Raw genomic sequence first — 121,650 nt, forward strand, 5'->3', positions numbered from 1 at the left:
AGCCTGATTGTGTGTTTGTTAGATGGTGGAAAACAGCGGTGGTCAAGAGCGAGGTGATGCTGTAGGACTCTTGATGCGATGTAGCAATGCACGCACAGGTAATTGCATGAATTTATATGCATCTTTCATATGTCAATAGGGTAATTTCTTCTATATAAGCAACACAGAGCAGTACGGGTGTCTAACGTGTCAAACATGGACAAATGGTTATAGGTTTAATGTTGGGTTACTTTATTTTAACAAGAAAGAAAGACAGGGGAAGACTACAAAGAATACAGTTGTGACATATTAAGTCCATAATTACTGCAGAAGAATTTGTGATGTTTTGTTTACCAGCACTTTTAATATTACTGGTACATACATACAGAAATGTTTATATATATTTGAGTCTAGTATATATTTATATCTTTATTAGTCATTGTTTTGTTATTTGCTTTTTTGCTTTCTCAGCTTTAAGTAACAATCCGGTGAGCCAATTGCAACATAATTTTGTTCAAATGTCCACTATATGTATCGGTTGAATGATAACAAAGTTCGTCTAAGTCTAATTGTAGTTTAGAAGGGAATTTAAAAGGTGCAGGTGTCCCACACGCAACAAATACAGTTTTTTGAAGGGTGAATTACTCACATGACAAGTGGAGTTCAAGGATGCAAGTGTTTTTTGCACACGCGTCCAGCACGATGAATGCCAATTATCAAGAACAATTTACAAGCATTTTTCTAGCAGGCTGTGTCATTTTCCCTTATGAAACCTGGAGTTTTTCTTTTTCCGGTTTGTACTATTAATTTACCATCCACCATCCGCACTTCATCACAAGGCAATTTACTGAATGGACAAATATAATATGAATAACGTACAGAGTACACAGCGTACAGAGTAAATCGTCTGAGGCACAAAGTGGGTGCAGCCGGGACTCTGTTCTGCTGCTTATTATGCTGCAGCTGCCCAGGTTTCTTCTTCAATCCAAACTAGATTCAAGTTTCCTTAACCTATGGATCTTGGAAACAGATCAAACACACAAGCCAGGAAAGTAGAGACAGACATTCTAATGATTAAGAAGGGGCAAAGAGGAGAGAGGAAAGATAAAGGTGAAGAAGAAAAGGGTGTGTGTGTGTGTGTGTGTGTGTGTGTGTGTGTGTGTGTGTGTGTGTGTGTGTGTGTGTGTGTGTGTGTGTGTGCGCGCGTGTGTGTGTGTGTGTGTGCAAGAGAGAGAGAGAGAGAGAGAGAGAGAGAGAGAGAGAGAGAGAGAGAGAGAGCGAGAGAGAGAGAGAGAGAGAGAGAGAGAGAGAGAGAGAGAGAGAGAGAGAGAGAGAAATCCCAAAGTAAACAAACTATGGTCTGCTTTGGGCTTGTGTTAAGAGACTGGAGAATCAATAGTGGCAGCCACCAAGGCAGCCAAATAATTGTGGCTTTACAGTACCAAGCAGCCATGATGACTACACATTAATAAGCAAAATGCTGTTGGGAGGAAGATTAAATACCATCCCCACTCTGTAGTCTGGTTTTGATATTGCTGCTAAGACTCCACATAGAAGAGATCTCGCAAGACCATGAGAATATCAATAATTCTCTGCCGATTTATAATGCCGAATTATAATTAATAATGCGGTTTTAGATGTTGGAGAGGCAAGTTTGCAAAAGCATTCGATTCAGTGTTTGCTTATTAATTTCACATGGTATTTAGTTTGGCTCCATTTCCCAGGTGCTGTGTGAAGAAAGCCTTGGTTTCTCCCGCTGCTGGGGCTCAGCTGTTGTTAATGAAACACTGTCACACACTCACTGGAGGAAGCTTGAATTTGTCAATAGCTCTTATCGGTGTGAGAGGTCTGCACCATTACAGATGAGTTGAATGCGCTAAAAGAATAGACAGAAAAGTCCTCAACCATGCATTAGCAACCCGAGGACGAAGAATGTTTTGTTAAGTCTATGTGAGAAGAACCTATTAGTGTGAAGGGTTCGGTTCTCTGTGAACCCCCAGAGCACACTGTACACTTCTGAGTTCAGCCATTAATATTGGCAAAGTTATGAACAAAATGGGCTTAGCTTACAATTCCGTTGAAATATATTAGATAACACTAGAGGGGCAGTCTTTAGAGTGCATACATTTGATAGATAGATTTGAGTATCTCCTCTTCTCATCTTTAGATAATTATGCCAGATTTGTTTTTGGTTGTATGTGACCAAAAACAACCCAAAGAAAATTCTACCTTGAAATAAATGAAGAAAATATTCCCACAATTCTTGGATGGGCCCCTGGGTCCAGATAGTCATCAAACTTTCATGGATATTTCCCTGGGGCTTGGTCTGTCCACCAAGTTTCAGAGAAAATCGGTGATTTTTTTCCCCTTTTTTGGGGAGAAATCCTGCTTGGAAACAAAGCCTGCAGTGTCTCTGCCTCACAGACTGCCTCTATTATTGAGGAGCATAATTGCATCTATGATGAGACACAAAATAATAACAAGATGATGGCAGACGACTTCTTTGATAGCTAAACAGTTAGAAATACTGAATCATGGGAACTCCAGTAGTGATGTTTTTCACAGATTAATATGATATTGTGCAACTGAGCTCATCATTGTGGAATTTCAAACTCACATCCTTCTCTTGCCCAACACTCATCACAGACCCTCACATTGAAATACAGACCACCCTATTCCTCCATAATTCTTCATTAAGGATTCATTCTTTTCACTGGTTTATCTCATCTCTGTTGAAGTCAGCCAGAAGGAGAGTGCAGTCAGCGCCTTCCTTAAAGGTCAGATGGGAAGAAAAAAAAAAAATGGTCGACTGATAATAATGGCCACCCTGGGATCCGATACTCCACCATCGCGGCTAATTTCCTCTTAAACCTGAGCAAATGTCAGCGGCGGCGGAGTGCAAAACTCCTGCAGCGGACTGTCAATGTGAGGTGGTCTAAGGATCTTTGGAAGGTAATGAGTGGTGCTGCGGTCATTAGTGATGGTGTGTGAGGGGATTACATCAAATGTTTGTCTGAGCAAAAGATTATACTGAAAGAGCATTTAAGAATATAACTCAACCCCCTGTGCATGTTAAAAACAAATACCATCTGCAGGCATGAGAGGAAAAGCTTTTCAAAGTGATTATTTGATGCTAGAGTCTGGTGATATAAAGGCTTAGTTTGAGTTAAACAGCAGCATATGGTTTCAATGACAAGCAGCCATTGTTTCAGACAGAATGCACTTATACAAGACAACTTTGTGCCTTTTTTTAAAGGCCAGAGAAGTGAATTATCACCAATAGAATAGCTTTAAAATGTCCTTTTTTCGTTTGCTTATAGCTCCTTTTCAAATGTTGTCCTTTGCATCGTTGCTCACTGCACAAAGGGTCGGGAGGTCGACCTGAGCGAGTGAGGATGGTGTCTGAACACCAAGCGCAGAGATTTCCAAAAGGAAAATTCAGAAATGAGTAATGATCTGAATCCCCTCTGACCGGCTACCTGCTGTGGAGGCGCCGCACATGGATGAACACCTGATGGCTCTAACACTGTGTGTGTTTTTGGGAGGTTATGAGAAGAGAGAACCCTCGCCAATGTGTTTGTATGCTAGTGCCTGGGAGGGAAGCAGCGATGATGGCCAAAATAGGGTAATAAATCAAAACCGTGAACCAAACACACACAGTCCTGAGATGCTTAGGAGAAGCTGAGCCTTTGTCAGGTCACTATTGTTTGCAGACTCGTGGTTTTGCAGCACATACAGTACATGTGGTCCTCAGATGTGAATGTGACAGGGTCGGGCGCTCTGATTGGCCAGTCTGCAGCCATTACATGTATATCATTTGTTCGGACCAGCTGTGACCTCGGCCAGACGATATTGGGTCAAGAACACTGGCATGAGATGTGATAATACCATAAACAGGGTATGTAAGATGAAGTGATGTTTCCATACACCAGATGAATGTAAGTCCAACATTCACAAGTCTTTTACGCCTGTTTTGGTCTTTACTAACTGTACACTAACCAGTCTGGTGCCCGCTGTGCCATGGGGATCAGGTAGGCTAAAGTGTCTTTTATTGGAAACATCTACCAACCAATGAGCTCAAAGCATCTCCAACCTGTAGAGCTGCAGAGTTTGGTGATAAATCTAAACAGTCAGTTGATTTAATATTAAAATGGAAAAAAAAACATTGACAATGAACTGTTAAATAAAATAAATGTTAAATAAGGGGAATGACAATTAAGACCATCTATTCTTTAGGAAAACTTGATTGTACTTGTGGAATAAAGCTCACAGCCTGACTTCAGACGTGTAGGTGTGTCACATTCTACCACATCAGAATGTAAAATAACTTTAGATAGCTTTGGATGTAATTACAGACGTGCTTTCATACCGACATGTACTCGTCAAATCTAATAACAGATGTTACCATTAGCTACATTGTTGCTGCTTTAAAAACGTTTCACGACACGAATGATGGAAACTGATCCTGCACTTATATAAACACAATAAAAAATAATTATGTTACCTCACCTCAAATCATTCATTTGATCATTTTCCTCACTTTAATATGTGCAGTGGCCGTTACACGAGTCTGCCTCTATAGGAGAAAGAGAGAAAGTGATGACAGCAGAGGAGGACAGATTGTAGTTAAAGTAATTAGTACATTTAACAAGGCAGCACCCAGCAGAGGAGGCTGTAATTATTTGACATGAATGACAGCTTTTGTTGTTTGTGGAGCTGTAAGTGGATTACCTACCAGCGACCACATCTTATCCCCAAAATCCCTCTCCAACAGAGATCAGCCTCCAGCAAATACAGATCTCACACTCCTCGTTGCCACCCAATGCTGGCAGTGTGTCTCTTCCTCTGTCAGAATGAGACCAAGCCAACATAAACACAATATAGACAGTGACAACAGAGACAAATGGAGGGCTTTGAAACGCATGAAAAGACAACAAGCCTCCGATCATTTTCAGCAAAGGTCCTTAAAATGAAAAAAACCCAAAATGAATACTATTTGAAAAAGTTATCTAATATGCTACCCTGCATCTGATGCAGCCATATGCTTTATATGTACTGCAGGTCTGTGCATGGAAGCGGTAATGAGGAGGAAAATATACTAATTTCCTAGAGGAATAAGATAAAAGCCTTCTTGTGCAAATCAAATGAACATCCTGTCAACTGGATGCTGCTTTAGTTTCCCTCCCTTCTCATCCCTTAACCCTGTTTCTGTCGCAGATTCGTATTATCCCAGCAATTAGGGTTTGAATATGTCGTGTTTTTCAAGATCACAAAGCTTTAAATTGATAGAGAAATTACACATTCCAAAGCTTTGCTAAATTCAAAAAAAAAATGTTTCTGACTAAATATCAATCAGTCATGGATTGAGCTCTAATAGCCAATCAGGGTCCCGGCAATAAAGTGGAGAACATTATGGGGGGAAAACTTTTCTCTCCTTTCCCCCCTCTTTCTGTAAAGAGGGGGGAAAGGAGAGTCAATAAAAATATACAACACATGGAAGGAAACTTTGAACATTTGTTTGTTACCCAGCAGAGCCGCTCAAAGTCTCAACCACCTTGAGAAAGGAGACACTTCTATGAGCCACTGTATTTCAGAGCAGTAGTTTCTCTTGCTTTTATTCCCGTTTGAGATTATGCTCAGGCTGGCAGTCCACCAACCATGTTGTTTGAAGACGCCTGTTTGATCGTGGCTTCACTTGCTTAATTGGTGTAGCCAGCCCACAAGACTCATTACGCCATCAGAGGCCTCTTTAGTTAAATCTCTCCATTAGAAACAACTACACACACACACACACACACACACACACACACACACACACACACACACACACACACACACACACACACACACACACACACACACACACACACACACACACACACACACACACACACACACACACACACACACACACACACACACACACACACACACACACCATTTTAGACACGGTTGTATGTTATCTTCTCCTTCCTTCTTCCACCTATCAACGCTTCATCTTTCCGGCCGTCACCTCAATAAGTGCACCGACTCTTTGTCTAGTCCAGTTTATTCTTTCTCAGCAAAAGGAAAAACTTGGAAAGGGGAAGCATTAGAGAGGAAATGAACACACACACTGAAATATTCATCTTCCCTACATTACAACTGAAAGCAGCTGCAGCTCATCACTAAGGTGTAAGAAACACAAAAATAAGGTGAAATAAGGATTTCTTTACAGATTATTCATTCATTATACAATTTCTACTCATTTGTTTTACTTTGAATTTTGATTTCCAACACGGTGCTCAGCCCAGGCCACACCTAACCCATCCCATGTTTACATAACCTCACATAGCTTTGGATGTTACAACAGACGTGCTCATTAAATCTAACAAGAGCTGCTTGTGTTGGTATCAGTTTGTGACACGTATGACGGAAAGTTATCCTGCACTTTAAGATACACACTCCTTATAATAAGGTTACATCTGAAGTCAGGTCCAGTCATTCATGCGAGTAAAATAAAGAAAAACAGAACAATCGCTGTGTAAAGATTAAGAGGAGAGAAGGAAGAGAAGGAAATGAGAAAAATGGAGTGAACGGGCAGAAGGAGCAGAAGGGGGGACATCTGGGGAAATAGAATAAAAGCATAGAAGTCTTGTTTCAAAGCATAGAAACAACAATCACTATCTTGCCTAAGACATAGTGAGACCTGAACATCACCATCATCATCATCATCATCATCATTCTCCCAAACAGGAACCTTTCCCCATCTCTGCTTCACTCCAAACTCAAGTGTGCTGCTTTATTTGAATTTGCCCGCTTGTGCTCCATGTGACCAGATGAGCTTCAAAAAGAAACAAATCAGAGTGCGAGTGCCAAACAACGCAGACACGCAGGTCCAATTCAGCATCATTATCATCATCCCCATAAACCACATGTTGAAGAAGGAGCACAAGGGGTGTGTGAGGAGGAAATGTGTGAGGTTCTGAGGAATAAGGAGATAAAGACAGAAACAGAAAGAAGACAGTCTCCTCCGTCACAGCTTCATGTCCAATCCAAGGACAACTAAGCACAGTGTTCCCAACGACATATCATCACGTTTGCTAAGTTCTGTACTCTGTATCTCCAAAGTCATCCTCCGGTGAGCTCCTCCATAAAAGCAGGAGCACCTTTGAAAGAATCGCACACAAAAAGGAGTGCAAGACGCTCTGCAGCAGAAACCAGGACAGAGATTGGACGGCGAGGTTGGACATTGACATTCTGATAACCTGAGGTGGATGTGCAGAGGAGTGTGTTTGTGTTTGTGTAAAGGTTAGGATCGGAGGAGTGGATGGCCAGGAGGTAAGACACTGACTAAGGCTGTCTGGTTGGGTTTGTTTCACACCTTGCGTGTGTGTGTGTGTGTGGTGCAGAGCACGTAGCAGCTCTGGCTGATTCTGAGGTAAAGAGCACAGTCCATAAAACAGCGCCCAAGCTTAAGTGTACAGAAAAGGGAACCATCCTGTCTCCGTCCTCTTTCTTAGTTGTTTTTCTTCTTCTTCTTTTTTTCTGAGGTAAGTAGTCTTAAACGAACAACATTTGTATAAAGCAATGGATTTCATCTCCTTTTCCTCCTTATATTCACTTGCTTTCTTTCTTTCTGTCTTCATGCTTGTCTGTTCAGGAGCTTACAAAGAACATTGAAGTGCGTCTGTCCGCCGTTATTGTTCTTTTACTCCTCCAGAAGGCATCTTAGCAGCACGGATATGATCGAGCCAACAGAAGCAGAAAATTGGGGAACGGGCAAAGTTGAGGGTTAAATCTAAAAATTAAAAAGTGGAAGTTTGTATCCGCCCCCCTCCCCCCCAAAACAAAATCCTTATTAGTGCCAAGATGCCTTCTGAGGATGTAGGAGGGTCTCTAAGGAAGCACACAGCGGCGCTCAGGAGCACTCCTCCCCGATGCGCTGGCAGGATCGGCCCACTTTGCGGTCGAGCTTGACCATCTTGAGGATGGCCTCCTGACGCCCGCGGCCCAGGTGGTCAAACATACAGTCGTGTTGCTCTGGGAGGCGGTGGAGCATGCAGAAGACATTACCTAGAGGGCGAGAGAGAGGGGGAGAGAGGGAGAGAAAGAGAGAGGGGGAAAGTGAGGTTAGTTTGGAAGAAAAAAAAGCACTCTAAACAGAGGCAATTTGTCCTTTGTGTTTAACAAACTATATTTGATAATGGGGCAAAAAGGAGTATCCAGCGCACAACCCACCCACCCACACCCACACACACACACACACACACACACACACACCAGGACACACAGCGTTAACTCCACACAGAAAGGATTAACCAATGAGCCACCGCAGAGCCCCAGATGAGGAAGATGATATGACATCAAATGAAACATGACACCAACCAGAGTCGTTCACTTGTGAGCACTATATACAGTAAATTAGATAAACACTGAAATACAAGATGGAAATTCCTCAAATTTCATTGGAATAAACTAACTCCAGACAATAATCTAATGTACTGTATAATGTATATATAATTACATTGATTATAAATGACATCATATGTAATTTCTACGTATGAATCATAGCTCTCTTTGCCTCCGTGCTCATGTTGAAAGTCTCATCAGAGGACAGCCTAGTTAACAGCTCCTTGTTTTGACTTTGTTTCTACAAAGGCAGACAACCCCTCATCTCGCTGGTTGACTCTGTGTCTCGAGCGCTCTCCACAAAAGCCTCTGCCTCAGTCGGCGGCTTGTTAAGCTCACAGAGGCTCATTAGCTCTCATCTTCTTAAATTCATTCATTAATACACATAATAACACTGCTGGCAATCAGTGAGCAGTGATTAAAAGCTGGGGTTGACAGTGTGTTGCTATGCAATTACAGCCAAGCGCAATTACGCAGCACATGACAGGGGAAGTATGCGAGACTGTGGAACCCAGAGATTTGCAAAAAGGAGGAGATGACAGACAAGCACCCACAGAGCCAACAGTGGGGGATCCAAACTCCTCTTAGGAAATAGAAGCAAAGATAAGGGAGCAAGTGTACAGTACAGGGGACAGCGTCATAACATCAAATCCTTATAAACAGCTTACATGACAACGGGGTCTTGTCAGGTAAGACCATTCATATCGAACATACAATCATCTTAAATGACCTTACAAAACTTCTTAAGAGGAACCTGGAATACACAGCTTATTATATGTACACAAATAATACATACACTTCACACATATATAGACTTTATAAACTTATATGATTGCAAAAACCACAGAATCCTTCACGGACGAAGACAAAAGGAGGGAATGTACGTATATGGTGGCGTTTGTGTTTGGCCAGAGTAAAGCAGTATGACTGTTGAGCTTGTTTGAGCTTATTGAGCACTGTGCCACATTTAAGCCCAGAGAGGGACATTAAGAGTTTCTTTCTATCACATAATTTAGTCTGTAAACCAACAACGGACGTTTAGTGATTAGGAAAGCATTAGATTAGTTTTTCCGACGGAACTTTACCCCCCTCTATTTTTATAACCTAAAAGCTTTTCCTGCTTTCAGCTCATTATCGGAGCTTCTTGACCTATACCGCCCAACATTCCGCCGTTCCATTATCAAAGTAATCTGCAATTACTGCGACAGTCAGAAATCACAGTAATTGCCACCATTTCCCTTTCATTCTGAGCGGAGTATGTTTTTCAGAGTGGGCATTGGACGATTAAGGATGGATCGCCTCAGCGTTTAACTCGAGGGGGGAGGGAAAAAAAAGGTGAGTCAATTTCCAATTTGGAAATGATTGCAGGGGTTTAAGCTGCTGGTCTTTAAGCAGAGAAGAGCTGTGACTTTTTAAGCACTTTAATTTGTATGCAAACAAGTTGATTAGCGGGCAAGTATTGGTTTAAACTACATTAGTGTGGTAATTGGCTTATGTTTTATGTGGGTTGTGAAACGTTGAGGCTTTTGGGGGCGACGCTGCCAGAGGCCGCAGCAACAACACTACTCTGGTCATCGACAGTTCTGCCAAGCACAAACACATGCATCTATATGCTCTGGATGTCAAAGTCGGAAGAGAGAGAGATATAGAGACTATCTCTTCATCTTTTACTCTCTCTCTCCTCCGTCTCGGCCCGTTTCCTTGTACTTAGCAAATTACCCTGCATGGAAAGGAGAGACACCTACAAAATAGCCCTGAGCAATGAAATGAAAGCAGTAGCGTGAGTTCGGAGTCACATATAAAGCCTCTCGTTTGTGTGTTGTGTTTACGCGTGTGTTAGGCTGCCTGCTGAGCTGCGGTGTGACACCTTTAAGCGCTCTGTTGTCCGCTGAGGCTTCTGACAGCTCATCAGATTCAGCTTGTCGCAGCTGGTCAAAGTGATCTACAGCCTCGTCTGCACAAAGGCCTTTTTCCCTCCCTTCTTGATATTGGTGGCAGAAGCTCACAATTGGCCGGTGTAAAGATTAGACTGGACATCTTGGGTTGGTTCATAAAACTCACCCCCCCGCCCCAGCATACACATCAACTTCAATCTGCTGCTACTCATTTTAGCACTGGACTGATGAGAGCTTTGTGCTTCCCTGACCATACCTAACACCTAATGTGCTCCATGCTGTATTCAACTGCTACTAAGGCCGGAGCTCTACAAAGAGAGAAGCGAGCGAACACTCTTGTGCTGTACGCTTGAGTAAAGAGCCGCATCATCGTACCGCATCGGCAGGAGCCCAGCTCTTGCTGTACCAGCTCCAGTTTGGTTTGGCAGCGATGGCAGCGTCTGCGGCTCCGCTGTTTAGAGCCGGCGCGAGACGAGGACGCCGATGCGGACGAAGATGACGATGATGAAGTCTCCTCAGCCTCTGGCACCTCGCCCGCTCTCGCTCGCTTCCCGGGCGAAGCGTCACTCTCCGACTCTAAAGTTGGAGACAAATGCAAACACACGTGTATTCAAAAACAAGAAGGAGAGAAGGCAAAAGGAAATCAATGCAAAACAAAGCCGTCCCCGTCTCTTTGGGGTTTTTTTTTGACAAGTACACAGAATGAATGAATATTTTACACGCAGGCCCTTAGCAAAGAGAGTGCTACTTTTCTGTGTAAAGTAAAAAAGATTGAACATTTTATATTAGACAACCCCAGCGTTATAAATGCACTTGTTACATGAATATATAGAATACATTTATATATATATACACACGTGTTACATACATATTTGTGTGATGAAATCTCTCATCTCTCCTCCCAATCATCACCCTCCAAAATGTTTTGATTGCACTGTACAACATAAGACAATGATCCAGTGAAAGTCACGTGACACTGACAAGAAGTCTATTTATATCACGTCTGCGCCAGCCGACGTGAGGAAGATCCAGATGATGCATTTGTTTTTCTCAATTTACCAACACTGTGATCAAAATGAAGTATCCCTGTAATTTAGTCAAATCTAGCAACCATAATTTGAAACATCTATGAGCCCGACTTACAAAATAAGGCAGATATACAGCGTTTGGTTTATTAAACAGATAAGAGAGGCGTATAAAGGTTAATGGACCAACCAGAAATGGGTTTTAAATAATGTACCAATGCACTACAGCCAAACCTTCGCTTCTTATTACTCACTTATGCAGATCTTCCAAAAAGCATTCATCTACCATTTGCATTTGTGCAGCTCTGCTATTTCAAATCATAATTCAAAAGGAGAAAACCTAAGAATTCCAATATTCTGCTCCGTAACAACTTTCTTTTATGACATTAAGACCTAATGTCGGATTTAATGCAGCCTGTAACTGAGTGAGACCAGATAATGTCTCCAATGGAACAAAAATACCTGTGTGTTTAATTAGAAAAGGTGCTTTGGAGATTCATGCGTCGGTTTCGAATCTTTCCCCCTGCGTTAGATCACATTAAGCTCCGCAACCACAGACAGGAAGAGCGTGTCGCCAGTTCCGCCGGTCGGCTGGAATTTCAACTCAGCTTTTCTCATCAATCCTGAAGACTTTTTTTTTCCCTGGCCTGGCCGAATGCAGATCAGCACTCAATAAATCTCTGAGAACTAGGCCACGCCGAGCAGCAGATCCCCCTAGCTTGCCCCATCGATCCCTCTGTGTGTGTGTGTGTGTGTGTGTGTGTGTGTGTGTGTGTGTGTGTGTGTGTGTGTGTGTGTGTGTGTGTGTGTGTGTGTGTGTGTGTGCGCGTGCGTGTGTGTGTGTCTGTGCACTTCTGTAGGCGCGTGGAGAATAAGAGCTGCAAATTGCTCGCTCCCTTGCCTTCCCGCTGTTATCCTAGTAAATCTCGGTGGCCAATTTACACGACCTGAAACATCCGATAGGATTGCGAGTCAACAACTTACCAGAAAAGTAAAAACCCTGAGACATTTGTAGCCACGTGTTTTTTGTTGAATGGGCGTCATGAGAGCATCCAGTCATTAAAGCATTAAACTGATAAAACATTTAGTGAGAGGAAGAAGTGGTAAGGGTGCATCGCGTACCTATGGGAAGAAGATTGCGTAATCCCACACACCCGCACGCACAGTACATGCCATACTCTAACGACTCCATGCCTTCTCTAAATTGTTGGCCGTCAATAGTAGCAGTGTCTTCAGGATTGTAAAAATAAACAACCTGTATTATGAAGGCATTATTGCGCAACACTGCACTCTAATTTCCATGGACGAAACAAACACAGGCAGCTGCTGATCACAGATCTTTTTGAACACCTACAGAATTGACGTAACTTTGAAAATATACAGTATATTGCTTAGATTCTGATCTAGCTTTACCCCTTAAGTTCACTTCTAACCCCCCAAACAAAATGACTACAAAAGTACACAATACGTCAAACTATTATGGGTAAAAACAAATGTGAACTATTCGAAGCAGACAAGCATGACCCCATACATCCTACATACATACAAACACAGGCATGTTGCCCGACAGTGGGACTCAAGGGAGAACTTTGTTTGTCCCCGGACTCGTGCTTCAAAAATGTATAGAAAACACTGTAAAGAAAATGTAAAGAAAACACTGTTTTCTTTAGACTAAACTTTTTACTTTTTTCAGACAAACTACGCAAAGCAGCCTCCCAGTTAGGAGGATGCACACGCGATGGGAGGCTGACACATGTAAATGTGCTGTCCTAAAAGCAGTGGACAGAGCTCATTAAATATGCATATTGTCTGTGCGCAAAGCTCGACACCCAACAAGCAGTGAAAAGCTGCACAGATGTGTGAACAGATTCTTGCAAATTGTGAAAGCCTAAGCGTGAAACAAACAGTGCTTTCACTACACACACACACACACAATTATTCAAATCTTAATATTTCTTAAAGCAGGTTTAAGCTTATAATTAGGCGACAACAGACAAACATGAAATAACAGAGAAAGCAGAACAATACACTGGTGTCTATGCTGGACTGCTTTGACTGCTGGGATTCCACCGCTTTCAACAATCCATTACAGCATCTTGAGAACACACTGCTGTGTTGATTAACATCATACATTATTTAACCCATTTTAACATTTCTAGCAGCTAATTGCCACATTTAATGACTTGCTCATTATGTACTTGGAAAGGAATTGAGATGCAAAAATGATACTTCAGTTTAAGTGGGAGGCAACAGTAACACCTTCAGGAGTAACACATTCAATAACACACACTCTGGGTTAGGTGTGGTGACTAGCAGAGAGAGAGAGGGGGGGGGGGGGCAGAGAGGAGGGGGAGAGAGAGAGAGAGAGAGCGAGAGAGAGAGAGAGAGAGAGAGAGAGAGAGAGAGACAGACAGACAGACAGACAGACAGACAGACAGATGCAGAGAGGAGGGGGGAAAGTGAGTGAAAGAGAAAGAGAGAGAGAGAGAGAGAGAGAGAGAGAGAGAGAGAGAGAGAGAGAGAGAGAGAGAGAGAGAGAGAGAGAGAGAGAGAGAGAGAGAGAGAGAGGCAGAGAGGAGGGGGGAAAGTGAGAGAAAGAGAGAGAGAGGCAGAGAGGAGGGGGGATATTGAGAGAGAGAGAGAGAGAGAGAGAGAGAGAGAGAGAGAGAGAGAGAGAGAGGCAGAGAGGAGGGGGAAAAGTGAGATAGTGAAGAAAAAGAGACAGAAAAAGAGAGAGAGAGTGGGTGGGATCTTGCGTAAGGCAAGTGTTTCCCTGTCTCTGACTTTCTCTGTTTATCTCTGTCTATCTGTTTGATTCTAGTTAAATTAATTGAATTTGCATCAAACAAGCGTGTGTGTGTGTGTGGTCAAGTGAGTGTGTGCACCCTCACTAGCTCACACTCTAGGCAAAACAGGGCAGAAACACAGATAAATATGCAACAATCCAGTTTTCCCTATACGTGAGCACTTGAGGAAATGTGGAGAGCAAGCTGATCATTTGCCAGTTTGGTTAGGTAAGACATTAGGTAACACATGCACACACACACATTTACCACCAACAAATAATTCTCTTGTCACTGATTTTGGCATTAAACTGACAAGCAGCCCTCTGGTCATTCAATAAAAAAAACACGTCAGTCAATCAGTGTGTGTCTGAACAGGACTGGTTCAAACTGGAGATGCAGCCTGGCTTTGTGTGAGATGAAAAGAGTGAACAACCTTTGACCCCTCTAGCTCTTTTCTTCAAAGCGTTCCACCCTGAGAGCTGTTCAGACTGGGAAAGATTAAGTAGATGGTGATGGGAACACTTCCTGCCAATTCTATTAATGTCAACTGAAATTTTGTGCTTTTGACTGCAGAACCAGCGAGGGCACAAACAAGAGGCGTGGCCTAATGGACCCAGTGTGGATTCTATGCAACCCTTAGAAACGTGAGCCTTTTTGGTGTGTGTCAGCAGTCACTGTTGTAATCACGCCAACGGCTTCAAATCTGCAGTCTCGCAGCCAGGCATTATTGGCCTGGTCCACCCCCCCCCCCCCCACACACACACACACACACACACATAAACACACACCCACCCACCCACCCCCCAACCTCTTTCCCTCTGCCATTTCTCCAGGAAGGCCAATTAACAGGGCCATTTTGGATCAATCCAAAACAGCTGACTGTACCGCTTCGACCATTCTCGATCCCTAATTGGACGCGGCAGGTGCACAATGCCAAACACAGTAATGACACGGAAAAACAGGAGGTTTTTTTTGCTGAGGCGTACCTGATTCGAAGGTCCGTTTAGTGGGAGTGGAGAGGGAGCTGAAGACCGTGATTGTGTTGCCGACGGGAACCTCTGAGAGACAGGGAGGGAGACGTATGTAAGGGAGAGCGTTTTTCGCCAATAATATTAACAATTGTAGTGATTGTGAAGCTTGTGCAGCCAGGGTACATGCACTCTGTGTCACTAATGAATGCGCCAGTGGTTTCAGGCAGGATATTACCATCAATGAATAACTTACTCAACCTATTATCCAGCTCATGCAAATACTTGCGCATTAATATTAATACCAGTGAATAACTCATACATAGCTCTAAGATTATGTAGCTTCTTAATGTCTTGAAAGTAAAACATTGTCTTGTAACGTTTCAACTACTGCAAGCATTTTAAAGTCAAACTCATTCACTTGTTGAAGTCTCTCCCGCCTTAACAGGGAAATATGTTTGTGTGGGCAAATTTGTTTCTTTCCACATTTTCTATTTGGTAGTCCTGTCCTTATAGTAATGAAAGACGCCCTGGCTACTGCAGATGTCCTTCAATACAGGATGTGTAGCCTTTTTGTTCTTTCCATTGCTGTGTCCCTCAAAGTCACTTCCATAAGACCCACTTCAATAAGGGAGACTGTAGCACAGAATTTGAATAATGGCTGAAAATAGGCAGCTTCCCCAACTAAGAGAGTTACCTTCTCCAATTCGACAAATTCAAATAAGACACCCAAATCCAAAGGAGAGGCGAGTGATGGCAATGATTCCCATGATATTCCCAGTATTATGAATATTTGATTCATAATACTGGGATATAAAGCGTTTCATGCCCTTCTGGGTCTGTGATGTAGAACACGCCATGGTCCTACACCACTGAAGCTGAAATCTGATACCAATTTCTCTCCGATTCACTGCCGTTCTTACCCTCCTGTGCAGATAACGATGTCACTCCTGTCTCCACTGTCAGGGGTTCTTCTGGTGTGTTGGACATGGACATTAGGGACTGAGTAATGCTGCTATTTGCTTCGCTGCAGAAGACATCTGCTTGGCTGCTGCTGGAGCTCGAGGAGGCATTAGGTGCACAGTCTTCATCTGGCTGCTTCTTCTGAATGTCTGAAGAGACAACATCAAAACATAGAGAGGTTTGCGTGAAAGTTTGCACGTGTTTAACCAACTAGTTGGAAAATCTCCGTCCTCATCCTCAACTTCTTCAAAGCAGTTCCAAACAACTTCAGCATTCAGGAACTTACCTGTAAAACATTTTGAGCAGAGATTCATCGTTTTGCTTGACCTGAGGTAAGAAAAAAGGAAGAGGGAGGAAATGTGTTAAATAGTCAAATAGTTGTACGCTTACACAAGGGTTCCAAAATTGCGATGAGGGAAGAAGAAGGCAACAGTGTCTTCGGCTACTTCTGGGTGGTTCACCAAATGATAAAAGCAGGTTAATATAAGCCCAGGCCCAAGACATTTCATTTAAGACTCTGATCCAGTCTACATTATTAAATTATTCAGCAGATCCAAAGCTGCTTTGCTTTGAGACTGTTATGGTGTAGAAAAGCATTTTGGAAGCTACATCAAATGAAGTCTGACTTTTGTTTATCAGCTGCAATACTGAACATTTCGAGCAATATCCAGATCAAGTCAGATGACATTTGGGCAATACAAGATGCTCTGCAGAAATGAGCTGCTGAAAAAGAGGAGAAACATGTTTTGTCTGTGTGGGTTCAGTTTCTGCTCCATACTCTGCATTGTTTAGAGTTCTACAGCAAGCAGAATAAGTGAAAGGATAAGCACTTCTGGATACTGCGGGACTGCAGGACCCTCACCTTTGTGAAAGTGTCAGTTCCGACATTCCACTTTGGAATGGAGCGAAATATTGCCTTCATTTGTTGCTGTCCATATGAGACGGAGTGAGAAATATACGCTTACTCTAATGTGGCATCCATGCAACCTTGCATACAACCATTCAGGCTTTTGAACCAATCTGGAATCATCCTTCAGCCTGCTTAGCTCAATGAGCAATGACTCAAAGCACACAATTATAGTCAATTACTTCAATGAGTGCTTGGACACATTTCCAAAAGCAAAATGTTCAGCAGTGCCATGCAGACAGCAGCAACAACTAGGGCCGCAGCTCATTCACGTATTCAAAACAGCTCATTTATTGTCAATATTGTCCACTTCACAAACTATTTATAGTTCCAACGGGAATGAAACTAATTTGCTAATATCGAGCAAAATATGGGTGCTTGAACAACCCCATTTAGTAAATAATCTAATTCAAGTTTACTGCTACTTAATTCTACCGTTTCATGTCTACAGACAATGATGGCTCATAAAGTGCACCCATGGGAAAAACAGCACTTATCTATTTCTAGCCAGTCGCTGCTGTCGTTATGGTTGTGGCTACTTAAAGTCCCTTATGTCTGAGTACAGGGGAACAATCTGGAGCTGATGTGATCACAAAGTTGATTTCCCTGGAAAATGACAACAGCCTTTAGTTTGAATGTTGGAAATAGTCCTAGGCGAGTCGGATGAAGGTTAGGCCAGAGGCATTAACGGGGAGACGGTGAGCTGCTGAACCTCCCTGGCCTCATGCATAGCGTCTCCTCGCCTCACCAGCTAAACAATTACGAGCAATTGATTCATCCATGTACTTCAATTGAAAAAGCCTTTATATACAAACGTGAATTTCCAAACATGGATAAAAACCTTTTGCCAAATAATCTTGATTAAGTGGCCTTTTCCGAGAGACCTTGTTTGTTGCCAAAACAAGGCTCTGGCTCATCGTTGGGAGGACTCCTCTCATCTCCTTTTCAGCCTACGTCCTTACTAACTGAGCACCATGCGTGACGGTCGCAGTGAAACGCTCACGTCCTATTTATTTTAGGCAGCCTGTCGCACACCGTTGTCCCCGTTTCTAAATGTGAGGTCGGCTGCAGTCTACCTGAGGACTGTCTGCCAGTCTGCCGGTGTGTTGTCTGGGATGTAAAAGAGAAAGGAGGAAACAGGGAAGAAGGACAGAGGAGAAACCTCGTTCTGACACACTGAAAGACGGGGAGCCAATCACAGGTAAACCACAGCAGTCCTTTCCTGTTGTCAACCCTACTAATCAGAGTAATCAGATTAATTAAGAAAACTACAACGGGAGGACAAAAACATGCAGCAAAGAGATAAAACAAAGAAAAACTGCATACTTATTAGCCAAGTGAAGATTAAATAGACTCCTGACAGTTGGCCCACTGCTGCTACTAATGAGACCATCTGATTGGAACAGACCGGAAGCTGGGCTCTGTTGCCTTGGTGATGCAGTTAAGTGACAGAGTGAGTTCACTTGTAATAAAAGCTTGTGACATGGCATGAAAACAAACGTAACGGAAGTGATTTGCAAGAATGCATGACAAAGTCTCTTGGATATTTGAAAAGTAGTATCTTTAGAGACTTCTACCCTTCTATCTTTACCCTGCTACTTCTTTGTTTGCTATTTCTCATCAGCTATTTTGGATTTAAACTCTTTGGGAAATTTAGAATGCTTGGTTTGTCAAGTTCGCAACTGAAGTGGACCCAGCGAGTCATATTTCTATGAGCAAGCGTAACCAGAGGAGGAAATAAGATGACCTGAGAGAAATACCAACATTACAGAATGTCATGCAACATCATTGTAGGTCTTTTATGCACCCTTAACTATTTAGAAGAAGACAAAAAGAGTTCTAAGACATGGTTATAGACTAAATGTGTAAGAAGGATAAACTATCTGTTGGCTTTGTTCATTTTGTGGAATCTGTTAATAAGTAAGTAGTAGCAGCAATGATAGCACATTTTAACACCTTTAACCTTTGGATTTAGACATCTCCTAAATGACTGTCCATTATGATGCAGAATGATTGAATCCCCTACTGCTCTACATTGTCCTGAAGGATCCTATGACGTTGGAAATAATGTCTATACACAATAACAATCAGCTAAAATCTATATTTAGCAAATGATCCCATATCGTGAGTTCATGGTGAGATAGATACAACCTAAGGAGTCCTGCTTTTGCTATCAAGTCCCACACGGCACAATATAAGTCCCTTAGAAACCCATTTTCCCAACTAGACACAGTCGCCGCCATGCTTAAGTGTTCTGTAACGGCTAATATTTGCGTGCAAAATTTAATGAGCAACCATGATTGACGACTTTAAAAGCCCAACACATTATTATGCCTGATACATCGCCAATACTTGTCAGACATTGTTGTTTAACATTTTAATTAAGAAATCAATCTGGTAAAAGTACTCTATTTTCATTAGCTGAGAAGTAAATGCTACATAAAAGCGTCGCTCTAAGCTGAATTTCAATGAAGAATTTCAATGCAGAGTTCATGTTCTAACCTGAGTGTCTGTCACGGCGCTGACTTTGTATAATAAGGGCCATGACGACTGTAGAATACTTCAAAAGAGCTGTGAATTAGAGTCTGTTGTAAATGAAGCAAAGCATCTTACTGAGCAAATATGGAATTCTTTGCATTTTCCTTTGACAATGTAGCAAATATAGATAGGTGTATTTAGTTTTCAACAGTTCCATTGTTTGGTACCACTTGACGACCACCACTTGAGATATTTGCCGTGTTGTTGATCATCATTCCACATTCCATTTTGGCCACAATCTCTCTAAGTGAGTGCCGTGTGTCATTGTAAAGTGGTGACTGAGATTTTGATTGCTTTGATTTTTATCATTATCGTGCTCATCCAACGTTTCTATGTCTGAGCTGCTATCTCAGAACACAACCCTTCCATATAACACAAGGGTGTTTTGTCTTTTTTATTGGGTTAAAACCTTTGAATTTGGCCCACAAAATCTAACTACATCTCTCTATGAAAACACTTTGCTTTTACAATTTGACAAATTGGGCATTATAGTGAACTAGAACTCATCACCTTCAATAAAAATGTTCATGCTGTTGCCTCTTTCTCTGGAGAAGGGTGTGTAGAGCTAACGTGAGTGAATACAGGCTGAGGACGGTAGATGCCAACTTGCTCATTCTCTTGACCCCTGACCTTTGACCACCCAATATCATCCACACCCTGGTATTTCACCCCAGCCCTATCCTATCACCCATAACCCCAGCCTCCCCTTAACCTCCTTCCTCACCCCTGCCCCACCCCTTAACGTCCCCCCCCCATCCCTCACCACCTTCACGTGTCAACTGTGACATTATGATGTCATTATGGGGCACGCTAGAGTAATTCCATTCATGTCTCCTCATGTGTCAACAGGGTGCTTCCATTTGTCTCCCAGTGCTATAAACTGTTACATGAACAATGTACAATAAAAATCACCCTATCAAACGCTGGACCTCGGAACAATGTTTTTGGCAACTTTGGGGGCAATTGGATGAATGGTGCTTGTCGTAACTCAACACAAACGTCAATTCAACACAAGCGTACACCCACATGCACAAACTCTCCAATGATAGAAGTATAAAATAAGAATACAGTACATCCTCCTACTGTTTCTCCTCATTCCCAAACAAGGCTCTACCCTTACTTCATACAGTCTAAATGATTATCTAAATACTGACTGCAGATGGGATGTGCCTATACAAAACCTATTACACCTGTACACTCCCAAGCAATCCAATACAGTCTCTGCAATAAATCATATTTTAGGGAGCTGAGCTAATAATGTAGTTTTTGAGAGGTATTGATTCAGCCCTGATGGTTTTAAGGCTATATCTTATAGCAGTGCTGTCCTAGATTCCATTACAATGATCCATGACTGTGTTTCATCATTCTCTCAACTCCACATATGTAAATGGAGTTGGACAAAAGGTATACTTGAATAAGCTTTAAAGAGATATATTACTGGCAGATTGTTGGATTGTATCCTATAGGGAAGTGAGGTCGCTTACAACTTTGGTTCTCATTATAAACACCTGTTCAACACTTTGAATTCCATCACGTTCGCATCTAACATTTAGCCCAAACTCAATCCATTCAATTTCTTCTCGATTAAGGGATGATATTTGCAAAACCGAATGTTTTACAGCCTCGCATTTCAGTCCAAGGTGTATCCGCAGTATCTTGTCAAGTCAAAGTTGATCCGATTATACTAAGTTGAGTTGGTTGCTTGTTATCTCTAATCAGCAGCTTCTTCTTTTTTTTAACCAAACTACTTAAACTACACGGTTTACCGGCAATGTCACCGGCTCGGTTAACAACCCGAACCGCTTTCCTCGGCAATTTCTCGAGTTAGCCCGTTAGCTTGCGGCTAATGCTAATAAACAATAGGAAGGGGGTAACAACAAGGCAAGCGGCTCATCCCTGCTTCAGTTGCTAACGCTAGTGGCTAGCGACCTTCATAGTTTCTCTAACAGAGATAAAACACCGCCGAAAAAAACATTGACACGTTATTCGCCTTACCCCCAGAAGCCACAGTGGCAGCGCGGGGGTATAACGTTTACGTTAGTCGGAGGCTTGCTGCGCTCGCTCCCCGTGTCCCCCATGTCAGTCTCGGTCTCCTCGTAGCAGGTGAATCCGGGGATTAGGTGAGGGCCTCGTATTTGCCTTTAGATCCCCGGTTTTTAACAAGTAGTGCAGATGTAATATCCCGCTCAGACTTTCCTTCAGAGTCTCACTGGATACGGGTAATTTAGTCGACACAAGCGGCCACCGTGTCCGTACATTTAAAAGCGTGTAAATTATTGTTCCGTTCAAAAAAAAAACGATGGTCAGAGCCACCGGGGAATCAGGGGCCGATCAGCTGTGAGTGAGGGAGAAACCAATGCTTCAGAGGGGTGAGCGAGGGAAATATGAAGTCTCAGTGCTGAGTGGAGAGGGCTAGGAAATATATCTTTACTCAGCATACACACTTTACACGCTTGAAAATGGCATTTGAATCGGGGAATGTTTTGTCCATTTATAATTCTTAGAGGAGTTATTAGTCATATGGTATCGTCCATACATTACTATGTCACTACAACAAGAGGGCAAAGTTGTTTATTTGCAGCAGGTATTGGCTAATTAAATAGACGCAAAGATCAAAAGTATTTTCACCCCATGCACCACTATAAAATTTCTGTATTTAATGGCTGGAATATATTCAATATTTTAAGTCATGCTATCACAATCTTCACCTTTAAAATCTTAACAAACTACATTCTCAGATATTTGAATTGTGGGGACATTGAATCCAACAGAACTTTGTCAAGCACATGTATCTGCCACCTAAAGCATTACATCGCAATCTTCCCACCTTACTTGTCTCCCATCTGTCTATATAGGCTGTTAGAATCTACGTCTATGACTCAATCTCTATTAGATTTCATCAAGTGCCACACAATAGGGTGATTCTGCAAAATGCTGTGACCTGTCATGGTGATTCATATCATTTACATTTGCTGCTGTCACAATATGCCTCCATGAAAGCCTGCTCTTGACAGTATCGAGACGTTTTGTTATTAAAAAACCTGAACCTTTCCCAACTTCTTCAGCAATGTAGACCAACTCTGCCTGTCTCCTGTGGGAGACTCATATATATAGGTGCCTCCTCCTGCTAGTTTCTCAGTCCTGCAGCTGTCAGCAGTGATGACTCAGGAGCTCTGTCACATGTTGAGGTTCAAGAAAGCAGATGTTGTTTCATGTGTCTTTGCTGCTGATGTAGTTCAACTCAGTTTCAAGGTCAGTTTACCGCAGAGGAAATTACAGCGCTTCAATCATATTTTCTAATTCTTGATGATGAAATTGCATGAGCATGAGCACGTGAGCCAAAGCTACACAAGAGTCAACAGGTTTTAAGCTGCTCTGAGGTGAAAGGAACACCAGTTGTATTTTCCTCAAACATCTCAAACATTCCATTTGTGTCACAAACACAGTCTGTGGTTTTTTTTGACAACACAAACCCAATACTTTATATTTTTGTTTTACTGAGATCACATATCATTACAGCATTGGTACTCTGGTTTCTAGCTAGAGGGTTGAATTGTTTTCATGTGTACACATAGTGATGGAGCTGTCTGCAGCAACATTAATAGTGACAGAGAATTTTTGTTTTTCACCTAAAATGACTTCAAAAAGAATGCTCACACTTTTGTTAAGGTTTAGATTCCCTTCAACAAGACCCTGGCAGCTTTCTGCAGAGAAATGACACGAGGCCTACGGCAGAATCAAGACAGACAGCTGATAGTTTGTGTGCTAGTTAGGACCATAGAGGGGCCACCTCAGGGGATTACAGAAACTTGTTTTTAAAGAGGAGAGATTTCAGTGTGGGGCCAAACGCTCCTAGCAGGGGCTGAGTTATTATTTGTCTCTCACTCTCCTTCTCAGCATCCACTTTGCCTTATCATTTGTTGGCATATTGTTGCCTTAAGACATGATATTTCTGATGGAATATATTATTTGAAACAAACAAATCACAACGATAATTCAGAGGAGCAAACTTGGCCATGATGCTCCCCGGTTTTGGTGCTGCAGAGGAAAACTTGTTGTTGCCTCCCTCTTCACATTCGGAGTCCAGCCTCGGGCTTTGGTGTCCTCCAGAGATTTGCATAACACCACTTCAAAGACAGATCCCCTCTCTCTCTCCTCGCAGACCATATACCCCTCTCTCCCCTTCCTGCACTAACTACGAAAACTAAAGGAATTAATTAGACGATGGATCAAGTATGGGTTAGTGCCTTCATCACTGCAGAGTGCACACACGTTGAATACTGTCTCCCCTGCTGTCATGAGGGGAGTCTTCAGACAGCACAGACTTCTCTTGACCTTTCTTGTATTCACTGAGGCATATGGTAAGGAAACTTGTGATGCCTTTGATCCTCACACAGAGGGACAGTGCTACTGCCTGAAAAGAGGCAAAGCAACATTTCCTTGATACAGCAACTGCTCCTGAAAGGCCTCGTCTGTATGCTGCCACAAGGACAGCTCTAAAATCCAATTTTCCCATGGGTCACATCAAAGAGGGTGATTTCTCTGATAAGCTGTGAAATATCACATAAGCCTTTTCCACGTCTATGTGAACAGCTTCTTTTGCTCTGCATTTTATAGATACATCTGTGGTAACAAAGTGTGGTCTAATCAATACTCCAAGGTGTTGCTCCGCCACCCAGCAATTTCACAGCTCCTTCGTCGCTGAACTAATATGCTTATTTGGTGGTAACAAATCATGGCCTGCACGAAACATGTCGATTACCCAGCTCCACCAGCTCCACTCTGTGTGTCGATAAAGAGAACTGATTCATGGCCGCTAATATGAGAGGCAGGCTCTCTAATGCACAGTATAGATGGATTATATGGGAAATCTTTATGAACACATTTGTCCATAAATGAGAGTCTCTCTTATCTTTTAATGCCATCCCCAAATAGGTAAGACCAGTTGCTATTGACCAGACAAGCAATGTGTCACAACTTATAGATCTGCTCTGAGGGGGTGTATCTGAAAACAGGATTAGCTTAGTTTTATCAGATCAGCATTATTGATTTAAATAATTGGGCTATTTGGATTTGGATATTAGTTCTTCGTCAGACTGTCTCTATTTAAAGATGGTCTGGGTTATGTAATGATGTTTTTTTGATGATTCACTAATCTGGCAGGTGAAGACAAATATTGGTGGCAAGTGTTGCCGGTCCACTGACAGCTGATTCATTTTGCCATCAACTGTTATTACACGTTTGGTCTCTCTCATGTCAATCTTGTCGTCGGATTTTTGCAAAGCATCGTGCAATCCAGTGTAATATATTGCACTAACTGTGTGTTGACTGGACTTAGTCAAATGAGGTTAAGCGTGAAGGCTGTGTTACCAGTGCCGAGTTCTCTATCTCACAAATGTTCGCTGACAGCGGAGGGAAAACATCTTTGACAGGGAGCTAAGAGATTGTAACTTGACTGTGAAGCAGTAGTCGCTGTAGGCAGTGTTTAGAAGTACACACAGGCAGGATAAACATGAGAGAAGACCCTGCCAGGCAGCAAAGATGTTTTCATTTTTCACCCCTTTTTTCAAGGCAAAATGCACCATCTAATTATTCTCTGTCTCATTTCTCTCCTTTTCTGCTTGCACAATATCTCTCCTTATATGTCTCTGTTTACCTCTCCTACTCTCCCTCCCTCTCTCTCTTTCATGCACACACATGCGTGCGCACACCCACAGTCATGGCCTCCCACTGCGCGAAGGATGCGCAGTGAAGCCACCAGTGCACCAGGCGGGGAATCAGGCATAACCAGCCTCCCTCCCATCTCACTTTCTGCTGATCAAAGCGTCACTTAACAGTCAGAAACTATAGCGGCTGCAAGAGAAGAATTTTCTGAGCCACATAATTAGCAAGTAAGACTTTTTTATATGCGCAACTACTCTCCTGATCTTTGACATTCACACAAACACACATACGCCCACATGCACGCACACACACACACACACACACACACACACACACACACACACACACACACACACACACACACACACATTTATAGGAATTGTTTGTGACAAACATGTACAGTAAATACCTGCATTTGTGTATACACAAACACCCGGAGATACACACACACACATCTAAGAAGCAAAACTAATGGTGGATTCACGAGTAAGTGTCTGTGTGTGATGCTATCAATTACATATCTCTAAGTTCAATTAAAGTTGTTGAAGAGCCTTAACTGGGCAAAGAGAGAGGAGGAGGTGGAGGAGGAGGAGGGGGAGGAGGAAGATCAAAGAGAATACGGAGAAAATCCTTCTGGCAGGAGAGAGAGAAAGAGAGAGAGAGAGAGAGAGAGAGAGAGAGGCGGAAAGCTCGGCAGCAATATAACCATTCATCAAAAAATCTTGGCTTGGTTGAGTGAAACATCTCAGTGTGGCTAAAACTATTAAAACATTTTCTTTGCTGAAATGACCAATTGACGTTACAATGTAATATGATGTAATGACCACTAGGTGGCAATTCTGGTGGAAATCGAACTTCCCTGCCTTAGGATTTGCTTGATGGAAGGTCAAGTGGCTGCAGCTTGTGAAAAATATTTATAAACCTTTTAACAGACACTTAGCTGTATATCAGTTTATCATACATCAGTCATTTAAATGGAGTTTGGCGCAGAATGAACTGGAATCGACCTTGGTGAGTTCAGTAGCACAGCACTAAGGTAAAGTTATTGTTAATCAAGCGGCTTCCATGCTGTTGGATATTAATGAAACACTTTCTTGACTGTCATTGTGTCATTTTCTAGATGTCTCCAAATTAGAGAATGTAAGATGGTACAAACTAACATATCTCAATATGACAGGGTCGTACTTTATGTGTTACTGTCATGTTTATATTCCAATTAGATTGTGCTTCTCTGTTGTCTCAGTTGTAGTTTAAAGGGTTACAAACTGCCAGTATACTCAGAGCATCTTTGAAGAAACTGATCAAATGAAGCTCCACTGCTGCAACACTGTCCCCTCTTGAGTCTTTGAATTGGTGTAGACAGTAAGTATATAGGGTTTGCAGAAACAGGGGTTAACTCAGCCTATCAACAATTTATCAGGAGCAGAATCTCCTGCTGTGGCATCTGCTTATCTACAGCCAGAAGGGGGCAGAGCCTCGAAGGTTACACCCTAGACGAGTCACCATTCCATTAGAGGTGCTGACACATATAGAGAAAGACAAATGCATTCGCATTCACATTCACACCTACGGGTAATTTAGAATTCCAATTCACCTAACCCACATGTCAGCGGAGGTGGGAGCCGAGCAAACTGAAGCACCTGGAGGAAACCCACACAAACACACAGCCACCAGTGCCAGTGAGGGAAAGGAAGAAAGAAAGCTATGTTATAAGATGTGTGCGTTTATGCAGATATGCATGTGAGAGAGGGAGAGTTGGAACAAATCTCAGATGGCATGTATTCTTCAAATGTGACAATTCATTTAGTGTCAGAGTTAAAGCAATCAATGGAGGAATTACAAAGACAATACAATGTATTATCTGAATAAGGATGAATTCCCTATTACACACAATCATTTGCATACTAGTACTTTCACAACTGTCACGCTTGCTGTTTTGCACATTGTGTAATTAATATGTCCTATACTGGCATATATATACAAAAGGTCACCGTCAGACCGTGTACTTTTGTAAAGGTCGTCTAAGAGGGCTGAAATATGGGGACACGTGTAGGAGAAACTCTTCTGCAAACCTCAGGGGAAACTGAATTAGCTTTTATCGTGGGTCATTTGAAAGCTTCTGCCACAATGTGTGAAAGAATTGAATGCATCAGCTCCAAACATGAGGATGCAAGAGAAAGGGTGTCAAAGTAAGTTGTCAATGAGATCTCTACGTTTGTAAAGCCACTTTTAATATAAGAGTTCAAATGAATTTATTTTTTGCATCATATTCTTCCTTTCTGGGCTCAGAGCCAGATGTGGGCGAGCCACACATTTGGTAAATGCTTGTAGGAAAATTTGATCTCTTCTGTAGAAATATCACAATGTACATGAAAAGGCTCCTGGTGCCATCAATGCTACTGATTAGCCAATTGCGCCCCCCAGTGGAGATAAATAGCTGGTGTTACCAAAGTCATTGAGGTGAGTTTAGGTTTAGTTTGATTGCTATTTGGTCTCTATAAATTCTACAGATTCTCGTAAAAACTACATATTCATTCTGCAAAGCTTCACTGTGAGTGCTCTTTCCCGGATGAGTTTAAGTTTAGTTTCTCATAATTTTTAAATATTCATGGTGATGCAATGAAGCATGGAGCAGAACCCATGAATAAAATGAATGCAGACCGAGAGCTGGCCCAGGATATTGAAATTCAAATTAAAATCAACAACTAAATTCATTTTCGGTGGTCTTGCATAATTTCTGATAATCCAAATCAGATGTCTGTGCAGACACACACTGCATTTGTGGCATATGTTCATTATAGACACTTTGTTTTTTTGGGAAAGGTCACTGAATGATTGCGAGGTCCCAATCCAAATGCAAATTCAGCATCTGATTGGAAAAGCTCTATAATATGATGATAATGATATGCAGATGAGCGCTCATCAGAGCTGTCTGTCCATTAATGAAGATGATATTTGAGTGTATGAGGGTGTATGTGCATGTTGCTATGCTGCACGTTGCAATGCAGGCGGGTATGCGTGCATATGTACAGTTCATGTATATGTTAGAGTGTGCATTCACCTTTATATGGACTGTTACCATTAGCATATTAATGTCCAATCAATCCAGCAGTGCGCTAATGCAATGTTTGATTAAGACGGGAGCAACTACATTATTTATATGGCAACCTGCTTTTGTGAAGTTTCTCCTCTCAGTTTTTGGGAGTAACTTTAATGTGTGTGTGCAGGCTTCTGTGTGTGCAGGCACCATTTCTAAAAGATAAAGAGGACTTAGTTACTTACTCAGTGAATGTGACTGAAATATTTAGACTGAAGACATTGTGCTGTCTTTCAGTTTTAACCGGTGAGGAGAAATCTTACAGATACGGCAGTTGGAACAGTCAGGCCCACTGTGGGATGTAGAAGTAGCTAAACTACTTTTTGCACAATCGATACAGCTCTAATAACAGTATCCCCTCAGGGAGCCTATGTCCATGTGATTCTATGTCCTCAATCCCCAAACTAGTTAGAATTAAAGAAGCCTTTCAGACTGCTGCTGGAATATCTGCAGTTTAAATTTCTATCCTGTGTGTGTACTTATTAACCTACTCGACAAAACCCGGATTCACTTTTCCACTGTGTTTAATAGAGTTTGAATACTTCATCCCCTTTTTAGCATGAGCTTCCTGTTTATCCTGTGTGTCCTGCCAAGCTGGTCACTTTTGGTTTGCCCAAAATAGGGACCCGAGGAAACAAGTGGAAACAAGTGGTTGCTTTGGATGGCAGCCAATAAGAATCCTTCTAAATAAGATGCTGATCAAGCTGCACAATAGACAAAAATAGACCTGGACTGAGGTTTAGCTTCATTAATGTGTCTGATTTAACTGCAGTAACAGAAGGATTTATGTTTATTGCACTTCAACTTAGAACACTTCCTGTGTTTTATCAACATTTCTCTTCGTTTAAGACATGAAATCAAACTTGTTGGCATACACACATCAGACAGAGACGGAAAGGGAGTAGACTCATTGTGCCATTAAGTCCCTAAACTCCACCAACAGGGATGAGAGATTTGTTTTTGCTTCATCTCAGAGGCGCCATACAACACCAAACAGGAATAGAAGTGGTCTTTGTCATGTCAAATGCTTTCTTCATTAAAGATATTTAACAAGTAAGAAGCGCTCTTTGTAGAATCTGAATTGTTTTACTTTTCCTGGCAAAAGGTTGTATTTCATGCTGGTACTCAGGCCCATTAAAGTGTGATGAAACAGAATGAAACTGCTCATTTCCGCAGCCCACAGAAAATGTCAATAAGCTAAAGATATATGAGGAGATAAAGCAGGAGAAACGCGACCATTTACAGCATTGTATTAGGAGTCACATCACTAAATTTCAGCTTAACATTGCAATTAACATGGCAATGCTTCTGTTTTCAACCAGACAGCATTAGCCTGTGATTTGGGACCTCTAATTCGACACGATCTGAAAAGAGAATGTGCCACTAGAGGGCGACAAAGTGCTGCCGTGAACTACTCGGCCAGAGATAAGGCAGATGCTCCTACTCTGCTCCTCATTCAGTGCTGATAAATGGTCATAACCTAAATCTTGACTCCTCATCTTCATCATTGTCCTGCGACTGCTGATCCTAGTCGAGCTAATGTTATAATGACAGATCAGTCTCTTGATGCGTCACACTTTTTCCCTTAGATTGCAGTTCGGACGTCTCAACGTCTCGACGTGCACAAACCTGAGGACTGTTGATTTCAATATTTTACTTCGATAGTGCTGCATGATTTTTCTTCCTGTCTTTGCTCATTACAGCTTCTCTGACTCAGACGTTTCTGTAAACAAATCAATGTAATTATAACTATATAGTGATGTTCTGAAAGTCATGTATTAACTGTAACATTGACCTATAATGCAATAAACCTAAAGCTATCAACCTGAAGATGGTCCAAAAACAAAATCCTCTGGACCATTCAGTTGAGGACTTCAGTGCAGGTTGTACTCCAACCCTCCCTGTTGGACATGTTGGACACATTTCAGGCCTTTGCTTTCACTTGCCATCAGCCGACAAAGAACCAAATAACGTACATGATAACAATCATAACTAAGATTTAGTTGTTATGTATTGATAGTTGCTCTCAGGCAGTTTGGTAGATGGAAAAAGACAAAGAAAAGGGCACAATACCAGGGTTTGCTTGACTGACTGGTCTATCTGATCTCTTTTTACCTTGAGTTGTAGTGTGTTGATTTGAGAACACACTGATACCAAATATATTATGATCAGAGCCCCGACTTGTCTAACATTCTGTCTACTGCTAATTGGTTTTCAGACTATTTTTTCTCACTTGTGCGTGCTTGTATGAGGCAGGAGTCACACCTGCAAACACATCTCGATTGCTAATCACACATTTCTAGCCACACTTAATTACACTTTAGCCGTTTTTATTCGCTGTAACAGCCTCACACACAGCAAGCGACACAGCAGTGATATTTGTTGGCATTACATTTGGTTTATTTCCCATATCCACTTAACTTCCACAAACCTTTCATGATTGGATCCCTAACGCTGCTAAGTGTTGATGTATTCACATCTAATTTCTCAAGCTGCTCTAGAGATAGATGCTCTAGATCTTTGGCCCCAGTAAAACCAACACACATAGCTACTTTTAGAAATGTATAAAATACAAATAGCTCACTATAAATGCTGGTAATTATTATTCATGTTTCACAATTATATACAGTTCAGTCAAACCTTTTGTATTGAGACATCACTCCACCACCAATCTCATTCCTCTGTGCCTTCCGAGTCAGTCTTTGTCAATTGAAGTGAATTTGGATAACAGGAGAAGTATCCTTGTCGACTCAGGTCGTCTTTAACTTGGTACATCAGTTTATAAAATTAGTGCATGCAATTTTGTCACACACTCAACAAAAAAACACTCTAAGCTGTTTCAGGCCAACTCTGGGTCACCGATTGACAGGGCTGCATTTGCAAAGCCAGTTGTACGCGTTTCACTGTAGAAGTCAGATAGAACATTTCCTCTGTGAGTTGTTTCCTTTTTTCATTCAGTTATCTCAGGAGGAACCACTTCCATCAGCAGCTGAAGATGCATGGTGATGGGACCTATGGAGCAGTGCGGGTCAGAGGTCACAACAACAGAAACTGTGCTCACCACTCACCGTTATGTCAACAGAGCATATTTAGAACATTTCAAAAAGTCCTCAATTGCATCCACCTTTTTACCTTTGACTAAATCAGCAGAAGATAGCAGAAGATAACAGTAAGATCATCTCACCTTTGCATCAGAGGTCCATTACCAACTATAAACGCTATGTAAGACTTACTCATGACTTTGTGTATCCAGCTAAAGTTGCAGTAGACGAATGGGTAGTAGAGGATGAGTCCGCCGAAGATGAAGAGCGTACAGTAGAGGTACTCCATGTCTGGCTTATCAATGATTGGTGCCAGGACCAAGTAGCAGGACACTAGGACCATTAGACCTGCTACTACAATTGGTACCTTTAGGCAAACAATAACACAGGGTGTATATAAAATGCCTCAAGCACACACAAAAACAATTTCAAAACAAAGGACAGCTAAATGAAACGGCATGACAACAACAACACCTCATCAAGCTCAAAATCAAACACTACAAAACATCAGTTGCCTACAAAGTGAACACCCCTTGCAAAGCTATTCCTCTGGCGTTACCTTCACAGGTCTGTGGAGCTCCTTCCTGGTGAAACGCATGACGATGAGAGCCAGAGCTGTCAGACCATAAAACACCCACTGTGCAAAGCTGAAGTAGTTAATTAGAGTGTTGATATCTGCTGGGATGGTGTACACAACAGCCAGCATTCCCTGAAGCACAGAACAAGAGAAACAAAGCAGTGGCATGAAAGATCAATGGGGAGTTAATCAAATTGAAAAATAGATGAGCAAATTCATTAAATATGCAGGACTCACGTTGAATATAAGAGCAGGGGATGGAGTGCAGCGCTTCACACTGATAAAGGACAATATTTTCACCATGTGACCCTCTCTGCCACTCACATAAGCCAGTCTGTGAGAAAGGACAGATGGTGTGTTAAACATCAGAACAGTAAACATTATTCTTCGGGTGTAACTTCAAATCCTGGTCTTCTTTTTCTGCCTTTTTCTGAGACATGCCTGCATGTACCAACCATATAGTGACAGTAAGAGAAAAAAAACATTACACGTAGCGTTTTCAGGTCATGCTGAAAGAAGTCTTAGTTGTACCTGCCAGCAGTAAAGCAGGTCCCATTGGCAGAGCCAAATGTGGAGAAGACGACAAAGAGTGGAATGATCCAAGAGACGGGGTGAAGGACTCTGTCTCCAAAAGTCTAAGGAGGCACAAATACATCCATCAGAAAAGACAATACCAGACAGATGAGTGAATTAATATTAAAAATTATTTATATTAATTGAAATCATTAGCTTTGAAACACACCTACAGTATACATGTGACATGTTTACCACATTGATTTTACTGCTTCATTTGAATTACACTTGCACTTAAATCAAAAAACATTTTTGCCCTTCTCACCACAGCAACAGCTGGAGACAGCAGCAGTTCAGTGGTGGTCATAACTGTGAAGTAAGCTATGTTGACCATCACGTAGCACACAGACACCAGAGGAATCCCAATGATGATCGCCAGTGGCAAGTTCCTGAGACAAATCCCCCCCAAAAAATCTGATTAACAGGGAAACAGATGATGTTCAACAGAAAATATGCTCTGATTCGCATCTCAGTTTAACAGTCTTCTGATGCTGTGGTTGACTTTGGCATTCCTGACCGTGCTTTGGATACAACTGATCCAAAATCCTAAAACATATTTCCTTTCCAGGTTTATATAAAAAATCCCACATTTTGGCCTCAGATTTGTGGACCTCATTGTATACGGTATATCTTTATAGTGAGGTTTGAATTTGAGATTTGAGACTAAATTAATTTTTGACTTACCTGTAAGGATTCTTCAGCTCCTCTGTGATAAAATTCAGTTGATTCCTTGACAATATAAGTCAAAAAGAAGAACATGTTAACAATGTCTTCATAGTTAAGATAAGATAAGATAAGATAAGATAAGATAAGATCATCTTTATTCGTCCTACAATGGGGACATTCTTATTGTTACAGCAGCAAAGTGGATAGTCCAAAACAATAAAGGTCATCATACCCTGGAAGTACTGTAGCATGCTGCTATAAAAAAGCACCCATCCAATAATAAACAATGAAGATTACTCATTGTTACCACAGTTCTTTGATCGCACACATCCACATCTAAACTGCTTCTCTAGGTTCTTCTTTGAGAAGTAATTGAACATTCCATATATGTGCTCCATTTGTCTATTCAATTGTCAGTATGCTGGTATGCTGCTCTTCCAGAGGAGAAACATCAAGCCCACAAAGCCAGTCGAAGGTCAAATCAGATTGAACACATCTGTTTTTTCCTGTACATGTAACAATATGCTGTGACTTCAGTACCTACCATCCATCATAGGCCCAGAGCCCATTATAAAATGCTAGTCCAATGCCGCCAACAGACACTGAGGAGCCCTCAAAGGCATTAGACAGAGTCTCTGTTTTCCCTGGATATAAAAGTACAATAACATGTTTATCATTGTTCAAAGTCATCATATGCTGAAGCACAGGGCTGTGTCACCAATACGTGGTTACCTTGTGATAGCTGAACAATGCCAGCTGCTACGATGACAAGAATGATGATAAGTTTTGCTGCAGTGAAGACGTTCTGCACGTAGTTTGCCAGTTTGACACTCAAGCAGTTGATTATGACAATTACCACTGAGAAGACACAAGAATATGAACAGACATATATCAGTGACGTTCCAAATTCCAAGACAGAGAACATTCTGCTTCCCATTTGATATGTAGCTCATAAAAAAGCAACTGGTTCCAAGCAACTGGTTAATCTTACGAATGAGTTGTCAGCTACTGCAAAACAAGAGGTTCTTATAGAGGTATGGGGTGAAAAAGCCTCCTGGTGGGTTTGGGTGAATTATTGTTGGTTAACAGTCCCTGACTTACTGTCTGTTGTGTTATTTTTCACACTGCATCCCACAAAACACCACATATCTTGTACCAAATGTATTTTCTTTGCTTTCCAAACTCAGAGAGTAAACGTAATAATTATCTCTGCACAGATTTTGATGATTGAGTACATGAAGCTTATTCCAATCCCATTTGCAATATTTGAGAAAGAAAGCCTTTACTGAAAACAAACTTTATGATCTAGCTGCCAAGCATGGAAGTATTTAACTTACTTATAGCTGCTGCTGACAGACACTTGGTGACAACAGCAGGCGGAGTGCAGCCGGGGTAGAAAGGAGTGACAGCATATTCAGCGAAGCTCAGAGCAATGATGGCAAAGGAGGAGGGCTTCAACACCATAACAGTGGTCCATGAGTAAAGGTAGGCCAAAACAGAGCCAAACGCCTCCTTTAGATACGGATACTCTCCTCCTGATTTGGTGATCATGGTGCCAAGCTCAGCATAACACAGTGCTCCTGTGTAATCACACACACACACACACACACACACACACACACACACACACACACACACACACACACATAGAAATGATAAATGTTGAGATAACTTATCGGTTTTATTCTACTGATAAAATGAAAATGTTTTATTATTTATTTCACTTTAGAGGCTACGGCAAATTTTTTATTTGTAAAACATCAATACTTGATTTAACTAACTTTTTTTTTCATTTGTACTACTTTGCTTTTACGGCTTTATATCATTGATTGAGTGATAGAACCTTAGCACAGAGGAATACACAGCACTGAATAATGCAAAACCACTCTAGCACCAATGTCAAGCTACATTCATAAGGAACAAATTATGTACTAAACAATAATACATTTCATAATTTAATGAAAGCATATCAACATTTCTGAATAGATCACTTTATGAGCAGAATTCTGTAATGTAATGTAAGAGGATGGAAGAGGGACTTCCTGTGAATGTGATATTGTTGGTAATCATTAGTCTAAGGGATATAAAACAGACTAGATCACTAACATCTTGCGGTTGTAAATTCTGCAGTCATATACGCTTTACAGCCACTATCACAGCCAAACCAAGGGATTCATTTAGTCATTAACATGTTCTTGTATCTGTTCTCTGTGAACAGAGAAAAAAAATATAATTCTTTCTCTTCATCATCTCTGATCCTCGGTGTCGCAGCCGTCTTTAAAAACAAACTTGATAAAACTTTGTTGTGTATTTGTTCTGTCTGTGGTATTAGTTTTTCAGGTTCTGTCTCACCATCTCACCATCAGCTTAGCAAAATATTGAACGTCTGGTGTCAAAATGGCAATATTACAATAACAATGCTAAATTCATACCACGTACATGCACATCTTTAGCATATGTATCAGAAGTCTATTCTAGGTGTATTTCAAAAATTAACCCTTAACGCTCAATGACTCTTTCTGTGTGTTTTCACATGAATACTGTACATTTGTCAGTAGTACTTTTGTTTGAGAACCACTGCTTCAGGAGACAGACAGTAGTAATGTTAATATATTTTCCTGGTATATGTATTTAAACATCATAATCAATGCTGTTCATGTTCAATGTCTATGTGTTAATATGGGCGCAGTGTCTAACGAGCATTGTGTTGAAATTGCTGGTAAATCTCTTTAACAGTCACTACATAGAGATAGGAATACATATACAGAGATACAGATCCCTGATGCTGATCAGAGTGGTTCTGATAATCACACATTGTGTATTTAAGCCTTTGGACTAGCAGCCTCTCACCCAGAGTGGCTAACACACCACAGGCAGACCAGATGAGGAGGCACGGGCCCACAGCTCCAGAATACAGCAGGACAGGTTTAGGAGAAATGAAGATCCCTGAGCCAATCATAGTGCCCACGATCAGACAGATGCCACTCACCAGACCCACCTAGACGCACACAAACAATGCAAACACAGAGAAATATAATAGAGGCAGAGGAGTCAAATGAGGATGTACTGTATGTTGAATATTATCTTTAGGGAAACACAGCCAGCGATTGTAAAGGAAAACGCTATCACATACTGTCGCCTTATCAGTTAAATCTGTATTGCATCAAACGTAAAGCCATATCTACATCTACGTTATCTCTGGGTGTTCATCATGACATCTAAATGAAAAGCTTTGTTGTTGTGGTGAGATCAACTCATCCCTAATCCTGAGCTGGGATAAAGAGCGGTGAACAAACAAGTTCAGAGTTACTTCACATTCTTAAATCATTATTTCTGTAATTATTGAAATGATGCAGATTCATAAATGTATCAGCAGATTCATTAGAGCACACAGCCTGAGCCAAACGAAAGCTCAAGATTGTCATCATGTCTCATTGAGGAGGAACTCGGTGTATTGATTGATGAGGGAATCCTTTAATATACACTGTGAATGCTATATTTGTAAGTTAAGGCCACACTGTGCAGTCTCTCCAGCTTTTCGTGATCTTGCGATCTTGCTGTGATGCTTCATAATTTCCCAGTGTACCATATATTTACATCAAACCAATTTACCAAAGATCAATCTAAATCAAAATCACTTACAAAAGAAGGGCAATTGTTGCAGTATATATGTATATAAATAAAAAACGTAAAATTGCCAAATTTTGCAGCAAAAGCCAGGAAATTGAAACGCAAAAACAGGGAAAGGGGATTATTGTAATTGCAACCATTAAATCAATGTTTCTCACAGTATTACTTGTATATTGTAGTTCCAAACATGTTTATCCTTAATACAGGCTCCACTTTCAGGTCAAAACGTTACAAATGCAGTTTTAGTCAATTTTAAAAGACTTAACCACACTTCTGATCAATACTTTTATTTCTATTTACCTGCATGAACCAAAACACGATATGATTCTTGCTTGTTCATGTGCAGTCTGTCATGGAAATGTATTAATCTGACGGTGAATAAAGAATTGGAGTTGATCTTTGTCTTTCGTTTATTTCTGAGACGGAATCGAAGTTGGCAGGGTCTGAACAGCTCGAGCTGTGAGCGAGGTCAGGGAGTGACCCAATGGATTGTGGGCATGCAGTACCTAGTTTATAACATTGGAACTGAAGACACCAGTGTGAGAACATTTCAACATTCAAGGACAGTGCTTCATAAATGTTATCAGGGTGAGAAGTTTTGGTCGAGGCTGCTTATTACTATAAAAAAAATATTTAGGGAGCACAAACGTTTTGCTTCCCACAGCACTCTTATGCAGCATTACTGATGAGTTGATACATACAGACAGTTGCCGGGGCACTGCCTGGTACTGCAAGGATGTTGGGATCTCACAATGACCCCCCCCCCCACACACACACACACACACACACACACACACACACACAACTCACATCTTTTTGAAGCACGGTGGCTCTCACTTGCTGCTCCTCTTTGGTCTGGGTGATCACACTTTCACCAGTGGAGCCGTTCTGGGTTTCCTTCCTCTTCCTAATGTGAACCTCATCCATTTCAAACTTCTAGTGCGCACAAAAGAAGAATAAATAAGAGACATGCAGGGACACTTTACAACAGCTACATTACATTTTATAACTCTGTTACCATGGTAATCGTCACATGTGTCAAGCTCATATTTACAAGTGACACTTTGGCACACTGGCAGGACTGACTTCCTGCTCATTAGAGTAATGGGCAAGGCTACACAAGAAAAACAACTCAAAGGGAAAGTCTGTCCAACTCATATACACTGTTAATCCTGTAGTCCTGGGAAATCCAGTCAGTACTTGTTATTTGTGATTATTATTTTCCCACAAGGGAATGTGAATAAATATGCAGAAATTTAGATGGACCACGGTAGATATTGATAATTTTGACTTAAATGTCTAGGATTTTTCTGATTGACAAGACATTCTAAGCCACATACTGTACAAACTCTTCATCAAACAGCTCTGATAATGACTAACTGCAGATATGTCATTCTTGGATAAATGCGACCAATGGTCTTCCTTCTGACATCATCTACAGAACATTAATGAGGGTTAAGCTCTCACTTTACATTATTGATTTTAGGGGCCTTCACTGTGTGAGCTCGAGGTGCACAACAAACAACAAAGCGATCATGGCATTCAATAACATTCACAACATTAAATATTTGAAAAGGCCTAGGTTGTAACTTCACAGATATAACATCGGAAGAGCTCACAATTGATTCACCTATACGCTAATGTTTAACTTACAACTTACATAACAAACACAAAAACAAACCATAGCCTTCCTCAGTTGAGAGACAGCATGTGCACTGATAAACACTTTGGGGCTGGGTTGATTCAGAGAGGAGCTGTGTCCTTTTCAAAGAGACACACCTTGTACTTTTAATCAGGAATTACATTTTCTGATGTTTGATCATGATCATTTGTAAGCTTGGTAGATTTCAGTCAGCAGAGAAAGAAGTAATGGAACAAAAGCATGCCTTTCACTTACATTTTGACCCGGGCTGAAACCACCTTTGGGACCAGTGATGCTCCATGAACTTTCAATGTCGCTATTGTCAAATTCAGGTACAGTGATACTGACCCAGGTTGAAAGGAATGCCTGATGCCTGGTAGTCCCAGTGACCGTGCACACTCCTACTGTGGGAGGTTCCAAGCTCCAAATGAAAGAAGAGGGAGGGTCATTAAGAACGGAGAGAATGCCAAGAGATGTTTTAGGTGTTGAGGCGATGCAAGGCACTGATTGGCATTAAAGGTGTCCACTTTGCCTCCTCTTTCATTTGACTTGCACCAGTTTGAATTACAGTGCACCAATCATCTCTAAGTGTATAAATAATGTGGATATGATCTTTAAGAAATGTTGAATACTTATTACCTCTGATTCCACAAGAAGAGGAAAAGGTAATTGTAAGATCACAGACATAACATCCAATGATACAGGATCAGAGAAAGGCTACATCCCATGACAGTAATACAGGGACTATACAAGGATGTGGCTCGACTAACACAGGTGATATTTCCATTTTAATTCTTTTGTTCGTGCCAGTCAGTTAGTCAGTTTTACATAGAAAACTCCTCCCAAAGGAAACACTTCTTCACTCAGAGCTTACCAAGCATGACTTCATTCACAATGCCTCTTTCATAAAGACATATGACACCCTAATGTGCGCCTGCCTACCCACCTGTGTGTGTGTGTGTGTGTGTGTGTGTGTGTGTGTGTGTGTGTGTGTGTGTGTGGGTGTGTGGGTGTGTGTGTGTGTGTGTGTCCTCCCCTCCTTCCCCATGCCTCCAAGCTTCTGTCCCATTTCAGCTTGAACTCGAAATCATGTCAAATATTGTGAGCTGTTCTCATTATCAGGCATCACAGAAGCAACTCACTGGGAAAACCAATGCCGATATCAAATAATTGAAATAAACCATAATAATAATGTCTAATTAATAATACATGTCCACAAAGGTTAGGTTTTCCTTGGATAAAGATTCAAGTATTGACTGAAGCATTCCCTTGGTCATGCTTGAAGATAACATCCAGCTTAAGTTGCAGACTATTGGGCCTTACAAATGGTCTATTTGGCTTCATCCCTACGGTGTAGTGGGTGGGGGGGTATGAGGCAATTAACTGTCCAGGTTGGTAGTTTGATAAGTAGAACACTATGGTATTTAAGTCTTCAACCTTTAAGATATTGAAAATGTTGTTGTGGGCTTTGCAAGAACACTAACTAGGTGTATTACTAACAAAAGGCAGTTGTGTTTTCTCTGTTATTGAAACAAATGTTCCCCTTCTAGAACACTCAGACAGGGATCAAAAGTATACTGTGTGCCATAAGTGATCTGTAAAAGTGATTTCCTTCTGAAACCAGAGATTCAGCAGCTTCCAGAAATAACCTTATCTCATGGTAATCTCCTGACCCTTGAAAGAGAATTTATGCACGCAAGAGGTTTCCAGAGCTTAAGATCTTGACTAAGTGCATTTGTATACAGTAATAAATTCACTCTTGTTAAGCTTGTGCACTGAGCGTTGCAGTATGTATCAATACAGCAGTAAACAGGAGAAGCGCTCAGGAATTAACACAGAACAGATTTGTAAGACTGTTGTTTTTAACAGCTGTAGTTATGCGTCTGGGAAAACATGACACAGGTTGCATATTGAAATGTGTTTTTCATTCATTATGGTGAATTATGAATGAATCTTTGCCCATTGTGGTAAATTACTCTTGTGTAAATTGGTTGTTGTCTATTTAACTGCAATGAAAAAACAGATCTATCTATCTATCTATCTATCTATCTATCTATCTATCTATCTATCTATCTATCTATCTATCTATCTATCTGCCATTCAGTCCTCCAGCCTGTAGGTGGCGGTAGCAGCTTGGTTGTGCTCCTCTGATTCCTGACTTCCACCAAAGCAAACGATTCGGAACCACATACTTTGGACGCATGCGCGAGAACTTCACGTTTAGCATTTTTAGAGAACATAAACGAAGAAAAGCTCGGCGGTTCGGGATGAATACCACCCTGAAGCACTGGAGAGAGGCGGCCACTCTCATTTTAGCGGCGGGCCACAGACTCGGAGCGGAGGCTTTATCCAGGACACCGCAGACACCCGCACCAAGTTCACCTCCGGCCGGCAGCTTTGAGCGGTCAAGCCTCCCGCACAAGTCCGCGTTTGATTATGACGTCTTGATGCTTAAACGAAGTGGGAAAAGCGGATTCATGCCGAACAATTCGGTGTTCCCCGGCGGCACGGTGGCACCTGCAGACTTCTCCAGCGACTGGCTGGACATTTTTAAAGCCTTCAGGAAGTCTCCTAATTTCGGTTTGGGTTGTGTGAAACAACCGTTGGAGACCAGACCTCCCATCTTTGCCACCGACCGGCTGAAACTGGGCTCCCCTGTACCGGGAGAGGTCGCTTTCCGGATCTGTGCCTTGCGTGAGACGTTCGAGGAGAGCGGCGTGTTTCTGTGTGTATCCAAATCGGAGGAGACTAACTTGTTAAAAGTTATGGAAGACAGAACTGCCAATAATAACACATTACACCCACACGTGTCAAACGGACTGAGCAGCAGTGATCTGGTTAAGTGGAGAGCGCTGGTGAACGAACATCCGTCCAACTTCATCAGAATGTGCAGAGAGTTGGAGGTGTTGCCCAACATCTGGGCTTTACACGAGTGGGCCAACTGGCTGACTCCCACAGGCCTGAACGGCAAGAGGTTCGACACCGCCTTCTTCATTTGCTGCTTAAAGGACATTCCACACACAATCCAGGACCAGAAGGAGATAGTGCACTTTCAGGTGATAAATCATTCACAGCCCATTGCTTGGTTAACACTTGTGTCATCTGTCCAAACAGCTCACAAGATGGTTATGTTAATAGTTTACTTTCCCTGAGCAGACTTCATAACGAGTCAGGCAGCATTATCAGCATCGTAACCCCAAATAGCCTCTAATCTTAACCATCTTTACACTTAAACATTTGACTTGCAGGCCATGTTACGTGTGAATGAATAAATAAATAACTCCAGGCTGTGAAATGCCCCTGCAGAAACCTGTGTTTGAGGTCACAGGCCTGTGTTTGGCTTGTGACATATTTGTTTGTCTGTTGTTTCTCTGAAGTGATCTCAAGCAAGACATCACGGTCTCACCAGAAATCACAATAACCTCATGTTTCCTCAGTTTGCAGGTTCACACTAACTCTCTGTGTTTCAGTGGTCCACACCGTCGGAGATCCTGCACAGCTACCTGGCGAAGGAGTTGGTGATCGCCCCTCCACAGATCTATGAGCTCGGGCGCCTGTGTCGCCTCCCCTTGCTGGATGATCTTCACCGCTTCGTCAGCAATCGTGCCACAGAGGGCTGCGAGTTTTGGCTCCCTGTTGTTTACGCTAATGAAAGCCAAATCCTTACGTTGCTGCCAGGTGCGGCCTGCCTGTCTCACCCAGTGAAGCACGCCTTGTTCATGTTTGATCTGTTATAAGATAATGTGTGTTATTAGAAACAATGATGATGATTTTTTCCCTCGCCATCTCTTGTCTCTCTTTCTTTTGTACTCTTCAGGTGATGAACTCCACCCAGAAACCTGCTCAGATATGAGCACAAGCCCTCACTCTGAGGATCCTCATGCGGGGCCTGCATTGCACCGCCTGGTAGCAGTGAATCGACATCCTGCTGCTATACAGATGAACATCACGCCTAAGTATAACCACCTGGTGCCTGTTGTAGCGTCAGCCGTGCCACACAGTGGGCTTTGATTTGGATCTGACTTTGCTTGGGTGCAGTATGTTAAGGTTTGATCTAATAGACAGGACTGTCCCGATCATTGGTACAAAGGCCCACTTTAAAGATAGTCTAGGATTTGCACCAAAACGTGATGGGGTAACATCAGTTGTTCTCCTGTATGTCCCTCTAAATGGACATAAAACCTTTACACTGAAGATCACTGAATTACTTGTAACACGAGGAAGATGGCTGTCCAACAGTGAAATTCCACGGATTTTTTGGCTTTATCAGTGGGCCTGATATTGAAATCAAACATGCACTTTTTCATTTGCGTTTTTAACAATGGTGGATAGACTGGAGTGATCTCAACATACAAGCAACAAGGGAGTTTGTTGCCTGTAATAGATGAGGCTGCAGTTTTTCTGATGATTCTGCCACCTACTGAACCAGACTGAGAGACAATTTAAAGGCTCAGGAAATTGATTTGAGTTAATGAGCTGATTAGAGTGTGACAGCGTGAGGCTGCAATGTTCAACTTTTTCCACTATATTCTAATTTTCTGAGATACTGAATTTGGGGTTTGGAGCTGTAAGCCATAATTTATTGTGGATAAATATATCATTACGATATGGCCACGAGGGTATGAAGAGGAAAAACCAAACATGAGATAGTGTGATGGTGAAGGGATGACCACTGCTTGCTTTTTTGTGTTTCTGCGATGTGTTTATAGAGAGTTATAAACATAAACAAGCTTCCTTTAACACTGAGCCATCTGGAATATTATGGTGGCATACAGAAATCATTCAGATATATATTTTGTATGAGCCAATAAAATGAATGTCAGTAATACAAGTATTGTGTTTTTGTGATCTCAGGTATGCATATATTGTCATTTTTGACAGAAAATAAAGGTAAAGCAAGGGAAGTTCAAACCAGTCAACAAACAACAATGTGTCATTTAGTTGCAGAATGATCGAGTGCTCAGGAAAAATGCATTTTATAACAAATGTAATTTACTGTGCTGTTTGCCATGTACCTAGATTTTTTAACAATGTCCCTTGGTTCCCCTATCAAGTGAAATTGCGTCAATCAAGCTTTGGCAGATAGAGACCAAGTGGCCCAATCAACACTTTTAGCATTATTTTTTACTCCAGGCTATCAGGGAAATGATTGAACTGTTTAATTTTGACTAAATTGAGCTTGAAACCATAGCAACAAGCCGACTACCAAATTTATGAAAGGGATTTAAAGACGGCACCTGGAGCTAATACGTTACATGCGCGTGCAATAGCGATGATCCCACTGAGTGGGAGTGTGTATGTCAGCAGCAGAGGCACAATGGGACTCTCACCCATTCTCCTTTGGGTGTCTTCCATGGTCGCAGCAGTCTCCCTAATGGCAAATTAATGACTCATGAGAAATCATCTGTCAAATGAGGTGTAACCCGTGTCTGACATTTATTTGTCTGACAATTATTTAATATATAATGACCCTATTAATCTTTTATTAATTTGATCTTTTCACGGGTGCATCCTCATAATCCCTTGACTTTGTTTAAGATGCTTCATGATGTATCTCAACTTTCTGTGGCAAAAAGATTCACATGCATCCCAATGAAGAAGCTGAGGAAAACTATACTTACTTTGATTGTGCTTGAGTTTGAAATGCACGCTTAAATGCAGGAGGAATTTGAGTACTAAACCAAACTAATATAAAGAAAGTGAGCACAGTTAACCCTTAATCTGATCATCACAGTATCCACCACATCCTGTCTAGTGATTGGGACATCGTATTTTAGACGTCTGTCAAACCTTTTAAAGCAATAGGATACACTTAAATCCATAATGATGATATGATGATCTCAATCGGGTTTTTATTGATTGATTGTCATATTGAATGTCAGTATGATGGTTGATTGTCCCCCTGTTGAGCATCCAGCCTCCATCCCATCTTGTACAGTGCTTTTCTCCAAAGCACTTTACAACGACCTCACATTCACTGTTGGCAGAGCAATACCGTGCAAAAGGCCCCAGCCGGCACCTCAGGGGCAGCTTGGGGTTCAGTGCCTTGCTCAACAACACTTGGCTCTCTAGGAGGAGCCTGTCTTTCTCATTCATCCCACCTCACACCTGATGATGCCTGCTGGAGTGTGTTCTGAGTAGGATGATGGCAGCTGCTGCTTGCAGTAAAGGGTCCGTGGAAGGTTTCTATGGCAACACACAGCCTTGGATACCTAGCATCCTTGTCCAGATGAGGTGATGATGCAGTGGTCTGACTCTGCTAAGTATCATCGACCACTATAGCTCACCTCCTTGCGAACCAGTCTGGTTATTTTATGTGTTTACTATTGAAAGGGTGAGGCCATCATGTAGTCTCAGCATTCATGTGTAAAGACAGGGAACAGGAATGTCCCCAGCTTACTCACCTGTAAAGGGTCCAAGTCCATGTATATACACATTATAAAACCACAATGAAGGCGCTGCTTTAAATGACAAATACAAGGTAATATTTTCCTTATTTTCACAAGTCTGGGAATCTTCAGGAGCGTCTTTTATCTTCCCCGAACATGACAAACACGAGTGCACTGCTTTATTTCATCTGCTGCTTCAATCCCTCCTTTTTCTCCCCCATGTATAATTAATAGTTTTATATTTTTGTATCTCTATTCGACTGCCCGAGCACAGTCTGGGTCTGTCCATAAAATTATGAAGGAGGTTTATGTCTCATGTGAGTTGAAGCCGATGCCTTTTTGAAGTGACAACACAGGGAAACAAGAAGTCTGAATATATTGTGACTGACTGCTGTGAGCATATTCAGGAGCAATCACAATGATTTTCATCAAAGGCATCCTGACAAAATTGCTCCTGACCCTTTGGCCTCAATGCTTTTAGACTTTGTGTCATCCTGTGTCTTATCCGATGCAATGTTCTGATTGCCAACCTAAAGAGAGGAAGGAGTAGACAAAGGACAGAGAAAGGAATTCCTGTATTTTTAGTAAACATATCCCAAACTATAGCACAATATTACGCAACCTAAATGTTCTACACAACCTTTTCAATATAGGTTAATTATTATTTTATAGAAGGAAATCTTTTTTTGCATGCAGTCTGCCCTTTGTCGGTTGTAGTGTATATTTACTAAAATACGTTTCAGTCATTTCCAATTTTTAATTTAATTCTACAGCAATCTGTGTCCTAAGAAAACTAAATTGTTTTATACCAAAGATCTATTTAGATGATTCATAAAATCACATCAAAATTACAATAATGCATTGGAATAAATAATATTCTCTTCATGCATCTCAACATCATAATAGTTATGTAACATATGTTTTTAACAATATTACCACCAGTCCAAAACATAGGATTGCAAAGGTTTTACATCTTTTCCTGCTTTACTTCAAATTACAACATGTAACTGTCATAAGTGTATGAATCATTCAATCTATTCATTGAAAAATCATAATTTCTTTGACTCATTTTCTAGGATATTTGTATCTTTAATCCTTTAATCTCAACCGCCCTTATGCTTGTAACCTATTTATAAATAGTAATGGTGACTATGAATGCCATCTGCTCATTTACATTTTGTGTAAAAGCTGATTGACAGATGCTACATCATTACTATTGCTTCTCATTTCATAAAATCATGCAAGGTTTAATGAACGCTTCTGATACTTACACGCTAAGACACCCCCCTCCCTCCCTCCCTCCCTCTCTCTCTCTCTTTCTCCAAGTGACATTCCAAGAATACCACGAAAGACTCTTACAACTAAAACCCTTAAGGATTTAAGGGGCTACTCACTCTACTACTTTAGTCCTAGGTGCTTAGAAATGAGTTCTGACTTTTGGCTCACTCAAAACTAAGCATACTAAACTGTTAAATCCTTTTACATAATAGAAATGTGATATCAAACCTTTGCTTTGTGGGTGTTGGTACAGTAAACCTTCCATTTGACCAAAAAATGCACTTATTTGGACTACAGGTTTGCGTGTTTCAAAATTTTATTATAATAAATATACTTCATTGTATGTACATTATCTGACACAGAGGTAAACTGTATTTACACATCCTCTATTCACATGTTGCAATACATACTGTACATTCAAAACTGAATCAAATCCATTCAAAGGATCATAATCAGTCTTACAGTGAATGAGTGCATTATGAAAATACTGTGGGTGCTTCTTAGCTCTGCAGACTGACATGAAAGACAATGTGGTCGTATGCTGTTGAAGTGAGACACACTACATTCTGGCTGTGCAGCTTTTCCCTGTGCTAAAATGGTGCTAACAGGAGTGTGTGACCGTGCAGATCAGACTGAAAGCAGCCTGTAAAATGAGATGACAGGCCCCACTGTCACACTGACTCACACTAAGTTACCCCACTCCTCTGACTATGGCTCCTCTGGTAGCCTACTGCCTCTCTGGGTTGAATTCATGGATTTGAAAGCAGTCGTTTGTACAGAAACACCAAGTGGGATACTTAATGGTGCAGGGGGCTACACTGACGCATGAGCTTTTCCCACTAATCCACGTGGATTACGTGTAGTTTTATATCATCTCTGATGGCCAGACACTGTTACGTACATGTATGATATCTTCCTCTTCCAGAAATAGCCTACGTGACCCACTGGCTTCTCATAATACTGAACCCCACTGTGCCTTCCGAACATGAGACGCTCTGGCTACTACATTCTATCTAGTGCAACTCCTTAAATCCACCGAATGACATCCAACAAATGTAAGAACTTGGAGTGTTCACATTTTCTGCCCCTCAATGCACCACGAAGCTCTCTCTCCCTCTCTCTCTCTCTCACATACACACTCTCGCTCCCGCTCTCGCTCTCTCTCTCTGTTGTGGAGAAGCTCTATCTCTCACCCACGGTGACGTCTCAGTGGGCAGCCTCGCAGGGTGTCAGTCAGGGTGCTGGTGAAACAGTTCAGGACATGTTGATGACCAAATATCCTAGAACCCCAGCGACCAGAAGGATGACAAGGAACACTATTACTGCGCAAAATGACGCAAAGCCGCCCTCCCTGCTCTCCCCTCCGTCATCTTCCTTGGGATCCTCTTCGCAGATGGAGATGACACCCACGGAGGAATTCCCAACGCTCATGTTGGACTTCAGCTCCGCGCCCGCCTCCTGCTTCGCCTCGACCGCCCACGGCGCCACCTGTACCTTCATCTCCATCTCCTCCACCATGTTGCTCACCTGGGAGATCTCGGTCCGCAGCTCCCTCAAGTCCGCGATGTCAATGTTGCTGTCGGCCTCGTACTTCATGTTCTGCACGCTCATGGCCCGGGCCGCCACGGTGGTGGTGCTGCCGGTCATCCCGGTCTGGATCAGGTGTCTCGTCGGCACCTTGAGGGGGAAATCCTGTCCTATCTCCAGGGATCGCTTCATGTCCACCTCCAGGAGCTCCATGCTGCTGGAGAACAGCACCCACAGGCGCTCATACTCGACCCGGTCCTCTTTGCTGATGCTCTTGTCTTTGAGCAGAGAGGTCAGTTTAGTCCTGTTGGCCACGGCCAGTTCCTGGGCCTTCTTGCGGGTCCTCTTCAGCTCCTCTCGCAGGTTCTGGGAGTCCGAGGTGCTTCCCAGAGCGATGACCAAATGCCTGTAACAAGCGGTCACTTTGTTCAAAGCATCCAGCATGGTTTTGCACTCCTCTTTCCCCATGACTGATTCAAAATGTTGTCCGTTTACTCGCCCAAATTAATAATAAAAATAAAAAATAAAATAAACAAAAGAAGCTTTAAGAGATGAGTCGAGCTGTGGATGCCGGTGCTTTGGTCGCTGCTTGGTTTAGTTTCCACGGGAGCGCATCGCCAGATCTACAAATCCCCTCAAAGCACTCACAGCAAATTCCTCTCTATCCATGTTCCTTCCTGTCTGCAAGCAGACTGACAGAGCGGCTTAGAAATTAATGCGCCCGTAAATGGCTTTAGGTTCCCTGTGCGCTTCCCCACTCGAGATCAAACAGCATCGGATCGCCTTTGTTGCTGGACAGACGGGATGTGAAACCATCCAGCCTTCCTTTTCTGTGATTGTGCCACCCAAATGTCTGTACACACACACTCAGCCACAGGTGTCAATGCTGCCGCTTTGACAAGACACTACGGTGTGTATCCCGATTGTTCAAATGTTCTTAAACGATGCGCGATCGGGAAATGGAGTCCCTCGTTCTGTATAGAAAAAATGTTCAAAAGAAAAACTATATTAAAGCGTTTTAGAGCGTCCGTGGCGTGCAGCAAAAACACGCCGTCGTGTTTTGTTTGTGGTTTGTTTATCTGTAAAGGGGAGCTTTCCACTTCAGCACCCAATGGATGATGTTTAAATAGCAATAAGCGCCCTGCGTTGGTCACATGTGCGCACACACACAGCCATTCAGAGGCAGCGGGAGAGGCTGAGAGAGGGAAACACAGCAGCTTCACTCCCATTGGTCATGCAGGCTTCCATTCAAGCCTTTCTGCCATTGGCTGCTCTCCTCCTTACATGGGCATGACTGTGATGCCCATCAGCAGGAATGTCAAATTACAAAAGCTGACATTTCTCTTTTCATATTTCATTTCATTCTCTGCTATTTCACATCAGGAGTCCTACACCTGCATACAGTATATACAGTGTATCAGCTGTGTTTCTGGGCACGAGTGACGTAATGACCGATGTTAGAAAAGCTCTTATTTGGTTGAAGTGATAAAAGATGCAGGTGTGCAAACTGGGTACATGCACATATCCTGTGTGCTCAGTCTCCACATGCCATCGCTTGTTTTTATTTCATTTCTCTAATTGCTATTCAAAATTATTATTGCTTTCCACAATGACAAAACCAACACCTCGAGATCAAATATGTGCTTAAGTGTCATAACAACGTATTACACCATGAAATCTGTCTGATTCTTGCTTAGTTCTTACTGTACATTTGCTTGGTGCAAAGAATCACAGTAACCACAAAGACAAATAGCTCCAAAGAAATACATTTTTCTTATATTAGAAACATAATAATAATCATTTATATATACATTGGCCAAGTTGTGTTATGCAATCAACCACAGCCACACGTCTGGTTTCACACATTGGGACTATGTTGGAGGATGCCAGTGTTATTGGCTGGGTAATGTGTTGTTTACCTAGCTGCCCCCTGCTGTGTGAGAGGCAGATAAGACAGTGTGGTGTTTGCCTGGTTTGCTCTTTTTGCATTATTGAAGCGGATGGGGCCTAATGACTGCAGTGTAAAGCTAATGGACTGAAGCAGAGGATGCCTAAGGAAGCCAGTGAGAGACCCATTGTTTGCCTTACATAATATAACACCTGCGTGGGGATTTATTTCTTCTATTCTGTTTAATCTGTTATTCTGTCACAAGTAGAAGTGTTTGCTTTGGTATATATCAGCCTTTTCTATTTGTTACATCATCGCTGATACACCAATAACTATGAATCCTTCTTTATAAGCTTTCATTTGATCACATTATGCACTTCTTTTCCATTTGTATTATAAACCATGTACAAGTCCTTTGAATTGCACACAGATCGGACTGTGAAATCTGATTAATACCACATATCTGTACTGAGTCAGATGTTTTGTTCAAATCTTGGCAAATGGGTCTTCTTCCCTTTGAATTTGTTGCCATGACAACCTCTCACCTCAGTCAAGCACTCTTCAGTTATTTTCTCCACAAGGTATCACTGAGGATTGTCAAGAGTTCAGCTTTCCCTTTCAAAGACTCCGTTTTGGTTCTTTCTGCATCGAAGGTTAAGGATCTATATGACTTAACCTATGTTTTTTATATTACACTGTCAACTTTGTTTAGAATTGCATTTGATCTAAATATAAGATTTTTAAACTAGAGCCATGTCCTCAAAACAGCTTCAACCTTTCGAAATTTGGATGTCTGACTGTCTAAAATGTCATTATCGCCTCTGCTTGGACCTGCTGCTGCTGCTATAAGGGTGTAATCCCATCAAATAAATGTTCTTTGGGCTTTGCTCCCTGTCTGTGCGCCACTAAAAAGATTTCTGATAAGCTCGTCTCTTCGATTTAAGTGTTAGGATGAGTCAGACATGCGGTTTGATTGCTCTCAGAGTAAATGCCTCATGGAAAACTCAATTTCCTCAACAAACGCTCACTGTGGTTTGCTGTTACACAAAGATGAGTGTCAAGTTGGCAAGGAGTCCTACGCGTTATTATTTCATTTACAAACATTAAGAGCTAAAATATATCAGACAAAGACAAATACCCAAGACACTTAAAAGGTGTGAGAGATTGTGAAAGACTGTGTTGTGAACTTTATTTTCCTGTCATTATCAAAAGCAAATGGCCCATTTGTCAAATGATCATGGTCTGAAATTAGATTCAAAAAACTAATATATGATGTCAAAATTAACATTAAAATTGGAGACTGTTCACAGACTCCAAAGGGAAAATATCAATATTGGATGATTTTACAGGTTGTGAGCCAGGAGTGAATAAGTGTTTGATCTATATATACAGTATGTATTTGTGTGTCTGCCTATAGGGAAAGGTGCATTTTTATTTACATATGCCAACTCGGTCCAACAAGCAGATGTGGCTATTTATATAAAGAGAAACCCAAAGGAGAGGAAAAACTACTTAGAATAGGGGTTTGCCAATTGAAACTATAGAATGATCCACCAAGGCTGTAATCCAGATTAGCAGGCTGCTAAAACTCCTGTCATAAGCGTTGTAATGCTCTCTAATGTATCTTTTAATGGAGTCTGTCATCCTTTGCTGGTGCATTTTTATCATATAGGAATCAATGGTTAAGGTGAGGAAATGGAGCATGCCAGCTCTCGCTCGCTGCTTCTACTGTGAGAGAACTGTGAAAAGAGGACACACAGAGATGTTTTTCTGTCAAAGTGAAATAATACCCTGAGCAGACAGAAAGCTCTTTTATTATAGCACTTTTATATTGCTCTTTTAGCTTTTTTTCTGTTTTTTTTAGCTCTGTCATCCTCCTGATAAAAGCCAGAGCAACCGCTGGAGAATAAGTAGAGAGATGTAGAAGATAGAGGACAGGAATTCCAATATTTGATGTGGTGATGCAATAAAGGCTGATATAGGTATTTATCCTTGTTTTCATTCAGATCACACTGCAGAAATCACCAAACAAAATTGTCTGTTTGCATTTTCCTTCCTTCATTTACATCCATGTCTGTGCAGTGCAGGAAAATCCACTTTCAGAGACGCCCCCAGATGGATACCTGATTCTAATTTTTCATGATATTCAATTATCATTTTGCAGTAATGCGTTTTAAAGCTCTCATTGCTTCCAGGCAGTCGTGTCTGTGTACTGGTGGGAGGAAGACTAACAAGCAGCCAACCAAGCGTCTCATTCACAGGCTATGTTAACTGTGTCCAAAACATACTACAGTATGTGGAGCTTTACTTTGAGAAAGAACAATGTTACAGAATCAAGAATATTAAATAAAACATATGGTTTTACTTTGTTAATTGATAATCTTGGTCCAAGGTGGATGTACACAAAACACCTAACATGCACATCTCTACCTGTACACATCCACATCTCTATACAGATCTACAGGCTATGCCCGACCAATGACTGGAAACTTGAACACCAAACAGTTTCTGGATGGGTGTGTGGGAATGTGGGGTTATGTGACTGTTGGGGTGGAAGGTGGGTCGGGTCTTGGGTAGGATTTCCTCCCTTTTTGTTTTTCTCCTCTCTCCCTCCTCGTGTCTTGAACTAACAACACTGATGTCATCCACACTACTTTGTCATTTCTACACAACCTTCGGCGGCTGTGGCTTTCTGCTGTCGCCCTGTTTGTCACCTTACTGCCTTAATTAACTGTGTCAATTACAGTTAATTCACTGTAATTAATATTAACAACAACATGGTTCTCTTCAGGGTTTCAGTCCTCATCATTTCTCTCTCTCTCTCTCTCTCTCTCTCTCTCTCTCTCTCTCTCTCTCTCTCTCTCTCTCTCTCTCTCTCTCTCTCTGCCTCACTTCCCTCCTGTATGTTATTCTAAAAAGTAAAATAATAATAATCGTTCGAATGAATAAATAACCCATAAATGGCAATGTGCTACACACACGGACCAAACTAGCAGTAGTGGGATAAGGTGACCTCACTGCCTGACACTGAATACAACTATATCGCCAACAATGCTGTTATAACAACCCCACTGTACTGGTCATCCCAAGTCACCGTCCCCTCGTCCCCTTATACATTTTGTCCACCTGTGTATCACATTCCTCAGGTCCCAGTCAACATTTCTTTTCCCTCTCTCCCTCTCTCTCTTTTTTCCCCCTCTTTCTGTATCAAAAAAGCGATCTCCAAAATGTCCCATAACCGTTTGCTCATTGTCACGTCAAATGCTTTCTTCAATAAATATATATTTAAATGAATAAAATAAAATAAAATAACATGCAGATCTCTGGGTGAAACACCAGGTGAACATATAAATGCAACATACTAAATCAAACCTAGTGGGGTATGAACACAGAACCTCCTGCTCATGTTCCTTTGCTTGAGCTCAAAATTTGAAATTTGACTCAGAGTCTGAGCTATGTGTGAGCTAAAACCAGGATTAGTAGTCCTAATCTTCCATGATCATGAAAAGCTGGCCGGCTGTCTTAGCACTAATATAGACAAACATCCCCTAAATGCCAAGTATTAAATGGATTCATAAGTACGCAGTAGCTTAAGTTTGGGATGCTGAGGCAAGAGGAGAGGCTGGTGCATGATGATTCAAGCGAGGTTTCAGTGGAAGCCAGTAGAAGATTCAGTCAGTTGGAAATAGAGGCAGAACACTGAAGGGGGAATGAGAGAGAAAGGAAGTCTGTATTTGTTGAATTATTGATGGACTCAATCCACTATGTGGTCTCTTGCATGACGCTGCATGCAGCTGCAGGGTGAACCATGAGTCACGCCGCAACTCCACCAAGGTCCTGACTGAGAAAACGTCTCCACTCAACCTTGACACACAACCACACACATAAAGCATACATAATGGCCTCTACTCCTACTATGAAAAGGAGAGTTAAGCTTACCTTTAAAGGTCTCATATAAACTTTGTATTGATCGGAAGTGGAATGTGATGCAGCACTCAGATGGAGTGGTGTGTGTGTGTGTGTGTGTGTGTGTGTGTGTGTGTGTGTGTGTGTGTGTGTGTGTGTGTGTGTGTGTGTGTGTGTGTGTGTGTGTGTGTGTGTGTGTGTGTGTGTGTGTCTGGCAGACTGAGCCACTGATTATGTTGCCATCCAGAACATGCCCTCATTATTCCAGACCCACTGTGCTGCTTGTTGAACTGATGATATGATATTGTTCTGGATTACAACACTTCCCTTCCGAGGGGAGTAGCAATCAATGATGTCATGGTAGTGCAACAATGTCACGTACAGCCACTTTGTATATGCTGTACGTACATACAGCATATGCAAAGGTGGCAGAGGTGTACTATGCTAAACTGAGATGAGCCAAAAGGATTTGTGGCATCTGTGGCTTAGTTCTAATCCAATCACATCAAGGTAAACTCTGAAGAAGAATAGGAAAGTTTTACAAAAGTGAAAAGCAATAATGATGACAGCGTTGCAGGTAAAGATGCACTCTCGCTCTGTGTTGCACCGTTTCTGATAAAAATTATATATGCAAACATAATTCATAATGCAACATCATTCTTCATGCTGGCCAGTTTGCCATCATGTTGTGTGTGAGGAGGCACTTGTTTACCCATTGGCTCTTTGGACTGAAGCCTTCCTGGGAATCTATTGCAACCACCCCTTGCTGCAGAAAACAGAACAGTGGAGTGAATGGAGGGAACAATGAGAGACGTCCTTCAGCAAGCCCTCAATGGACCCACTGTGCCACTATATGCAGGAACAAAATAAACAGGAGCCTTTTCTTACATGTAATTTCTTTTACAAACTGAGTTTCCATGCATGCAAGCTGAACTGATACCCCAGAGGGCAAAGGGTGTATGTGTGTTTACAGCTGTGCGTTTGCAGTGTCAGAAAAGCCAACAGATTGCCCTCTTCAGAAAATCCCCTCTAAAAGGCTTCTAGCTTTGGATTTGTGTGGGTGAGGCTAAGGTGGATGCAGCAGAGATAAGCCTGTGCAGGGTTAGAGGCCATTCCATTGTGGCCGTGGTCTATGTCACCTTCCGGGCCACTACAGTCAGGGCTTTAACACTGGTGACCTGATCTTTCACTGCCATGCCATAGGTGCTTACAAAAGGGGTTTGAATGCATACATGATGCCACAGCAAGACTGATGCTGCTTTGTTGAATGTGTGTCAGACTGAGTCCTTAAGAGGCTCTCATGTGTTTTTATTTCATTTCCATGCCATCATCATTGATAGACCCTTTCATGGTTAGTGGACATTTTGACATTGTTTTATAAATGCTGGAGATATTTGACGTACACCTGCCAGGTCTGTGGGCCTTTGAGTAGACCCCTGTGCTGTTACTTCAACACTGCAAAGATAGAGGCTATGCATGCTACAGTGAACGCTAAACATATAGAATGATAAGAGAGCTTTGTTATGCTATACTGACCTTGAGAAAAGCGATTGTGGGTACTATTCTTCCTTTCATTGTCCTACAGGAATAAATATACAGCATAATGTATTTCCACTGCTCACATTAACAATACAAATGTTTCAGGGTCAAATGTAATTGAAAAAAATGCCTTCTGAGGTAACTGAGTGAACGTATTTGTATCTGACTAAACACACACCTTCATGTACGGTAGCATGGATTTTCAGTGTTGAGGACTGGGATCCATACAGATCTGTGACATAGTTTGGATGTTAATGACTCCAATATCATGAAACTTGAGGTGATGCTCACACATTGTTTGAACTACCATAACATCTCCATCTGTCATTGTGAATAATCTGGTAGACAGCCCCATGCCTGGTTTGTCCAGCCGTCTCTATTGACAGATTAAGTTTTAATGATACTCTCACTGTTCAGGGGTTGTTGTGGCATCTTATCATGAACTACCTTTCACACTACATTTGGCGCAATTACTTAATTCTTCATCTTTCCCGTCTTCTCTCATCTTACTTGTCCTTTCCTTCTCTGTCCCTGTATAAATACATTCTCTCTCACACCCTGTCTCAATGGCTCAAAGCCAACCATTATGTAATATCATCACACACATAGAGACACACAATGACAAGTATAAATCACTGTGCTCCTTTACATTTCAAAAGCCAACAACTGCAAGGGTGCGGCGGAGGGTTATTATACTGTCAAAATAAGGATGCACAAAATAATGCTACCCATTGGGGGAGTTTATTAGTTACATGAGCACTTAGCACTTACCGTTTCATTGAATACAAGACCTCTGATACTATTTCTATGATACAATATAATGAATAAATACCCCTGCTTGGTGCTACGCCCAGTCTCTAATGCCTAGGCATCCAAGCAGAACTTATTTGGGGGCATGCATTTTTGAAGAAGAAAACCCTTTAAGAACGATGCAGCAGAGAGAGAGAGAGAGAGAGAGAGAGAGAGAGAGAGAGAGAGAGTGAGAGAGAGAGACAGCGAGCGAGAGAGAGAGAGAGAGAGAGAGAGAGAGAGAGAGAGAGAGAGAGAGTTCTGGAAATGGAACGGGTTCAGCCCCCTGATTCAGCCTTTAAGCTGCTTTAGAGGATTGCTGGGTATTTTTTCTCTCCCTCTCTCCAAATCAGACAGCTGATATTGGCTCTGAACCAGAGCAGGACAGGGTAGAAGTCCTTTAACTGCGCAGCTGCAGCCACGGGCCAAGGAAGGGCCAAGCAGCTTTGACTTGGCTTTATAATCCCTCTCTGAGAGGCACGTGACAATAGAGACTGTTGCATGGGAGCTCCTGCTGCTCCCTGCTGGGGAACTCCGCGAATAAACATCTCCATCAAAAGAGCACTCTGAATCCAGGGTCAGGTCAAGATTAATGTGTCAGTCAGAGCAGAGGGGTTTTTCTTCAGCCACAAAATCCCTATGTTGACATCATTGTTTTGTATGTGTCCTGAAGAGCAGCATGCATGGTGGTTTATCCCACAGAGAGCAGAGCTCACACACTTTGCTGTCTGTGTGCTTCAGTGCTGAATCATTCTTTAACTGCTGAAATTTAGATTAAGTTCACTTGATTAAATTAGCTTTGTACACAGGGTGTGAAGTCAAGTGTTTTCTCACATAGCTCAGCCTTGTCCTGAGAGAAAGAGAGATAAGTCATGTGAAAACAAACAAACAGCATTGGCATCATAGCCACTACAGGGATGCAGTGAAATGAATTTTCACTTTTGTACACAGCTCCCTCATTAAAGCAAGGTAGTCCTCAATAAAAGAAAATACATAGAGATGTAAGAAAGCCAGTACATAAATAAAGACATAAATAGTAGTCTTGGGTAACCATCATATTAATAAAGTCATACACAACATATTTAATTAGATCATTTTATTGAAAATCTATAACTAACTAACTGTACTTTATTTTAAAGTGAGCTAAAAGAGAATAAGAGCCATGCCAACCATTTTCTCTTTCTACCAGAACAAACCATCGTCATTATCACAATTCTTTGTATTGAAGTTCACCGATTGTGTCTCATTTTTGGAAAAGACAATAACGCCTACGAGTGGAGACCTGAGATTATTGCAGGTTTCGTTGTTGTAGGTTCGGTATAATTCCGCGCGGTGGCACTGTTTGACCATACGTTCATATATCGGAGATTCACGAATGGGAACGAAGAAACCCGAGGCTAAAACCGGAAGTTCCTTAGTTATTAGCACACTGGTTGCAGCCCGTGAACGATATGCTGCTGTGGGTTCGGCTGGAATTTCGCCCACAGCGGTCATTTAAATGCAACAAAGGCGAACCTAATGAGACAAATATGGAATATTAAAACGCGTAAGTAAGATAGCATCGTCTTTGCTCTAATTTCCAAGTCATGTATTGTATGTATCGAAAGCGATCTGTCTACATTAGCTTACCTTGCTGTCGTTTGTTTGCTAGCTATTCCCAACCACTCCGGTAGCATGTGTGAAGTGTCAGGCTAGCAAGCTATGCCTGGTGTTACTGGTCAACGAGTTTCCATGTTATATGGTGACTTAAGCCTATTTATGCCGCAGGTCCGAGTAGTAAATGTTGGAACCAGGATAACAACAACAGTGCTTTGTTGCCCGCGAATACCATATTGTCCTTTGCAGTCAGCGAAAAAAATAATACTTTCATAACTGAAAAAAAGGTTTTAATGTCATTGATACAACACAATCGACGCTGGTTAACACGGTCACTCGTTGCTCGGATACACCTTTGTGTGAATGTTAGTGCTCTGCTTCAGTCACGACCTACTGTAAACGATAGATGCCGGTTGGTGTTGTGCGTGTGTGTAACCCCGCCACGACCACCGGATGGAGGAGAACTGGAAGTATGGTTTTATTAGTAATGATGACGCCGATCTGAGGCAATGCTGTCATCTCAGTCACACCTAATGCCAGTGTGAGGGGTCAGCTGTTCCATTGAGTATGTGAGTCATTGAACTGTGATTACATATTCGTGTTCCATTTGAAAGGAAAATAAAATGGCTCTCAGTAAATACCGGTTTTGCATAGTCAAACACGTGCATGAAGCTGTGATTGCCTCAGAGGAACAGCACTTAAGAGGACAGAGCAGAAACCTCCTGCTTCAGCTCAAAACACTTGAAAGTGGCTGGGCTTTGTTTGTGTGTTGGTGTAGCTCTGTAATTGTTGAAGGTCAGCTAAGTCTAACTTATACTGTTTGAGGGTTTGAACTTGAGATTTTCTTTTTAAGTGGTCAGACACTCTGAGGTTCAATCTCAGTCGAGGGAGCCTTTCCTTTGCCGGTTATTGGCAGGAAATACTTTCACCATCATGCAGTTGCAATGTAGAGCTGACAGATGGGTGACGGGTGTGTAATTCTGGAGAAAAGAGGACACTTGCACAATTCTGGATACCACATGGGCTCAAACAGGGACCGGCCGTTGTACCAACTGTCTCAATGTGCGGTCACCATTTGAAAGGCCTATATGTATACGAGCCAGCCTGTATATGTCAGTTCCATTTGTCATGATGTATTGTGAATGCATCACTATGAGTTGTTCAAAATCTATAAAGTATTGTAATTTTCAATGACCGTACTATTGTCATAAATATCTTGCCTTTTGTATTGCAATTGTCACAACTTGTTAATGGCAGCATTTGAGGGATCTGTCAAAGCACATTATTGTGTTTGGACTGTCAACCAAAATGTCTCAGATTGATACTATGCATAGATATACTGTGTGTGTCATCTGTAATGGAAGATGCAGCATCAGTGAGGCTCTAATAATAGGATGTTTTAACTCATCTGCCTCTTTCTTTTTCTCCCTTCAGATTTCAGGTTATATGGAAATCCATAAATCTACTACGTCCTGAATGCGGGTCCAGGGACTGCACACATCAGCATGTTATTGTAAGGAGGGACCATATTAGGTAGGTAAGAGTTCTCTGTTTTCTTTTGTGTCACACTCTGTCTTCAGGTTAAGGCACCACCTGCTTGACGTCAAGTTTCGCTCTTGCATAAAATCCAGATAAGTGGCATTCCTCGTTTTCACCTTCCCCGGCAGGGAGCAAAGTCATCAGGCTGGTTCAACCTTTTTAATTCATTGTGATTGAATTTGAAGAAAAACAAACCAGTAACACTAAATGTTAACGGCTTGGTTAGATCAAAGTTTTACAAGAATATGAATGTAAAAACAAGAGACCTGACGCTAGTTTCAAATGATGAATTGTCAGTTTTGTATTATGATGATGACTATTGTTTGCTTTAGTTTTAAGATAATTAGTTTGTGAATTCTGACTGAATTGTTGTTGTGTACAGTTGGATTAGTCATCTGTGCTACTTCATTTGATGATGAGTTTTTTATTAATGCGGAATTATAACAAGCCTATTTTCTGCTTTTGGTGTGGCTTGGTTTGGATGTGTTTGATTTTATTTTGTGATCCATTTAGTTGTGCCAACAATTCTATCCAATAGTTATTTCAAAGAGAATGACATTAGGTCGGCCTCAAAGCTATTTGGCAACATGACAGTATTACAAAAACACTCTTTGTGTATCGAAATCCATTTCTTTCGTGATGCTTTTTTGTTTGCCCCTGTTTTCTTTCCATCAGTAAACACCAGTCCACTATTATACAATGACTCGGCAGCAGAGTGACCCTGCAACATGATCTGTGTAGGATGACACAGGGCAATGAGAGAGAAAGGGAGTGAGAGATGGTGGCCCTGTTGTTCTGCCCTCTGACAGTGAAGGGCAGACAGCTGGCCAAGCATCTGGTGTGGTTTTAATGGACCTCCCTTTCATCGACCACACACAAAATCAATACGCTGTAAACTGGCCAAGAGCATTTTGTACCCTCTCAAGAGTAGTGTTAGATTGGTTTAAATGCATAATAACATCACATTAAAAACAAGTATGGGTAAATTAACCATTTTTAGTAATTGATCAAACATCTTAAGGCTGATATGGATCAGAGCGTTTCCTGTCCCAACTTCAGCAATATTTAGTTTTCACCGACTTCACGCTTAAGTGCTGCTTTTCAAAGTGCAATTTATAAACAATACATTCTAAGCTCATAAACATGATTTATTATCAAGTGTACAAGCTTGGAGGGTTTACATGAATTAATCTTTACACTGAACAATCATCAGCTTCTGCTGCAGTCTAAGGAAGGTGAGCTGATCAGCATGTCGCAAAGACCTCACGCCTTCAGCCTCAGAAAGGACAGTCCTGCTTACTGCACATTTCTTTCTTTTCTTTGGCCCATATTTCCGCTGGCACGAGCAGGCAGAGATGCACACACAATGACGCATGCACAATGACTCAAAAGATGTGCTTGGAAACTAAATACCTCTTTCAATTCAACACATTTGCGATACTTAAAAAAATGCTTGTACACTGCAGGTAGAAGCAAGGCATGGTTCTCTACCAGAAACTCTCCATTCTGGTGCTTTACACACATTAGAATCAAACTCAAGGCAGACAAAAAGACAGTGGGTTGGGAGTAATGAGCAGTGGGAGGAACGATAATTGCATGTTACAATAGATCTGATTCATAGCTATCTGAATTGAATAAATCAAGTGATAACTGTGAGCACTGATCAGCAGTGGCGAGGGTCTGCAGTCTCCTGATTGCTTCTGTTGGTGTCCGGTTGCATTAATGGAAGCACTCTGAACTGTGACGTATTTGAAGTAGCTGCCATGTGTTGGACACAGGCATGTGATTGGCCAGGGCTAGGTACGCTAATGTTCCCGTTCATTTCCCAACATGTTTCCGTAAGCCCACAGCCTAGAGATATTATTGCTCTTGTTATGTCATTACATCCAGCTGATAATGATGCACCATCTGTACTGGTGTCTATTTAGATATCTATTTGGTCTATTCTGCCGCTCTGACTCTCTCTTTTACGCTGGAAAGTGCAGATTTTGATGTAACTTCCGTCTGAGCCTCTTTACCTCAATGTGCTATTGTCCAGCACTTCTCTGAAACCCTTTATCGCTCATTCTTTGACTGAGCATTTTAAATGTGTCTACGTTTTTGTGCGATTTCAGCAGTTTCTTAATGTAGTCATGGGCTCACTTTATTTCTTCCTCTTTCCATGTTTAGCCGTGGCTCATTAGGGCTGTTGGATTACAGGAAATTTCCTCTTTACAACAACAACAACTTCCTAAGTTTGTTCCAGTTATGACTTTGGTCTGGACCCTGGTAGAAATATGTTCTGACAGTAAAGCAACCTGCGTGGTCAAGATAGTATTTTCAGCAGTGACCTTTTTTATTGGTTTTCCTTTTCCCGGTGTTTTCAGCTGCAGACAACTGGCTCTCCAGATTATTCATAGCCTCTATTCCTCACACATTTACCTCAGGCGCGGGATCGGTTTTCTAAAGGGACTCAGGGTCAGCCATTGATTTATGTTGGGACTCGGGACACACAGTATCTCAGGTTGGTCCTGAGTGTTCATTGGTGACCTTGACATGAGCTCAGAAGAAGAATCTGGTCACAGCAGTGTCTCTTGTAATAAAGAGGAAATCAGCTAGAGCTCATTGAGACCAAGGTCAATTAGCCTTTGTAAGTTGTATTTAATATATTTTAAGGATGTTGACGCTCACTGGCACCATTCCAACACGTGTCTGTCCAATTGCATTGTTTGTTAAAGGTCAGTGCATGACTCACTGTACATTATCGAGTTTGATTCAAATGATTGATTTGAATCTGTTTCCTTATTGATTTGTTTATAGACATGGCTCTGTATCTAAATGTTTTATTAAGACTCAACCTTAAGATTCCAACATGTGAATGATGACCTGTTTAGATGAGAAGAGTTTGACTTTAAGGGGAAGCATGACCTTGCCTCATAGTGAAACTGCTGAATGATCAGCTCCCATCTGCTCACAGGCTCCAGCCCACAGCTGCCCAGTCACACAGTTATGCCACCCAAATGTTTTACAACAAACTTTGTTCATCTCCTTTTTATGCCGACATAAGATAAAAACAACAGCCCCAAATTGAATCCTTTGTTTCGACTCTCCCCCCTCTCTCACTAGGGCAGGATGCAGTCGTCAAGCCACCGACTGCGAGACATGGAGCAGCACCACCCACTGCTGTCAGCCAGCGGGGATGTGGAAGCAGGTAGCCTCGCAGCCGGAGTTATGGTGGGGGGTCCCCACACGGGTCACGCGGCGGGGAACCGCACACTATGGTTCATCCAGGACGGCTGTGGTATGGTGTGTGCAGGCATGACCTGGTTCCTGGTGCTCTATGCGGAGTTTGTGGTCAATTTTGTCATGCTGCTGCCTGCCAAGAACTTCTGGTTCTCGCTGCTGAACGGGGCCACCTTCAACTCCCTGGCTGTACTTGCACTGGCGTCACATCTCCGCACCATGCTGACTGACCCGGTGAGCAATAAATAGAGGGAACGGAAGAGGGGTCGGGTTAGGAAGTGAGTTTTCCATCGTGAGGATTAGGGAGTGAGACGTGACATAGTCAATGAGGGAGACAGAAGCAGCACACTATTATGAAAGGATATCATAACAATAGAACTAGACTTATTTAGTAAGTGAGAGGAGATTATGTTGTATATGTCCACATTTGTCTTTGATATGGAGTCTATACTGCAACAGGAAATGTGCTCAGAGTTGATCATTCATAATTTAGTTGAAAACCCTAGACAAACATTTCTGCTTACTCTCGTACGGAAGATTCAAATCTGCATACCTGCATCTTTGAGAAGCCCAGTGGGGCTCGTGGATCCCACAGAATGGACTAGAAGGGTTTAGTTTGTTACTTACTTACCAACCAAATCACAAGCACGGCTGGTACAGGAGAACATGCAAGGGTATTTCTGCATAGCTTTCTATGCCCATCTACTACATGTTTACATGGAAAAGCTTAATTTTAACAAAATGTAAGGCTTACGCCAAGCTTAACTTGAGGCACTTTGTTCCTTTAACGGCTCTTTAATCGTCTAGTTCGTTCCTGAGCTCTGTGAGATTTCCATACAGTCAATAATGCCCAAGAAAATAACAACCCCCTCCTCCATACTTCTTCTGACTCTCTAGTCTTTACTGCTAGTTGCTGCAGTTTAGACTCACGCTTAATCTACTGTGTTGTCTGGCAGTTAGACTGTAATTCACACAGGCAATTGCAATGCTGTAGGTTTCCAGTCAGAGACGACGGTGTTGAAAAGCCCACACCCCATATGATCTTGTGTGTATGGGTGCTTCTGCATATTGAATAAGCAATCCAGTTTTTCCTTACTGCTTAAAGTTTCACCCATTGTTATGTATTGTCAATTATCAAATATGAGCAATAATGAAAGAAGCTAGCTGTAGTAGAGGTGAGTGTCTCTAAAGCTGAAGTCCGTACATTAAAAGATCACTCCACCCAAACTGCAAAACGAAAGCATTTTGTGTTTCAACTTCCAATAAATGACAGCCTTTGCCTTATCTTTTGTGGCTGGTTGTCAGGGTGCTGTTCCTAAGGGTAACGCAACCAAGGAGTACATGGAGAGCTTGCAGCTGAAACCTGGCGAGGTCATCTACAAGTGCCCCAAGTGCTGCAGCATAAAGCCTGAGAGGGCGCACCACTGCAGGTCAGTCCAGCCAAAGACACCACACACAACCCACACGGGGAACACTGGGGGTGAGGCACAGACCTCAGTGGGAAGACATTTCATTACTGCCGCCCCCTTTTTAATCATTGAATTTGAGGTAAACCAATAAGTCTAATGGAGGAAAAGGCTAAAATGTCCATATTCGTATTCAATAAAACACTCTGACGGCTCCATTTTCAGTATTTGCAGTAGCAGTGAGCTTATCTGTATCATGTTGCACCGCACGGCTCCTACCTGAGGATATGTTTTGTTGAGCTTGGCAGAGAGTCTAAGGAATGATTGTTGTGCTACTTTCCCCCAACATGGCTTGATAACACATTGAACACTCTGGGGTCTGTAGGAGCACTTTATTTGGCCCTGAAATAAGTGTCCTCTGTCTCCTCCCTGCAGTATTTGTAAAAGATGCATCAAGAAAATGGATCACCACTGTCCCTGGGTGAATAACTGCGTGGGAGAAAAGAATCAGAGATTTTTTGTACTTTTCACAGTAAGTAAACAGCCGTGTACTCCCACTACCAACACTCCACTGAATAAGCCTTGGTTTGTGAGGTTGATGAGGATTTAGTTAGATAGATATTTGCCTTTCTTATCCTGCTAACATTCCTCTGACCCTCTGTCCCCTCTGCAGATGTACATCGCTCTGATCTCTGCCCATGCCCTCGTCCTCAGTGGCATGCATTTCTTCAGCTGCATTAAAGTTCAGTGGAACGGTAAGGCCCCTCTGCCGACTTGTGTCAACAGTCATTTGCATTTTAGGGATGGTGTGCTAGGGACGCACAAAGACGTATGATGTAATTGCCGAGCAGGGAAAAATAGAGTGTCCATTGCTTATCATTCCCAGTTGTTATAATTTAAAGTTTCTCGAGAACACCTGCTTGCTTTTAATCGCTCAATCACGAAAGATGGAAATACGTCGGTAGTCTGTCATTTTTTTACTGGCCAATTTCCTTTCTTTTTGTATGCATGTTATGTTTGATGTTATGAACAGAGTGCAAACAACCCCTTTCTTCTTCTGCTTGTGTCCAGAGTGCAGTGAGTTCTCCCCAGGGGTGTCTGTGCTGCTGCTGATCTTCCTCTGCCTTGAAGCTGTCCTGTTCCTCACTTTCACAGCTGTAATGTTCGGTACACAGCTCCACTCCATCTGCAATGACGAGACGGTGAGTGTGGTTTTCCTCTCTGTGTGTGTGTGTGTGTGTGTGTGTGTGTGTGTGTGTGTGTGTGTGTGTGTGTGTGTGTGTGTGTGTGTGTGTGTGTGTGTGTGTGTGTGTGTGTGTGTGTGTGTGTGTGTGTGTGTGTGTGGTGGGACTCAAAGGAACCGTAAGGCATAGAGTGGCATGTAACTCAACTAAGATGACTCAAGTATATGTAAAGTGTCCAGGCCATAAAACCTAAACAATGGGCTGTGCAGAGCATTCAAATATTCATCTCTGACACTTACAAACATGTCTGACTGTCTTGCAGGAAATTGAACGTCTTAAAAATGAGAAGCCCACGTGGGAACGTAACATGAGATGGGACGGAATGAAAGCCGTGTTTGGGGGCGCACCCTCTCTGTTGTGGTGCAATCCGTTCGCAGGCCTGCGCCTGCGCCGCCTGCTACTGTTGACCCACGGCCGCCGCAGCGGCTCTGAATTTTCTGTCTGAGAGCAGAGCAGACTGATGCAGGTCACCGACACTTGTTCCACACTTGAAGCGAGATCATTTGTATGTCGTCCCTGGCTGTGGCTAAAATAGACACCTGCTTGGGATTCCCTTTGTGTGCGGTTGAGTAGGAGACAGATACCAGACTGCTCCAGCGTGAAGCCCGTACACCACCAATACCACTGACACTTTCCATTCTCAATCTGATGTGCTGATGTCGACCCGCCAACATACGGTCAACATAAGCATGTTCAACAGCTGGGATTTGTTTTTGTTTAAATGAGCTGCTTTTCGGTTGTTTTTAGGCAAAGCATGCAGTATCTAACTCAAGTGAATGTTTTTCCTTGTGAGACTCGTCCATGGTGCCGTTTAAACCCACATCAAAACATCCCCGCTTTCACACAGGATCTTTCTTTCTGTGCAGATGAGATGTGTTTAGTGTTTGAGCAGCGTATCTTTGATCATCACTGGACACAATACAAGTGGATCTAAAAAGGGGACAGAGGCTTGAAGCGTTGCTGTTGGACCTAGAGATTTTGAATCATGGTCAGAAGTGCACTATATTGAAGGCACTTGACAAAGTCCGGAAGGGAGCACTGCGGATATCAGTCGTGAGATTGCGCTGCCTTGATTTGCATGTAGAAAAGCTCAACAAGTCAGCATCGCTGCCAGGAAATGAGGCCCTCCAAACTATCTTCAGATGAATCAAGCAAACTACTGTGAACAAAAGCCTCATTCTTATTCAAGAGATCTGGGTAGTTTGTGCTGTCGGCTCGTCTCTCCTCTTTTGTGGTCATTTACATGGGTGAGTAGAGATGTTTTTTTTCTTTTCTTGTCTTTTACCTTCATCACAGTCACCACGCCTCATCAGTTGACAACAATGTCTCGCTGGGGATGAGGACTATTATCAATCTTGATTTGTACCATTCAAGCACTCCTACAGACTCTCTCCCCTCTCATTCTGTGACACTTAGATACGTCGCCCCACGTCTCCATAATAAAGTCATTCGTGTTGAACAACTGGCCTCTGGAAAAAAAATGAATGAATGTTACACAAGCAGTTTTGGTTTACAGTGATTGATCTGCAATTCATTGACAAGTGCTTTGCGAAATTCCCTATATACGAAACAATGGAAGCTTCTTCGTTAAGTCTGCATACGTAGGATTTGAAGCACTAGCACAAGGTCCTTTGGCAAATTGAAGTTCTATCTTTGGGTCGGACAGTGAACTGCCTTGCTAAAGTAGGCTGAGGAACAAGGCGGATTATTTAAGATTTATTACTAATAAACATCTTGCAGTGCGTAGCTGGCAGCCGCTCGTCATTGAGCAGCAGCAGCAGCAGCAGCATGGTAGCAGATAAATCGCTGTGTTATTAGACCACTTATCAATCCAGTGAGTTTATCAGCTCAGAAATGTTCTGTCATTGTTGCCATCTCTGAAGGTCTTTTGCCTTTTAATGACAAATCTATTTTTTATATTTTTATTCATCTTAATGGGCCAATTGCTGCGTGTGTGTGTGTTTGTGTGTATGTTGGGTGTAGGGCTGTGGAACGACCGTTGACAATAAATCAATCAAGTATCAATTCAGAAAAAGAGTTAATTATTAGAATGTAAAACTGCGTGTCCTGTCCAGGCCACAGCACTGAGAGCTCACAGGAATCAGGGGATTTTTATCATGCTGGTCGCTCATTTCCTTGTAGTATAATATTATTTACTACAAATCTTCTGCTGGACTGCATCTCAGCTATCGTTTTTTTGGTGAAACACTGGGACAGAATCAGCATTCCAAATACACAAAAATGATATGTTTCCATGCTCAACATGTAAGAATGTGTCATTCAGAAACCTTATTGCCAAGTGTACTTTTTATTTGAATGCAGTGCAAACACAAAGACAGAAAAGTTAAGACCAACAGCTAGCATGTATGTACATATACAGAATGAAAGTCCTGAACAGGAAATTCAGTGTTTACTTCTGCTGCTCTGCAAATGTCTTTTCAAATCAAGCCACTACTGTTTTTGAAATACAAAGTATTTGTGATGATAAAATAACATCCAGAGACTAAAGACAATGTACAATTCATCTGATGTGTGACATGATATCACTGGAAGGTCTAATGTGCTCCTATAAATGTAGAGGAACATCAAGGAACATGGGGATTAACAGTTGGAAGCCAATCACTTGGGTAATGTTAGTTAGTCTACAAAGTATTCACTGATAGGATTGTCCTCATTTGTAACCAAATACAGATGTTCTTATCTTAAATGTCTTCAGTTTTGGATTGTAGTACAGGGTATGTAGTTGTATGTTAAGATCGATAGAATCAGTGAATGAGGGCCATTTTGATTTTACTTTGATTTTAGGTTTTTGTCCACCTCATCACTGTCATTAGGAGTAACAAGCACCATGGGGAGGAAGGTAGCATGTGATGATGTGCAACAAAATGACACCGTATGGTCAAATTGATGCCAGTTGCACAGAAAATTCAGGTTATAAGAATTAAGTTTCTGATGTTTGATGGTGAAATCATAGCTGATTAAAGCTGCAGTAGAGTTCTGTCCCCTTCTCCCATTGAGCAAATGTTCCATCAAAATCAAAACATTCAACTTTATAAAAAAAAGTATAAAGATTATCTGTTATTAACTCTATATAAATGGAATGTTTATTCAAGTTTTTAAAAACTAATGTGTCATAAACTAATGTCATATATTTAATGTCCTTTTTTGAAAAATAAAGTTGATTAAATTAAACATTTAAATTGTGATGTGTTTGTTCATCAGAAGCTTTTCACTATTTCCTTATTTCAAAAGGGGAGTTTTGTTTTTTTAAAGCATACACAATCACAGAGGAGAAAAACACTAATTCAACCTTTAATACAATGATTTAAGGAATTAATGATAGAGGAAAATTGGTGGAATATAATATGTTTACTGGAATAATGTGCTTATTTTCACTTCTTACTACTGCCAACTTTGCCAACATTAAAATGCTGCCAACATGTTTGTGTATCTTTGCATGTGTTTTGCATTTTGAGCCAAGCAGAAAGAACACACATCTACCACAACTGAGAGATTTTGAGAATGTGGTTGTAACATTTATGTCACTATATTTATCGTCATATTATATATCGTTATTGTTTTTATTATTTATCAGTTGCAGTAGTGCAGGGAAGGATCAGGCCTGAGACCCGGGCCCGCTCTACAGTGATATCCTGTGGACTTTTTTATATTACACATCTGGTAAAATGCTCCACCCAGTGAGCATCGCCTGTGAGAAGCCCTGCATGATTTGATTTAAATATAAATATTTATGGTGTCACACATATTGAAACTTCTGTATCTGCAACATTGTGTGAAATATTCAGACCCCTTTTTTCCACATCACGAGTCCTGCTGCTGGGAGGACTGGGAGTTGATTCTGGATATTCTCTCCAAGTGTCACACAGTGCAGGGGGGTACTTGTCCAGCCACAGCAACGTGGGTCCATACATAAAGACCATTACAGACCACTAGGTGAGGGACGTTCATTTTGGTGATGTCTGCAATCTCAACAATAAGGTGGAGGACACTTATTAGCTGTTATAGGAGGAGTGTGTCCCTTGAGTCTTGGAGCATGTTTGCCACCTTCGTGATTCTCTCTCTGCTGAGGGTCTTAGGTGTCCAGAACCTTCATCTACTTATCATATAGTTCAGTCACAAGCTGGCTGCCATGAAGTTCCTCCAGAAATTGTTCAAAAGGAGATTGGGAGGCAGATCCAATTATTACAGTGAGGTATAAGATAATATTGTTGTATCCATTTATCATATATTATCAACAGCGTGCAGTGTATGATTATTTTAAACTAATACTGTGCTTGAAGCTGCTTAAAATGCAAAGGGTGGGACAGTGCATGCATACACAAGGTCAGTGCTTGAGAAGTCTGCGCTAGTTTACATATAAGAGAGGGGGAGAGGTGAGGGTGTACATTTGATCCATAGGAGGCGCTGCAGAGTCTATGAATAACGTTATTAAAAGTGACAGATTTTAGCTTTAAGGTAGACAGGGAAATAAGCACGTCGTTACATTCCTTTCCAGCAGGGGACAGGCTTGTATTCTCTACTGATTGGTTGGTGGCATGGTGGCATTGTTACCTAAATCAGGTCTCTCAGGAATAACTTCATTCTTTTTAAATTACGTTTAAAAATAACAATTAGTATCCCACTTCCGACAAAATAATAGTCCAACCTTTACCGTAACTCGTTTGCCACCGTAAAAGTTTGATTTATTGCGCTTGGTGAGGCGAGGACAGTGTGGTCCGCCTGACAGCACAAACTCAGGGAATAAACATGCTTTTTTCCGCGGACTGAAAACACGCCAGTCCTGGTCGTCATGTTGTAAATATGGCGGCAAAAGATAGTGGAAACAGCCCTCAGAATAGGGTGGAATCTATCGTGAACCGCTGGCTTGTGGATTATTATGTGTTTATGTCGATAGAGCTGTTTAAGAATGAGGAATACTCAGATTTCTGCGCCATCAGAGATTTGGCGGACCGTGAGTAGCATCTGCTTTCCTATTTGAAGTCGTTGTTTGCTTCTTCCCCTACTCTCCAACTTAGTCAATTCATGGTCACCCAGTGACTCGACCTTTAACCTGGCCGCACGTCTTTGCAATCCAACTCCGTGTTTCTTTTAGATAACTGACATGTACATATATATCGTATTGTCTTAAAGGCTATTAGCATTAGCGGCTACCTGCTAACGTTTACAGCTACGTTTACGCTACTTAGTTAGCGTAAATATCACGCACTGGCAAATTAACCAAATCGAGTTGAATTACATGCCGCTGTGTTTCATCTACATTTATACAATGTACGTAATGGTTTCGAACGCCTGTGTGTGAATTCAAAGTGAAAGCTTCGCATTGTAAATACCGAATATTGTAATAATTAAAAAAAAAAGTGTAATATGTTGTTGTTGTTGTCATGTAGCTACATGGCCTCTGCTTCATCTGCCTTAAACACTGTTTGTAGCTGATGGACCCTCTTCTTCCTCTTTCAGATGTGTTGCGTCGTCCTTTGGAATGTACAGATGTTATGCCAACAAAGGTTCGAGTTCTGCAGTTTCTCTCCAGGATAATCGATGGTGAAAATCTAGGTAATATTTGCCTTCAAATCATAATTTGCCACCCGGGAAATGGAAGCTCAGAATGACATCATACATGAAGTGGCACGAGCGCAATTTCACACCAGAGTAATTTAGTCAAAAATGTAATTTGACTATTTTCAATTTTAAAACGCTTTATGCATTCAAGTATTACACACACTTTGCTTAACAGAGGGCAAGTTGGTGTGCGTGTGTGATTGAATTGTGTGAATAAAGGAATGTAGTATGACCTATTTTAGGCTGATACTCAACTTTATAACACACAAAGAAGTAATTTAGCATTTCGGTAAAAAAAAACAAGCATATATATAATGATGGAATATAGATACAATTATTCTACTATATGAATTAAATTGATTCTCGTCTTGAATGATGTGATACAATGTGCATTACAGCAAAACATTACAAAACATTCTGGCACGTCTTAGCTACACACAGCAGTGAATGTTGCTGGTCTCTCTGCACAGACTTGTCGTTTGAGGCGGATCGAGCAGCCACCCCACTGGAATCTGCCATAACGCTGCTGGAGAAAATCTGCCCTGAGCTCACGGTGCCACAGCAGGAAGTTGCCAATGTAGTCACAACGATCAAGGAAATGGTGTGTTTTTCTGAAAGTAGAAACAAAAACAGCCATCCCACCACCAAAAGCTAAAACATAGAAGCTGCTATCATTCCCCAAAACTGACTGTCATTTAATCCAGACAGAGATTCGCTATTCGCTGTAGAATAAGGACAAAGCTACATTTATTTATTTGCTTCGATTGCTGCTGAGAATTCTACTCTTACTCTACCCATATCTTTATGTTTTGACTTGATACCTGCTCCCTGTATGCACAAACTACAGTATTATGTGGCTGGTTAGTGGACAAATGCCAATGCAACTCTATAGTCAAGTTGATTTAGGACCGACAGAGACGGACAGGGACAGCATCATGTCACAAGGTCTTTTGCTGTTTGAGCAACTGAAAAACAAACAAAACATGTGACATCATTTGCCAGTTGCAAGTGAATTCATTGAGAAATGTGCGACACGTTACTTATGAACTCTTCTTCTTCTGATTAAATATAGAACCTTGTTGTGTTAACGGGTGGAGTTTTATAGCAGTTGGACTTTGACCCATTCCCTTTGTTTCCGCTTCATAGTTGATGGTGATTTGTATTAAGAAGAATGAGTTTGAGAAGGCTGAAGAGGTGCTCAAACACTTCCCCAAGGGACGCAAGGTGAGGTATTTCACAAAGACAGTGTTTGAACTAAACACTTTTATCATTTCAATCACCTGTAAAGTAGTGCTTCTTTGTTTATTGCTTTGTATCTGACCTGAATATGTTCTCTGTAGAAAGCTATATTCACAGAACTCATTGGGCAGAAGAGTCAAAAACATGAGATCCTGGAGCAAATCACTTTCCAGAGGTTCAAGGATGAGATGTTGGAATTCAGCCAGAGGCTGTGTTCATTTACTGTTCCCTTTCTCTGCAAGGTACGCACACAATGACTTCAATTCCCACTAAGGGCTCTTTTCTTTGGAAATACGTTAAGCTTTCCTTATGTTTTGTAAGGAATCTCTGCTATGAATTGGCAAAACTAGTGTTAAAGTCCAGCTGTGGGGTTATATTACACTTGAAAGGCAATTTGTTAGCACTACCAACTCACCAATGGGGCACAAATTTCACTTGTTTTGCATTTGTTATTTATGTTAAATTTAATCCCTCAATCACTTATTCATTTTTTGTCTTTTCCTTAAACTGTCCTGTCTAAATGACTTCATGAATTGCAAGCCAGCTGCACACAAAAGGAAAAGTGAATGCTGTGCCCTTTACTTTGTTTATACGAGTAAAGATGCGCATGTTTTTGCTCTAACGTGTGTGATAAATATGTACATGTGTGTCAGGCAGCAAAACGGCTCATCAGTAAAAGAGTGGGCACAGAAGAAGAGGAGGAAGAAGAGCAGGAGAATGGACCTCAGCCTGATGAAGCAGACAGCTTCCAAATTGCCATTCGGGCTGGACCATGGTAGGCTCTCTGTCTCTGTCTCCATGTCTGTCTTCCCTCTGATATCCACATATTTTATCTCATTGGAATGTTTTATTTTTATTTGCCAGTGCTTGATTTATAATTTCAATTTAAATGCAGTGCTTTTGGACAATAAGGCGTCTTTGACAAACTGTGGATTCTCTACATGAAATATCCTATCCACTCAAAAGGCAGAGGAATTCCGAGTATTATGGCTCATTTTTCAAACTATTTCCCTGTCTCTACTAGTGATCAGATCATCATCCACAAGACCAGACTGGAGGCGGTCTACACGGCCTTGGCCGCAGGCTCAGAACTGCAAACATTCTCCCAACTAGAGGAGGAAACTGAAATGGAAATGGAGCAGACCGAGGCAAGAAAAGAAAACATTTCCATAAGCCTCACAGTCACTTCTGTGAAGAGCGCTAACGTGGAGTCCCAGCAGGCCGAGCTCTTTCTGAAAGACTCGTGTGTCCCATTGGAGGCTATCCCAGCAGACCAGTCACCGGCGGTAGAAGCTGTTCCCCAGTCGGGAGCAGATCCTCCCACACACGCAACCTCACCGCAGAGGACCAGGAGGCAACACACGGTGGCACAGCTGGTGATGGGGCCGGACAGTCAGGGGGCCCCTCAAGACTCGCCACCCTCTAACGGACTGGACACTGGACTGGACACTGGAGTGAGAGCGGAGGAGCCAGAAACGGTCACGATGCTTTGTGAGGCAGAGGACCAGCAGTGCCCTCTGACAGACACTCCCATTACCAAACCCACACGGAAACGTTCCAGACGGTCCAGGCTAATGGGCCGCAGGTAAGTTGTTGCGACTTCATACATACAGACGCTCGCTCTCCAACTATAGTCGTGACTTGTTGAGCTGTAAATGGTTGGTGCATCTGTTTAGACCTTTGTGATTGTTGGATGATTAGTAGGCCGCTTGTGGTCAGGCATTGCTGATTGCGTGGTGCTAAAACTGCGTCTTGTCACACAGAGACTCAAACAGTGAGGAGGAGGAGGAGAAGGAAGAGGAAGAGGAGGAGGAGGAGGAGGACACTCATGGGTCTGTGGCCTCCAACAACATTAGTGCTCTGGAGAGCCTCGAGCAGACCAAGATTTCACCCAGCAAGTGAGTTCACAATTATTAGGTGACTTGACTGCCATAGGATCCTTCACACTGTTATATTTGTTCCCTACCACGATGATACCATAACATAAGAGTCCTACTTTCATTATTTCATTCTCTTCATCCTTCATTTCCATGGAAACTCTTTGTATGAAACGTAGACCCTCTGTTCTGGAAGTCTCCTCTGGAAAACCTTTGAAAATTGTCTTTAATTTGAATAGGAATTACAGCCCACTTCTGGTTCTCAAGTATTCTTATCCGAATTTCACATTTAGTGGTAAATCTTACATCACATTCCCTCAGTATATCTTGGTTGGGATGATGTTGCGCTGTAGTTTGCGCGTTGTATTTTTTATCGGTGGCTTTTGATTTCACTAATTCACTTCTCGGAGTGTGAAACAAAGTGAAACAAATAAAAGTGAGTGTTATAAATGTATCATTATGGAAATGCATACCTAATATAGATGCCACTGTTTCCTGGTGAGTCTTAATGCTCAATTTTCATTTCAATAGCTTCGTTGTAATTTCTTTGACACACAGAGACTCCACCGAGTCCAAACAGTCAGAGAGGGAGGAGGACCCGCTGGGGTCTGTGGCCTCTTTCAAAACCCCCGTAAGGAAACCTCGTAAGAGACGGGGCGGCAACTCAACCAGCAAGTAAGCACACATGCAATTCTTCTGTTGATCTGAGTTCTTGATGGGGGAGAGAAAATGTGATTTAAACAATGAACTATTTCTCATGCAGTCTCTCAAGCAGTTCAGGGGACCTCGCTGTTGATGATACTCCATTGGACAGTTCGCCCAGTCCGTCCCCTCGTCCCAGCCGACTAAGGAGCTCCACTGCTTCAAAGGCCTCACCTCAGAAGAAGGGCGCCTCCTACAGCAAGTGGTTAGTACAATTACACCTCCTCCTACAAGCTCAAATTAATTGAGTCAGCTCTTCTAACTTAATTTTAATAAGTAAATTTTAAATAAATACTGTATCTCATTTTTGTTTAGGATTTCCATTTGTTTGTGTGCAGTGGTTTCTCAGCTTGTATCAACACATCTGTATTCACAGGAAGCAGCTTTACAGTAATGCTAAGGAGTCCAAGGAAACATGGAGTGATGAAGAGGTGCTATTCAGCTCCAAAAGCAAGAAGGGTAAAAGGATGAAATTTCTAATCTAATTCAGTAAAATTCTAGTTTTTCAAATGTCCTTGTGCTTTTTGGGAAATAAAGTCGAAATACTCTTGTTTTCTTCAAAGATGACAACAACAAGAGCATCACTTCAGCTTCAGGGCACAGGAAGAAAGTAAGTCACCTGGACCTTCCTTCCTTTCATCAAACTTAAAAGCAAAATAAAAATCTGTCTGAGACGTTCCAAGTTTCAAGCCTCTGCATGTTACACCGCACTGAGACTGATGATGAACAATGGCAATTTGTATACTTATATAGGTCTTGTTTGCTTTTGTAAAATGTTTGGCAGTTGAAGTACACAGACCTGCAGTAAATGGGCTGACATATGCAATTACAAAGTATAGCTGATGTATGAATCAAACATTAAGCTGTCATGAACCACTTAGTTTGCTCACCATATTCGGTGCATATTTGGATGTATGTATGCCATAGCAACAAAAGTGATTTTGTAATTGTTCTTCTTGTTGCAGAGGTGGAGTGACCAGGAGACACAAATGCTGAGAGAAGCTGTTGGAAAATTTGGAGAAGGAAATTGGAGCAAAATCAAAACATATTATCCGTTCGATGACCGAACAAATGTCAACCTGAAGGACAGATGGAGAACCATGAAGAATCTCAAGTTGGCCTGAGATTTGATGGATTTCATGCCGGCAGATGGACAATCTTCTTTGACTTATTGATTATCTTTAGGTTTTTTTTTTCACGTTTCGTTTATTTGTTACTAACCACCATGAGTTGTTTTTTTCTTCATAATTCCCTCCAGCTCAATAAATCGGCACTGTCTGCATAGGGATACTGAATATGTCTTTAATTGTGAACGTTATCAAAACACAAGTATTACCTGAACATAGACCAACATTTGAGTGTAGCCATATTTTTTTTTAAACTTAAAGAGTAAAATGGGAAATGGATGCTTTGAAAACTACGTTTACCAGGAAATCTTGACGAGCCAACTACATTTTCACACAAAGCCTGTAAGAAAGTAGATGATGCGATCCGATGATGAGAGGGAATCCAGAATGGCAGCGTCCCATTGGTGGGACAGTGCAGAGCGATTCCGACCAGGTTGCTGTCTGCTCCCAAAGACACCAGAAAGACTGGGTGTACATTTGAATGTACGTTTGAATGAGATGGGTATAAAAAAAAGGGGAATGTTTAATAGTCCAGTTGTTGATGTGCTCCGGGTCCGTTTATGTTAAAGTGTCTTCATTCCTAATGAACTCTCCTACATCCGCCTGGTGGAACACCACAATGGCCATGGGGTCCACTCGTCTGCACTCCTGAGTAGTTTTGGCTGCAACTCCAAAACCCTGGGAAACATGAGATTGTATAACCTTAATGTCCCGGCTCATGTGCGGCAACATTTCAAGACGAGCAGTGTACGCTGGTGTGATACTTACCAGGGGCACGTCAGACATGGAGTAGACCACAACTCCCTGGTACTGCATTGTGTTCTCTGTGATTCTCCCCAGCCCAGACTTAAGCACGTGGTTCCCATAAAGGAAGGACTGCTCTGCTCCAGGCTTCACCCACACCTTGAACTGGAGACAAAGCGGGAATTATTCAGACATGCAGAGGCAAACTGAATATCCTCCTTTCCTGACAAAGCAAACACCGCTGCGCCCACATTGGAGAGGTCAATTCTAGGCGATATTGTCAAGTTCGACTACTGACAGGAAGAAGGGTGAAGCCGTTGACGGGACACAACAGGGAATGGACATCATTTTGGTTGTAACACATTCTCTGGTGACAAATCCTTCCACACATCATTGCAACACACCTGAAGAGTTCTCCACTGTGGGAGACGTCACAGTCATAAAGCTAAAGCAGCAGTATGAAGGCAACATTCTAGCCGGAAAGTTTGAAATATGCGACTAGAAGAAGAAGAAACTGTTTAGGGTCATATCACAAGTAAACTTGTCGTCTGAAATTTGTCTTGCGTGCCCCTCTTACATATCACAACACACACACACGCATTACAGAAGGGTCAGCGCAGAGTAGCTTTGATACGGGGCACCCCTGGAGCAGTTTCGGGGTTCGGTGCCTTGCTCAAGGGCATCTCGGCAGTGCCCTGGAGGCAAACTGATCTACTCCTGCCCTGGGACTAATTTGTATGAGTTTTGGTCTCTGTGGGCTTGAACGCCTCATAATGAGCTGATCCACCTTCACCTTCCAGGTCACTCAGAGCTTCCCGTCCTTGAAATGGAACAGAGGTAATTCTCGCTGCATTCAATAGCTCTTACAGGTATGAAATGTTTGAAATGCTGGTGGAATCTACCTCCTCATCTTGTAACCAGGAGCTTAAGTGCACCAATAAGACATGAGATGCAAATATGAGAGCCACTATAAGCTCCTCATCCCTCTAAACTAAACTCACCTTTGCATATGGCGCCAGGAAGTCCAGAGCTGTGATGTGCAGGCGGAACTTCAGAGTCTTGGTGAATTTTCCAAAACAGGTTCCCACAGACACGAGCTTGTCCCGGGAGATGTTTGTGGCCAACTTCAGAATCTTCTCACTGCGGGACAGAAGATTGTGATCCGTGAAGTACTGAATATTTTAGACACATTTATTGTATATACACACACACAAGCCGATCAGGGGTTACCTCATGTAATAAACACGGTCATTCTGGAGCCTGAAGCAGTAGGTGCCGTCCGGTCGGTCCACCAGGAGTTTGATGTTCTCACCGATGCTGTTGAGAGGTAAAGAGGAGTCACACATGTAGGCTAACAGGCGAGCTAATTTGTTTTTCGTTCGTTTAAGAGAAATAAAACGTCTTAAATAAATGTCAGTCATGCTCACTTACTATTTCGACAACTTCTCAAACATCGTTCTCGTCTCCTCGTCTGTTAAGGGCCTCATTTTGTGTGTTTAAAAGAGTGACCGTCGCCGCTGTGGAAAACGTGGGTCAATACGGAAGCCGTCACGATTCAAAACCGGAAGCGGCGTGACGTAATCAGGGAGCGCAGTTCCTGGTCTTTTGCATTCTTTTAGCTTTCAGTCGATGGGAGGTTTTACTTAAGCAAACCAGCCGCCATTTGGTAAGTAAATCTATCTGAAATTACCACCACTCAGGAAAATGGGCCCCACTATACCATAGATAAATGTTAACACCTGCATAAATATGTTTGACGTTGTGTCTTTGTTATATATCAAAAATGTTGCTTTTCGAAAACAGGCTAGGTTAGCGTGATGAGCTAGCTGTCAGTGGAAAAAAAAGCTAGGAGCTAGCTGACGTTAGCTCGCGCCCTTAGCAGCTGGCTCACAGCAGCAAACGCCCCCCGCGCGCTACTTTACTAAAACGAAGAAAAAGAAAACTACGTCTTTACTCGTATTCCTCACATTCTATGCGTAGTTAGCGGTCTGTATCGCGGCGCGGCCCCGGTACAGCCTTTGCCGCAGCGCTGCTGAGGTTACGTAACTAATGGCTGATATGTGAGTAAATTCCGATTAGGTCGCTGATAACAAGAGAGCAGGTGTGGTGGACGTTAATCAGGAATATATACACGCTGTCCGCAACCGGATCTTAGCGTTCCGTTGATCAGCGGAGCTCCGTGTCAGCCAGGATGACCTGTTACTCGTGAGGGAATGTGACGTCATCAGATCCTCCGGTTAGCGTCTCACTCTGGTGTCCCTGTGATAACATTTACACATCGTATAATTCCTCTACGCATTGGATTCATTGACATCCTAGTGCATTTGCGTTGTGGTCCTACGCCAAAATGTAGAAATCTGACTGGAAAATGTTTCCGTTAAACCTTATAATCTAAAATATACCAGAGCCTTTATCACACATTGATATCACAGGTGGTGAAATGATAATAATAATAATGATCTACTTCATGGGTCCATTTCTTACCTTACTGACCACAATTAGGTGACATTTTAAAGGAAATTGTGAAATTTGTGGCTTGAAATAGAGGAATGAACCCAACTCATCTGCACCCAGCTGCAGGTCTGTAGATCTGTGGTTTGACATTTGGTCCCGTGAGGAACCACTTCTTCACAACTGACTCCTCAGTTATCGCTTAGTCTTTCTTCAAGGATCAGCATCATCAATGTCAACTTCATACTCTCCAGCCAGTCGGATTTCCAGTTTTCTATTGTCGATCGTTTAAAATTATTGCTAGCACTTTTTGGGGAAGAGGGACTTCTTTGTTCTCTGTTATGGTGTTATGATGTATTAGCCACTATCATTATCTAAGGCCCCTCCACTATTTAGCATCATGGGTTACTGACAAACTTAACAATTAAGCACATTTGTAGTAATAGATGGCTGCTCGGGGGTCAATATAAGAATATTAGCTCTTATATTTGTAGTTGTCCAAGTTGTATAACACATTGTTGCTGTGAATGAGCAACACAACAGCCAGTACTGTGTAACAGCTGATACTTAGACTTAAAGCCCACTCTGTCTTATCAGTCACACATGGTCATGTATGAATCGAAAGTGCTTGTGTAGAGGAGATGTGTGTGTCATGTGCTCATATGTCAGCATTCAGCCAGGAACATGAGCGTGGTTCTCATGTCTGCGTTGTCACTTTGTTTTGTCCACAGGTGTGTCCTGTCGGAGGTCAGGAGGACGTTTTGCGTGACAACCATTTTCCCCAGAGACACCAGCAGCCTCTGTCTGCCACCAGCTTCCGGCGTGTGTTTTTGGCAGTGAACAGGAAGACAGACGCAGAGAGACGCCTGAAAATAGACAGGAAACGGCTGCGGCTTCTGTGTTCGCCTCAGTATGACGGAGTTCTGGGTTTGTTTCAGCTGCTGCATTGCAGAGCAGCCACAGCCAGTAAGTATGGAGAATAAAGTTAAATTCCCTTTTGACTTCCTTGCTAAAGCTGACGTCTGTATGTTATGTCCTTAAGGTGTTTAGGTGTTTGTTTTGTCTCAAACCCAAAGAAATATCATTATTTCAGAAACGGCGACGACGGATCGATCGCTCAATGATCGGGGAGCCGACAAACTTCGTTCACACCACACATGTAGGCTCAGGAGACATGGGTCTGGGATTGGCATCGGTAAGTGTCGATTTCTATTCAGAATACGTAACCGTCACACTACAACCAGTTTATGCGTTCAGTCAGCTGATGTGTGTAACTGCGTGTCTGTAGGTGGACCTTGTGCAGACGCAGATGAAATCTAAAGGGGGCTACGGGCAGGGAGGCTCTGAAGGGTCCCAATTGTAACAAGGTGAGAAATGCATCTTCATCACACTGTGACAGAAACTGGAAAACATTACAGCCAAGTCCACCATGAAACATGTTTATTTGAACGGCCCTCTGTCGACTCCATGACCCAAAGATTCCACTGTTTAGTCCTTAACAAGTTACATCTAATGCAAAAAGTGACTTTGGTCTCACTGGACAGAGAAAGGCAGCGTTCTTGGTAAATAATTTGATCCACAACATACATGAAAGGTTAATATAAACCGTTTAAGCTCCCATACGTGTCATGTAGGTAAATGTAACCTTAAGAGTCTTAACAGTCCTGCAGTCGGATTCAAAACATTACAAGTGTAAAGTGGAGGAGTTTTGTAACAGACGTATTTCACATATTTCAGTTATCAAATGGGCCGACTAGGAATGCTGCCATTTTCCATCTTGGCTCACATTTGACATAAACCATTTTTCAAGTGAAGACTCTCCCCATATTTTCTAAGGCCATAGTTTGATCCTGCATATTTCAGTGTGTGCTCGTTTGGCCGCCCCTCATACCTGCTGAGGCCTCAGCTTCACTCGCTCTCACTGCTCACAGACCTTTTCTACTCAACTGGCCATGTGACACAATTGGATCAATTTCAATCAGGGAGAGGTATCCAACGTTTTTGTCTTGGAAGTTTAACTCTACATGAGGGATCTTACACATACAGCACACTTAGGGTATCGACTACGCGATTAATAATCTGTATAATGTGTAGATGAGCAGATTTGTGTAATACATTGATGGTGACAGCTCTGCTTTGTATGAATCATTGTGTTCCAGTCAGAGTGTAGATGAGTGTGTCTTGTCCCACTGACCTTTTTGAGGCACTGATGTGTGTTTCCCCCCCCCCCCCCCCCCCCCCCCCTCTCCCTCCTCACAGAACATGCCAGAATCGTGTGGAAACTACTGTTGTCGTTGTTGTTGTTATAAGGAAGCATTTTCAAAAGCAGTTCTGTCTGTAAAGGACACAGGACCAAAAGATGAAACTACTGCTTTTCCATAATGTTGTATATATTTTTATTTCCCATTCTTCTTTTTTTTTTATGAAAGCACTGCTATCCATTTGCTGCCATACTGTTGCACTGTAAAGAGTAGATAAGGGGGTTTAGAAAGGTCATAATCTCGGTCAGATGTATGCTTGTGTGTATGCATGAGGAAAATATTTTCAGACATATTTGCTGTCGTAGCCCATTTGGATGCCTGTATTTATTATCTGATTTCTAAACGGACCTCATGGTGGCTGGGCCACGCTGGAGATTTGGAACATTCTGTTTCCTTCTATATCCTCAGAGGTTTATCAAAGACAGGTAGAGGTAGCAAGGCAAAAAGCTAAATGTTCAATGCTTTATTCTGAGAAACGCTCAGGATTCTCTGGGTGGCTCTCCGGGTTACAGATTCCTGTTTTGTAATAAACTTGAAACGAGTAGAGTACACTGGACCACGCATTGTACACTCACACTTGCTTAGGAATTTTGCATTGATTTCAACTGTTTTTTTTTTTTTTTACACTCATTTAGATTGAATCATGTAGAATTTTAATAAACTATGAACTTCCTAATCTGCCTTTTGAAGTCACTTTCATTCTTCGTAAGCGTAAGTCATCACTTAGTTCATTGTTTTTGTTTCATGAAGTTCAATGTGTTTTAATATGCATTTTCTTCTTTGTAAAGCTTTTGTGCCATCTGTAAACAGAGTTCTGCTGGTGTCTCCTCTGTATGCTGGCACTCCAGGAACTCCTATGTTTTGTTTAAAGGCTCCATAGGTCTCGGCTTAATTTGTATTCTCATATTCAAGTGTTGGCTTTTTATATCTGACATATTCTGCTAAAGCCAGTGTGACCCAGATGTGCAGCAGTGTTTGGGACTGTTACTTCATTGTCATCGACCTTTACATTGTTTTCATAAAAGGAAATGATCTCGCCCTCTGACCCCCTGTGGAAATCCAACCTGTCTCATCCAGGTCATACGGGAGAGGCTTTGAGCACTTTTATAGGGAAATTACAAACTCCAATCTGTTTATAAGGTCGATCACACAGGAGTTTCTTGTTCTTTGCTTTTTTTATTGACTGCTGTAATCATTCTTCCAGCTTTATGGAAACCAGAGAGAGCTGGTACCTTAGTGTCCCTCAGTATTCAGATTGTTTTTAATCTAGCCATATATTCCCAATTTCGTCCTCTTCAGACCATGAACATCTCAGCCTCAAAATGATACGGTTCCACTCAGTATGAAGAGATAAAGAGGACACATGTTGTTATGTTCCATGTGTCAAATGAATGTCCATAATCTCATCACCTCATCTGGGGGGTGAAAGACATTTCTGTGGTCATCAGTCATGAGAGCAGCCCTATTACAGTGAAAAGAGGCTCCTCTCCAATCATTCCAAATGTCCTTGAGACAGTCACCATCATCCAAACCATTCGTAGCTCCCGTGCTTTGCTGTGTTTCCAGTGGTGTCTCTCGTCTTCTATCAGAGCTAACTATATCAGAATCAGACCGTGTTACAGGATTTGATTGTGTAATCACTTTATTGAACAGGTCTGAACCTTTGAACCTGATAAGCACATTGCCAACATTCATCGGCAGCTTTCAACATTTCATTTTGGGGAGGCGACCTCCTCTGGTCCTGTGTGGATGTTTCTGTCAATGTATTGCTTCGGTGTCTCGGTGTGAATTCACACTGCTGAGCACTGAGGCTTCTCCTCGCTCCTTTTCCAAGGTGTGTGGACTTTCACTTTTCATTTTTCAGTGTACAAGATTGCACTTCATTGTGTGACCAGCAGGTTGTGCTCGTGGACAAGGGTGAATGTGAAATCTGTTTACTTATACATTCCTCAAAGGACTTAACGATACCAAGAACGTGTACAAAAATTGTTCGAGTTCATAGTATAACCGTATTTCCTCTGTAATTCATCTGTATGATATTACTGCTGACTGTATGATCTTTTGGAGAGCATACAGTGCATCTGTCTTATCTGCATTTTTCCCAAATAAAGTGAAAAATGAACGTTGCATCTGATATCCATCATTGTTTGACCAGCGGTGCAGCGTGTTACACACACTTCCATGCTGCACCGTACTTTTTCTCCCATTGTATTTACATTTTGTGAGTTGCTTGTGCATTAGTTTCCTGCTCCTTCCCCTGTGCCACATATTATATCAGGACTCCATCCAAATATGTGGAATTATAGTCACTGTGTGTCTGAGTACTTCATATCTCAGTTATATTGAATTATATGAACAATTTATCATGTGTACATTGATTATCAATTGATAAATAATGTAATGTATAGTATCCATTCTTTATACGATCCACTCAGAGGACGCTTTAGAGTGCAGCATGCCAAATCTTAAACACTATGATGACTTATTTTTATTCTTAAAGTGTAATGAATGTGGAGGAATTTGTCTATGCTGATATGATGCACACAGTCACAAAGACAGCATGATGTATGCAGCAAAGCAATAACTAAAAGCATGAGACAGACTTATAATAAACCTCTGTGTTCCCTTCCTCTGATCCTCTGATCTTGTGGCCTCCATGCATTCAGGCAGAATCATGGCATACAGTGTGGTTGATGGTGTTGTCTGTGATCATAGCACAGAAGAAGAAGACCGTTTTGACACACTTACAGGAAAGGATTTCATTATCACAAGAATTTGACGTATAGAAGGAAATGAAAAATGCCACACCCAGTAAATACAAATAATCAAATGCATCTGTAACACAAAAATGCCGAGCAAACAAATAATCTAATGTAGCTAACAAAATAAACAATATATGCAGAATGGAAATAGATTAGATCGGTTACAGCCATATGAAAACATCAGCGCTGTAAAGAAGGCTATAGTAGTAGTTTATGGAGAAAGCAAAACATGTAAAACCTAAAAGAAGGTAAAGCCAAGGAGTTTGTGTGAAGGCAACATAAGTAAACTTCCTAGTTCTGACTTCCAACCTGTTAAAGCAAAGCAACTCAGAGGTTTGGCACAGATTCTATTTCACCATGACTGTCATTGTGTAAACATACGATCACTGATGCTGCACAAAAATGAAATAAAATCTGTTTACTCCACAAGCTGTGGTGTGAGCTTGGCATCATTTTAGTGTGTGTGAGGCACTGAACCATACGGTGAACAGGAGTGATGGTGACAGATGCAAAGCTTGGCTTGGAACAGGATCTCGGCACGCACAGCTGAGAGGATGACCAACGGGCCAGCACACCGACTGAGGATACATCCAGTCAGCTCTCCCTCTTTCTTTCTGCTCAGGATCAGAGGACAATAGATAGTAGATGGGTCACAAACCAAATCAAATGTGTGGTATGACCCATCAGGAGGAAGGAGAGCACCTGGTTGCTCTTCTACGGGCTGAATGTTTGGTGGCTTGTGGTCCAGTTGGAGAGTTCCTTGATGTGGTTTTGACCGAGAAGATTGTCGTTTTCTGCCCAACATGCATAGCTCTCTGTGTGCAGGGAGTACAGGTTTTCCTCAGCAGAGCCTGGAGAGCAGGAACCAACACCAAACACACACACACACACACACACACACACACACACACACACACACGCACACACACACACACAGAAAGACAGAAGCAGAAAGACAGAAGCAGATAAATACCCACTTCTTCATCGACGCCTCTTATCCACCAACATGATATCGGTCCTGTTGTGATTCACAAACCTACATTCTGTTCTGAACATTTCACACATAAATTGGCTCAGATCCCACACAAAGTGTTCCTGCCAAGAACCTACTGTGCCAGTGGTCCCACAGTGTGTGTGTTCTCCATCCTTTCTGCTCTGCAGGCTGGTTCCACAGGTCAGCACAACTTAGGTGATCCATCAACTACCAAAGACAAAAATATCCACTGTCAAATCAGACAGACAGACAAAAGCTGAAGCTAAGAGTATGAGCGCCACTGAGCAAAGCATTTCAGTCACAACTTGAGACTTTAATAAGAACAGCCGTTGGGTTGCCAGGTTGTGGAAAGCCCCTCAGGTTGATCTATCCTCCTGCTGCATAAATGATCAGTCTTTTTGTAGTAAAAACAATGAAGAATCATCTGTGAGCCAGTCAAAGGTGTGATACCTTAAAGACGGCCTCAGTGTCCTCTTGGTCCTCTGGATTGGTCTCCCACAGCCCTGCAGGACAACCAAAACAACCCTTATATCAGCCCACAGGACCAACATACACTAATTAAACCAAATCAAATCAAGATAATACCTTCTGTGTGTGTGTGTGTGTGTGTGTGTGTGAATGTGTGTGCGCGTGTGTGTGTGTGCGCGTTGTATGCAACTCCTACCATGTGTTTGATTGTTGCCGAATATGTCTTCCACCGGGACGTCCACCCTCTGTGGCGTGTCTTGAGTGGTATGTCTTGAGGCGGGTTGCAAAGTGTGTGAGGTTCCACATGTATCATCACGTCTGCTTTCTCTGGATCTGTTAAACACCTGCAGGCCTGAAAAGGAGTGGAGATCTGTGTAATCATAACACTTTCAACCCTTTCAACACTGGTGCAACTTCATCACTTCTTCCTCTTCCTCGTTACGTGCGGGCCTCACCTCTCCTGCGTCGGTGTGTGTGGACGCTGGGCAGCATCCTGTAGACTCTGTAGGCATTGTTGCCTCTCTTCCTGCTGTGCTCCCGCAGCTCGCAGATGTCCGGCAAAGAATTCAAGGCGCAGCGGAAATTGGCCTTCCACGTCTTCGGGTCGGGCTTGTCTTTGCCTGGATGGTATCGCCCTGAAAGTGTGTGTGTGAAGTCTTTGTGTTGGTGCTTATGTAGCAGCCAAAAGGAATACAAACCTGACATAAGGTTTAAAATCAATAAAAAAAATAAAAACACAAATCACAGGATCATTGATCATCCAAGTCAGTCTTTTGACTCCATCCAGTCTATTGAGTCTTTTATCAACATTTAACCCTTTAGCCTGGATTGGATCCCAACATCATTTCTGGAATTGGTAGAGTTTTATCTACAGCAGACGAGAGCCAATACAGAAAGAATTTAGCCTAATTTCTCATCCCAAAGTCTCCGAATACTGCACGACATCCAGCAAAAATGAAGTTTTTATTAATGACTTTACCTTTGACTGGTCAGTTATTACCTGCTACGACTCGTCCTGTATCAACATCAGATCCACTCTTATGTGTTACAGATACGGTCATCAGTCATGATATGATCCTGTTGCACTTTGACAGCAATGTGATAAGCCTGCACAGCACTTGGACAGAGCGTTCCCATTCAGTGAAGCATGTCTTTCCCAGCACTGTGTGTGTGTGTGTGTGTGTGTGTGTGTGTGTGTGTGTGTGTGTGCAAAGGGATTTGACTCAACTTGTCATCAAGACAAGCATTTATGGATTATTATTGTGTTGTATCCTGCCAATCAAAGTGTACATGTAAGTTTGAACATTTTCTGGACACAGAGAAAGCGAGAGTCTCCTACCAGTGTGCATGGCCCAACTCCTGAACAATGTGGCATCTCTATCGATACTCCAGCCATGACGAGCAGCATGCTTCCACGGGATTTGGAAGATTTTTTCTGACTATAAAACACAAAACACCACAATGCAACATGTTTATGATTCTATTTTATTCTGTGTAGCCTAATTTTGGCATCTGTGTGTGTGTGTGTGTATGTGTGTGTGTGTGTGTGTGTGTGTGTGTGTGTGTGTGTGTGTGTGTACCTGGTCCAGCCAAATGACTCCTGGATATTTCCCAGACTGAATCTGCTCCTCCAGCCACGGCCTCAGCCTCAGACGGCCCGATTGCTGCATGCTGCACACAAACACAAATACATGTAACACATAAACATTCCGAAATTACAAATAGGAGTTGTTGTGATGTGATCCTGATGTAGCTACACCCTGAGAGCGGGAGAGAGAGTCTTCCATCTCAGTTGAGGCTCTACCTTTTGCTTCAGGTGTGTAGACGGGAGCATCAACAGGTGGATGGAAGTTTAAGCAGCAGCAGAGAATTCCTCAGACAATCTGGCTTAATCATCTGTTATTATATGACGCCATTCCTCCTCCAGGTTGTCTTATCCAATCACCTCTGAAGCTGTGACTACTCTTCACCTCCAACACGCTTCTCTGCTTAAACGGCATCCAGTTACAGCTGGGATTGTCTGGGCTTGAGCTTGAGTCACTTATTTTACAAAGGCTAAAAAACATTAAACCAGGGCAAACTATATGACAGTCGGTGCCCAATTTGTCCAGAATTGTTTTTATATGTCTCTTAAAATTATTTATGTGTGTTATGTTTGGAAAATTTGTGACACCAAATGATCAATGGAAGTCTAGATTATTGTAAAAAAAAAAAAAACAGCATTTATCTTGTATGTATATTGATAAAAACATTATTCTTATTTTAATAATTGTTTGCTCTTCTTCCTCTTTTCTCATTTTTCAAGTATAAGTCAACCTGTGGCTTCTGGCAACACAGTGTCATTGTGTTGTGGTGTCTCACATTAAGGTCAATATATATATATAAATCGGATATTATATTTATTTGAGCAAATACTATAATGTTCATGAGACAGTTTTTATCATTAAACACCACTAGATGGAGGCAAATTCAGTATTGAATACCAAACTTGCTTTACATGTTGAACCAAGCCTTACCTTGTTTGACTATATCCTACACTGCGACTGCTAGAGAGAGAGAGAGAGAGAGAGAGAGAGAGAGAGAGAGAGAGAGAGAGAGAGAGAGAGAGAGAGAGAGAGAGAGAGAGAGAGAGACATAGAGACATATATATACACACTGTTGCCCATAGTATATATTAATACACTGTTACCCATAAAGTTGGAATAAAAAAGTATTCCAACTTCAAGGCGTACATTGATAAATTCATTGATGTGGTTTTGACAGGATTTAATGAATACATAAAATAAAACATTTACTAGTGTTGGAAGGAGAAAATCCATTGGTGTTTTAATAGTAAAACAATATGCAGTCAAAGTCAAACATGTAATGGAACACAAACACACACTGCTGTCACACACGTCACTACCACACAAACACCACTGTCACACACACATTAGGAGCACATTTGAGAGAAGAAGTGCACCACTGTGTCAATGCTTGTGTGTGCCAAGTGGAATTTCACAACTTCCATAGAAGCAACAAATCCTGTTCCAAAGAACAGCAATGAGGAAGTCACTGCACATTGCTCAACACACCACACATCATCTTTGCATAGTAACATTCAGAGGATTCTGATGCTCACTGTTGAGTTTGGGTCCTTGAGTCCTTCTGCTGCTTCCTCCTCTCCTCCTCTCTTTTAGAACATTCCACTGGTTGCTTTCTAATGGCTAAAACGCAAACACACGCTTAGATAAACACGCAATTGTTTATCTACAGGTGCTGTGGCTTGAAGGTTGGGAAGTGTGTTTAGAGTTGCAGTTAGATATAACATTACATTACATTACGGTCATTTAGCAGACGCTTTTATCCAAAGCGACTTACAATAAGTGTGTTCAACAAAGGTAGATAAAAGCCATGATGAGCCATGATTTAAATCTAAATACTGTTGAATACCAAAACAAACACAGATCTAAAAGAGACATTGAAAACAAATGTAATTTATGTTTTACTTATATATATTTACATTACATTTCATACACGCACTCTATATTTCAATGGCAGCCAATAAGTGTACCCACACATAAATACAAGACATTCCACAAAAACAAAAATGTCCTTAAAGTGCTATGCTCCAGTGCATTTCAGCGTATGAATGAGTAAAACAGCGTAAACATGCAGCAGAAGCCACAAACTAGAATCACTTTTACATTCTGTTGCGTCCACCTCTTCTATCGTTTTATATGTTGCAGGGAAGCAGAAATGGTTAGAATAGCTTGATGGTGTGACCTGAACACTACACCCTTTGGTAGCCACTGTCAGTAATTACTGACAAAGAAGTGTTGGCAGGTGGAAAACTTAAAAAAGGTCTTTCAACCCCAGGAGCATCAGACTTGACATGTGGAAGCGTCTGTGTTATGAAGAAGCTTTGAGGGTTTATGGTGGGTGATTCCTCTGAGCGATTGTTCAAGTGTTCCCCCTGCTCACCGGTGCTCTGCTCTGCACACACAACACACGGCTGCTCCACCACACTTTGAAATGTTTGGTAAGCATCCTCCACTAGGGGACTGTTTGGAGGCTGAACTCCATAACAGGGGTTTGCATCACTCGTTATGGACGCTTCACCACGCACATCTCGCTCATTGTTGAGTAGCTGTGTCGCACCTCTGACAGGATCACCGGGCACGGCTGTGTCGACGTCACTAGAGACCAAACCGGTTCCTTCAGCACCTGTGGAATCTGCCCTGAGCTGCTGATATGAAAATTCAATTTGCAAATCAGACGAAGCGATTGGTGGCGAACCTGCGTGTGGTTGCGCAGGAGCCGCAAAGGCCGGTGGCTGTTGATCAAGCTGGGCGTGTCTCAGCACATCATCCTCACTCGGACGGTACTCAGGGTCACATGGCATCGCAGCCTGAATCGGAAGCCCACAACTCACATTCTCACTCACAGCCTTGTTGTCACAGCCGGGGATAATGCGGGAGTATGTGATATTCTCAAACGCAACTGGACACTGCAAGGCGTCAGGTCGCACGTCGCAAGAATCGTAGGGAGCAGAGAACAAACTGCTGTCCGCGTTTGATTCTGCGGGAAGGCTGGCGGACGCTGACATCATGGCGAGCTGGGGGAAAGCTTTGCTGAGGGCCTCCTGAACATTACAGATGATGTCAATGGGTTGTGTGTTAGCGTAACTCAGACAAGAGGAGTCAGTGCTGATTCCGCTGCTCTGCTGCTGGCTCCCACTGCTGCTGTCAGAATATGAAGTCTTTGACCTGAATGAGGGAAATACAATATGAAACACAAATGCAATCGTAAGGAGGAAAACATTCTGACAGGAATCATTGTGTCTTGTTGGTTGCAACCAAACTAACCAGGGTTTGTCATCATTTAGAAACAGAGGGTCGACACAGATGGAGGAGACGATGGTTTCTGAAGGTTTTAAGAGCTGCAAACAAAACGTAATAGAATGAAAATCTTTGAATTAGGGAAGATCTACTTTTGATAGTGCACAACGCAAACAATGTAGGGAAGTTTACTAATGTGTGTTGTTTTCAGATTTACATTTATACATTTCTTAAAGGGCAGCAAATGAGGCAATGATGCTTCTTGTTAGAATACTCACTTGTTCCTTACTGGGATGCATATTTAGAAGTGCTGGGTTAAGAGATTCCCCAACTATGTCCCACCATTTAGCTTTGAACCTGCAATCAAATACACAAACAAATCAATGAAATGACACAGAAGCAAAGCAGTCGGTAATTTACCAAACAATGAGAAATACAGTGTTTAATACAAACAGCTTTACAGTAAAAGAAGGCAGAGGTGATTTAGTTTTCATCAGAGTGACTTACTTTACATAACAGCAATACGCAGAGCTGGTAATGACAACTGCTACAACGCTGAGGCTCAGGATGACAGCCAATATTAAGACACGATAGGAAGCAGCTGCGAGAGAGAGAGAGAGAGAGAGAGAGAGAGAGATTCATATCGAATTAGGTGACATATTCCTAGACATTTCGAGATTAAATCTGATACAAATATGATCATGAAGGGATCACTCACAGGTTGTGAACTCAAACTCTTGGCTTCTGTCACTAATAAGGCCAATGTTTTCTATGTAGAGTCTCACACTGACCACATAGGTCGTACTCGGCTCCAAGCGTCCAGCGGGGATTCCATATTCCCCAATATTGTCTCTGCTGTTTGGCTTGAAGGTTTCAAACTCCTGGGTGAAGAAAATAAAGGTGAATCAAAAATGAAGGTGCTGCTTCTTCAGTGAGTTTGTGTTAAAAATAAAAACTCACGCGATCACAAAGACAAGAGTGAGAGATTCATCACTTCGCTCAAGAATCACACCACCATTTTGTGTACTATGCTGCTGAACATACAAACATAAAAACAGATGTCTTACCTCAGCCACTTCTCCTTTTTTTCGCCAAGTCACATTTCCGATCACGTACGTATTGAAATGACGGAATACTTTGTCTCTGTGTGTGTTCCATGTGACCATGAAATTTCCATTGGAGTTTTTCACTGAGATGATTGTTGGAGCTCTGAGCTTTACTGCAAAACAACAGAAGAAGAACAATTTACATGATCAATTTATCATGAATTCTGTTTTAGAATAGGTGATACCGCACAATAACTTTGTTTCTAAAGACTAAAGCTGGACAATACTGCTTTTATTAAGTTCAGCATAATAGGAAAATAAGGAAGATATTCTGATATAATGGCCTCAATTTATTTATTACAGAATTGCAGCACGTAAAGTACTGAGGTGAGTGTTTCACAGTTGTGCAATAGTTTTCAATCAGAGAAGACAGTTAACGTGAAAGCAAATTCAATCATCAAATATGAAAATAAGGAAAATCCACTAATTATTGTTTAGATATGGTTAGTGACGATGAATAGATAAATCAAGACACTAAACAAACTTTAGAGGGCAGAGACAAAGGAAATAAACTCACAGGTGTCTGTTATGCTGATCTCTTTGGAATGAACATGTTTGATCCCTTTCCAAAGTGTGGCATTGAGAGAATCCCCCAATGAGAGGTACATTTGCAGGGTACAGCAGCATTTCCCGTCGGGACACTGCTTGAATACACAGTGCCATTCCCTGTGGAATACACATGGTCTAAAAAAAGCAAATGTTTCTCATTCCTGATCTTTAAACATTTAAATACTGCATGTGAAAATGGATGGACTGAGTGATTCAGCGCAAGGCAGACATCAGGACCTTTTCCCAGCTTTTTTCCTAATTTTAAATATGCTTGATGTGAACCCAGGGGTCCACCCTCCATCTAAGAGAAAACACAGGATTGGAACCTGCTGTTGTACCAGATTGGTTGACACAAATAATTTTTTGACTGTTTAAAATAAGGCCAAATCAACATACTATATAACTACATTTCTTTCTCTCTTTTTTTTTATAAAACTCTTTCACACTTTGGGTCAAGTTGGACATACTTCACACTACTACATACTTCTTAGTATAATATAAAAGGTATAAGTTGTCGTAAAAAGAGGACGTCATTTCACAACAAGTGTATCTATGTAATCACGATGCAACGTAGCTTCCATTCAACCCACCAACACAATGCAAAGCTTTGTCATCCCTGTAACAAAAAGAAGCAGCTTTACTTACAACTTGCAGGAAGTATCTAGTCTGTATTCGCTACAGCTTGACCCGCCAGGCAGTGTGTGAAACTCACAGGACATAGTGTCTGCGTGGTCGTTGGTACAGTCAAATGTGTGCACTGTTTCTTTCTCCAACCCTGTAAGGAAAACGGCACTGCATGAATCGGGAATGCTCGTCTTGGATTTTGGGAGTTTTTAAGGTGTTTTCCACTTGAATCCCACTCACCGGAGCGAGGCGCCAGCTCTCCCAAAACAAGCAGCGGGATCACAGACAGCCACAAACTCCTGGAAGTAAAGCATGTGTTCGCGTCTTTAAAACAAAACACCGGACAACATGAAGAAGCGCTAACAGATTTTAAAGATTTGACATTACCTCTTTAACTCCATGCTGAACTGCTGGCGATTTCAATGCGCTTATTCTTCCAGACAACAAGGAGCCTTAAGTTCGCCTCAGTGTCTTCCTGTTTGGGAAAAGCTCTTACTGGAATCGTGACCCCATAATTAAGAGGAAGTTCGTCCTATTACCATATTCAGCAAAGCTGGGCGTCAGTGAGAACGCTCCAACTGAAACACCCCACAACACTGCCTCTGGGTTACAACGACAACAACAGCAGTAATATTAATAATCATTCATAATCATAATCACAACACAGATTTACAAAATACATATAGCTAACTAACTAACTAACTAACTGACATAACGCGACATAGATGACATTGGAAATAGAAAGGAAAAGCCTTCACAAATCACTCATTAAAAATCGATAAAAGGATTGGAAATGATTATATAAACATGACATAATATAAAATGTTGAGTTAAATTCATTACGTATGTTATAGAGCTCTATGTAGTTGTATTTGTTTGGCATATTTGGTACGTTTTTCATACAGGAGTTTAGAAAAAAAAAAAAAACAAGAAAAAAACAGACGTCATTTTGAGAGAAAACGCTGTGGATCGAATCCGACCAGACGTGTCACATGAAAAGACAAAATTCCATATACTGTATATATGGTGCACTAAAAACAAACAAGTGAAACAAACAGGAACAAAAAAAGGTCTAAACGATTAAAAAAAAATGAAACAAAGCTTGAACATCAATGCAAATTCAGATCTAAAAAATACTGGTACAAAGTAAAATATGTATTAAGAAATGTCAAAATATTATAATTAATGTTTCAGTAAAAATGCAAAGCGAAGGATGTTGTGCATTTGTTTTCTGTAAATATGTCAGCGCTGGGTAAAAACAAATTAGCGACATTTTCATAACGTTATTATGTTCCCGTACTTCTAGTATTGTCGCTTATTTTGAAAGTACCATCGCGGAAGTGGTAGTCCTCAACCTGATTGCTGCTCTACAGGTCATTAAAATGTCTCACGTTATCTTTGATAAACCACGAAGTTTCGCAAAGGTGTGGCTCGCTCTTAGACGGCTTGACAAAAACGGTTCGTACGTTTCTTTAAGTCTATTTACTATATGGTTACAATAAATGATTTCAGGCACCGTGTGTATGCGCTTGTATCCATAGTAACCAGCCTCTGAAAGCTACTGATGACTGCCAGCTAGAAAAATAAAACATTTTTTTGACACATTGGTTTAACCCAAAGAAAGATAGAACTTTTCCCATATTGCTTTAGTAAAATGTTGAGGTGCTCCATCATATTGTGAGGTGGCTGTGCTGAAAGGAACACCTGCCTTTGACTGATGAGTGGGATGTACTTGTTGCCTTCATCTCCGTGTGTGTGTGTGTGTGTGTGTGTGTGTGTGTGTGTGTGTGTGTGTGTGTGTGTGTGTGTGTGTGTGTGTGTGTGTGTGTGTGTGTGTGTGTGTGTGTGTGTGTGGAGTCTATATAATGCCTAATGAGATGGTCATATTTGGCAGTGGCTCAGTGGGTAGAGCTTCCGCTTGGGAGCCGGAGGGTTGCCGGTTCGAGCCCCTGCCGAGGCGCCCCTGAGCAAGGCACCGAACCCTCAATTGCTCCCCCCTCTGCGAAGGGTGGTAATGGTAATGTAAGTCGCTTTGGATAAAAGCGTCTGCCAAAAATGGTCGTAATGTAATATTGCATGTGTTGCAGATACCAGAGTTGTGGCTCTCAGATTGCTGCATGCTGCACACAAACACAAATACATGTAACACATAAACATTCCGAAATTACAAATAGGAGTTGTTGTGATGTGATCCTGATGTAGCTACACCCTGAGAGCGGGAGAGAGAGTCTTCCATCTCAGTTGAGGCTCTACCTTTTGCTTCAGGTGTGTAGACGGGAGCATCAACAGGTGGATGGAAGTTTCAGCAGCAGCAGAGAATTCCTCAGACAATCTGGCTTAATCATCTGTTATTATATGACGCCATTCCTCCTCCAGGTTGTCTTATCCAATCACCTCTGAAGCTGTGACTACTCTTCACCTCCAACACGCTTCTCTGCTTAAACGGCATCCAGTTACAGCTGGGATTGTCTGGGCTTGAGCTTGAGTCACTTATTTTACAAAGGCTAAAAAACATTAAACCAGGGCAAACTATATGACAGTCGGTGCCCAATTTGTCCAGAATTGTTTTTATATGTCTCTTAAAATTATTTATGTGTGTTATGTTTGGAAAATTTGTGACACCAAATGATCAATGGAAGTCTAGATTATTGTAAAAAAAAAAAAAAACAGCATTTATCTTGTATGTATATTGATAAAAACATTATTCTTATGTTAATAAAATATTTGTTTGCTCTTCTTCCTCTTTTCTCATTTTTCAAGTATAAGTCAACCTGTGGCTTCTGGCAACACAGTGTCATTGTGTTGTGGTGTCTCACATTAAGGTCAATATATATATATAAATCGGATATTATATTTATTTGAGCAAATACTATAATGTTCATGAGACAGTTTTTATCATTAAACACCACTAGATGGAGGCAAATTCAGTATTGAATACCAAACTTGCTTTACATGTTGAACCAAGCCTTACCTTGTTTGACTATATCCTACACTGCGACTGCTAGAGAGAGAGAGAGAGAGAGAGAGAGAGAGAGAGAGAGAAAGAGAGAGAGAGAGAGAGAGAGAGAGAGAGAGAGAGAGAGAGAGAGACATATATATACACACTGTTGCCCATAGTATATATTAATACACTGTTACCCATAAAGTTGGAATAAAAAAGTATTCCAACTTCAAGGCGTATATTGATAAATTCATTGATGTGGTTTTGACAGGATTTAATGAATACATAAAATAAAACATTTACTAGTGTTGGAAGGAGAAAATCCATTGGTGTTTTAATAGTAAAACAATATGCAGTCAAAGTCAAACATGTAATGGAACACAAACACACACTGCTGTCACACACGTCACTACCACACAAACACCACTGTCACACACACATTAGGAGCACATTTGAGAGAAGAAGTGCACCACTGTGTCAATGCTTGTGTGTGCCAAGTGGAATTTAACAACTTCCATAGAAGCAACAAATCCTGTTCCAAAGAACAGCAATGAGGAAGTCACTGCACATTGCTCAACACACCACACATCATCTTTGCATAGTAACATTCAGAGGATTCTGATGCTCACTGTTGAGTTTGGGTCCTTGAGTCCTTCTGCTGCTTCCTCCTCTCCTCCTCTCTTTTAGAACATTCCACTGGTTGCTTTCTAATGGCTAAAACGCAAACACACGCTTAGATAAACACGCAATTGTTTATCTACAGGTGCTGTGGCTTGAAGGTTGGGAAGTGTGTTTACAGTTGCAGTTAGATATAACATTACATTACATTACGGTCATTTAGCAGACGCTTTTATCCAAAGCGACTTACAATAAGTGTGTTCAACAAAGGTAGATAAAAGCCATGATGAGCCATGATTTAAATCTAAATACTGTTGAATACCAAAACAAACACAGATCTAAAAGAGACATTGAAAACAAATGTAATTTATGTTTTACTTATATATATTTACATTACATTTCATACACGCACTCTATATTTCAATGGCAGCCAATAAGTGTACCCACACATAAATACAAGACATTCCACAAAAACAAAAATGTCCTTAAAGTGCTATGCTCCAGTGCATTTCAGCGTATGAATGAGTAAAACAGCGTAAACATGCAGCAGAAGCCACAAACTAGAATCACTTTTACATTCTGTTGCGTCCACCTCTTCTATCGTTTTATATGTTGCAGGGAAGCAGAAATGGTTAGAATAGCTTGATGGTGTGACCTGAACACTACACCCTTTGGTAGCCACTGTCAGTAATTACTGACAAAGAAGTGTTGGCAGGTGGAAAACTTAAAAAAGGTCTTTCAACCCCAGGAGCATCAGACTTGACATGTGGAAGCGTCTGTGTTATGAAGAAGCTTTGAGGGTTTATGGTGGGTGATTCCTCTGAGCGATTGTTCAAGTGTTCCCCCTGCTCACCGGTGCTCTGCTCTGCACACACAACACACGGCTGCTCCACCACACTTTGAAATGTTTGGTAAGCATCCTCCACTAGGGGACTGTTTGGAGGCTGAACTCCATAACAGGGGTTTGCATCACTCGTTATGGACGCTTCACCACGCACATCTCGCTCATTGTTGAGTAGCTGTGTCGCACCTCTGACAGGATCACCGGGCACGGCTGTGTCGACGTCACTAGAGACCAAACCGGTTCCTTCAGCACCTGTGGAATCTGCCCTGAGCTGCTGATATGAAAATTCAATTTGCAAATCAGACGAAGCGATTGGTGGCGAACCTGCGTGTGGTTGCGCAGGAGCCGCAAAGGCCGGTGGCTGTTGATCAAGCTGGGCGTGTCTCAGCACATCATCCTCACTCGGACGGTACTCAGGGTCACATGGCATCGCAGCCTGAATCGGAAGCCCACAACTCACATTCTCACTCACAGCCTTGTTGTCACAGCCGGGGATAATGCGGGAGTATGTGATATTCTCAAACGCAACTGGACACTGCAAGGCGTCAGGTCGCACGTCGCAAGAATCGTAGGGAGCAGAGAACAAACTGCTGTCCGCGTTTGATTCTGCGGGAAGGCTGGCGGACGCTGACATCATGGCGAGCTGGGGGAAAGCTTTGCTGAGGGCCTCCTGAACATTACAGATGATGTCAATGGGTTGTGTGTTAGCGTAACTCAGACAAGAGGAGTCAGTGCTGATTCCGCTGCTCTGCTGCTGGCTCCCACTGCTGCTGTCAGAATATGAAGTCTTTGACCTGAATGAGGGAAATACAATATGAAACACAAATGCAATCGTAAGGAGGAAAACATTCTGACAGGAATCATTGTGTCTTGTTGGTTGCAACCAAACTAACCAGGGTTTGTCATCATTTAGAAACAGAGGGTCGACACAGATGGAGGAGACGATGGTTTCTGAAGGTTTTAAGAGCTGCAAACAAAACGTAATAGAATGAAAATCTTTGAATTAGGGAAGATCTACTTTTGATAGTGCACAACGCAAACAATGTAGGGAAGTTTACTAATGTGTGTTGTTTTCAGATTTACATTTATACATTTCTTAAAGGGCAGCAAATGAGGCAATGATGCTTCTTGTTAGAATACTCACTTGTTCCTTACTGGGATGCATATTTAGAAGTGCTGGGTTAAGAGATTCCCCAACTATGTCCCACCATTTAGCTTTGAACCTGCAATCAAATACACAAACAAATCAATGAAATGACACAGAAGCAAAGCAGTCGGTAATTTACCAAACAATGAGAAATACAGTGTTTAATACAAACAGCTTTACAGTAAAAGAAGGCAGAGGTGATTTAGTTTTCATCAGAGTGACTTACTTTACATAACAGCAATACGCAGAGCTGGTAATGACAACTGCTACAACGCTGAGGCTCAGGATGACAGCCAATATTAAGACACGATAGGAAGCAGCTGCGAGAGAGAGAGAGAGAGAGAGAGAGAGAGATTCATATCGAATTAGGTGACATATTCCTAGACATTTCGAGATTTAATCTGATACAAATATGATCATGAAGGGATCACTCACAGGTTGTGAACTCAACCTCTTGGCTTCTGTCACTAATGAGGCCAATGTTTTCTATGTAGAGTCTCACACTGACCACATAGGTCGTACTCGGCTCCAAGCGTCGAGCGGGGATTTCATATTCCCCAATATTGTCTCCTCTGTTTGGCTTGAAGGTTTCAAACTCCTGGGTGAAGAAAATAAAGGTGAATCAAAAATGAAGGTGCTGCTTCTTCAGTGAGTTTGTGTTAAAAATAAAAACTCACGCGATCACAAAGACAAGAGTGAGAGATTCATCACTTCGCTCAAGAATCACACCACCATTTTGTGTACTATGCTGCTGAACATACAAACATAAAAACAGATGTCTTACCTCAGCCACTTCTCCTTTTTTTCGCCAAGTCACATTTCCGATCACGTACGTATTGAAATGAGTGAATACTTTGTCTCTGTGTGTGTTCCATGTGACCATGAAATTTCCATTGGAGTTTTTCACTGAGATGATTGTTGGAGCTCTGAGCTTTACTGCAAAACAACAGAAGAAGAACAATTTACATGATCAATTTATCATGAATTCTGTTTTAGAATAGAAGATACCGCACAATAACTTTGTTTCTAAAGACTAAAGCTGGACAATACTGCTTTTATTAAGTTCAGCATAATAGGAAAATAAGGAAGATATTCTGATATAATGGCCTCAATTTATTTATTACAGAATTACAGCACGTAAAGTACTGAGGTGAGTGTTTCACAGTTGTGCAATAGTTTTCAATCAGAGAAGACAGTTAACGTGAAAGCAAATTGAATCATCAAATATGAAAATAAGGAAAATCCACTAATTATTGTTTAGATATGGTTAGTGACGATGAATAGATAAATCAAGACACTAAACAAACTTTAGAGGGCAGAGACAAAGGAAATAAACTCACAGGTGTCTGTTATGCTGATCTCTTTGGAATGAACATGTTTGATCCCTTTCCAAAGTGTGGCATTGAGAGAATCCCCCAATGAGAGGTACATTTGCAGGGTACAGCAGCATTTCCCGTCGGGACACTGCTTGAATACACAGTGCCATTCCCTGTGGAATACACATGGTCTAAAAAAAGCAAATGTTTCTCATTCCTGATCTTTAAACATTTAAATACTGCATGTGAAAATGGATGGACTGAGTGATTCAGCGCAAGGCAGACATCAGGACCTTTTCCCAGCTTTTTTCCTAATTTTAAATATGCTTGATGTGAACCCAGGGGTCCACCCTCCATCTAAGAGAAAACACAGGATTGGAACCTGCTGTTGTACCAGATTGGTTGACACAAATAATTTTTTGACTGTTTAAAATAAGGCCAAATCAACATACTATATAACTACATTTCTTTCTCTCTTTTTTTTTATAAAACTCTTTCACACTTTGGGTCAAGTTGGACATACTTCACACTACTACATACTTCTTAGTATAATATAAAAGGTATAAGTTGTCGTAAAAAGAGGACGTCATTTCACAACAAGTGTATCTATGTAATCACGATGCAACGTAGCTTCCATTCAACCCACCAACACAATGCAAAGCTTTGTCATCCCTGTAACAAAAAGAAGCAGCTTTACTTACAACTTGCAGGAAGTATCTAGTCTGTATTCGCTACAGCTTGACCCGCCAGGCAGTGTGTGAAACTCACAGGACATAGTGTCTGCGTGGTCGTTGGTACAGTCAAATGTGTGCACTGTTTCTTTCTCCAACCCTGTAAGGAAAACGGCACTGCATGAATCGGGAATGCTCGTCTTGGATTTTGGGAGTTTTTAAGGTGTTTTCCACTTGAATCCCACTCACCGGAGCGAGGCGCCAGCTCTCCCAAAACAAGCAGCGGGATCACAGACAGCCACAAACTCCTGGAATTAAAGCATGTGTTCGCGTCTTTAAAACAAAACACCGGACAACATGAAGAAGCGCTAACAGATTTTAAAGATTTGACATTACCTCTTTAACTCCATGCTGAACTGCTGGCGATTTCAATGCGCTTATTCTTCCAGACAACAAGGAGCCTTAAGTTCGCCTCAGTGTCTTCCTGTTTGGGAAAAGCTCTTACTGGAATCGTGACCTCATAATTAAAAGGAAGTTCGTCCTATTACCATATTCAGCAAAGCTGGGCGTCAGTGAGAACGCTCCAACTGAAACACACCACAACACTGCCTCTGGGTTACAACGACAACAACAGCAGTAATATTAATAATCATTCATAATCACAATCACAACACAGATTTACAAAATACATATAGCTAACTAACTAACTAACTAACTGACATAACGCGACATAGATGACATTGGAAATAGAAAGGAAAAGCCTTCACAAATCACTCATTAAAAATCGATAAAAGGATTGGAAATGATTATATAAACATGACATAATATAAAATGTTGAGTTAAATTCATTACGTATGTTATAGAGCTCTATGTAGTTGTATTTGTTTGGCATATTTGGTACGTTTTTCATACAGGAGTTTAGAAAAAAAAAAAAAACAAGAAAAAAACAGACGTCATTTTGAGAGAAAACGCTGTGGATCGAATCCGACCAGACGTGTCACATGAAAAGACAAAATTCCATATACTGTATATATGATGCACTAAAAACAAACAAGTGAAACAAACAGGAACAAAAAAAGGTCGAAACGATTAAAAAAAATGAAGCTTGAACATCAATGCAAATTCAGATCTAAAAAATACTGGTACAAAGTAAAATATGTATTAAGAAATGTCAAAATATTATAATTAATGTTTCAGTAAAAATGCAACGCGAAGGATGTTGTGCATTTGTTTTCTGTAAATATGTCAGCGCTGGGTAAAAACAAATTAGCGACATTTTCATAACGTTATTATGTTTCCCGTACTTCTAGTATTGTCGCTTATTTTGAAAGTACCATCGCGGAAGTGGTAGTCCTCAACCTGATTGCTGCTCTACAGGTCATTAAAATGTCTCACGTTATCTTTGATAAACCACGAAGTTTCGCAAAGGTGTGGCTCGCTCTTAGACGGCTTGACAAAAACGGTTCGTACGTTTCTTTAAGTCTATTTACTATATGGTTACAATAAATGATGTCAGGCACCGTGTGTATGCGCTTGTATCCATAGTAACCAGCCTCTGAAAGCTACTGATGACTGCCAGCTAGAAAAATAAAACATTTTTTTGACACATTGGTTTAACCCAAAGAAAGATAGAACTTTTCCCATATTGCTTTAGTAAAATGTTGAGGTGCTCCATCATATTGTGAGGTGGCTGTGCTGAAAGGAACACCTGCCTTTGACTGATGAGTGGGATGTACTTGTTGCCTTCATCTCCGTGTGTGTGTGTGTGTTTGTGTGTGTGTGTGTGTGTGTGTGTGTGTGTGTGTGGAGTCTACATAATGCCTAATGAGATGGTCATATTTGGCAGTGGCTCAGTGGGTAGTGCTTCCGCTTTGGAACCGGAGGGTAGCCGGTTCGAGCCCCTGCCGAGGTGCCCCTGAGCAAGGCACCGACACCTTAATTGCTCCCCCCTCTGCGAAGGGTAGTAATGTAAGTCGCTTTGGATAAAAGCGTCTGCCAAATGATGGTAATGAAATGTAATGTAAATAAGTGGAAATCCTGTGAGGAGGCAGTGGCTCAGTGGGTAGAGCTTCCGCTTGGGAACCGGAGGGTTGCCGTTTCGAGCCCTCCGGGTTGCCGAACCCTCAATTGCTCCCCCCTCTGCGAAGGGTGGTAATGGTAATGTAAGTCGCTTTGGATAAAAGCGTCTGCCAAAAATGGATGTAATGTAATATTGCATGTGTTGCAGATACCAGAGTTGTGGCTCTCAGAGAAGTTTCAATTCCCCCAGCAGCTGAGGCCACCATGGTCAGAGAGGTGTGTGTGTGTAACATAGGCATGGAAGAATATTATTGTCCATGTGAAGGCCATGGCATGTTTTTAAATGTAAACTCTTGCTCAAGCTCTGTTTAATTAAGGACATACCATAATAATGACACAATAATAAAACTTTTTATTATTTATTATATTCTCTTTCAGATCATCACCAATGCCTTTGGGCTGAAGTCAGCTGATGTCATATTAAAGGTACAACAACTTACTCATATTAGTCTCACCTGCATAATTCATTTAATCATTGAAGAGTGAAATGGGGGTAGGGAGGGATGAATGAAAACTGGAAAGTAATGAAAGGGTAAAGTAAACGTTTTGGAGGAGCTAGAGGAGGCTGGGTCAGTGAAAGATACAATGCATTCCCAATTTTCCAAATGATAAGTTTGACTGAATACATTAAAGAAGGTAGACTACTTAAGAGTACAAGAGGAGAGGACTGAAACAAAGAGATTGAATCAAACTTCATCAGAATTATGTTCAAAATAATGGAAAACATCACTTCAAAATGCAATGATCTTGCTCTTTTTTTCTCTGTTTCCAGATAAGAAATCACCATGGACGTCTCTTCCCCCTGAACAGCTGTATTCCTGCTAACAGCAAACATATGTAAGTGATGTTTTAGGTCGCAGAAAAATCTGGCATCATCAGCATGTTGCATTTCTATGGGAAAAAGAATTTGATGTTTTTCAGCTCTTCCAAGATGTTTACACATAGATTTAAATCATTATTGTGAAAATTAAAGATGATACTCCATGGCTTGCTTTTCACTCATTAGAAGTGATCTCATATTTACTATATATTCATAGATTATTTAAGCTATAACTATAAGCGTATAAGCTTTACTATCATCGTGTAACTTTTCTTCTTTCACAGGCCGTATGTGCTTGAGGTGGCCAACATCTTTCAGCATGGTAAGAGCAGTGACAATGTCTGCCCTGGGGGACGCTTGGTAATCATTGTATCAGTGGAATATAGCGTTTATAATGTTATAGATTTGAATACAATACCAAGAGTCAGAAAATCAGAAAACCTTTTTCTCTGAGTATGGGTTGTATGGGTTATGGTTGTGATTGTTTCCTTTCTAGTGCATCCCAAACCCAGAATCATTCCCATGATTGTGATGAACAAGAACATGAATACCAGACTACAGACTATTGACAGGAGGGTAAGCAGACATGTAGCATGAATATGAAACACTGACTACTGTTTCAGTAATGGTACAGTAAAAACAAATGAATAGTGTAAATACAGAGCATGACTGAAGAAGTAGAAGCAATCTTGAGCTTTCTCACACAGTATGTATGTGTCCCCTAAAGCTGTCCAAACATCTGTTTCAATGCAGATTCAGAGACTGGAGGACCTTTTGCCTCAGATCAAACTGAGGCACAATGAAAAACTAAGCCAGGTATTTAAAGTCTCCATTATTCATCTATCAACATCATCCTGAGCAACCAGGTTCCCCACTTGCTTCTTTCGAGGGACTTTCCAGACATGTCGACTCATTTGTGTGTTGGTGTTGTACTTGTTTCATATGCCTGATGAATTTCTGAATCAGTCTGATTACTGCATCTTTGTCCTATCTCAGGAGATTGAGTGTCTCAACCAGAAGCTGAGGTTCCTTTATAAGAGAATGCAGGTGAATCACTCTCTGTCACTGTCTAAATATAACAAGCACAACACTTCTGATCAGACAAAATAATGGAAACACATCACATTATTATCCCCTGACTGTGCTGCTGTGCTGTGATTCAGGTGGCAGATTCTCACAGCTGGAAGGGGGTGCTGACCAGAGCTCCCCTGTGGTAGACCCACATGGCCGATTTCATGACCTACTTCATACAATTTACGTTTTTAGAAACTTCTCTTTAGTTAGAGCAGCAATCGAATGCTCCGGGACGCTTGACTGGTCGATGATGATGTAATCTTTATCTTAAAATCAAATGTTGTGTGAACCATTAAAACAATAAAATAAAGAAAAAAGAGTGTGGTTGTATTATTTTCTTATAATTATTCCACAGAACTTCATTGTTAAGAGGGGTGCAAGCAGAAGCCTCCTCATGGCGCACTCTGGGCAATGTTAAAGACAGAAACTGTATGACAGCGACTGACTTGAAGTAGCCAATTCTGCAACCACTGACCGTCAACGACAGTCAAGTTTTCCCTAGCCACGATGCCGGCGCTACTGGTAGTGACCTCAATCAATGTTGAGGGCTAAACCAGAACGAAGGCCGATGTGCTAGCAGCTAGCTGCAACGGAAGCGACATCATCTGCATGCATGAAGACCCAAATCTGCAGCTTCCACCTTAAAAACAGGGAGGCGAAACGGGAGCTCAACGTAACCTGGGACGGAATAAGGCTTGAAAACCACCAGCACCCACCTGGGAGTAACCCTTGACCGTACCCTCAGCTACAAGGAGCACATTCAGAAGACAAGAGCTAAAGTTTCCACAAGGAACAGCCTTCTGCGCCAACTTACCAACTCAAAGTGGGGTGCTCACCCAAGTACGCTGCGTACAACGGCACTAGCCCTGTGCTTTTCCACCGCCGAATACGCCTGCCCAGCATGGTACAAATCAAGCCACGCCCTCAAAATAAACCCTATCCTCAACGAGACCTGCAGGATAGTTACTGGGTGCATCAAAACAACCCCCATACCCTGTCTTTATGCTCTCTCTGGCATCGCTCCCCCTGGCATCCGCGGAGCTGCCATCGCTAAAGCCGAGCGCACAAAGCAGGCCAATGACAACCGGCACTTACTCCATGAATACACTGCCCCCTGGAAACGGCTCAAGTCCAGGAACAGCTTCCTCGATGCCACAGCTGAACTGGAGACCACATCACCTGCTGCCAGGACTACTGAGTGGCACAACCAATTGAACAATCTGGGCAGCCAGACAACCCAGCGGATAGAGAGAGGCATCACCCCAGACGAAATTTCTCGCTACTGGCCACGACCAACCTTGGACAGTCTGGAGAACCCTGAACCGCCTGCGGGTCGGCGAAGGACGCTGCAAAGCATCCATGAAGAAATGGACATCTACATCTTCTGATGCATGTGTGTGAGGTGAACCACAAACCATGGACCACATCATGAGCTGTAGCTACGCTCCACAATGTACTGGAGTTGACCTTGCCGAACCAAATGCCGCTGCACTAGCCTGCGCCAACCACTGGAAAGACGTGATATAGAAGATGGCCGGACACGAAGAAGAAGATTGTTAAGATTAGTGGGCTTTAGTGTTTGATGCCAATCTTTTATATTCACGTTTGTGTTTCTTGCTTGTATAAAATAAGTACCATTTGTACTGTGAAGGTTATTGTCCAACCATTGGGATCCTTGTGGTTTTTTATTGTTTCTATTATTAAGTTTTATTTCTACGTGCGCTGGAGAAAAAACAAATCGGCAAAACTTGAAACACTCCACAGTTCCTCTACTCGTGTACGTGAATGTGTAGGAACGTTTATTCAGACCACAGGTGCACGCCGGACTGTTTAAGCTGAAACACCGGCGGTTGTTTTGGTCTCTGTTTATGGAGACGAAAACGTGAGGAATGGCGCTGACCTTTAGTTTTAAATAAATTGTCAGCATCAGCGCCGCCAGCATTACAAATACAACAAGGGCAATCTCTGGAATTAGTGAGAAAGCTGTCAGGATGCTAATCAGCTAATGGCAGGCTAACGCGCCTCCCGGGAGACTCGATGCCCGTCAGACGAGCCCTGGTGGACTGCGCCGTGTTGTCTCTACAGGACGCCTGTGTGTTCTATCCGTTTTGTAAATGCTGCTTCTCAAAGTTAGAGCTTCACCAACAGGACACGACGAGGTAAAAGAACATAGCAAAAATAAAAGTAGTTTTATTTTGAACTAGGATGTGTGTATGTGAGAGAGAGACTTCAGAGTTAGAGCTATATATGCTGGACTCAGAACTTATCAATCATCCCTACTCAAAGTCTTCTTTCTGAAGTGAAATCACAAATATGGAATCTATGGACACACGCCGCCTGTTCTTCCTCTTCTAGATGCAGATGCTCCAGATGTGGTCACAGCTGTCTGAGGGAGCAGGTGGAGCACAGGTATCGTCTCTCCGTACGGGTGGCCCGGGACAGCAGCATCTTTGGAGTGACGGTGTTCGGAAGCTGCTTGAATCCATTCTTTGGCATTCCTGCAAATGGACTGCAGAGGTACTAAGCCCAGAATTAATTTATTTTATTGTAATTTTCTGTATTATCTCTGTACTTATATAGCGCTTTTATCCATTGACCTCACATTTAGAGGCAAACCATGCAAGGATCCAACTTGCACAACATTCAGTGTCTTGCTCAACAGCACTTCAACAGGCTCTCCTTGAAGCATTTTTAGGGCTATAACTACTCATTGCTGTCATTGTCGATTTGTTGATTTTGATATGTTGATCACAAAGCTTGTTGTAGATTGACAGGGCTCCTCAGTATCACTTTATAACTTTATACCACTGCTTTGTTTGTCAGTTTGGTGAAAACGATTGTGTGCTTCTGCTGTTTGTGTTGTTGTAAGGTTGCTGGCAGATGTGGGTGAGCCAACTGAAGCGTCTACCAGATCGTCATTGCTGGTTAAGGCTGTAGAGGACTGCTTCATTGGCAGACATTTTATCTTTGGGTTAAAGGTAAAGAGAAGGAGTAACTTTATTGGTTAAAGTAGCTCAGTCTGAATTAAAATCAGATGGAATGCTGCAATGCTGAAGGTCACTGCAGCAACAAGATGCTGACTAGAGATACTTCATTCATTGTACAGCAACAAGGAGATCGTATATGCTGCTTCACTGAAGTTAAGATGGTGTTTTGGTTTGTGGTATATGACCTCAGAATTCCTGGTTTTGTCCGTGTGCCACAGCTAACTGATGCAGGAAATGAGCCGTGGCGAGAAAGGCCCACACCATCCGGCTCCATCCATAACCATACTGCCCAGTTCATCGCCAGCCAGATGATCCTCCCCAAAGCTGCATGCCTGGCAGGATGCACTGTGGTCAGTTATTACCGGACGCTTCTACAGAAAGTTACGGAATCCACCACAGCCCCACCAACCACTCTGCTGCCGAGTCCTCGTCATTCTCTAGCCAGCAGCTTCACTGATGCCACGCTCCCTGCATCCTGTCATCTTTCCCCATCACTGCAAAGGTAGAATGAGGTCATCTCTTTGCTCTGTGTATGATACTAGATACAGATTTATTCATCAATCTCTGTATGACAATTTGTTTTACTCCCAGATTACAGAACCACGACTGCACCCTCAGTCCCACCCCACCGTGGGAACAATCTTTAGGCTTGGTTACTTCATCTGCCGAGCAGGAGGAAGCCTGTGGCTCGCAGGACAGCAGAGACGAGAACAGCAGACGGAAGGACAACACCGCACCGCATCATCCTGCAGAAAGAGGCTGCTCGGAGAAACACAAGCTGATGAAACGGAGAGCATCGGGATCCTTCTTCTGTGTAGAGAGCCGGTCCTGCAGCAGTGACTTGCTGACTAAATACCCTGACTCTGTGACTTGTGGGAAGGCTGATGGAAACGCCTCCATCCTGGATTACTGGTCCAGTCCATCCCTGCCTGGCCACAGAGCTTTACCGCTCAGCTTCAGCATGGGTGGGTTTGCTGAAACATCTGTGTCAGGCCTCTTGGCTCTGGACCATTTGCCTTTCTCCGAGTCCCTAACAGACTTTTTGTGTGATGAAAACGTCGATTTTAACAGAGTTAGTGAGACAGAGCCCCATTTAATTGCGCCAAATCAGAACGAAACGACAAGAAACAATCCGACAGTTAGACGATCACAAAATGAGCGCTTGTTAAACGATTCTGTTTCAGTTGGTCAGTGTAACTCACAGTGGACACACGGTGCCTGGCACAGGAGGGAAATGGCGGATATCACCAATACCACTCATCAAACATACAAGAACCCCGCCGGATATGTAGACCAGAGTAATCAGGAGGAAGAGGAGGCTGGTTCTTCCTCTTTTGAACAATCGAAGTCCGCACAGGAGTGTTTGGAGGAGGATGTCTACGATTGTTCAGCAGACATGTTCAGTAGCTCAGCGACAGCCGATACAAACACGAAGACGCTCGGCGTGGACGCTGAGACTGGCAGGAGGACGTCCAACACACACACAAACAGAGAACACACACAATGCACAATGAGGGAAAGTGATGGGAACACGGTCAGGTTAGAAAAGTCCAGTACTCGCGTGTCGACAACACCGGATAAACACGGAATCAAACACAAGAAATGTATCGGTAGTTGTGAGCTTTTACTGACACCAGACAAACAAGAGCTGAGCCGTGATGAAACGGCCACCGCGGGATTCCAGTGGGATTATTCACAACCTATGGACTTCTTCCCGCCCTCTCAGTCCACCCCTGTAGTGAAGGGAGCTCACATTCCACGATCATCCGCTCCCAAACATCCTTTTTCCAAAGCTTTGCCTCAACAGGACAGTAGAGATCCAGCCAGACTAATATCTCCTCTCTGTAAACTCAGACGTCGCGCCCAAGAATACACAACTACACCTGAGAGACGCCAGCCCAGATTTGCCCCGAACAGAAGATCCCGGAAGCCAAAGGAGCATGAACGCTGCATAGCGGCCCAGAGAGGACAGGCTGGAACCAAAGGGTCAACAGCAAGGTCACACCCCAACTTTGACCCAAGTGCATTAAACAGAACTGTGTGTGACCGCGAGGACAATGAAACAATAGTTCCTCCTACGACACATAAAAGTGGAAGACAGAGTTTTGGTTCTACTTCAGCCAGGCGGAAGGCACACGGACTCAATTGTAAAAGAACTCTGTTGGATCACGCAACATCGTTATTGCCGGCAGGTCTGGCACAAAGAGGAAATACTGTCCCGAGTCAGGCATGCGCCATGAACATAGCTGCTGCTGAGGATAGTCCAGATGGCTCAGTGTGTGGTGAAGAGAGCCAGGCCTGCAATTGGTCCAGAGATCTATTTTCTGACTCAGTCTGAGAGTTATGGCTAGAGAATTATTATGCGGTTAAATTATTATGTCAAATCACGATAACTTATGGCTCTTTGTTCAGACATAGTTAGTGCATGAGCGACGGGTTGACAGGGTTGTGAGAGATATATTTATCCTTAATATTGTACTCATTGTGTCATCAGAGTTATGAGAACTTGCATCTGATCTAAAGTCATAATAGTCCTGCTCATATAAGAAGAGATAAGAGAAGTGTTTCAATTGTTATATGCATAAGAATCACTTTTTTAATGAAGCGACCAGACGTGCTTTCACTGTGGCTGATTATATGTGACACTAATGAAACGCTATATAAGTAAGTAAAGTACGATTTAAGAAGCGTTGAAATGATCAGCAAGAGACATTTTAATTTAAAAAAACGCTGAAAACACTAATTCATGAATCACTCCAACTTTCTTTTGTGCAGACGTGGTTTTCTGATTTAAAACCTTCAATGTGGAATAAAATAACCTCATATATTCAATCATTTACTATTAAACTTCAATGTCAACAGCTGGTTTCGCTGCCTGATGCCCATTGCAGCGTCGCTTCCTGTTTGTTTCCACTAATCAGATCAAGGCTGATATTAATTAACTTAATTAAGACAGACTGCATCCTGTGCGCAATCATTCAGAATAACATGGAATTTTCTCAGATAAGCTGCTGTTTTCTGTTTTCTGTGTGTGTTTTGTTTGTATGTATGTATGAGAACAGCACCCTTTGCCAGAGTATTTTGGCGACAGTAGCCAAGGTAATATAAATGGTAAATATAACTTCAAATGTAAATCCATGATATATGCCCTAATGAGTTGTAAATATACTATATGCAAGCATTGCGATCATGTTAGAGATCAGATTATATATCTTTGCCTGTCACCAGCTTTGGTTTAGCCTCTTCAGATGCTCAGTTTAGCTTAAGATAGATTTTCAGCTTTAGATCCTGTGCCTCTTGTTTTCCTGATCATTTGGAATGTTTCAGTCTGCAGATGTGTCAGGATCCAGCAAAACCAATACACAGCCTCCTACTTTTCAGTTGTTTCACCATTTAGTCTTCATCTAAATCATAAGGAGTACAGGATGCCTACTCAGCAAGTATCCTGAGAACAAACTGACTTGTGTGACAGATGCAACACCAGTAAACAAGCCAGTGACCTTGGATAAATTACAAAGAACACGGAGTACTGGACACATGTGTTCCCCTCCTGCTGGCAGCCAGTATTGGATGTGAGAATTGCCACCAAGCACCCAGTGAATGAAAACCCCATTCTGCCAAGTCAAGTGTCACGTGTGAGTGCAATCTGCCTGGCTTGGTTTTGAGGATATTTTGTTCCCAAGTAATCGTTAGTGTAAAGCTACATTCTTGTTGCTCCCGCTCTGCTAATTTGCATCAGACAGTCCCGATTCCCTCTTCCTCCCTCTGCCCCGATCTGCGTGTGTAGGACACTACCAACTCAGCAGGTTTGGTGCGTATGTCTAATTGTAGTGTTGCATTAATACTGCAACACTGTCTCCTCATTTCCCATGGTGCTTCAGGAGCCCCAAAATGTCACCATAAGTACAGCTATGCCATTGTTGCTTGATACAAACGCTCTTAATTGTAATTTCATTTTGTCACAAACTCTGACACAATCCAGTTCACACATGAACACAATCAGTTTATCAAAGCTTCTCCATCATATATTTCTATTGGGTTTTGTGTTATTTCTGCCACCTTATGCAAAAGGAAACATCACACACAAATGCTGAAAACATTACATACTAACATCACAAATATGGTCGGTATAAAGCAACATAACGTTCTACTTTATTCTACTACTGTGAGAAAGTACGACCTCATATTTATCTATTGGTTTGATTGTTTGTTATTTAGACTGAATGAATGAATACATGAATGTAAAATCTCAAACATCAGTACATCTGATTGTATTTTCATTCACTTTCCAGTCTGTCTGTAATATTTCTGATATTTGTCTAACATACACCAGAAAACATTCATTGTAGATTTTTCAGATCTTTTTATTTGTTAGTAAAGCCAATGATGTCATAACAGTAACTTAAATTAAAGGGGTGGCACGAGGCTTAAGTGTGGCGGTAGTATTTCCATTACGCAGTTGCCAGGGTAAGTATACTGTACTACTGCCCCTCGGAAAGTGAGGGGTGTGACTGTAACATTAGAGCCCTGCAGGCGCTGTAGAGACGTGAGAAGCACATGGTGTGGAAGGGTGGAGAAGTGACTTTGTAAGGAGTTATCAACAACGTGTCAGCCGAGGGGCAGGCGCATGACGTGGCAGCTGCAGATAGAAGTGCAGTGGATAGACATGACGTGTGTGTGGGTACTAATGCTTAACGGAAGTGGGTGCCACTTCTTCAGTGGGTGGGTGTGTGCATGAGTCAGGTTGAGGCCCATGTTGATCATCATTAGTGATTTAATAGCATATCTGGCACATCTGCACTTTAGAGGATTTTCCTGTTTCATTGAGTGACATGATAACTTTCTGACAGTAGTAACAGAAGTGATTTGTGTATTGTTGAGTATTAACTTCAACCACAGGCACAGCACTTAAAACCTGTACTTGTTTCTTTCCTAGTGAGAACTTGTGATTCACAGCATTTAAGGTAATTGGAAGGTTTGTTGTTCTTTGACTCTATTTAGTACAGTTCTGTGTTCCCCGTGCTCCTTAACAGGTCATGGAGACTCTGACGTTGGACTGCCTTGCGCCATATAAGCACCTGTCCTTCCACGTCACGTCGTGCCCCCAATATGAAAAGCGTGTGATAGTATTTCAAATGAGCCAGTGTCTGTGAGTATATAGCCTGCAGTACACTGAGGGTTTAAAAGCTATTCAACTTCAAGAATGATGTGTTTGGACTAGCAGCAAAAACATGGAGGTAAGAGAATTCTGATTTCTGATTTCTTCTTGATGTGCATACTGGGGTTAACACTGACTTCATTTAATTGAAAATGTGTACAAATCAAGTATCCGTTGTCATCATTCTTGTCATCATTCTTGTCATCATTCTCTGGACACTTTGTTTCATTGTTTATTTTAGCCAATGATAAATATTTGTCAGCTTAAATACATAATGGTGATGCACATTGATGTTGATGTACATCGATCTAGCTGAAAGTACAAAGTAGTTTGTGTTTCAGTCTAATTTAACAAGTTGGATCATGAGGATGTACTAGGCCACTCCTGTATGTAAATGAAAGAATGTGAATCAAGGCCAAGGTCTGTTGTCTGAAGTCAGCAGTCCTTAAAGAAAAAGGGATTACACCAACATACTGTGCATTACCCTTCAATGTCTATAGCCTATCAGTTGCTCTATAAGCAGTATATAATGTGTTGTAGGATGTATTTGACCCTGACCTTAAGCTACACAATACTTTTGGAGGAAGGAAGGAAGCTGGATTTGCATTCTTATCTACTGACCACTCTGTGCTCTTCAGGTGTTCCCTTGTACTCAGGATGTTGGCAGCCATGCAGCTTCATTGTTGGCAAGTCTGAACCGCCAAAGAGAACAGGCTGAATTCTGTGACTGTGTGCTCAGACAGAATCAGAGCCAAGCACATCTCCACCCTGCACACAGGTGAGCTAGGTCAGCTGGTTGTATCATTCACAAACAAACACAACATTGTGCTTGACCATGCAGAATCATGCCTTAAGAGGCGAGAGGGAGGTTTGTGGAGGTTTGTATATCGTAAAGACCAGTCAAGTACCTGGAAGTTGTCTTAAAAAAAAATATATCTTCAAAGATGACGTGTAAAATTCATACATTAGAAGAAAAGAAAAACCTAATTTCTTGGTTGAATCGAATCCATCAGTACATACATACATACATACATACATACATACATACATACATACATACATACATACATACATACATACATACAGTAAATGTGTAAATGACATCTTGTGATAAGAATCCCTGTGTGGGAAATATAAAATATAAATAGAATTTCTTTCACAAAAGTATATTTAAGATTCTATTCTGATCTGATTATATTATTTATATCAGTAGTTTGTTTTATGTGACTTTATCTTTGTTCTCGCTCAGGTGTGTTCTGGCAGCTTCCAGTCCGGTCTTGGCCTCTCTTCTGTCCTCTACTGGTGTCCTAGTGGAACTGCAGGCTCCCTGTCTGTGTGACTCAGTGCTCTCTCTTGTTCTGGACTACATCTACACAGGGACTCTGCCCTGCACTGGTACGCAGCAGCAGTTCTGCTCACTGCTCACTGCTGCATGCTACTTGCAGATGGACAAACTTGAGGAAGCCCTGAGAGCTTGGAAACAAACTGAGATGGATGAAGAGGACAGGATGACGTCTTCACTTCATCCTCTTGCAGCACAAGGTCTGCAAAGGACCACAAACGAGGATCTCCAACAGTCTTCCCCCCTCCTGCTCTCTACACCCTTCCTTCCTATTTGTCCAGCTCAACTTAAAGAAAGTGGTTCTCCCTCACGGTGTTCTTCCTCATCATCTTCCTCATCTTCCCCTCCTTGCTATTGGGCCGTGCCTGTCATCTGTCACAGCAGTAAAGCAAATATGCTTCAGCTGGCAGAGGATGTGTCTACTCTACATCCTCTCCGTCCAATATCTCAGTACACGGACAGAGAGACGATACACAGGGACAGCGAAGACAGTGTAGATAATGCTATTTGTAGAACCACTGAGGACAGAATTCTTTGTCGAGGACAGGATTACAGATGCAATGAAGACCACTTTGGAATGCACGGTTTGGATTCTGATCATGGAAGGATACAGGGTTTATTTCACAAGTGCAATACAGATCAATCTGACGTGCAGGATTACAGAGACACATGCCATTTTGTAATACAGAATGATCAACATTGTGAACAGAGTGAAAATAATGCAAATCACTTTAGAGGAAATTCAGAGTGTCAGACAGATGACACAGATGTCAGCAACAGTAAGGATAACAGTGCATTAAAGGGTAAGAGGGAGCTCTGTAGTGAAGTCTGCGCCCGCAAACACTGGATGGAAAACTCTGATTGTCATGAGGACTCCATGGCCATCGATGAGGCCTTGGATAGAAATGCAGCTTCAACGCCTGTGTCAGACTCAGACACGGGAAGTGAATCTCATTATGATATTCTGTACCCCAGGGCGGAAGAGGAAGAGGAACACAGTTGCTCTGGGAGACTTAGAGTTGACCTTGATAGATTTGACAGCCACTCTAACTGTGATGAACTCAAGACCGAAAAGAATGACGACTCAAACGTGAAGCAAGGTGAGAACGGTACAACACACACCGCTTCTTTCCTGCATACAAGTGATCGGGACAACAGAGACACCACTGTGACCGAGCAGGAAAACATCTCAGACACTTGCATCACAGAAGCACACTCAACTTTCACAATGTCTTTGGAGAGCAATGTGAATGACCCTCATCAAACTACTTTCAATGTTACGGGCCAGTCATACAGTGGACATCTCTATTGTCATCGTCTTTGCCAGGAGGACATACACAGCACACACACACCCTCTGAGTCTGTCCATTCCTATGCAAACCATGCAAACAAGTCCTCGGATGAAGGGGAGGTTGGTAGCTACGCCAGATCTCACAGCCGACTGAGTCAGCACTTTGCCAGTGGTACCACAGGCAAGGTGCTACTATTAGACATAAGCACCAAACCTGCTGAGTTGGTAGTATCCTACACACACAGATCAGGGCAGAGGGAGGAAGAGGGAATCGGGATTGGCAAGAGCAGAAAAAGAGCTGGGAGTAAATTTGGAGCTGAGATTTTGGAGAAATATCAGACAAAATCTTGTGTTAGAGAAAGAAAGCTTGCGGCTATTGGTGAACGTGATACCGATGCAGCCGTACATGAAGTTGGCTCCAGGGTCAGGGAGGAGGTGCCCAACAGTGAAGCTGCACACAGAGTGAAGAATGTGTGCCAAACTAGCAGCTTAACAGTAGGGATCCCTCCCAGTGTGCCAAACTACGAACAAGCCTCCATGTCATCCACCTTGTCTGTCTGCATACCGTCTCCCCTTTCAGCCTCCATGCCAACCAACATATCTACCCATATGCCAAGTACAGTTCCGCACCCTTTCCATTGCTCTCTATGTGATCGCTCCTTCAGTCAGCGAGGCTCTCTGAATAGACATATGCGCAGCCATCTTGGCGTCCGGCCCTTTCCCTGCCCCCGCTGCCCCATGACCTTCGCACGCCAGTACCGTGTCATGGAGCATATGAGAGTCCACCAGCGCTGTGACTTCCAGAAGCTTCCTGACACTTCGGTTTGAGACAATGAGAGTGAAAAATGTACACAAGGATTATTATTTACAAATGTAGATTGGTTGCAGTAAAAAATAATGTTCTTTACCTCAGATTCTGCACGCCGAAAAAGCATTTGACAGGATAGAATGGGAATACTGTATTTAAGAAATTTTAAGAATTTAGGACACACTGATACGTTCTTTCCCAAATGGCAACCATTCTTATCTTACTTTGCAAATCTGCAGGTTCTTTCTTTCTTTCTTTCTTTCTTTCTTTCTTTCTTTTCTTCTATTGAGTTTTTATTGAGTTTTCTCTCTGTACTTTGTTTCCTTTTTCACACTTATTTTCATGTGTACAACCCCATATTACTTATCAACATAATTTTTCTGTCTCCAAAATGTTTCATGACCACATGCTCATTGTTATGTCTTCAGGTGCTACTTTCAATAAAAATATTGGGCAAAAAAAGAAGACCAATCCTTTGTAACAGCCCAACATTTACACAATAAAACTGAAAACAAGCAAAATGATATTTTCTTTGTCATTTGTCATGTTTTCACTGCACTTACACACACAGAGTCAGACCGTACTGACCATAATGAATGTTCACATCACAACTATTGACAAATCTAATGGAATGGCTAATGTGATCTGTTTGTGCTGAGCTACTGGTTATGCAAAGTGGAGAATATAATTGATATCCACCATCAGTTGTCATAATCAACACTGTCACATCTTTCCGCAGTGGTGCAGTACAGAGCATGTATAGCTCATTCCTTTTGTGCAATAACTATTATTATAATAAAGATGTTTGTTTGAGCTGGAATGTATTACACGGAGTTGTTGCTCGTTGTTGCAGGAAATGATATAAAGAGCAGACAGATCTCATCAGGTGGGGATATTTGGATTAAAAAATAATATTTCAATATACATATACACAAACATAGCATCTTTGGCATTATTAATAATAATAAAAATAAAAAATAAACTTCATATTTTTTTGTGATTTCAGATCATTCCTCTGCCACCCATGCTACAGGTTTGCTGAAACTCCTGTTTTCTATAATCCATTAGAGTTAAAAAGTGGATATGAATGTTGTGTACTGTGATGCTCAGAAAGAAGGAAACTTTCTCTCTCCAAATGTCTTCTCTCTCTTCCGCTCCATACCTTCCTTTGAGCTCTTCATTTAGTTTCCGTTGTAGGCGTCACTACAACGAACTAAAAGAGATGAGAAAGAAGAAAATGCTGCTGATGATGATCTCTACTATAAGAACAGTCCTGTCATGCATGATTACGGTTCCAGCAAAACCGGAAGTGATGATAAGCAGAATGATCGATTCTAGAAGCAGATCTACTCTACATGCAGGCAGACATCAAGACAGCCAGCGCAGTGTGATGATGAATAGTGTGACACTAACGTTCACAGGTCCTTCAGGGCATTTTCATTTACCTGGCTCTTTGTGGAACGTAGGGCAGAGCTGGCCAATACTGTCATCACAAGGAAGATGATGGCAGCAGCTAAGATGTTGAGGAGGAAGACACCTTCCATAGCCACCGACTGAACAAATACACACAAACAATCTCTCAACAACATATAAACTGATTTTTATACAACTGACTACATACCAAGAAATGTGATAACACTGTGATGTACATAATCCTGCAAAAACACTGCAGGTCTGCTTTGAAATTGTTATCCCCATGGTAATTAAGTACTCCATTATCCATTGTCTACCCCCACTCCTACATAAATTCATTTAAAAAATATGGAATTTTAAAGATTTACAATGACAATGAGAATTGAAATCAGTTGTAAGATATATCAGTTATATTACAAGCATAACGTCTAAATAATAACAATCAAAGGAAAGAATAATCCTTTACCACAACTTCATATCTGCCATAGGTTGCAAAGTCTGTTAAATTGTGGTCATAGTCTCGGCCACTATGCGGAAAGCCTATAAATATGGGGGAAAATGCTGACCAAATTGACCCAAGCAATGCAATGATGCTCACTGCCAAAGAAATGGTTACCTAGAGAAAGTGTAGCAGAAACAGAAGGACAGAGTCAGATTTAGAGAAGCTTATACATGTGGAAATGAATAAGTTTTTTTTTTCAATTTGTCATAATCGGACGAAAGCCTTGGTCATAAAGCCATTAATTGTCTCATAATGAAATATTTGCAAATTCACAAGTTACTAAATAATACAGTACAATACTTAAGATCTTTATTGTCTCTCTTATCCTTTTCTTTTCTTTGTATTGTTAAATAATTCATGTATTATGACTATTTGCAGTCTGTCCAGGTCCTTTGTATTCAGTACATTGGTCTTGTGAGGAGGTCTTACTGTTTTCTTGGTTGGGTTATGAGCTGTCACAATATATAGCATCCCACACACCATGAACTGCAAGAGACAAAATAGTTTGAATGTTTAGTCATCTCTACTCAATAATTTGGGAGGTGAATTTTGGAATGCAGCAGCTATTGCATGTAGTTGATGAAAAGTTATCTTCTCCTGTGACAAACCAGTATTCCCAGCCAGCATTGAAATTGAGATACAATGTCTGCCACTGCGATGGAAAGGATGAAGAGGGACGAGCCTATGATGAGCACGCTGATCTAAAAGAGAGACCAAAACAAGTTCTAATAGAAAAATCTGAACTTTTACTGAACAATTCACCTAAGAAAATCCTTTCATGCATCATTATTATATCCAAATAGACCAAAACATGTGCATGCACGTGTCTGTGTCTCACCCCTGTGAGCTTGGGTTGACCCTTCAAGAAGCGATGTAAAGGTTTACTGCCACCCACTGAAGTGTTGTTTTGACTTGCGTCACCCTCACATGGCTCACTTGCAGGGATGAGGGTAGCAGACATCTACCACACAAACCAAAGTAGAATGAAAATATTTAGATCCTCCATTTAAGTTCAAGAGGTTGCTGCACTAACTCGTTTGCATTTTTTGTGTTTTTGTTGTTTTCAGTATTCATATAATGGACATGATCACATTGGCTAGATGGTTCTGTATGCCTGTATGACTGCAGAACATTGAGTAGTCCTCCTGCATGTAGTAATGTGCTTTGTAGTAATGTCATTTTTGAAGCTTCATGCTTGAGATCAAAGGTCTTCATGGGTCCACTCATCTCCTGAGCACCAAGACTAAAACTGTCGGGTCCAGTCACGATAATAGAATCTAATAGTATCAAGGGTCCATATCAGCTGTGATTATGTAATGATTTATAATCTCAAAATCAAAAGCTCTATATAAATCATTATGGTCACAATAAGCAAAATACATGTTTCACTATGAGTCTGCATTTAAAAGTAATTATTAAAAAAAAACTGCTTGTAAGGCTCCATGTGCTACAGACTGCATCCTATTTACAGTTGATGCTAACAGTTGACAAAAGCTTCAAGATTGAAACATCTCCTGAATATGTTTTCTCATTATATACACACAAGTTGGTCTCGAAATGGAAAACTTTTAAAAATTTCCCCCCAAACTCCAGTGAAGTTGTAGAGATGTGAAAATACAATGTCAATCCTTCATTTCATGAGTAGACTAAGTTATGCCTCTCTTAAACATTCCATCCTGCTAAATAAACTAAAAGTTATGTTTGTTAGAAAGCAAGAGTGAAACCAAACCTTGAATTTTGTAGACTTCTGCCTGAGTGCCTGCGACGATTCACATCTGGAAAGTGTTTACAGCTGTGTGTGATTCGCAGACGATTTGTGCAGTCTGAACACAGGCATGCACACATGACTGAGCACAGCACATTGGGTTTGTTGATCGTTTCATGCAGTTAGCTTTGTGTTGTGTAAGTGGAGCATCACAACAGCATCAAAATACATTACACAACATATTTTATAATTTCGTTTATTGATTGGCATTACTCAATTGAACTGAGTGGAAGTTTGTACATGGTGTCTGTGTGTGTTTTAGGAGGGGATCAAATTACTGAATTTAGCAAAAGTACTTTTTAACTGAGGATCATAAAGATTCAACTAGATTCAGATTCAGTCAGATTCAGGTTTTACAAGTGTAAAAAGGATCAACTCCCCAAAAGGAGCATAATTTCTCTTCTCTTCTTCCAGGGTAAACAGACGAATGGGAGGAGTGAGAGTGAGCATTGTGTGTGTGTGCGTAGTGGGGTTATAACGGGGTGGGGCTAATAAAGAAATGTAGATGCAGAGGGAATGTGATGAAATTCCACAAGTAAGACAGGAAATGGATTTGAGAGAGGAGCACTGCCAGCTGCTTTGTTCCACACAGCTGTGTGTTTTCATGTGGCCCCATGAGGTGGAGAGAGGGTAGGAGATTCAGAGAGGAAAGTAGACAAGAGAGATCTGGTTTGGCTAATTGGAGTGACGAGACCACAAAAGAAAGCACAGGAATGATCAGAAAGCCAAGTCAATAACATTCATAGTAGGAACACTGAACACTTGCAGGTAATGAAGTCCAGTGGATGACCTAGAATGCGAGTTGCGCCAGTTAAGAGGCACAATGAGTGAGCCGATCCAGGCAGTGATGGGGCTAGGTCCTAGCCCCATCACTGCCTGGTTCGGCTCACTCATTGGAGGCTAGGAGGAAGAGGAGGAGGCACTGGACTACATTCCTGACCCAGAACTTCATTAGACTTCCAGTTATTCTCTTGAATACACACAAGCCTCATTGATGGGAAAGTAGTTATCGATAAGACAGAACATAAAACAAATATATCGGCTGATCTATAAATAAATAATTGGGTTTGTGATTATAGTATAAATCAAACATCATTAAACAAAATAGTAATCACCTTTGATTTTATTGGAAAACATGTTCATTATTCAGATTTGTTCGAGCTATGTCGTTAAGAATAGCTTACACTGCACACTGCTTCATGGGCTGCTGCTTTTTTTTCAAAACACAACATGATGCACTTACACATTATCATTATCATCATCATCATCATCATCATCATCATCTTCATCATCCTCATCCATGTTCACAAAGAGACAGACTGGATAATTAGCCAAGAAGCTTAATAGATCTTTCACTGAAAGAATTAGGTGTTAATCATCAAAAAGATGATTTACACTAAAAATATAAGGAAGTACAAAGCGTACACTGAAAAGAGAGAGAAATGTTCTCATGCTAACACCGATATCATTATACATGTCATATGATATAATATGTGATCGTTTGCTAAAAATATGAATTGCCAAGTTAGAGTTATGAGACAGGGAAGAAGAATGACATATGCTGTCTTTTCTGAGAGCTAAGTACTTCCGCATAAAGACTGAGTGACAAGACAAGATAATTACATTCACATAATACGCATCGACACTACAATCACATGCCTCCTTTGCTTTTTTTTCAAACTATTCTGCATTTACCAAACTTCTCTCACAGTAGATTACTTTTGCCTTTAATCACAATATATCACGCTACTGTATTAGACATATCTAACATATCTACATTTAATATACAGACTTTGTCATTCAGAGGCCTAAAATCCATATTAAAATTTTGGAATTTAGATTTAACTGTTGAGCATTGGATCGCACAAGTATCATTGTTCAATTCTAACGAAAATACAGTTGTAATACTTTGAGAATTGGATAATAAAAAATTAACACTGCAGCTTTTGATGAGTCACCGGTAAAATACTTTGAACCAATGTCGCCTCTTTTTAAAGGTGTTACCTCCTGTTAAGAATTCAAGGCTGTTCATTGATCACAAACAGGAGCGCTTTTATGTAAAATATTTAAAAATGTACAACAGTCATGTAACCCCTGATGAACCAAAGGCACAATATCAAACATCGTATCTACAGGTTGAGATTATATCCAAGTGCTTTCCCAAGATATGTTGATGTATTGCTTCAGTGGTCACATAATGAAAATCACACCTTTTAGTAAAATAGATGTTTAAATAAATAAAGCACAAACAAGTCGCAAGTGCATTTGAATGAGCACCAGAGACGCATACTGAACAGAATATTAGACGTGTAATAGTTCTCAAAAGATCAGCAGAGCTTTAAGGTGGTCACACATCAGTGACTCATTATTTCTAGTGGTTTCCCCCCTGATCTTAAATTAACTGAATATATTCTCTCTACTTAATGAAAAGAAAAACATTTGAATCGACAACAAGACAGACCTAGAATCTGACGAAAGCTACCCGAAACATACATACATAATAAGTGACATCGTTATGAAAATATGAGTGTATTTCAGTTTGAGCTTATAGTTGCATCGATGAGCATTAGTCACTGGAATAAACACTGAGTGAATTACGCACAGTTGTATATTCTACCACGTCACTAGAGTTATTTGCACATATAAATACATTTAAAAAAACAAAACAAGACTGAACTTCATTGCATTGTTCGGCATTTGTATTGAGTGGAGTCACTGAGCCGCTGAGTCGTTCACAGTCGCACGGTCACGCTAAAGACCTGCAATGCTACCTGGGGGTTTGGCACAGGAAGTGACTGTTATGCTGCTGTGGTTGTGCTTTAATGTACTGCTGTGGCGCTTTATCTATTGTAGGTGAGGTCAGAAAAAATGCACTGCAAATACATCGGCCATTACTATTTCCTGT

General features: G+C 41.7%; 13 protein-coding genes and 1 long non-coding RNA gene across 18 annotated transcripts; 7 read left to right on the top strand and 7 right to left on the bottom strand.

Moving 5' to 3' along the window:
- Positions 1 to 5,953: 5,953 nt before the first annotated feature.
- Positions 5,954 to 21,783, bottom strand: LOC143004906 (AN1-type zinc finger protein 3-like). Its single transcript, XM_076156083.1, has 6 exons — positions 21,448 to 21,783; positions 16,294 to 16,334; positions 15,968 to 16,156; positions 15,063 to 15,134; positions 10,641 to 10,841; positions 5,954 to 8,034 (listed from the first exon to the last, which is right to left on the bottom strand). Exons 1-6 carry the CDS (start codon positions 21,528 to 21,530, stop codon positions 7,880 to 7,882), a joined length of 741 nt encoding a protein of 246 aa, XP_076012198.1. The 5' UTR covers positions 21,531 to 21,783; the 3' UTR covers positions 5,954 to 7,879.
- Positions 21,784 to 30,542: 8,759 nt separating this feature from the next.
- slc7a9 (solute carrier family 7 member 9) lies at positions 30,543 to 38,743 on the bottom strand. 2 transcript variants are annotated; one of them, XM_076155819.1, is made up of 13 exons: positions 38,598 to 38,743; positions 37,511 to 37,633; positions 35,921 to 36,068; positions 34,408 to 34,650; positions 33,803 to 33,928; positions 33,615 to 33,714; positions 33,089 to 33,133; positions 32,670 to 32,793; positions 32,363 to 32,466; positions 32,069 to 32,165; positions 31,814 to 31,963; positions 31,447 to 31,621; positions 30,543 to 31,225 (listed from the first exon to the last, which is right to left on the bottom strand). In XM_076155819.1, exons 2-13 carry the CDS (start codon positions 37,625 to 37,627, stop codon positions 31,164 to 31,166), a joined length of 1,491 nt encoding a protein of 496 aa, XP_076011934.1. In that variant the 5' UTR covers positions 37,628 to 37,633; positions 38,598 to 38,743; the 3' UTR covers positions 30,543 to 31,163. The 2 variants fall into 2 exon arrangements, with proteins under 2 accessions (XP_076011934.1, XP_076011933.1); XM_076155818.1 differs by having other exon boundaries at positions 37,511 to 37,636.
- A 1,775-nt stretch (positions 38,744 to 40,518) lies between these two features.
- nudt19 (nudix (nucleoside diphosphate linked moiety X)-type motif 19) lies at positions 40,519 to 43,204 on the top strand. The gene is made up of 3 exons (XM_076156358.1): positions 40,519 to 41,398; positions 41,813 to 42,020; positions 42,160 to 43,204. The coding sequence occupies exons 1-3, from the start codon at positions 40,544 to 40,546 to the stop codon at positions 42,351 to 42,353; spliced, it is 1,257 nt and encodes a 418-aa protein (XP_076012473.1). The 5' UTR covers positions 40,519 to 40,543; the 3' UTR covers positions 42,354 to 43,204.
- Positions 43,205 to 47,263: 4,059 nt separating this feature from the next.
- LOC143004461 (regulator of G-protein signaling 9-binding protein) lies at positions 47,264 to 48,007 on the bottom strand. Its single transcript, XM_076155331.1, has one exon. The coding sequence runs from the start codon at positions 48,002 to 48,004 to the stop codon at positions 47,264 to 47,266; it is 741 nt and encodes a 246-aa protein (XP_076011446.1). The 5' UTR covers positions 48,005 to 48,007.
- A 9,058-nt stretch (positions 48,008 to 57,065) lies between these two features.
- Positions 57,066 to 67,857, top strand: zdhhc7 (zDHHC palmitoyltransferase 7). Of its 2 annotated transcripts, none has more exons than XM_076155862.1 (8): positions 57,066 to 57,204; positions 58,689 to 58,791; positions 61,899 to 62,249; positions 63,321 to 63,445; positions 63,857 to 63,953; positions 64,095 to 64,176; positions 64,493 to 64,623; positions 64,928 to 67,857. In XM_076155862.1, exons 3-8 carry the CDS (start codon positions 61,905 to 61,907, stop codon positions 65,108 to 65,110), a joined length of 963 nt encoding a protein of 320 aa, XP_076011977.1. In that variant the 5' UTR covers positions 57,066 to 57,204; positions 58,689 to 58,791; positions 61,899 to 61,904; the 3' UTR covers positions 65,111 to 67,857. The 2 variants fall into 2 exon arrangements, with proteins under 2 accessions (XP_076011977.1, XP_076011976.1); XM_076155861.1 differs by having other exon boundaries at positions 58,689 to 58,787.
- A 1,435-nt stretch (positions 67,858 to 69,292) lies between these two features.
- On the top strand, positions 69,293 to 75,358 carry terfa (telomeric repeat binding factor a). Its single transcript, XM_076155422.1, has 13 exons — positions 69,293 to 69,637; positions 70,144 to 70,239; positions 70,716 to 70,846; positions 71,392 to 71,469; positions 71,586 to 71,726; positions 72,138 to 72,259; positions 72,509 to 73,069; positions 73,248 to 73,382; positions 73,920 to 74,036; positions 74,125 to 74,268; positions 74,440 to 74,522; positions 74,627 to 74,673; positions 75,029 to 75,358. The coding sequence occupies exons 1-13, from the start codon at positions 69,487 to 69,489 to the stop codon at positions 75,185 to 75,187; spliced, it is 1,965 nt and encodes a 654-aa protein (XP_076011537.1). The 5' UTR covers positions 69,293 to 69,486; the 3' UTR covers positions 75,188 to 75,358.
- Positions 75,346 to 77,514, bottom strand: nip7 (NIP7 nucleolar pre-rRNA processing protein). Its single transcript, XM_076155423.1, has 5 exons — positions 77,366 to 77,514; positions 77,165 to 77,251; positions 76,936 to 77,074; positions 75,959 to 76,099; positions 75,346 to 75,868 (listed from the first exon to the last, which is right to left on the bottom strand). The coding sequence occupies exons 1-5, from the start codon at positions 77,419 to 77,421 to the stop codon at positions 75,749 to 75,751; spliced, it is 543 nt and encodes a 180-aa protein (XP_076011538.1). The 5' UTR covers positions 77,422 to 77,514; the 3' UTR covers positions 75,346 to 75,748.
- On the top strand, positions 77,497 to 81,322 carry LOC143004504 (CDC42 small effector protein 2-like). Its single transcript, XM_076155424.1, has 5 exons — positions 77,497 to 77,600; positions 79,117 to 79,351; positions 79,479 to 79,580; positions 79,674 to 79,752; positions 80,645 to 81,322. The coding sequence occupies exons 2-4, from the start codon at positions 79,298 to 79,300 to the stop codon at positions 79,746 to 79,748; spliced, it is 231 nt and encodes a 76-aa protein (XP_076011539.1). The 5' UTR covers positions 77,497 to 77,600; positions 79,117 to 79,297; the 3' UTR covers positions 79,749 to 79,752; positions 80,645 to 81,322.
- Positions 81,323 to 83,110: 1,788 nt separating this feature from the next.
- LOC143004804 (interferon regulatory factor 1-like) lies at positions 83,111 to 86,828 on the bottom strand. The gene is made up of 8 exons (XM_076155954.1): positions 86,675 to 86,828; positions 86,451 to 86,541; positions 86,210 to 86,309; positions 85,326 to 85,505; positions 85,067 to 85,222; positions 84,853 to 84,905; positions 84,519 to 84,609; positions 83,111 to 84,259 (listed from the first exon to the last, which is right to left on the bottom strand). The coding sequence occupies exons 2-8, from the start codon at positions 86,538 to 86,540 to the stop codon at positions 84,123 to 84,125; spliced, it is 807 nt and encodes a 268-aa protein (XP_076012069.1). The 5' UTR covers position 86,541; positions 86,675 to 86,828; the 3' UTR covers positions 83,111 to 84,122.
- Positions 86,829 to 87,146: 318 nt separating this feature from the next.
- LOC143005018 (uncharacterized) lies at positions 87,147 to 88,460 on the top strand. Its single transcript, XR_012964001.1, has 2 exons — positions 87,147 to 87,224; positions 87,807 to 88,460. It is a non-coding gene; the product is annotated as an uncharacterized LOC143005018 (long non-coding RNA).
- LOC143005017 (uncharacterized) lies at positions 88,327 to 92,496 on the bottom strand. Of its 2 annotated transcripts, none has more exons than XM_076156248.1 (10): positions 92,357 to 92,496; positions 92,210 to 92,268; positions 91,991 to 92,120; positions 91,314 to 91,462; positions 90,758 to 90,909; positions 90,409 to 90,571; positions 90,198 to 90,291; positions 89,969 to 90,047; positions 89,718 to 89,791; positions 88,327 to 89,618 (listed from the first exon to the last, which is right to left on the bottom strand). In XM_076156248.1, exons 1-10 carry the CDS (start codon positions 92,368 to 92,370, stop codon positions 88,643 to 88,645), a joined length of 1,890 nt encoding a protein of 629 aa, XP_076012363.1. In that variant the 5' UTR covers positions 92,371 to 92,496; the 3' UTR covers positions 88,327 to 88,642. The 2 variants fall into 2 exon arrangements, with proteins under 2 accessions (XP_076012363.1, XP_076012362.1); XM_076156247.1 differs by having other exon boundaries at positions 91,314 to 91,480.
- A 3,378-nt stretch (positions 92,497 to 95,874) lies between these two features.
- LOC143004966 (uncharacterized) lies at positions 95,875 to 100,042 on the bottom strand. 2 transcript variants are annotated; one of them, XM_076156173.1, is made up of 10 exons: positions 99,903 to 100,042; positions 99,756 to 99,814; positions 99,537 to 99,666; positions 98,860 to 99,008; positions 98,304 to 98,455; positions 97,955 to 98,117; positions 97,746 to 97,839; positions 97,517 to 97,595; positions 97,266 to 97,339; positions 95,875 to 97,166 (listed from the first exon to the last, which is right to left on the bottom strand). In XM_076156173.1, exons 1-10 carry the CDS (start codon positions 99,914 to 99,916, stop codon positions 96,191 to 96,193), a joined length of 1,890 nt encoding a protein of 629 aa, XP_076012288.1. In that variant the 5' UTR covers positions 99,917 to 100,042; the 3' UTR covers positions 95,875 to 96,190. The 2 variants fall into 2 exon arrangements, with proteins under 2 accessions (XP_076012288.1, XP_076012287.1); XM_076156172.1 differs by having other exon boundaries at positions 98,860 to 99,026.
- Positions 100,043 to 100,811: 769 nt separating this feature from the next.
- On the top strand, positions 100,812 to 103,764 carry LOC143004967 (uncharacterized). Its single transcript, XM_076156174.1, has 9 exons — positions 100,812 to 100,968; positions 101,734 to 101,801; positions 101,964 to 102,011; positions 102,358 to 102,422; positions 102,690 to 102,727; positions 102,902 to 102,981; positions 103,159 to 103,221; positions 103,402 to 103,452; positions 103,569 to 103,764. The coding sequence occupies exons 1-9, from the start codon at positions 100,893 to 100,895 to the stop codon at positions 103,620 to 103,622; spliced, it is 543 nt and encodes a 180-aa protein (XP_076012289.1). The 5' UTR covers positions 100,812 to 100,892; the 3' UTR covers positions 103,623 to 103,764.
- A 1,556-nt stretch (positions 103,765 to 105,320) lies between these two features.
- On the top strand, positions 105,321 to 109,482 carry ddias (DNA damage-induced apoptosis suppressor). The gene is made up of 5 exons (XM_076156328.1): positions 105,321 to 105,638; positions 105,835 to 105,996; positions 106,349 to 106,457; positions 106,685 to 106,968; positions 107,058 to 109,482. Exons 1-5 carry the CDS (start codon positions 105,517 to 105,519, stop codon positions 108,802 to 108,804), a joined length of 2,424 nt encoding a protein of 807 aa, XP_076012443.1. The 5' UTR covers positions 105,321 to 105,516; the 3' UTR covers positions 108,805 to 109,482.
- Positions 109,483 to 121,650: the final 12,168 nt, after the last annotated feature.

The sequence above is a fragment of the Genypterus blacodes genome, unplaced genomic scaffold, assembly GCF_046128005.1.
Source record: "Genypterus blacodes isolate CSIRO-AG114 ecotype Tasmania unplaced genomic scaffold, CSIRO-AGI_Gbla_v1 ptg000067l_1, whole genome shotgun sequence".
NCBI classification, from domain to species: domain Eukaryota; kingdom Metazoa; phylum Chordata; class Actinopteri; order Ophidiiformes; family Ophidiidae; genus Genypterus; species Genypterus blacodes.

Excerpts from the sequence above, each read along its gene's own strand:
- LOC143004906 (XM_076156083.1), bottom strand. The coding sequence starts at position 21,530 with ATGGGGGACACGGGGAGCGAGCGCAGCAAGCCTCCGACTAACGTAAAC. Across the intron at positions 16,157-16,293 it reads CTGCTCAAAATGTTTTACAG|ACATTCAGAAGAAGCAGCCA; the intron begins GTAAGTTCCTGA and ends TTGTCTCTTCAG. Across the intron at positions 10,842-15,062 it reads TAAACGGACCTTCGAATCAG|AGTCGGAGAGTGACGCTTCG; the intron begins GTACGCCTCAGC and ends CTCCAACTTTAG.
- slc7a9 (XM_076155819.1), bottom strand. The coding sequence starts at position 37,627 with ATGGATGAGGTTCACATTAGGAAGAGGAAGGAAACCCAGAACGGCTCC. Across the intron at positions 34,651-35,920 it reads TGGTGTGTTAGCCACTCTGG|GAGCACTGTGTTATGCTGAG; the intron begins GTGAGAGGCTGC and ends GTGATTACACAG. Across the intron at positions 32,166-32,362 it reads ACCTGCTTTACTGCTGGCAG|ACTGGCTTATGTGAGTGGCA; the intron begins GTACAACTAAGA and ends CCTTTCTCACAG.
- nudt19 (XM_076156358.1), top strand. The coding sequence starts at position 40,544 with ATGCGCGAGAACTTCACGTTTAGCATTTTTAGAGAACATAAACGAAGA. Across the intron at positions 41,399-41,812 it reads AGGAGATAGTGCACTTTCAG|TGGTCCACACCGTCGGAGAT; the intron begins GTGATAAATCAT and ends TCTGTGTTTCAG. Across the intron at positions 42,021-42,159 it reads AATCCTTACGTTGCTGCCAG|GTGATGAACTCCACCCAGAA; the intron begins GTGCGGCCTGCC and ends TGTACTCTTCAG.
- LOC143004461 (XM_076155331.1), bottom strand. The coding sequence starts at position 48,004 with ATGGGGAAAGAGGAGTGCAAAACCATGCTGGATGCTTTGAACAAAGTG.
- zdhhc7 (XM_076155862.1), top strand. The coding sequence starts at position 61,905 with ATGCAGTCGTCAAGCCACCGACTGCGAGACATGGAGCAGCACCACCCA. Across the intron at positions 62,250-63,320 it reads GCACCATGCTGACTGACCCG|GGTGCTGTTCCTAAGGGTAA; the intron begins GTGAGCAATAAA and ends GCTGGTTGTCAG. Across the intron at positions 64,177-64,492 it reads CATTAAAGTTCAGTGGAACG|AGTGCAGTGAGTTCTCCCCA; the intron begins GTAAGGCCCCTC and ends GCTTGTGTCCAG.
- terfa (XM_076155422.1), top strand. The coding sequence starts at position 69,487 with ATGGCGGCAAAAGATAGTGGAAACAGCCCTCAGAATAGGGTGGAATCT. Across the intron at positions 74,269-74,439 it reads GGCGCCTCCTACAGCAAGTG|GAAGCAGCTTTACAGTAATG; the intron begins GTTAGTACAATT and ends CTGTATTCACAG. Across the intron at positions 74,674-75,028 it reads CTTCAGGGCACAGGAAGAAA|AGGTGGAGTGACCAGGAGAC; the intron begins GTAAGTCACCTG and ends TTCTTGTTGCAG.
- nip7 (XM_076155423.1), bottom strand. The coding sequence starts at position 77,421 with ATGAGGCCCTTAACAGACGAGGAGACGAGAACGATGTTTGAGAAGTTG. Across the intron at positions 77,075-77,164 it reads GACCGTGTTTATTACATGAG|TGAGAAGATTCTGAAGTTGG; the intron begins GTAACCCCTGAT and ends TCTGTCCCGCAG. Across the intron at positions 76,100-76,935 it reads TCCTGGCGCCATATGCAAAG|TTCAAGGTGTGGGTGAAGCC; the intron begins GTGAGTTTAGTT and ends CTTTGTCTCCAG.
- LOC143004504 (XM_076155424.1), top strand. The coding sequence starts at position 79,298 with ATGACGGAGTTCTGGGTTTGTTTCAGCTGCTGCATTGCAGAGCAGCCA. Across the intron at positions 79,352-79,478 it reads TTGCAGAGCAGCCACAGCCA|AAACGGCGACGACGGATCGA; the intron begins GTAAGTATGGAG and ends TCATTATTTCAG. Across the intron at positions 79,581-79,673 it reads TGGGTCTGGGATTGGCATCG|GTGGACCTTGTGCAGACGCA; the intron begins GTAAGTGTCGAT and ends GCGTGTCTGTAG.
- LOC143004804 (XM_076155954.1), bottom strand. The coding sequence starts at position 86,540 with ATGCAGCAATCGGGCCGTCTGAGGCTGAGGCCGTGGCTGGAGGAGCAG. Across the intron at positions 85,506-86,209 it reads GAGTTGGGCCATGCACACTG|GGCGATACCATCCAGGCAAA; the intron begins GTAGGAGACTCT and ends ACACACTTTCAG. Across the intron at positions 84,260-84,518 it reads ACTGTGGGACCACTGGCACA|GCTCTGCTGAGGAAAACCTG; the intron begins GTAGGTTCTTGG and ends CCTGCTCTCCAG.
- LOC143005017 (XM_076156247.1), bottom strand. Across the intron at positions 89,792-89,968 it reads TGCATCCCAGTAAGGAACAA|CTCTTAAAACCTTCAGAAAC; the intron begins GTGAGTATTCTA and ends TTTTGTTTGCAG. Across the intron at positions 89,619-89,717 it reads CTAAATGATGACAAACCCTG|GTCAAAGACTTCATATTCTG; the intron begins GTTAGTTTGGTT and ends TCCCTCATTCAG.
- LOC143004966 (XM_076156172.1), bottom strand. Across the intron at positions 99,667-99,755 it reads AGAGCTGGCGCCTCGCTCCG|GGTTGGAGAAAGAAACAGTG; the intron begins GTGAGTGGGATT and ends TTTTCCTTACAG. Across the intron at positions 97,340-97,516 it reads TGCATCCCAGTAAGGAACAA|CTCTTAAAACCTTCAGAAAC; the intron begins GTGAGTATTCTA and ends TTTTGTTTGCAG.
- LOC143004967 (XM_076156174.1), top strand. The coding sequence starts at position 100,893 with ATGTCTCACGTTATCTTTGATAAACCACGAAGTTTCGCAAAGGTGTGG. Across the intron at positions 102,423-102,689 it reads CCTGCTAACAGCAAACATAT|GCCGTATGTGCTTGAGGTGG; the intron begins GTAAGTGATGTT and ends CTTCTTTCACAG. Across the intron at positions 103,222-103,401 it reads ACAATGAAAAACTAAGCCAG|GAGATTGAGTGTCTCAACCA; the intron begins GTATTTAAAGTC and ends GTCCTATCTCAG.
- ddias (XM_076156328.1), top strand. The coding sequence starts at position 105,517 with ATGCCCGTCAGACGAGCCCTGGTGGACTGCGCCGTGTTGTCTCTACAG. Across the intron at positions 105,639-105,834 it reads CACCAACAGGACACGACGAG|ATGCAGATGCTCCAGATGTG; the intron begins GTAAAAGAACAT and ends TTCCTCTTCTAG. Across the intron at positions 106,458-106,684 it reads ATTTTATCTTTGGGTTAAAG|CTAACTGATGCAGGAAATGA; the intron begins GTAAAGAGAAGG and ends CGTGTGCCACAG.